General features: G+C 44.2%; 4 protein-coding genes across 8 annotated transcripts in view; 2 read left to right on the top strand and 2 right to left on the bottom strand.

The window, feature by feature from the left end:
• Positions 1 to 1,244, bottom strand: part of LOC311108322 (ribosome production factor 2 homolog) — a 13,361-nt gene extending 12,117 nt beyond the window's left edge. The window contains exons 1-3 of the mRNA XM_084150950.1: positions 1,145 to 1,244; positions 820 to 952; positions 680 to 717 (exon numbers count right to left, since the gene is read on the bottom strand). Coding sequence (XP_084007076.1) covers positions 680 to 717; positions 820 to 952; positions 1,145 to 1,167 — 194 coding nt within the window. The 5' untranslated portion in view covers positions 1,168 to 1,244. The remainder of the gene's footprint in view (positions 1 to 679; positions 718 to 819; positions 953 to 1,144) is intronic.
• Positions 1,245 to 12,162: 10,918 nt separating this feature from the next.
• Positions 12,163 to 28,038, bottom strand: LOC311108780 (S-adenosylmethionine decarboxylase proenzyme-like). The gene is made up of 9 exons (XM_084151524.1): positions 27,732 to 28,038; positions 22,150 to 22,236; positions 20,214 to 20,340; positions 15,679 to 15,781; positions 15,450 to 15,492; positions 15,139 to 15,283; positions 13,454 to 13,546; positions 13,077 to 13,232; positions 12,163 to 12,918 (listed from the first exon to the last, which is right to left on the bottom strand). The coding sequence occupies exons 1-9, from the start codon at positions 27,839 to 27,841 to the stop codon at positions 12,784 to 12,786; spliced, it is 999 nt and encodes a 332-aa protein (XP_084007650.1). The 5' UTR covers positions 27,842 to 28,038; the 3' UTR covers positions 12,163 to 12,783.
• A 1,321-nt stretch (positions 28,039 to 29,359) lies between these two features.
• LOC311108598 (cyclin-dependent kinase 19-like) lies at positions 29,360 to 118,007 on the top strand. The gene is made up of 13 exons (XM_084151256.1): positions 29,360 to 29,559; positions 35,127 to 35,202; positions 77,552 to 77,662; positions 77,894 to 78,034; positions 93,481 to 93,538; positions 100,077 to 100,208; positions 108,424 to 108,567; positions 108,816 to 108,885; positions 109,072 to 109,144; positions 109,368 to 109,465; positions 109,779 to 109,857; positions 112,661 to 112,888; positions 117,793 to 118,007. Exons 1-13 carry the CDS (start codon positions 29,432 to 29,434, stop codon positions 117,907 to 117,909), a joined length of 1,455 nt encoding a protein of 484 aa, XP_084007382.1. The 5' UTR covers positions 29,360 to 29,431; the 3' UTR covers positions 117,910 to 118,007.
• Positions 118,008 to 142,416: 24,409 nt separating this feature from the next.
• LOC311108687 (TGF-beta-activated kinase 1 and MAP3K7-binding protein 2-like) overlaps positions 142,417 to 144,179 on the top strand; it is a 70,635-nt gene continuing 68,872 nt past the window's right edge. For all 5 annotated transcript variants that reach the window (XM_084151401.1, XM_084151403.1, XM_084151402.1 and 2 more), the window contains exon 1: positions 142,417 to 142,698. The gene's annotated coding sequence lies outside the window, so the exon portion shown is untranslated. The remainder of the gene's footprint in view (positions 142,699 to 144,179) is intronic.

Below are 144,179 nucleotides of genomic sequence, written 5' to 3' on the forward strand. Positions count from 1 at the left end.
GTCCATATGTTCATGACCCGATTCATATAAATCATATCAAAAAATATTAACCCCTCCTACAGGATATGCTTTGGCAAGATTTTGAGTGATGAAATAAATGTCAAAATATTATATAAAAAACATATTTAAGTGGCAAAGACTCCAATGTTTTTTTTGTTGGTGAGATGAATCTGCCAAAACTCTGAAAGGTATTAATGTATGTCAGAATTGCAACAAGATTTGTTCAAGCCTATAATGTAATCGTAACATGGTGTTTGAATGTTCACAGATGAAATGTCACGTTTACGTTCATGTTTCACACATGGCTTTTCTTATGATCCTAACAATTGATGTATGAATTTTCTTACAATCCTAACCTTTTGGCAGGTATCTGGCTCCATTACATTTACGTCATTTAGCAGACGCTCTTATCCAGAGCGACTTACAAATTGGCTCCATTACATCACCAGGCTATAAATTAGTTAATAGACCAATAAGAGAGTTCCAAACCTCTCTCCCATTAACAGTTTTCCCACTCATAGATAGTAAATACCTTTTATGCTAGGACTAAGAAGCTATTTTTGTTTCTTTTTGACCATTTTAATTTTAACCAATCACAGTAAGGTAGTCATTTGTTACCTATAAATGATTTGATAGAGATAAAAACGGCTGCATTGGACCTTTAAAATCCGTCACTTACTTTTTGTACAGTACAGCACATGGTTTCTTCAGGGCATACTGGAGAGAAAAATAAATTAACAGTTATCTAGCCATCTGGCACTCAAAACTTGACAGTCTTCATGATTCTGGTAGGGGAGGGTCGACAGTCAGAAAACGTACAATGTCCTTCAGCGCTTGAGTGACAGTCATACTGGTGTTGCCTCCTTTCATGATCATGGCATTCTTTACGTTCTCTGTAAGCTTGGGAGCTCTGTTGTCAAGAAAGCGCTTAGCCCTCTTCGTCTTAGGTTTTCTAAGGAAACAGTCATTCAACAGGAAAACACTTCAGCTATGGACAACCGTGACACTTGAGTAAAACAACACAGATGCCATTACATAGTACATTTCGCTTGATGGAAGAGCTCAACTAACACGGTTTTGAATGCTACATGGCTAGCTAGTTTCCTAGCAAGTGACGTTAACTATACAAAAAAAAAAAACGTACATTACTCCTTCCTTTTGTTTCATTTTGGTGGGTTCACTCGTGTGCTTGATGGTGCTTGCTTTAAAATACTCCACGTGAATTCACAGCAGCGGAAAATGTCGCAGTTACAGTTACGTCACATCCGTCGTTCTGTACAGTAGATAAACACGTCATACTCTTAGATGGCCACATGATGGCGGTAGAGAGCTATAAACCCATCCATAACGCAAACCCCAGAACCAACACGGGCCGGCCAGTGTTGCCAACTTAGCGACTTTGTCGCTATATTTAGCGAGTATTCATACCCCTCTAGCGACACATTTTCAAAAAATCGACTAGCGACATATCTAGCGACTTTTTCTTTCTGAAAAAGTTGGTCGCAGATGTGGGTGACCAGCGTTTCAGCCTCCTCCTCGATGAGTCCACGGATGTAAGTGTTTCTAAGTACCTGGGGGTTGTGATAATGTACTTTAGTGACACCAAGCAGACAATTGTATCAACATTTCTGGGGCTTGTTGAGTTGGAGGGAGGAGATGCCAAATCTATAGCCCGTGCTGTTGTGGCTTTCCTCGAGAAGTGTTGTCTTAAAAAAGAGAAACTCCTGGGGATATGGACTGACAATGCCTCTGTTATGACGGGGATTAACAATGGGGTCCATAAAGTGCTGAAGGAGGAGGATGGCCTCAAAGATCTGGTTCTTATTCGCTGTGTGTGCCACTCTCTGCAGCTTGCTGTAAATCATGCTTCCAATGACACCATCCCCCGTAGTGTAGTATGAGAGACTTATAACTGGTTTTCAGTGTCACCAAAGCGCAGGGAGACCTACAAGGCCATATACGAGACCATCGACTGTGGGAAGAAACCTTTACAGACAACCAAGGCGTGTGCCACACGTTGGCTCTCCATTGAACCTGCGGTTTCACGCATTTTGGACCAGTGGGAGGAGCTTAGGCTACATTTCGCAGTCTACTTCTGGAGAAACCCTGACAAAGGAAGTCCTGCTCCTCCTCTCCATGACAGACGCAGGAGGGAGGCCGCTAACTTCTATCCACTCCCGTCTGACCAACGCTCTACAACTAGCGCCTCATCCGCTTCCAGTGCCAGTTTTTTATCCAACGAGAGACTGGGCAGACGGAAGCGCGGAGGTGGCCGCGGTCACGCGTACCGACGAGATGCGGTACACAACGGGGTAAAAAACGACTACCAGAGGCAGAGGGGACCGTTCCCAGAACCCACGGGACTGAGTGTCTTTAATTTATGAAGCAAGATATTGAGTCCTGCCCATGTCTCCTTGCTTAATAAAGGGTTATATTTTGTGCCTACAACTCAGTGCAACGATTTCGATGTTAAGGTAGACATGTTTATGTTTTTAGAAACATCCGTTTAAGGGAATACTTTAGCTCCCCTAATCATGATATTTCAACTGAACATGTAGGTGGCTCACCTGCACATACTCCGACTCCTTTCAGAGGAAGAGTTAGTTTGTACCTCCAGCCAATCTCAATCACTTTATTGAGACATATTGCAGACTCGTTGAAAAAAGATGTTGGTAATCTCCTTAAGAACAAACAGGAGTATATATCTTTCAAAATGTACCCAAGGATGAAAAACAAGCTTTGCTTGATTTACAATCCGATACGTCAGTTCTTACCCGCCCTGCTGATAAGGGTGGGTCGGTTGTACTCATGGATAGGACAGTTTATGTAAATAAGTGTCACAGACAACTGCTTGACAACACCTTTTACAAGAAACTCAGAAGTGACCCCACTTCCCAATTTCAGAACACTATCTTTACTGTCCTAGATGGGTATTTAAGTTCTGGTCAAATCACCAAAAAACAACACGATTTTTTGGCTATTCAACACCCTAAAATTGCCACTTTCTATACTTTGCCGAAATTACACAAGAATGATACAAAACCTCCAGGGCGCCCTATTGTAGCGGGTATTGATGCAGTAACAGCCCCTTTATCGACCTTTGTTGACTTTTTTATTAGACCTTTCGCAGAACAGCTCCCCTCCTTTGTAAAGGACACCAGCAGTATGAGCTCTATTATTGAATCTCTTGATCCTCTCCCTGATACTACCTTGTCAGTTACTTTTGATGTTGAGTCGTTATATACGAATATTCCACACGAGGACGGTATTGAAGCCATGGAACATTTTCTTCTGCAACGTGACCCAAATGAACTACCTTCCAGTGCATGCATTATAACACTGGCTGAAATAGTACTCACACACAACTACTTCATGTTTCTAAATGATTTCTTTATTCAGACAAAGGGTACTGCTATGGGATCCCCTATGGCTCCTAACTATGCTAATTTGTATGTGGGTTACATTGCGAAACAGTCCATTTTCAATCCTCTCAAACATGTTTTCTTGCCTAACATTATTATTTGGAAACGGTACATTGATGATATTTGTGTTCTATGGAGGGTGACTTAAAATAGCTCCAGGCATTCTATGCTTTTCTTAACTCTTGTTCTGAGCACCTGAGATTTACTATGCAATCTGACACACGTCAAATCAGTTTCCTTGATCTTCAGATTTTGTGTGAGGATAATGTTCTATACACTGATCTTTACAGGAAACCTACTGATCGTAACAGTTTGTTGAAGGCTGATAGTTGTCACCCGCTTCCCTTGAAAAATAGTTTGCCCTACAGCCAATTCTGTCGAGTCAAAATAATTAATAAAGAACAATCAGATTTCGAACGAAATATGTCTGAGACGCAAATAAAATTCAAGAAGATGGGGTACAAAAATGGTCAGATTAATACTGCCATTGACAAAATTCAAAACAAATCGAGACTTGACCTCTCAGGGACAGTCTCGCAAAAATAAGCATTCTTGCGTTCTAACTACAGGCTATTCAAAGTGCTCTGAACAAATTAAGGGAATCGTTCACGAACATTGGCACATTCTAAGATCCGATGACAGTATTGGTAATGTGTTTTCGGACCCTCCCTTGGTTGTATTCTCGCGGGGCAGAAACCTCAGAGATCAATTGGTAAACTCGGATTTACCACTCCTAAATATCCCTGCACAACGTCTATTTGCACCTCTACGGGATGGAAACTACAAGTGTAACGGCTGCGCTCAATGCAATGGTACTTACAAATGTAGATCATTTAAACACCCACAAACAAGGAAACAGATCCCAATCAAAGGTGTTATTACGTGCTCCACTAAGGCAGTTATTTATCTTATAACTTGTCCTTGTGGTAAACATTATGTGGGTAAAACAAAGCGCTGATTAAAAGTATGAATCTCGGAACATCGTAGCACCATTAGGTGCAAAAACTCTACATACCCAGTCGCTGCCCACTTTTTGGAAGCGAACCACTCGATTTCGTCCCTACGTTATATTGGCATCGAACATGACCTCGACAACTTATTGTTAAAACGAGAGGCTGCCTGAATCTTTAATTTAAAGACCCTTGCTCCCTTCGGTCTCAACTTAGACTTTGATTTGAAGCCATTATTGTGATTTTGCTATTCATTGTAAATGTTTGTGGGCCTCTATGGGGGTGCCACATGGTTCAATTCTTGGGCCGACACTTTTCTCCGTGTATATCAATGATGTCGCTCTTGCTGCTGGTGACTCTCAGATCCACCTCTACGCAGACGACACCATTTTGTATACATCTGGCCCTTCATTGGACACTGTGTTAACAAACCTCCAAACGAGCTTCAATGCCATACAACACTCCTTCAGTAGCCTCCAACTGCTCTTAAACACTAGTAAAACTAAATGCATGCTTTTCAATCGAACGCTGCTGGCACCCGCCCACCCGACTAGAATCACCACTCTCGACGGGTCTGACCTAGAGTATGTGGACAACTACAAATACCTAGGTGTCTGGTTAGACTGTAAACTCAACTTCCAGACTCACATAAAGAATCTCCAATCCAAAATTAAATCTAGAATCGGCTTCCTATTTCGCAACAAAGCCTCCTTCACTCATGCTGCCAAACATGCCCTCGTAAAACTGACTATCCTACCGATCCTTGACTTCGGCGATGTCATTTACAAAATAGCCTCCAACACTCTACTCAGCAAATTGGATGTAGTCTATCACAGTGCCATCCGTTTTGTCTCCAAAGCCCCATACACTACCCACCACTGTGACCTGTACGCTCTTGTTGGCTGGTCCTCACTACATGTTCGTCGTCAAACCCACTGGCTCCAGGCCATCTATAAATCACTGCTAGGCAAATCCCCGCCTTATCTTAGCTCATTGGTCACCATAGCAGCACCCACCCGTAGTCTGCGCTCCAGCAGGTATATCTCACTGGTCATTCCCAAAGCCAACACCTCCTTTGGCCGCCATTCCTTCCAGTTCTCTGCTGCCAATGACTGGAAGGAATTGCAAAAATCTCTGAAGCTGGAGACTCTTATCTCCCTCAATAACTTTAAGCATCAGTTGTCAGAGCACCTTACCGATCACTGCACCTGTACACAGCCCATCTGAAATTAGCCCACCCAACTACCTCATCCCTATATTGTTATTTATTTTGCTCTTTTGCACCCCAGTATCTCTATTTGCACATAATCTCTTGCACATCTAGCATTCCAGTGTTAATACTATTGTAATTATTTTGCACTATAGCCTATTTATTGCCTTACCTCCATAACTTGCTACATTTGCACACACTGTATATATATTTTCTGTTGTATTTTTGACTTTGTTTTTTACCCCATATGTAACTCTGTGTTGTTTTTATTGCACTGCTTTGCTTTATCTTGGCCAGGTCGCAGTTGTAAATGAGAACCTGTTCTCAACTGGCTTACCTGGTAAAAAAAATAAAATAAAATATGTAGCCAAGTTGTATCTATGATCGTATGCTATCCATGTTTTTTGTATGTTCTGTTTATCTGTGAATTAACCAATGCTATTAGGCCACACCCGGCCATGATTACAGACACCTGCGTGTGTCCTTTGACACTATATAAAATAGTGACCCGCAATGTTTGTCATTATACCCTGATGAAGACAGCTTGTCTGTCGAAACGTTGGTTATTAGGTTATTAAATTAGTGCATCTGAGCTCCTAGAGTGTGAGGCTTTCCTTTTCTTTTTCATGCATTTCTCAGTCACCAAGTCCAGTGAACACTGCTACATGGCTGAGGTTTTATACTCCATGTACAGTGATCCTCAAAACATATTGTATCTGACTTTTTTGAAGTCAGTGCTGGGTGAGGTACAGTTGGCCATCAAGGCTTTTGAGGGAGAGCAAGTAGATCCTCTTAAGCTACTTGACAGCTTGGTTAGCCTGATCAAGTCTGTGAGCAGCAGGGTGCTGAATCCACTGGCAAATGTTGATGTACTCAAAGGGCCAATAGATGGATACATCAGTCCCAAACCGTACCTTGGTTACCTTTTTGAGTCAAAGGCAGCTGAGCTCCACCTTGCACCTGAGGATGAAAACAATGTCAGAAAGTGGTGTGTAGCCTTCACCATCTCCCTCACTAATGAGTTGAGGGTGAGACTGCCGGACAACATCGAAGCATTGCAGTACATGTCAGTTTTCAATGTGGAGGAAACTCTAAAGCACAATAAGAGCCCTGGAGAAATAGAAAAAATAGCCAAGCTCCTTGGCTACTCCCCTGCAGAGATAGACAAGATTGTCCAGCAATGGCGTGCCATCCATCTTAATAAATGGAATGAGACAAAAAACACACTGGGCTTCTGGAGTGAGATTTGGAAGTTTAGGGATGCAGCTGATATCAACCCGTTTCAAGAACTTGCCATGGCTGCTGTGTCTGTGGTGTCCTTGCCACACTTGAATGCTGAAGTCGAGAGAGTATTTATGTGCTTTCTTGAGCAGGGGGTCCTTGCGGGCGCTGCAGGATTTCAGTCCTTCACGGCGTAGTGTGTTACCAATTGTTTTCTTGGTGACTATGGTCCCAGCTGCCTTGAGATCATTGACAAGATCCTCCCGTGTAGTTCTGGGCTGATTCCTCACCGTTCTCATGATCTCATGATCATTGCAACTCCAGCCTTGTGTAGGTCTACAATCTTGTCCCTGACATCCTTGGAGAGCTCTTTGGTCTTGGCCATGGTGGAGAGTTTGGAATCTGATTGATTGATTGCTTCTGTGGACAGGTGTCTTTTATACAGGTAACAAGCTGAGATTAGGAGCACTCCCTTTAAGAGTGTGCTCCTAATCTCAGCTCGTTACCTGTATAAAAGACACCTGGGAGCCAGAAATCTTTCTGATTGAGAGGGGGTCAAATACTTATTTCCCTCATTAAAATGCAAATGAATTTATAACATTTTTGACATGCGTTTTTCTGGATTTATTTGTTGTTATTCTGTCTCTCACTGTTCAAATAAACCTACCATTAAAATTATAGACTAATGATTTCTTTGTCAGTGGGCAAACGTACAAAATCAGCAGGGGATCAAATACTTTTTTCCCTCACTGTATTAAAGTGACTAAAAGAGAGGGGGGGGCACAATCCCCCGACCTCAACCCAATTGAGATGGTTTGGGATGAGTCAGACTGCAGAGTGAAGGAAAAGCAGCCAACAAGTGCTCAGCATATGTGGGAACTCCTGTTGGAAAAGCATTCCAGGTGAAGCTGGTTGAGAGAATGCCAAGAGTGTGCAAAGCTGTCATCAAGGCAAAGGGTGGCTATTTGAAGAATCTCAAATATAAAATATATTTTGATTTGTTTAACACTTTTTTGGTTATTTATTTCATAGTTTTTATGTCTTCACTATTATTCTACAATGTAGAAAATAGTAAAAATAAAGAAAAACCCTGGAATGAGTAGGTGTCCAAACTTTTGACCGGTAGTGTATATTACAAAATAATAATAATAATTGGACTAGAAAAGACTAAAAACACCCAGAAATCAGCGCTAAGTGATTTTAATTTTGAAATTCAGTTCCAAGGTATTTCCACGTAAACTCAGCAAAAAAAGAAACGTCCCTTTTTCAGGACCCTGTCTTTCAAAGATAATTCGTAAAAATCAAAATAGCTTCACAGATCTTCATTGTAAAGGGTTTAAACACCGTTTCCCATGCTTGTTCAATGAACCGTAAACAATTAATGAACATGCACCTGTGGAACGGTCATTAAGACACTAACAGCTTACAGACGGTAGGCAATTAAGGTCACAGTTATGAAAACCTAGGACACTAAAGAGGCCTTTCTACTGACTCTGAAAAACACCAAAAGAAAAATGCCCAGGGTCGCTGCTCATCTGTGTGAACGTGCCTTAGGCATGCTGCAAGGAGGCATGAGGACTGCAGATGTGGCCAGGGCAATAAATTGCAATGTCTGTACTGTGAGACGCCTAAGACAGCGCTACAGGGAGACAGGACGGACAGCTTATCGTCCTCGCAGCGGCAGACCACGTGTAACAACACCTGCACAGGATTGGTACATCCGAAAATCACACCTGCGGGACAGGTACAGGATGGCAACAACAACTAACCGAGTTACACCAGGAATGCACAATCCCTCCATCATTGCTCAGATTGTCCGCAATAGGCTGAGAGAGGCTGGACTGAGGGCTTGTAGGCCTATTGTAAGGCAGGTCCTCACCAGACATAACCGGCAACAACGTCACCTATGGGCACAAACCCACCGTTGCTGGACCAGACAGGACTGGCAAAAAGTGTTCTTCACTGATGAGTCGCGGTTTTGTCTCACCAGCGGTGATGGTCGGATTCGCGTTTATCGTCGAAGGAATGAGCGTTACACCGAGGCCTGTACTCTGGAGCGGGATCGATTTGGTGGTGGAGGGTCCGTCATGGTCTGGGGCGGTGTGTCACAACATCATTGGACTGAGCTTGTTGTCATTGCAGGCAATCTCAACGCTGTGCGTTACAGGGAGGACATCCTCCTCCCTCATGTGCTATCGTTCCTGCAGGCTCATCCTGACATGACCCTCCAGCATGACAATGCCACCAGCGATACTGCTCGTTCTGTGCGTGATTTCCTGCAAGACAGGAATGTCAGTGTTCTGCCATGGCCAGCAAAGAGCCCGGATCTCAATCCCATTGAGCACGTCTGGGACCTGTTGGATCGTAGGGTGAGGGCTAGGGCCATTCCCCCCAGAAATGTCCGTGAACTTGCAGGTGCCTTGGTGGAAAAGTGGGGTAACATCTCACAGCAAGAACTAGCAAATCTGGTGCAGTCCATGAGGAGATGCACTGCTGTACTTAATGCAGCTGGTGGCCACACCAGATACTGACTGTTACTTTTGATTTTGACCCCCCCTTTGTTCAGGGACACATTATTCCATTTCTGTCAGTCACGTCTGTGGAACTTGTTCAGTTTGTCTCAGTTGTTGAATCTTATGTTCATACAAATATTTAGACGTTAAGTTTGCTGAAAATAAACACAGTTGACAGTGAGAGGACGTTTCTTTTTTTGCTTAGTTTATAATAGAGATAAGTGAATTTATACAAACATAAGCAAGGTTTGAAATTATGTTTGAGTCAATTTGCAGTCTACAAATTACTTGGAATTATGTTCCGGCCCCCATAAACTCAAGAAAATAAAAATCGTCCCGTGGCCGAATCTGATCCAGCGGTCTGGACTATCAAAATTAAATAACAATTCTAAACTGAAGGGATTCTTCAAAAACGTGTAAATGCTCAGATTTGAAAGGTCCGGCTTCAGAGCACAGAACTGTTCCTAACCTTTATTATCAATGCCCTGTATGGTTTATTAGATACCTTTTCACCATTTAATGTAACAGTATTTACAGGGGGGGGGGGGGGGGGGGGGGACTGGACTTATTGCTTTACTTCACATCTAAACGCCCAATGCTCATCAACAAACTCACAGAAGAAGAGCAATATTTTTTTATTAAAAGCATCAAGCTCAGAGTAGATACATTTAGCACATCTTGACCCTCCAAAGAATTACAACAGCAAAGTTTCCTTCAGTACATCCTGCAATTGCACCCTCTCTCACATCAGGGGAGGAGTTCGCCTTTCCCCTGGTAAGGCAAACAAAATACATGATCTAATTAGTCAAAAGAAAAAAAAAAGTCACCCCTCAACTTCAGAAGAAATAAATTTTTAACACAAAAATATTTTAAAAAATTGTTGGTCTGTAAGCAAAAAATGCATTTCTTACAAAAACGTTTGTCAATATCGTATTAAAAGAAAAGAGAAAAGCAATTTAATATAAAAAAAAAAAAAAAAGTTACAAACCATCAGGACTACACAGATCAAGTCTAAATAGGACTTATCCAAAAACAAATGAAAAAGTGACCTTTATATTTGTGAACAGTGGTGGTGCCTTTTCCCTAAACCGGTCACTACAGCTCTTAGAACACAGTGGAGGCCGGTCATTAAACAGACATGAGTCATACCATTTCAGATAGTCTATTGGCAAAAGTTGGTCCTCAGGAAGAAAAAGCCGTTCCAATTATCAACTTTGCCCAGGTCCTTACATGAACTGAACTGAAGTACTCATTCTAGTGGTCCACTTGTTATGTCAGTCACATTCGGCTTTTAAAGTAGGCCCAGTTTTCTGTTAACTACAGTATACCATCATGTGATGGTCTCCACTGTTCTAAGAGCCTTCTAAACTAGCTGGGCAAAGCAGCACCAGTTACAACCCTCAGGAGTTCTGAAGGCAGGCCCAAAACCCTTTCCCATCCACCCCAGCTCTGTCTGCAAATTAAAATCAATCTGCATTCGCTGGCAGGGGAAGCATCATGAACATTACTGACCAGCCAATGGAAAACAATCCTCAACATCCTATCAAAACCCGCTCTCAAATTACAAACCTCTCAAGGTTTGTATGCTAACCAGATAGATAAGGGCATGCCTTCAGCACTGTAAGGTGGCTATGTATGTACAACATCAGAATGCCCCAGTCCCATCTACATTTGAGCTGATTAAAACAAGAGGAAGGTGAAGCACATTGATCTACTTACACAGGAGGAACAGACTGCAGCACACTACACTGTCAAGCAATACAGCACTAGTAGTCACCTGCGCCACAGTATCACAGGATTTCTCTCACTGAACAAAAGAGCATTGATGGTACACCAAAAAATGCAATGGAGTCACATTTTGGACCAATTCACTGCAAAATGTCTGCACACAATAAAATGTATAAAATGGCAGTTTATGAAACAGTTCTGTGGAATTATCTGGGATCACCCTGGCATGCTCAGATTGGTGGGCCTCTATTGTGTGCTTACCGACTCCTGTATGGGGGGGGGGGGGGGGGGGGGGGGTGTTACATTGTTTAGAAAAAAAAAAGTGAAATAAAGAAATGCTTTGCTGGGCAACCACTGCACTAAGATGCACAGGGGGGTGGCCCACACCACAGCTACAAAGGGTCTACTAGGTCTCCGTGCCACTTACATCCAGATATAAAACCCCTCAACGGGCTCCTCTAGTCTAAACAACGCCCTCTACAGTCACGGTTGGCACAGCCTTCGTTCTTACACGACTGATTCTTACATTCAAGTTTGAATCTTTTTTATTTTGTATCAAATTTTCATGAATGCATACATTGAGTATTTAAAACAACTGGGGATTATAACAATCAAAGCCATCCCGTTGGTACCATATACTGTAGAAGGAGCCTTGGTTTAAAAGGGCATATATATTACACATCCCATACCGTGAAGTACCCAACTGGACATCCTAAATTATTTACTCTAACGCATACTGTTGTCCGAGACAAGTTGAAAGCCTGTCCATTTGTGGACACATTCAACAGCTAAATGATTGTCGAGGCGGAAAGAAGCATGGCTGACTGAACGTGAGTGTTCTGACCCAATTCTAGCAGGAATTCCTTTGGCTCCAGTGCAGTTTACAGCCAAGAACAACTAGATCACATTGACCTAGCTGTCAGCCTCTAGCCAATCCTCCAGTACTGCAACACTAACATAAAGTATTGCATTTTGATTTGACAAGGAATTCATTAGATAGGCTCTGATGTTACATGAGAAAAAAATGTATATGGCCCAAAGCTCACATGCTTCTAATCACTCAAAATATCAAAAGTCATGAACATTCTAGAAGACAAAGTGTTGGCGTTTTCTGTTTTGGTATTGAGGAGTCCTGCTCCATTTGGCTGAAAACAATGTGTTCTTAAACTGCACTCAAAAGGTCAAAAACAAAAAGGATGCAAACTTGCAACAGATTAATGAAGCAGCAAATCAGTTTAGGGAGGAAGGAAGTGTGTGTGTGTGTGTGTGTGTGTGTGTGGGGGGGGGGGGGGTTGTGTTTCAACTGTCGGTAAGCACATAATACAGCAGGACCCGTCTGAGCAGGTCAGGGCCCTGGACTAGTGTGAGCGGAAGCCCTGTCTGTAGGGAATGAGGGGGGAGACCTGCAGGAAGGGTGCAAGGCTGGCCAGCCTCAAACAGAGAGTGTTTAAATCCTCTGCATGCACTTCAAGATCACAGCAAGAGTGAGCTAGAATATCTAAACAGAGAAAAGAGCTTTCATGCAAGAGATCTAAGTTATAGTTACAACAATGCATACAATTCAAACTGGAGGTTACACTAGTAGGGCCTGTGGCCTCGTCGGAACCAAGAAATCCTGAATAACAATGGCAGCAGAGGGGACTGTGCCTCTCTGCTAGGGCAGAGAGATGGCCGCCGCGGGGGCCTAGCCCCGCTACGCAGCCGCGTTTCTTTTTCCGCTTCTTTTTCATTCTTAATCCTCAACTCTGCTGGTGGCTCTTGGCGTAACTGGTAAAGACAAAATTGTAATCGTTGAATTGGGCCAACTGGCGGTCGAGGCGCTTGTACCCCTCAAGTTTCTGGGCGGAAGAAAAGACACTGCGACATTTGGAGCTCTGCGAGTGAAAACAAAAAGAAAGAAGTTGTTAACAGTGAAAATGCCAAGTACAGTGAAGACTTAAGATGCGATTGAGTCATTTATGAGTGCAATGTTCTGGAAAACAGAGTCAAACATCCACAAGCAACATCAGAACCATTTTGAACGAGGACATACCTGGTTAACAAACAGCGTAGTCACAAATTTTCCTGGCTTAAAGATGTCCACAACTTTCCTGACCAAATCATCGTAGGACGTCTGGGAGAGGTTGGTTTCGAAGCTGACATAGGAGAACTCTGGCTCTGGAGTGATGTGAATCGTCCAGTAAGTTCCCTGTAAGATAAAGACAGACATTTGTTTTAAATGACTTTCAAGGCGGATTTAATGAAGAGCCCTAAGACAAAAACAAAAAAAGCAGACTGACTTTGCTGATAAATACTTTAAGGGAAAATGTACTTGATACGATTGTGATGCGTTGTCTCACCTAGCCATTTTAAGATTAACGCATTAATTGTAAGTCGCTCTGGATAAGAGCGTCTGTAAGATCCACTTACGTCAGTCTTCATTCCATTCATTGAGTATCCACAAGGGTTGAACATTGTGGCGTCAATCACAGAACCTGGTATCAGGTCACGAATTCCACTCATCTGAAAAAAGACAATAAATAGAATGTGCAATGTGCGCTACAAAACAGCAACTACTAATTGACTGATGAACAGTCAGCTTTATGATTGTGTTCCTCTATACAATAAGGGGAATATTACTGGTGGGTACCAAAAGCTATAATTCAATATTATAGCGATATGGGCGGCGCACAATTGGCCCACCGTCGTCCAGGGTAGGGGAGGGAATGGCCGGCAGGGATGTAGCTCGGTTGGTAGAGCATGGCGTTTGCAACGCTAGGGTTGTGGGTTCAATTCCAACGGGGGCCCAGTATGAAAAATAAAAAAATATTGTATTCACTCACTAACTGTAAGTCGCTCTGGATAAGAGTGTCTGCTACATGACTAAAATGTAAATATAGTTTCATATATGGGCAAGGTATATTGTGATATTTGTGTATTCCTCCCGTTGACCTAAATTATTATGTAAAAAAGCATACACTGTTCCTGCATGCACAAAACCCCTTTCACAAATCTCACAGGCTGTCAACTAGGGCCCTAGAAAAACGATTATTTTTGCATGATTCCATTTTGTTTTTCCAGGTTTTAAAATGTCAATCAAAAAAAAAAAAAAGATTTATTAATAGAAAAACAATAGAATAGGATGTTCCAAGTCCACAACAATGCTTAAACTGCATCAGGAGACCACCCTTTTGAGCTCTGAAAAATTATAGAAATTTAGATTTTGGAGTAAAGTTACCCTTTAATGAAAGTGTGCGCCAGCAAGAGACTGTTGTTTGGTTAGGGATGTTTGTAGCGCTCATGTGATTGCAGAGTTTGCGAAAACAATGATAGGATATCATATCATTCTGCCAGGTAGGCATAGGCTACTTTGTAGTTTACATTTAATTGAGAAGGCTTTTGGGAAAGCCTTTCCATCTATACCAGAAGGTTATCATTAGCATCATCACTAACAGCTACAAAGTATAGACATACGCAAGAGCCGCACACACAGGCATTCTTGTGCCGTTTCAGAAAGTTGCAGGAAAATACAAAATCACTGATGCATTTTATTAATGTCTTATGATTAACCTGGGCAAACTAATGCATTTTCTAATAAGTTCAAAACATTGAGTTTATTTCCTACTAAGTGCAATACATGTTTTATATTGTCGAATTCCGTTTTAATGTCTGGATTCCATGATCCCATCCGCAATGCAGATTTTATAGGGCCCTAGTCAATTTATCATACTTAATTGCCTGCTGATGAGCCATCAATAGTTGATAAACTTCAGATTGTATACAAACTGGTTGGGTAGGTTTGCAGACAATTCAAGTCTGGCCCAATGGGCAATCAACAAGCAGTCGTCTCTACTTCAGAGGCGTGGACGTGAACATTTTACACAGTTGCAATGTTTTTATTTATTTATAAAACCAATATCAATATCGCGTTGAAAAATTCAACTGATACTTTCCATATCGGTGCCCTCATTAGGGAATATCATTACAGAATAAACACCAGAGTGGATCAATGTCATAAGGACAGGTCCCCCTGAACAGTTCCCTACTGAGTGAGCCCTCGTGAAGTCATCAAGAACAAATAACAATATCGAACGTTGCTAGTTTGTGGGCCTTACACGAGTGACATCATTTGCAGAAACACCGTCTTTCATGAAGAACTGATCCATAATTGCTGGATCAAGGTCACTCATCAGAACTTCCAGCGTCTGATCTGCGTGCTTGTTCTCCCAGAACTCTGGCAAATCCAGAGTAAACAGGTACCTGTAGGGAAACAAGTAAGGACATACAGGAAAACATGAACACATTCAGCAGCGCTGGACAGTGTAGTTAAAGTTTAATGGCATTGTCCACTGCATTATTAAGGTCTCATTAATGGAACAGTATCTTGAGTATATTCAGTGAGCATAAAGTGTTGATATGACCTTACCAGCAATCAGAGTTCAAACGTCCCATACAGTACGCTGCTCCATCTGGAGGAGGAAGAGAATGTCATGTGCCCGTGTCTCAAACCCCTCCTGATTAGAGAACAGCATACGAAGGCACAGCCTGTATAGCGTCGCTGACTCACCCCATCCATACATTAGCACACTCTTCCTGGACTCCAACCGTGATTAGAGTTGAGGAATTGAATTTGGAGTGTGGGCATTAGTACTTACTTGGGAAAATCTGGCTGAGAAATTCCACTTCCTCCTGGAAGTTCCGATGAGGGAACTCCTGATGGGTAGGCTTCATGAAGTTCTTGCGAGAATAGAAGAAATTCTGTAGATAGTGAGGAGATGAGGTTAGAACTTCTGAACCTTCCTATCCACGAGAACGTAGACGGTATAATGTACAAACATTACATATCAAAATGTTGACGGATAACATGGTTTATAAAACATTTACAAGAGTATACATTTTTGGGATTTATGAACATGTAAAATGGTATTCATTTGGTTTGTATGTATGCATGCATAGTGTTCCTTGGACTTCATGGTAGAGTTTATACTCTGACATGCACCGTCAACTGTGGGACCTTATATAGACAGGTGTTTGAACCAGAGCGTTATAGCAAAGGAGTGTGAATACTTATGTAAATGTGATTTCTGTATTTGATTAAATTTGCAAAAAATGTATGTGTACAGATGGGTGAGAGAAACCTATTTAGTCCATTTTGAAATCAGGCTGTAACAAAATGTGGAATAAGGCAAAGGGGTATGAATACTTTCTGAAGGCACTGAATAATACACACATACATGTGCATATCTTGATAAAAATAAAATCACTTTGGCTACACATGGCCTGTCTGCAAGTAACTTTAAACATTGTATCAACTTGGTGCAGCCCAAAGGTTGTGCTAACAAACTTGCAACATTGTATAAAATATTCTGGACCCTCAGTTTCCAGCGCCAGCGAGCTCTGGACAGACAAGTAATCAAGTTAGCCTATTTTATGATGTTTCCACCGGATCAGAGCAAGGCATTTTTCCCCCTCTTTCACTCAGTGGTTATCGAAAGGGAGAGAGCTGGAAATATTTTTCAGAATAGGCTACATTGAGGAACTATTGTCATTCTCAATGGATGTAAACAGAGACTTTGTTTACTTGCTGTTTGAAGTGAAGAAAAAAAGTACTTTGAGAAGCTCCACAGCGCATGGTGGTAGCGAGTTAAGACCATCAGATCCCCAAATGGGCACATTTATAAGCCTACATTTGCACACAGGCCAGGTAGCCTAGGCCTACTTCTATGCGGAAAATCAGGTGCGTGTCCTTACTCAACATTGACAACTCGTAAACGGAATGAAATAAACCAAAACTTGTTTCTCACAAGTGTATCCTAGGTTGTACGCTCTGCAAACGTGTCCACTGACAATAACTGTAAAAGTAATTTGAACGCATTAACATAATTTATGGTAACCAAACATTGTAGATAAGAAATTATGGGAATTAACGGTAAAATGTACTACTGGTGCGCAATCCCCGCGTCCTCCTCAATGGACTAGTCCACTGAGACGGGAGCCAATCATGATGTGCCATAAACTTTTCTTTTTTCGCAACTGCCCAACAATTATTTATTTTTTTACAAAAAAAAGAAAAAATGGGTAGACCAACAGCCTATCCACCAGTCGACTAAATGGGGGTCAACAGTATGTATGTCTGTAGTCAGGGTTGCCCAACCCTGTTCCTGTAGAGCTACCCTCCTGTAGGTTACTAACCTGATGCAGCTAATTATTAGAATGAGGTGTGCTAGATTAGGTTTGGAGCAAAAACCTACAGGAATGTAGCTCTCCAGGAACAGGGTTGGGCAGTCCTGTATTAGGTGGTATACCGTGTAATTTGGAAAAAGCCACGTTTTTTTTAATACCATCAACTATTTATTTGAAGTTTAATAAAAATGTGACTATTTGTAGCTATTTTAAGTTAATACCTGCAGTCAATTTGTGCAATACATTAGGAGAAAGCAGATTGTGTTCTTCAATTCACCGGTCACATTATGAAGCTTACCGTAGTTTGTTTTTAAATAGCACAGCGGGAGCCGGTGAGTCCATAGCGTTCTATATCTATCGGCGAGTCTCTGTTGTACGGTGCACATGAAGTTAGACTTGTATGCAATTCACTACTAAATGTTTGCCATCAGATATCTTATATAATGCTTTCTGCCAGAAGTCAAAGAACTCTGGATGAGTCATCTGTACAGTTGCCATTTCTTCCCCCCTCCTCCGTTCTTCTCCCCTCTGCTCCATGTACACATGCTGATCTTCCTTCAGAAAAGCATGCATCACAACTTTGTTCATTTGCACAATTTCTCTCGTTCATGTCCACACTCACAGAAAAATGCACATTTGGTAGCTACTAGCTATGCTTGTATAAATGTATGAGCTGGATTTGACCGTCTTTGCAATTACTGGAGAAAAAAAACAACATGCAACAAATTTAAGATTTTACTGAGTTAGTTCATAGGAAATCATTCAATTGAAATAAATAAATTAGGCCCTAATCTATGGCTTTCACATGACTGGGCAGGAGCGCAGCCATGGCCGGGCATAGGCCCACGTACTTGGTAGCCAGGTACACCCACTGGGGAGCCAGGTCCAGCCAATCAGAATGAGTTTAACCACAAAAGGGCTTTATTACAGACAGAAATACTCAAACGCCCCCCTCCCCCTCAGACGATCCCGCAGGTGAAGAAGCCGTATGTGGAGGTCCTGGGCTGGCATGGTTACACGTGGTCTGCGGTTGTGAGGCCGGTTGGACATACTGCCAAATTCTCTAAAACTATGTTGGAGGTGGCTTATGGTAGAGAAATGAACATTCAATTATCTGGCAACAGCTCTGTTGGATATTCCTGCAGTCAGCATGCATATTGCACCCTCCCTCAATTTGAGACATCTGTGGCATTGTGTTGTGACAACTGCACATTTTAGAGTGGCCTTTTGTTGTCCCCAGCACAAGGTGCATCTGTGTAATGATCATTCCGTTAAATCCGCTTCTTGATATGCCACACCTGTCAGGTGGATGGATCATCTTGGAGAAAGGCGAAAAGCTCACTAACAGGGATGTAAACAAATTTGTGCAAAAAAAATTGAGAGAAAGCTTTGTGCGTATAGAACATTTCTGGGACCAACACTTTACATGTTGCATTTATTTTTTTATTCAGTATAGTTCGTTCTAGCTCGTTAGCATTTAGCCAACAGTGTCTACGTGATTTCGCTATCAGTTTGTGCTAATGTTGTTAGCATTCTAGTAATAGAGGCCCAAAGGGCTTTTCTTGCGTTTTTAGTGCCCCTGTGTGTGCTATGCCGGTAATACCGTAACTCCCCGGATGAGATCAGGACGGTATGAAAATCTGGATACGTCCGAGCCTAGTATGTACATATGCACGCATACATAGGGTTTGGTAGGTTACTTTCTAAATGTAATCTGTTAGATACCTGTCCGAAATTGTAATCAGTAACGCAACTTTTGGATTACCCAAACTCTGTAAAGTAATCTGATTACTTTCCCCTAAGAGGCATTAGAAGACAAAAATGAATACCACTTGGACATCTACCGCAGGATAAATCAATATTGGAGTTTACATAGCTGGCCATAAATGGAGGTTGCATTTTTCTTTATGGGTTATGAAGGCTTCTTCTTACCCATTGCTTTCTACTGCAATACAGATAATACGATTAGGCTATATCTCTACATTAAAAACCAAAGTGGCAGATTTCCAGTCATTCCAATTAATTGATCTTCAAGAATAGGACTTGGAAATATAGATAGCCTAATAGTTTTACTTAAGCATAACCCAAAAACGAAGGACTTATTAGCGTACTCTGTTTATAATTTTGTTGTCATGGGAGGATTGATTGGGCTCATTGTGTCGAGTTGAAAAATAAAATGCTGCTCTCATGGAATGGCATGCTTTGCAGGACTCTAGAGTGACCATTTCACCCACATATATGCTGCTAAATATTTTGCTGTGCGACCTGGAATTTTAAATTTAGGAGCACCAGTGCGCCTAGAAAAATGAAGAATTCTAGCTTTATGTCCTAAAATATTTTTCATTGTGCTCCTAAATGTCTTAATATAACTTAGGCGCACACATGCTCCTTGTAAAGTGTCAGCATAGAGCCCTTTGAGCACGTTTTTGAATGTGAGAAATGTATGCCATATGCTGCATTGGCTATACCCATTGTTTACGTTTGTGTTGGCGACACTGATTTTGATCATTTGCAGCTGTTTAAACGGAAATCTCACAATTTTTCAACTTCATATTCATCTCCAGCACCACCTCAACATATGTGAAACTTGCACATTTGTGTTTTGTAGTAGAAAATACGGAGGAAGATCTGTGCATCATGTGATTTTAACCATTGGTTGATGTCATTGGAAACACTCATCTTCCTCCATTTTTGAAAATGTAGGCCTATGGACTTTTGTTGCACAAATTAGACTGAGCAATAAGCCTGAGCAATTTTTTTTTTTTAAGAAGCAGCAGTGTGATTCACATCATTGTACTATGTAGATATCAAGTGATATCTGGAATCACCCATAGGCTACACCACTGCTGTTGTCCTTACCCAACTTAAAAAAGTAAAATCAGATTTAGCAAAAGTACCTGTAATCGGATTACAATATTTTTGCTGGTAACGTAACAATACAGTGTTTTTTTTTTGGTAATCAGTTACTCCCCAACTCTGTGTGTGTGCGCGCACGCGTCACACTGACCTCGATAGCATCAAAGCCACAGTACTCCCTGGCCAGTTCCAGCAGAGGCATCAGTGCTTGCAGTAAGAGGGTGGTTCCACACGTCTTCAAAATGAAACGTCTCTTGGAGACAAACATGCTACTCTCACTGAATGGACAAAGGGACAGAAGGAGAATAGCAATATTAGGAGTTTTATACGCGTTACATACATATCACAAGTTACACACTGTTAAATAGCCTTAAGCCTAATTCGTTTTTTTGACATGAGCTCAATTTACATCCAACATGCATGTACAACTGCATAATTCCTCAGGTTCGACGCCTTCCAGCTAAGTAAAGTGTACTATTCAGACACCTGGAGAGTTTTAAAAAGACACCATGACGTGGCTGACTGACAGCCAGCCATGGCCCGGCATTACCCTGGTGACCGCTTGCCATTGATTCTATAGAGGGTACACCTAATCAGCAGATACTACAAAAAGCTTAAGTCTGCCTTGAGCCTGAATTCCAAACCAACCACAGGGCCTTAGTGCATTAATGTTATCATGGGCCTGAAATTGTTTACAGCAGTCTAGCATTCAGGCCCACATTAGACTCCTTGAGGAAACATAGCTGGGTTATCATTAGTCATCATATAGTTACAGACTAGTCCCTGGAGGAGCGCAGGGTGATGTTTTCTAAGGAACACAGTCGCTTGACTGCAGTATAGCTAGTGAGTAGTGATTGGGGGGGGGGGGAATATATATTTTTTACGATTAGCCTATCATTCCTTCAAAATATCACAATACTATTTTTGCACTAGTTTGCTGTACCTGCACCAAAACTCCAGTATTTTTCCTTCATATCTTGTTCGCCTTTAAAAAAATATATATCTTTATTAATAGGGAGCCAATTTGTTTACAGCACTATTTCATGGCTCCCTTGTCCCTCTGTAGTAGTCGTATACCATGATCATACAAAACATTAAACACCTGCGCTCCATGATAGACTGACCAGGTGAAAGCTACGATCCCTTATGGAGGTCAGCTCAATATTAGGAAGGTGTTCCTAATGTTTGGTATACTCCGTGTATAGTGAGCAATATGTTTGGAACATCGAATCTCAATAAAATTGCAGTATCGAATTGCAATACATATCGGCAACTAAGTATTGTGATAATATCGTATTGTGAGGTCCCTGGCAATTTCCAGCCCTACTAGTGAGAAGGAAGAAGTTTCAGTGAGGCATATATAGGTTTACAACGCCAATGTTGTCTACTTGCAGTCAAGCAGAGAGCAGTCACAAGTATTCCTCTCCTGAATCAGCACTGTCCCATTACCATAACAAACATCAGAGTGAAGGAGAACGCTACTCCGTTGTGCTAGCGCCGGCCCTGTCAAGGTCTGTGCAACAGCTAGACAGATCATCCCTACTCCACTTCTCTTCTAATCTGCACTCGTTCCCAGACGGTTGTAGGTGGGCCTTAACCGGCAGAGGGAGCTGAGAGTAGAGACCTCTCAAAACAGCCTCCGCAGCCAGACTAACACACCCAGGGTCAGGCGTGTCCTTTTCACTGGCAATGATTACGTGACCCAAAGGCCAGTCCGAGTACACTGGCGTCACACAAAAGGCAGATTTCACCATCAGAGATTGATTTCTAGGAACCTAAAATTGGCAACTTGTGCCTGATGTGCTTGTGTGGGCTGCCAGGGTGCTCATTTAGCTGCCTTTCACCCATCCATCTGGACTCAGATAAGGCAGGTCATTAGGCTCTTCAGAATAGAGCCAGAGAGATAAAAAAAAAAGAAAGGTCCCTGCTCAGTCAGTCAGTCCTTTCACCCCAGGGGAGAGAAGAGTTTCCATGCAGCCATTCACAATGAGACGATTACAGATGACCCAATCCCTGCTCTCTAATCTGGAAAAGGGACAAGCCAAGGTGACAGTGGTAAACAGAACAGGGATCCGGTCGCTACTCACCTGAGTATATAAGCTTCCTGCTTGTCAGTCTTTGTCACACTTATGATCAAACAGTGCACATTCTCCAGAAGTTTGTCCCACTCAAACCTGAAAAGACAAAAAGCTTTTTTTTTTTTCAAGGCGTTTTTTGTACACTGCAGCACAATTTAATAGTTCAAGATGTGCTTTTTCAAAATAGAAGCAACTGTCTGAGGCTTGACTGTAGTTCTACTGCTATCAGACAATTTGAATAAAGACTACATCTAGGCTAATCATTTCACAATTCTAGGCATGGCATTTTTGGGGTGTCTAACTGGTGTGACTGATGACTAAATGGACAGTGAAAGTAATCTACCAACTGAAACCATAAGGGCTGTCTAACAATGAATATCTCGCTTTAGATTTAAAAAGGCCTAACCAACTCACTATATTCACATAAACAAATAAATGTTTGAGGTTAGTAGCAGTGGGAAAAGAGTGGGCAGAAAGACCCCAGTACTATACACGTGGGTTGATTTTGAACAGGGTCTAGAGCCCTGGCACAGTGCAGACAGCAGGCAGGTGCAGAGTCTCTCTCTGGAAAACACTGGCTCCCTGCTCTACTATAGGCTACTATTAAGCAACAGCCTGCTCACAAGCCAGAGCAGGTAGAAGATAAAACCATTTTCAACCGCATCTGTTTTGAAAACATTTAATACCTGTTGGAATTAGGCCTACTGTTGACTGTGGAGGATCATCCAAAACAGTTATAATAGTTTAGCTCAGGGATGGGAAAGTGGCGGCCAGCGTGCGCCCCACCGTGTAGGCCCGCGGATCAATTACCAAAACTAAAATAATTACAAATATATTTGAGGAACTCAGTCGGGGTCTCAATTTACTGTTGGTAGTTAGAATACACGAGGCTAGGGCCGGCTCTGACCGCATGTGTGGGTATGGATGAGTCTACACAGACCCGCTGTCATTCATGCCATAGGCCACTCCTAATCCATGATGTTCTAACAACCACGAAAACCCTGGCTTTCCCTTGGATTGGCAAGAGTAGCCATGAACCTTGCCACAGAGAGGCAGGTGAAGAGAACCATGTCAGTCCTTCTCATTCATTGAAATTACATGTATATCAGAATGCACTTATATTTAGTACCAAGTCTCATCTATGGCAATTGCCATTCCAAAACTATACTGAACAAAAATATTTTAAAAAAAACGCAACGTGAAGCGTTCGTCCCATGTTTCTTGAGCTGAACTATAAGATCCCAGAAAATGTCCATATGCACAAAAAGCTTATTTCGCTCAAATTTGGTGCACACATTTGTTTACGTCCCTGTTAGTGAGCAGCTCTCCTTTGCCAAGATAATCCATCCACCTGACAGGTGTGTGATTCACCTCTTAAGGATCGGACCCTTTTTATTTTCCTTCTTCAATTTTTCGCCTAAAATGACATACCCAAATCTAACTGCCTGTAGCTCAGGACCTAAAGCAAGGATATGCATATTCTTGATACCATTTGAAAAGGAAACACTTTGAAGTTTGTGGAAATGTGAAATTAATGTAGGAGAATATAACATTAGATCTGGCAAACGATAATACAAAAATATATATACACGTTCTCTTTTTTTTGTTCCATCATCTTTGAAATGCAAGAGAAAGGCCACAATATAATACTGCAGTTTTGGCGCAATTTAGAATTTCGCCACTAGATGGCAGTAGTGTGCAAAGTGTCAGATTGATCTAGTGAAGCGTTGCAATACTGGACTATTTTGTATCAAGTCTGCCCAAATGTGCCGAATTGGTCAATTGATACATTTTCAACTACATAACTATAGAGAACAATACACAAATGATATGGTAATACAAAATGTAAGTTCACACTCCCAGGAATGTCATACATGATGGATCATTAGCTTATACACCAACTTGCACACATCTAGATGGCAGGGCAGGGTGGGTGTGGCGCCAGAGACAGCAGGGGTTCAAACTGTAGAACCAAACTATGCTACATTTTCTCTCGGACCCTTAGGATGACAAATCCGAGCAAGATTACGGAATGGGAGTACATTATTTACCTTCAGAGGTGAACGTATCAAACCAGTTGCCGTGATACGTTTGTTGTTGTGCACTCTCCACAAACAATAGCATGGTATTTTCTCACAGTAATAGTTACTGTAAATTGGACAGTGCAGTTAGATTAACAAGAATTTAAGCTTTCTGCCCATACAGTGAGGGAAAAAAGTATTTGATCCCCTGCTGATTTTGTACATTTGCCCACTGACAAAGAAATGATCAGTCTATAATTTACTGGTAGGTTTATTTGAACAGTGAACAACAACAAAAAAAACCAGAAAAACAAATGTCAAAAATGTTATAAATTGATTTGCATTTTAATGAGGGAAATAAGTTTCTGGCTCCCAGGTGTCTTTTATACAGGTAACGAGCTGAGATTAGGAGCACACTCTTAAAGGGAGTGCTCCTAATCTCAGCTTGTTACCTGTATAAAAAGGCACCTGTCCACAGAAGCAATCAGATTCCAAACTCCACCATGGCCAAGACCAAAGAGCTCTCCAAGGATGTCAGGGACAAGATTGTAGACCTACAAGACCATCGCCAAGCAGCTTGGTGAGAAGGTGACAACAGTTGGTGCGATTATTCGCAAATGGAAGAAACACAAAATAATTGTCAATCTCCCTCGGCCTGGGGCTCCATGCAAGATCTCACCTCGTGGAGTTGCAATGATCATGAGAACGGTGAGGAATCAGCCCAGAACTACACGGGAGGATCTTGTCAATGATCTCAAGGCAGCTGGGACCATAGTCACCAAGAAAACAATTGGTAACACAAACACATTAGCGCACGTTAGCTCAACCGTCCCGTATACGGGACACCGATCCCGTAGAGGTTAAACAGCATGATCATTACACAGGTGCACCTTCTGCTGGGGACAATAAAAGGCCACTAAAAATGTGCAGTTGTCACAACACCACAGATGTCTCAAGTTGAGGGAGTGTGCAATTGGCATGCTGACTGTAGGAATGTCCACCAGAGCTGTTTTAGAGAATTTGGTAGTACGTCCAACCGGCCTCACAACCACGCCAGCTCAGGACCTCCACATCTGGCTTCTTCACCTGCGGGATCATCCGAGACAAGCTACTAGGACAGCTGATGAAACGATGGGTTTGCACAACCGAAGACTTTCTGCACAAGCTGTCAGAAACAGTCTCAGGTAAGCTCATCTGCGTGCTCGGCGTCCTCACCAGGGTCTTGACCTGACTGCAGTTCGGCGTCGTAACAGATTTCCGTGGGCAAATGCTCTGACTGGTCGTGATTCATGCCCCTACTTTTTTTTTTTTTTTTTAAGGTATCTGGGACCAACAGATGCATATCTGTATTCCCAGTCATGTGAAATCCCTAGATTAGGGCCTAAATAATTTATTTAAATTGACCGATTTCCTTAGATGAACGCCAACTCAGTAAAATCATTGAAATTGTTGCGTGATGAGTTTATAGGGTGTTCAAAACTACCTTCTTTAAATAGAGGGAATGAGTAAGGTGGTCATTTCAGAAACTGATCACTAAAGGCGTCAGCATGCTTCAGTTTGGCTGGTGGCTAGCTGAAGTCAGCTAGGCGAACGAGTGTGCTCACACACTCCCTTAAAAAAAACAAGAAAAAAGCAGCAATAGTACAGTTTATTTTTGAGACGCCATAGCCAGTATAAACTTCCTTAAGCCAACTCAAGAAATGTCATTGAAGTTTTTGCTGAAGAGAGTTTAGTCGCGCAATTTTACATCTACCTAAGATGTTGGTGCAGTATTTTAACAAAAAAAAGTGCATTAAAACAAGTCATCTCTCGTTGAATGACAGACTATTGAAGAATCCCTACCATTGACCAATCACCGACGAAGGGGCGTAGACGTCGTCGCCGAACGTCGGCTTGCCTCCAGATTTGTATTTTGTGGCCCGAACAGCCGAAAAATCCTTCACGAAGGACTGGCAGCAAAGGTTCTCAGGCTCCAAGCATACCACTGCTGGCTTTCCTCTGAAGCTAAGCAGGGTTGGTGGGAGACCAGATGCTGCTGGAAGTGGTGTTGGAGGGTCAGTAGGAGGCACGCCCTCCAAAAAATAAAATTCCAATGCCCCAGGGCAGTGATTGGGGACATTGCCCTGTGTAGGGTGCAGTCTTTCCGATGGGACGTTAAACAGGTGTCCTGACTCAGGTCACTAAAGATCCCATGGCCCGTATCGTAAGAGTCTTAACCTAGTGTCCTGGCTAAATTCTCAATCTAGCCCTGATACCATCATGACCACCTAATCATCCCAAGCTTCCAATTGGCTATAACTAGTAAAGTAATGTACAGATACCCCAAAAAACTACATAAGTAGTACTTTGACATAGTTTTACAGCACTGATTAGGGCAATGCAAAAAATAGGCATAGTTTGAAGGGTTTTGTAGATGGGGCCATCTAAATTAGGTGTACAAGTAACAGTACCAAAATAAAGACACCAGGAGTTAGTTGAATTTACTGTTCATTCATGCATGGATCCCGATTGAAAAATTACACTTGTGTAGATTGGCTTCAGATAAGTGGTTGGCAATCAACGCAAACTGATCAGGTATGTTTGTTATCGCTTACCTATTGATTCTGTTAATGGCTTTCGAACATTGTGCATTGCAGATGTTGTAAATCTTGAGCGGCGAGAGACCATGATTGCCAATGCAGCATATCAGAAAAAAAAAAAAGACAGCCGTGGCCACAAGGCGCTACAGTCAGTACCACATCGTGACGCAGAGAACAAGTGAAATGGAAAATTACTACAGTTAACTAAAAGATACACAATGACACCAACAACTTCAGAAGTTGGGTTGTAGACATAACTAGCTACCTGGTTACATAAGACACAACATCGCATAAAGCTAATTAGCTATTTAGTGTCAAGTCAAATCCGTGGGCAACATGTTGAGATCACCCTAGCATGGATACGTCGAACACCAATGCATTCGCAGTATGCGAAAAACCAACGCTGGTCAAACTCACCCCAATCTGACCCCTTTTCTTGGCAAAACAATTTGCTAGATTGCAAATTGCGATACCTTACATTGCAATAACGGTACAAGCCATATTCAGATACATTTCTGAACATGTTTAATGAGTATTACTGGAGAGTTAATGAATGACAGTAGGGGACATTCGTTAGCAGCTTACTGAATGGAATGAATGAATGAATGACTCGGCTACGGCGTTACCCCTAAGCAAGTGCCAAGCTAGTGGTAGAATGTGGGGGGGGTGGTAATTCATTCTGAGTGACGACGTTATCTGAATTTAGCTAGCCAACTGGCTAACACTACGTGTTCACATTAGCCACCACATGACATGTCAGTGAAATATGTTGTGGTTTACGAGATAACTGAGTTCCATATCATTAAAACCGACTAACGTTAACAAGAGAAATAAAGCCTCGTTAATGTTTATTTCTAGCGCGTGTTGAGTGTTGAATCTCCATCCAGTCTTCTTCAGATGACGGATTGCTGGAGTACAGGGGCTAGTAGCTTAGCTAACGTTAGCTAGCTAAAAAGGCAGAATGTATTAATCACATCTTCACTTCACAAACCTTGGGATGGTACGGAGGTCCCCTGTTCCTTTGGTCTCATCTTGCCGGGAGAACCACACCTCCAACAGCTTCTCCGTTCCCTCGAAGAAGTGTGCACCGTTCTCTTCCATCGTGAGACAAGACACCAACAGAAATTAAACGTCGGTTACGTATTCAATTGAATTAGCCCTTGTTTGATAGTTATAATGTAATAAGTACAGTCCTTTAGCAATCCAGGTGTAATTTCTTGGTTTAACCGTCTTCCCTTTTACAGAGAATACTGTAAAGCAAATGCTAGCTAATATCGCCGGCCATACTGCGTAAAGCCCAGAATGAGGACTGCGTAGAGGTTTTATTCACCTAGCCTAATACGTCACCCCCAAGTTAATCGAATCACGTTGCTGGGTTCTTGTTGATGAAGTGGCGATTGGCAGTGGCAACTGTCAGCGTGACAAAGTTGTACATTGCCAATCTCAAATCTCAAATGATAAAACATTTAATTGGCAGATATAACATATTTCCCTGATAATGAACGCTACTCTGCGTTCAGGTAAGCTGTTCCCGTCTGCTCTGAAAACATGTAGCAGCTTCCAAGCCTTCTCGACAGAACATTAAAAACAAAAAATCAAGTCTAATCAGTCATGCACTCATTGATTTTAACTTAAAAGGCCATAGGTCCTACTGACTTTTAATGCAACAGAAGACACGTAAGTACATACACAGGTGTAATTGCAATACGTACGTTAACTGGGCTATGTAAAATATTTCGTTTTTTATTTTTATTTTTTTATAGGGATATTACGTGTTCTATCCAATAGCAATGTGTTTCTATGGGCAATGTTTTGACTTCTATGTTGAAACAAGTCTCTATGTCCTGATCTCTGTTTTTTTTAACTGTATGATGTATTTCTGTTTTTCTGTTTTGTATATAATGTTTCCATGTCTAGATGTTCACCGATGTCTAGACGTTTTAGGGACTACAGATGGAAATGAGCTATTAGCTAAATCTGGTGCGACACATGTTGTCTCAGTGCTATGGGACATGTTTTTGTTGTTCATTGTCCCTGCCAAATAAACGTAATAAATACAATTAATAAAGGTATCTAGGCCTACTTCTGTTCTTCATAAACGATTTTTGGTGATATGGATGTCATAATAGTGTAATATGATTGCATAACCATATTTTTAAAAGAGATTACAAATTGCATGCAGATTTGCTACATGCACCTCTCTCGTGTAAAAGCGCAAGGCTAAAACTAATAGATGCCACAGGTGGGATTATATAGTACAGCCTATTCCTCTGGTTGAAGCTACTTCAATATACCTCTTTCTATTCAAAAACATATTGGAGACCTGTTGGGTGAAACTTCAAAAGGATGACACATTTGTTGTATATGAAATGTTACAACTGATCCACACATTTTTTGAGCGCGTTCATGAGTACGCAAGTGCAGTTACTGCAGCGCGAAATGCGGAGTGTAGTTTTACAGACCTTTTACTTCTATGTTGATGAGTCAAGCTAATGCTTTTGTAAACTACCTTACCCAGAAAGCCTTGCGTGCCAATTAGAAACGTCAACGAGCCAGTGAACATTAAGCGGAGCAGACCAAAATCCCAAACAAGGAAATGGTGGGGGAATAAAACGACCATATTATTTAATTAATGCATGTTATAATTCATATTTTATTTTATTGTAAATTAAGAAATATTTATGGGTTAAAATGGATTACGACTTCAAAACAAAGCTCGCAGCCGAACGAGAGAAGGTAGAAGATCTGTTCGAATATGAAGGTTGCAAAGTGGGTCGAGGCACCTACGGGCACGTTTATAAAGCTAAGCGCAAAGACGGGTAAGATTCAGATAACCTTATTGTTTACTCAATAAACTGATTGCAGAATGCCTTATCAAGACTAGGCTAAATATATCCTTGCACGTTGGACAGAGCAGAGGATAGATTTTAACTACCCTGAGCGCTGCCCGTGTCTCTGTTTTTGTTTTCATGTACGCACTCCACACTCACTCAACGGTCCTCCCCCAAAACAACACAGTGATTATGTTTATTATTTGACACACTGTTCGTGGAAGCGCAGGCTACTTTCAACATGAGTTATTTGCCTAATATCACCAGTAGAAATGTGTAGGTGTAATGATATTCTCTGATCTTGTTCAACTTGGCTTAGTCTAAAATAATCATATATCCTATTATTGCCAAGTTCTCTCAAGAGCACTTACATAGTCGAACTCGATGCAATGCTAAACTCCTTTTGGTGCTTGAATGCAAAGAAAATAAGTGGATATATATAGAATATATTTATTTGGCTATTACTGTATTAATACGGTTTTCTAATAACCTATAGATAAAATACCCATATCACACTTCTTACACGTCTAATCGTTTTCTAATTTGTGCTGTTGTTGTTCCTAATTGACCACTTATGTTGCAATGTCACCAACATTTCTGTGGGATAATAGAAAATACCATTGATTTTTTTCTCTCTCCCTGCAGCAAGCAAGTGATTTTGCTGTGTTTGATTCTCATTTGTGCACCAATCTCATGATATGCCTGGAGCATCTGGTGTCTCCTCAAATTGGAGGGAAAGTGGAAATGTAAGCCTATATCGGTTTTAAGGAGGGTAGATCACTATCACCTCAGGATTGACTGATCAGTGCAGATGAGTTTATGTTGTTAATGTCTGATTGGGCTGAAACAATTCCTTGGTTAGGGAAGTCAGTGTGATATGGATATTTTGTCCAAAGTAGCAGAATATGTCCTATCTGTAATAAACAAGTTGCACAATTTGAATGGCAATCAAACAGTTGAAGGTCATTTTTCTCTATCAAGGCAACTGGTGATTTGGCATAGGGCCTTCTGGAGTGAAAGGGCCATCTGGTGTTCCGTTCCTTGCATTTCCTGCGCCTTCGTACAGGTAGCTTTACCTGTCGTTCGAGTAGTCTGACAAAACAGTAGATTTTTTTTCTTCACAGTTTGCGTATTCATTCATGTCATTTGTAGGCTTACACAATGGAGGCTACTAGGCTATTGATAGCATTGCCCACTATTTATTTAGTAGTAAGCATCCTGGATAGTGTCTCTCAGTGGTGGCGGTCCTCATGAGAGCAAGTTTCATCATAGCGCTTGATGGTTTTTGCGACTGCACTTGAAGAAACTTTCAAAGTTCTAGACATTTTCCAGATTGACTGACCTTCATGTCTTAAAGTAATGATGGCCTGTTGTTTCTCTTTGCTTATTTGAGCTGTTCTTGACATAATATAGGACTATCTTCTGTATACCACCCCTACCTTGTCAGAACACAACTGATTGTCTCAAACGCATTAAGAAGGAAAGAAATTCCACAAACTAACTTTTACCAAGGCACACCTGTTAATTGAAATGCATTCCAGGTGACTACCTCATGAAGCTGGTTGAGAGAATGCCAAGAGTGTGCAAAGCTCTTTTTTGGTTACTACATGATTCCATATGTGTTATTTCATAGTTTTGATGTCTTCACTATTATTCTACAATGTATACTAGGTGTGTCCAAACTTTTGACTGGTACTGTATGATGAAGTCTTTATAAAATAATTGCCTCTACGTTTCTATGGTGGGATTTTGGCTATAGGCTACTTTGAAGCAAGGTAAGACATGCCTCATCATTTGAAGTAAAATGTCCAGGTTTCAAACAATTAAGGAAGAGGAAAAATATAGCCATGCTAAAGATAGGCCTAACTGTCTTCTGGTAGTTGGAAAGGCTTCCCCAAAAACCTTCTCAATTAAATGTTTACTAGCTACAAAGTAGCCTATGCCTACCTGGCAGAATGATATCATGATTATTTGCATCAATCCAGTGGCCATTTGTTTTGCAAACTCCATCTCATGTGCTCTACATAAACAACAGTGCTAGGTGCCTGCACAGTTAAATTAAAGGGTAAATACACACACACACAAATAAAGTGGTCTCCTGATGTGGTTTAAGCATTGTTGTGGACTTATAACGTCCAATTTAGTTGTTTTTCTATTAAAAAAGTGTGACTTTGAGAGCGAAAACCTTTTTCTTTTGTCTGGAAAGATCAGAAAGCTATGAATTTCTGACTCAGTTGACAGGCTCATTTATCTATTTCAATAGTAGGCTTACTATTAGCCTACTTGCACAGTACAGCTTGGGTTGGCCTGACTGAAAGACCAATATGGGATTTATAATTTTAGATCATTCAGAGTGTATGTCACTGTTTGTCATAGAATGTTTCACACCGGGTGCCTTTCCTTCGCCGTTTGGGAAATCTTTGACAAAATTTGAGTATACCCACTTCTCCAGGCACAACTACACCACTGGTGTCTCTGTCAACATGCAGATAGCCGATATATATATAGTCATACTACTCAACTAGGCCCTACAATATTTATTGTTAACCTAGCCAATCTTTAGAAAAGGGCAATTCCACAGTAACAGAATGATTCTGAGACTCAGATTTTTTTGTAGACTTTAAAACGTATGCCAGGGGCCTCCCGAGTGGCACAGCGGTCTAAGGCACTGCATCGCAGTGCTAGAGGCGTTACTACAGACCAGGGTTCATTCCCGGGCTGTGCCACAATCGGTCGTGGCCGGGAGTACCATAGGACGGCGCACAATTGGCCCAGCGTCGTCCGGGTTAGGGGAGGGTTTGGCCAGTGGGGCTTTATTTGGCTCATCGCACTCCAGTGACTCCTTGTGGCGCGCCAGGTGCCTGCAGGCTGACCCCGGTCGCCAGTTGAATGTTGTTTCCTCTGACACATTGGTGCGGCTGGCTTCCGGGTTAAGCTGGCGGGTGTTAAGAAGCGTGATTATGCGGGTCATGTTTCGGAGGACGCATGACTCCACCTTCGCCTCCTCTCTCGAGCCCGTTGGGCTGTTGCAGCGATGAGACAAGATCGAAAAAATTTGGGAGAAAAAGGGGGTAAAAAAAATAATTACAGAAAATGTATAAATATGTATGCCAAACAAAAAACAATGATTGCAAAATTAAACAAACCATACAACGCTATACATAATGACTACTTTTAACAATTTCCACATTTTTATTTTACAAAAACACATTTACTTGAAGAACAGTGCAGATGCAAAGTTTGGAAACAGAATGACAGCAGTTACAGCACAAACCATCATTCTGTTACCAAACGTTGCATCTGCACTGTTCTTCAAGTAAATGTGTTTTTGTCAAATATTCAGTGGAAATTGTTAAAAGTAGTCATTGTGCATAGAATTGTATGGTTGTTAAACTTTGCATTTATTGGTTTTTGTTTGACATACATTATAAATGGAAAAATCTGAGTCTTAGCATCATTCCGTTACCATGGAATTGCCTAGTAACTGAGACATAGGCCAAGCGTCGTCGTCGTTATTGTTGTTGTTGTTGTTGTTGCTGATGATGATTTTTCAGTGATGCATGCTTTCAGGGGTGGTGCAGTAGGCCTAGCATTTTAGTTGCAAATGCTTGCTCTTCAATCCCTTATAGAGAGTCTAGTTGAACAGCATGTTGAAGAAAACTCTCATGCGCAGCAGCCAGTCAATGTATTTTATGATCGCACCTCATGTATTGTAATAAAGGCACTGCTAAGGTTTTAATATTAGTTTCACGTGCACCACATAAGACATGAAGAATGAACCATCCTTGCTGGTCAGGAATATAAAACACTCTTCGTGCAAAGTTTGCCAAGTAGATAAAAAAAATATAACGTCAGATAGAACTTAGTAATTGTCAGTGGAACATATTGAGACAATGTTTTGTTGGTTTTTCCACAAGGTTTTCCCACTGTAGGCAATAAATAGCAGAAGGAGCACTTTGATGAGGTGTGAGGACATGCTTTCTCTCTGTAAACAGAGAAGAGGGAGTGTCTCTATCCTCATATATGTGATTGGGAACATCAATCAGGCTTGTGGCCAGATGAGTGTAGGGGCCATGCAGGCTTGTTGAGAGGCACAATAGGCAACCTTTGGACTGTGTGCGACAGCCCTACCCACTCTGGACCCCTGCCAGCTCCTCCAGGAATCTCTGGACACTAATCGAATGTGAATTCCCAGAACAGCTGTAATTCACCATCCCTGTTATGTGGTGGAGCTTATTATGAAAAAGATGTTTAGTGTAAATGGTAATAAATAAAAAAAAGAAGACAAATAAATGCAATTTACCCATCTACCCCTCCAACTCACGTTGTGTTCTGGTTTTTGTTTGTGCATTAGCACTTTTTGGACTTGGCAGTCCTCTGTGTTATGTGTTGTTCGTGATAATAAAGTGCTATGTTTATAGGGCATAAGAAATTATGGTGGTTGTTTGTTTGTCTTTTGTGTCCATTGCTTAATTAATCCGAAGGCGGAGTTGGCAACAGTAAATTCATATTCATGACCAATCAGGGCTGTTTATCACAGACCAAAACATCCATTAAAACAGTGTTGAAGCTCAGTCAAAATCAGATGTGAGATAGTAGTGCCTGAAACCTCCAGCCTGAAACCACCACTATTGAATGCCCATTACCCATTCTTAAGTAGGCAAGTTGGTGATGTCATGTTTGATGTAGGTACCACACACACACAGATTCTCATTAAACAAATCAGCTTTTTTTGTACATATTTGGTCTTCATTATACATATATACATTTGTTACCTTTTCACAAATCTTCTGCAAGAAGTAAGCTATACAACAGGCCATGTTCGTAATCGGCTCAATAATATTTTCTGGAGAGTCAATGTTGGGGGTAAGTTCCCTTTCTAGGAGGATACTGCTTATCTCAGACAATCCATAGTCCCCTACATCGCAGTGTGCTGCTGTACGTGTGCACACCACAATACGTCTAACATTTCTTAATTGGCAGCTACATGCCTTCAATGCCTTTTTCCACCACCAGCAGGTTTTTACAAGGGCACAGAAATACCCTCAGAATGTCACTGCATTTATTTAATAAAATCAGATTTATCTTCGGTCATTCTGATTCTGCACTGTGTGTGTTATGAGAAGGAACAATGGCCAGCTCGGTGTGAAGGCTATGATGAAGCCAGAGCATATGTTTGCATTGAGGGGGGTGGTGAAATGCAGAGTGGATAGATAATTTTGCTTGCTCTGGGGAGAGGCTGCACTCAGCAACAACAGAGCATGTCTGTGGCGAGGGAATAGCTGTCTTCTTCAGCCAGAGGATATTAATGGCAGGGATCTACTGTTCCATAAGAACAAGTCAAGCAAGAGCAGTCCATCTCCATCATTTTCAAATCCCCTGTTCTATCTTACTGTCGCTCATAAACACACAACTTTCAATACCTGAAGCTCTATTTCACTAATATATGTTGCTCAAGAACATGTGAGTTTACAGTGTGTTGTTACATACTTGCCAAATAAATAAAGCTGGTTTGTGATGTGCTGATTTTTCCCCTTATGTCTGTTTCTCTGCAGGGAAGATGAGAAGGAGTATGCACTGAAACAAATTGAAGGCACTGGAATATCGATGTCTGCTTGCAGGGAAATCGCTGTAAGTTAAGATACTGCTTAATGATGCTGTTTTGTCCTTTATTTAGTCCTTTCTCCTATCAATGTTTTCCTTTCTACTGTGCTTTCTGTCTCCTACGATACATTCTTATGTGTAGTCGCTTATTGGCTCTAGCCTCAGTTGATGCTATGTAAACGAGTAGGAACCTAAGAAGTGTTTTCTTTGATTGTAGAGTGTAACCCTGCACCGATGTGCTTCCAGGATTGGAATCTGCATGGTGCAGTGTTCCTAATGGCTGAAGCATAAGCAATAGAGACATCACCATGGCCATGTAAACATGATATATACCAGTACTCAAGTGCTTGGCAAGATACACACTGTAGGAGAACAATAAAGGTCTGCACATTTTATGGCTCCCACATATCTGCTGTATGGAGTTCAGGCCTCCAATGTGTTAAACAATACTGCAAATAGACAAACACACACAAGCAAGTGCCCTTGTGAATAGGCCATCCACCCAGCTGCTCTTTGCTTACACTCAGCTGTCACTTTTCATTTTTCACATGATCTTTAGGTTATTCCTAACCCAGTGTTAACCCTTTACACTCGTGGGAATTGGCCAATATGGATAGTTTTAAATTGAAATGTTTCTTAAAGAAGAAATATGAAAAGCATATGCATAACCATGGTAGCAATTTAAAGGGAACAGTTTGGAGATAATGGGAAAATTATAAGACCAAAGTTGAGGACACAACAGTTCACCTGACACAAGACTGAATCCAAACATTATCCTTGATTTTATGTGCATTTCACATTTATTGTACTTTTCGCCGCATTTGTTGATAACGAAATCTGAAAATACTCTGGATATATTCAGTAACATGATTAGACTATTCCTGGAAAATGTGGGGTAGGTGCAACATAAGACTATGGATTCCAACTCCCACGGACAACTTTATAACGGGGGTCTTCAACCTTTTCTTACCCAGGGACCCCCTCCCAGGCAAACTGGTGAACCATCATACATTAGCAAAAAAATACATCACATGTCTTATCTTATCATCAGGTGAATGATAATGGCAAGGAGAAGTAATCATCAACATTTTAAAATTAATAGATTTGGTAGATAGTTGCTCATTTTTTGGACCTCCCCACATTATAATTGGAAGAGAAAGTATGAAGTCTAACATAACATAGCCTACTAGCTAGAAAGTTAACTCCAAACACATTTTCACTAAGAGCAGCTGTTTAGTTGGTTACAAAAAGGTTAGTCATGGGTTGGCAAAGATGTATGTCCAAGTCAAGACAGCTTATCAGCAGCCAGTGGCACTTGCCTCACTGGTAGCCTATTCGCCGGTGCTTTTTCAAAGCCTATGTCAGATATTCCAGTGAGTTAAATTGGCTTCAATGACTGTAATTTGCTCAAAATTAGGAGTTGAGAAATAAAGTTGACATCATTAGAAAGAAGATATTCTCCTTTCTTCTACTGTGGGTATATACAGTGGGGAGAACAAGTATTTGATACACTGCCGATTTTGCAGGTTTTCCTACTTACAAAGCATGTATAGGTCTGTAATTTTTATCATAGGTACACTTCAACTGTGAGAGACGGAATCTAAAACAAAAATCCAGAAAATCACATTGTATGATTTTTAAGTAATTGATTTGCATTTTATTGCATGACATAAGTATTTGATCACCTACCAACCAGTAAGAATTCCGGCTCTCACAGACCTGTTCGTTTTTCTTTAAGAAGCCCTCCTGTTCTCCACTCATTACCTGTATTAACTGCACCTGTTTGAACTCGTTACCTGTATAAAAGACACCTGTCCACACACTCAATCAAACAGACTCCAACCTCTCCACAATGGCCAAGACCAGAGAGCTGTGTAAGGACATCAGGGATACAATTGTAGACCTGCACAAGGCTGGGATGGGCTACAGGACAATAGGCAAGCAGCTTGGTGAGAAGGCAACAACTGTTGACGCAATTATTAGAAAATGGAAGAAGTTCAAGATGACGGTCAATCACCCTCGGTCTGGGGCTCCATGCAAGATCTCACCTCGTGGGGCATCAATGATCATGAGGAAGGTGAGGGATCAGCCCAGAACTACATGGCAGGACCTGGTCAATGACCTGAAGAGAGCTGGGACCACAGTCTCAAAGAAAACCATTAGTAACACACTACGCCGTCATGGATTAAAATCCTGCAGCGCACGCAAGGTCCCCCTGCTCAAGCCAGCGCATGTCCCGTCTGAAGTTTGCCAATGACCATCTGGATGATCCAGAGGAGGAATGGGAGAAGGTCATGTGGTCTGATGAGACAAACATATAGCTTTTTGGTCTAAACTCCACTCGCCGTGTTTGGAGGAAGAAGAAGGATGAGTACAACCCCAAGAACACCATCCCAACCGTGAAGCATGGAGGTGGAAACATCATTCTTTGGGGATGGTTTTCTGCAAAGGGAACAGGACGACTGCACCGTATTGAGGGGAGGATGGATGGGGCCATGTATCGCGAGATCTTGGCCAACAACCTCCTTCCCTCAGTAAGAGCATTGAAGATGGGTCGTGGCTGTGTCTTCCATTATGACAACGACCTGAAACACACAGCCAGGGCAACTAAGGAGTGGCTCCGTAAGAAGCATCTCAAGGTCCTGGAGTGGCCTAGCCAGTCTCCAGACCTGAACCCAATAGAACATCTTTGGAGGGAGCTGAAAGTCTGTATTGCCCAGCGACAGCCCCGAAACCTGAAGGATCTGGAGAAGGTCTGTATGGAGGAGTGGGCCAAAATCCCTGCTGCAGTGTGTGCAAACCTGGTCAAGACCTACAGGAAACGTATGATCTCTGTAATTGCAAACAAAGGTTTCTGTACCAAATATTAAGTTCTGCTTTTCTGATGTATCAAATACTTATGTCATGCAATAAAATGCAAATTAATTACTTAAAAATCATCCAATGTGATTTTCTGGATTTTTGTTTTAGATTCCGTCTCTCACAGTTGAAGTGTACCTATGATAAAAATTACAGACCTCTACATGCTTTGTAAGTAGGAAAACCTGCAAATTCGGCAGTGTATCAAATACTTGTTCTCCCCACTGTAGTTCAAAATGTGTTTATTCTATTGTTGATAGCGATATAAAAAAAACATTGCAATTTCCACATGGACAAAAGTAATATCTTTGTAAGAATGCTGTTCATTGACTACAGCTCAGCATTCAACACCATAGTCCCCTCCAAACTCATCATCAGGCTCGGGACCCTGGGACTGAACACCTCCCTCTGCAACTGGATCCTGGACTTCCTGACGGGCCGCCCCCAGGCGGTGAGGATAGGCAACAACACATCCGCCACGCTAACCATCAACACGAGGGCCCCTCAGGGGTGTGTGCTTAGTCCCCTCCTGTACTCCCTGTTCACCCACGACTGCGTGGCCGCACACGACACCAACACCATCATCAAGTTTGCTGACGATACGACACTGGTAGGCCTGATCACCATCAACGAAGAGACAGCCTATAGGGAGGAGGTCAGAGACCTGGCAGTGTGGTGCCAGGACAACAACTGCTCCCTCAACATCAGCAAGACAAAGGAGCTGATCGTGGACTACAGGAAACAGAGGGGTGAGCACACCCCCATCCACATCGATGGGGCTGTAGTGGAGCGGGTCAAGAGCTTCAAATTCCTTAGTGTCCACATCACTAAGGAATTAACATGGTCCACACACACCCACACAGTTGTGAAAAGGGCACAACAGCGCCTCTTCCCCCTTAGGAGGCTGAAAAGATTTGGCATGGGCCCTCAGATCATCAAAAGGTTCTACAGCTGCACCATTGAGAGCATCTTGACTAGCTGCATCACCGCTTGGTACGGCAACAGAGGGTGGTGAATACGGCCCAGTACATCATTGGGGCCGAGCTCCCTGCCATCCAGGACCTCTATATCAGGCGGTGTCAGAGAAAGCCCAAAAAAATTGTCAAAGACTCCCGCCACCCAAGCCATAGACTGTTCTCTCTGCTACCGCACGGGAAGCAGGAGCAGTGCACCAAGTCTGGAACCAACAGGACCTTGAATAGCTTCTACCCCCAAGCCATAAGACTGCTAGGCAAGACTGCTAAATATCAAATGGCAACCCATACTACCTGCATTGACTACCTACACACTGGACTGTACCCACACACTCACACATACTTACACTCACACCACAACACAAACTGTATATACACACACACACACACTACATATGACCACACACACATAACATTCGCACACATGTATACTGAGGACACACACACACTTTCACACTCACCACATACAGTGAGGGAAAAAAGTATTTGATCCCCTGCTGATTTTGTATGTTTTCCCACTGACAAAGACATGATCAGTCTATAATTTTAATGGTAGGTTTATTTGAACAGTGAGAGACAGAATAACAACAACAAAAATCCAGATAAACGCATGTCAAAAATGTTATAAATTGATTTCCATTTTAATGAGGGAAATAAGTATTTGACCCCTCTGCAAAACATGACTTAGTACTTGGTGGCAAAACCCTTGTTGGCAATCACAGAGGTCAGACGTTTCTTGTAGTTGGCCACCAGGTTTGCACACATCTCAGGAGGGATTTTGTTCCACTCCTCTTTGCAGATCTTCTCCAAGTCATTAAGGTTTTGAGGCTGACGTTTGGCAACTCGAACCTTCAGCTCCCTCCACAGATTTTCTATGGGATTAAGGTCTGGAGACTGGCTTGGCCACTCCAGGACCTTAATGTGCTTCTTCTTGAGCCACTCCTTTGTTGCCTTGGCCGTGTGTTTTGGGTCATTGTCATGCTGGAATACCCATCCACGACCTATTTTCAATGCCCTGGCTGAGGGAAGGAGGTTTTCACCCAAGATTTGACGGTACATGGCCCCTCCATCTTCCCTTTGATGCGGTGAAGTTGTCCTGTCCCCTTAGCAGAAAAACACCCCCAAAGCATAATGTTTCCACCTCCATGTTTGACGGTGGGGATGGTGTTCTTGGGGTCATAGGCAGCATTCCTCCTCCTCCAAACACGGCGAGTTGAGTTGATGCCAAAGAGCTCGATTTTGGTCTCATCTGACCACAACACTTTCACCCAGTTCTCCTCTGAATCATTCAGATGTTCATTGGCAAACTTCAGACGGCCCTGTATATGTACTTTCTTGAGCAGGGGGACCTTGCGGGCGCTGCAGGATTTCAGTCCTTCACGGCGTAGTGTGTTACCAATTGTTTTCTTGGTGACTATGGTCCCAGCTGCCTTGGGATCATTGACAAGATCCTCCCGTGTAGTTCTGGGCTGATTCCTCACCGTTCTCATGATCATTGCAACTCCACGAGGTGAGATCTTGCATGGAGCCCCAGGCCGAGGGAGATTGACAGGTATTTTGTGTTTCTTCCATTTGCGAATAATCGCACCAACTGTTGTCACCTTCTCACCAAGCTGCTTGGCGATGGTCTTGTAGCCCATTCCAGCCTTGTGTAGGTCTACAATCTTGTCCCTGACATCCTTGAAAAGCTCTTTGGTCTTGGCCATGGTGGACAGTTTGGAATCTGATTGATTGATTGCTTCTGTGGACAGGTGTCTTTTATACAGGTAACAAGCTGAGATTAGGAGCACTCCCTTTAAGAGTGTGCTCCTAATCTCAGCTCGTTTTTATTTTTATTTTATTTCACCTTTATTTAACCAGGTAAGCCAGTTGAGAACAGGTTCTCATTTACAACTGCGACCTGGCCAAGATAAAGCAAAGTAGTGCAATAAAAACAACACAGAGTTACATATGGGGTAAAAAAAACATAAAGTCAGAAATACAACAGAAAATATATATACAGTGTGTGCAAATGTAGCAAGTTATGGAGGTAAGGCAATAAATAGGCTATAGTGCAGAATAATTACAATAGTATTAACACTGGAATGCTAGATGTGCAAGAGATGATGTGCAAATAGAGATACTGGGGTGCAAAAGAGCAAAATAAATAACAATATAGGGATGAGGTAGTTGGGTGGGCTAATTTCAGATGGGCTGTGTACAGGTGCAGTGATCGGTAAGGTGCTCTGACAACTGATGCTTAAAGTTATTGAGGGAGATAAGAGTCTCCAGCTTCAGAGATTTTTGCAATTCGTTCCAGTCATTGGCAGCAGAGAACTGGAAGGAATGGCGGCCAAAGGAGGTGTTGGCTTTGGGAATGACCAGTGAGATATACCTGCTGGAGCGCAGACTACGGGTGGGTGCTGCTATGGTGACCAATGAGCTAAGATAAGGCGGGGATTTGCCTAGCAGTGATTTATAGATGGCCTGGAGCCAGTGGGTTTGACGACGAACATGTAGTGAGGACCAGCCAACAAGAGCGTACAGGTCACAGTGGTGGGTAGTGTATGGGGCTTTGGAGACAAAACGGATGGCACTGTGATAGACTACATCCAATTTGCTGAGTAGAGTGTTGGAGGCTATTTTGTAAATGACATCGCCGAAGTCAAGGATCGGTAGGATAGTCAGTTTTACGAGGGCATGTTTGGCAGCATGAGTGAAGGAGGCTTTGTTGCGAAATAGGAAGCCGATTCTAGATTTAACTTTGGATTGGAGATTCTTTATGTGAGTCTGGAAGTTGAGTTTACAGTCTAACCAGACACCTAGATATTTGTAGTTGTCCACATACTCTAGGTCAGACCCTTCGAGAGTGGTGATTCTAGTCGGGTGGGCGGGTGCTAGCAGCGTTCGATTGAAAAGCATGCATTTAGTTTTACTAGTGTTTAAGAGCAGTTGAAGGCTACTGAAGGATTGTTGTATGGCATTGAAGCTCGTTTGGAGGTTTGTTAACACAGTGTCCAATGAAGGGCCAGATGTATACAAAATGGTGTCGTCTGCGTAGAGGTGGATCTGAGAGTCACCAGCAGCAAGAGCGACATCATTGATATACACGGAGAAAAGTGTCGGCCCAAGAATTGAACCCTGTGGCACCCCCATAGAGACTGCCATAGGTCCAGACAACAGGCCCTCCGATTTGACACACTGAACTCTATCTGAGAAGTAGTTGGTGAACCAGGCGAGGCAGTCATTTGAGAAACCAAGGCTATTTAGTCTGCCAATAAGAATGCGGTGGTTGACAGAGTCGAAAGCCTTGGCCAGGTCGATGAAGACGGCTGCACAGTACTGTCTATTATCAATCGTGGTTATAATATCGTTTAGGACCTTGAGCGTGGCTGAAGTGCACCCGTGACCAGCTCGGAAACCGGATTGCATAGCGGAGAAGGTACGGTGGTATTCGAAATGGTCGGTGATCTGTTTGTTAACTTGGCTTTCGAATACTTTCGAAAGGCAGGGCAGGATGGATATAGGTCTGTAGCAGTTTGGATCTAGAGTGTCACCCCCTTTGAAGAGGGGGATGACCGCGGCAGCTTTCCAATCTCTGGGGATCTCAGACGTTATGAAAGAGAGGTTGAACAGACTAGTAATAGGGGTTGCGACAATTTCGGCGGCTAGTTTTAGAAAGAAAGGGTCCAGATTGTCTAGCCCAGCTGATTTGTAGGGGTCCAGATTTTGCAGCGCTTTCAAAACATCAGCTGTCTGAATTTGTGTGAAGGAGAAGCGGGGGGGGCATGGGCAAGTTGCAGCAGAGGGTGCAGAGTTGGTGGCCGGGTTAGTGGTAGCCAGATGGAAAGCATGGCCAGCTGTAGCAAAATGCTTGTTGAAATTCTCGATTATTGTAGATTTATCGGTGGTGATAGTGTTTCCTAGCCTCAGTGCAGTGGGCAGCTGGGAGGAAGTGCTCTTATTCTCCATGGACTTTACAGTGTCCCAAAACTTTTTGGAGTTAGTGCTACAGGATGCAAATTTCTGTTTGAAAAAGTTAGCCTTTGCTTTCCTGACTGCTTGTGTATATTGGTTCCTAACTTCCCTGAAAAGTTGCATATCGCGGGGGCTATTTGATGCTAATGCTGTACGCCACAGGATGTTTTTGTGCTGGTCAAGGGCAGTCAAGTCTGAGGAGAACCAGGGGCTATATCGGTTCTTAGTTCTGTATTTTTTGAATGGGGCATGTTTATTTAAGATTGAGAGGAAATTACTTTTAAGGAACAACCAGGCATCCTCTACTGACGGAATGAGATCTATATCCATCCAGGATACCTGGGCCAGGTCAATTAGGAAGGCCTCCTCGCTAAAGTGTTTTAGGGAGCGTTTGACAGTGATGAGGGGTGGTCGTTTGACCGCAGACCCGTTACGGACGCAGGCAATAAGGCAGTGATCGCTGAGATCCTGGTTGAAGACAGCTGAGGTGTATTTAGAGGGTATGTTAGTCAGGATGATATCTATGAGGGTACCCATGTTTAAGGATTTAGGGTTGTACCTGGTAGGTTCGTTGATAATTTGCGTGAGGTTGAGGGCATCTAGCTTGGATTGTAGGATGGCTGGGGTATTAAGCATATCCCAATTTAGGTCACCAAGCAGTACAAACTCAGAGGATAAATGGGGGGCAATCAATTCACATATGGTGTCCAGGGCACAGCTGGGGGCTGAGGGGGGTCTGTAGCAAGCGGCAACAGTGAGAGACTTATTTCTGGAAAGGTGGATTTTTAGAAGTAGAAGCTCAAACTGTTTGGGCACAGACCTGGATAGTATGATAGAGCTCTGCAGGCTATCTCTACAGTAGATTGCAACTCCACCCCCTTTGGCAGTTCTATCTAGACGGAAAATGTTATAGTTGGGGATGGAAATTTCAGAATTTTTGGTGGCCTTCCTGAGCCAGGATTCAGACACTGCTAGAACATCAGGGTTGGCAGAGTGTGCTAACGCAGTGAATAACTCAAACTTAGGAAGTAGACTTCTGATATTTATGTGCAAGAAACCAAGACTTTTGCGATTACAGAAGTCATCAAATGATAGCTCCTGGGGAGTAGGAGTGATACTGGGGGCTACAGGCCCTGGGTTAGCCTCTACATCACCAGAGGAACAGAGGAGGACTAGAATAAGGATACGGCTAAAGGCTTTAAGAACTGGTCTTCTAGTGCGTTGGGTACATAGAATAAAGGGGGCAGATTTCCGGGTGTTATAGAAAAGATTCAGGGCATTATGTACAGACAAGGATATGGAAGGATATGAGTAAAGTGGAGGTAAACCTAAGCGTTGGGTAACAATGAAAGAGATAGATACCTCTAGTGCCTCTAGAGATACTATCTCGTTACCTGTATAAAAGACACCTGGGAGCCAGAAATCTTTCTGATTGAGAGGGGGTCAAATACTTATTTCCCTCATTAAAATGCAAATGAATTTATAACATTTTTGACATGCGTTTTTCTGGATTATTTTGTTGTTATTCTGTCTCTCACTGTTCAAATAAACCTACCATTAAAATTATAGACTGATCATTTCTTTGTCAGTGGGCAAACGTACAAAATCAGCAGGGGATCAAATACTTTTTTCCCTCACTGTACATACACATACATACACACACATATATATATACAGTGGGGAGAACAAGTATTTGATACACTGCCGATTTTGCAGGTTTTCCTACTTACAAAGCATGTAGAGTTCTGTAATTTTTATCATAGGTACACTTCAACTGTGAGAGACGGAATCTAAAACAAAAATCCAGAATATCACATTGTATGATTTTTAAGTAATTAATTTGCATTTTATTGCATGACATAAGTATTTGATACATCAGAAAAGCAGAACTTAATATTTGGTACAGAAACCTTTGTTTGCAATTACAGAGATCATACGTTTCCTGTAGGTCTTGACAAGGTTTGCACACACTGCAGCAGGGATTTTGGCCCACACCTCCATACAGACCTTCTCCAGATCCTTCAGGTTTCGGGGCTGTCGCTGGTCAATACGGACTTTCAGCTCCCTCCAAAGATTTCCTATTGGGTTCAGGTCTGGAGACTGGCTAGGCCACTCCAGGACCTTGAGATGCTTCTTACGGAGCCACTCCTTAGTTGCCCTGGCTGTGTGTTTCGGGTCGTTGTCATGCTGGAAGACCCAGCAACGACCCATCTTCAATGCTCTTACTGAGGGAAGGCCAAGATCTCGCGATACATGGCCCCATCCATCCTCCCCTCAATACGGTGCAGTCGTCCTGTCCCCTTTGCAGAAAAGCATCCCCAAAGAATGATGTTTCCACCTCCATGCTTCACGGTTGGGATGGTGTTCTTGGGGTTGTACTCATCCTTCTTCTTTCTCCAAACACGGCGAGTGGAGTTTAGACCAAAAAGCTATATTTTTGTCTCATCAGACCACATGACCGTCTCCCATTCCTCCTCTGGATCATCCAGATGGTCATTGGCAAACTTCAGACAGCCTGGACATGCGCTGGCTTGAGCAGGGGGACCTTGCGTGCGCTGCAGGATTTTAATCCATGACGGCGTAGTATGTTACTAATGGTTTTCTTTGAGACTGTGGTCCCAGCTCTCTTCAGGTCATTGACCAGGTCCTGCCGTGTAGTTCTGGGCTGATCCCTCACCTTCCTCATGATCATTGATGCCCCACTAGGTGAGTTCTTGCATGGAGCCCCAGACCGAGGGTGATTGACCGTCATCTTGAACTTCTTCCATTTTCTAATAATTGCGCCAACAGTTGTTGCCTTCTCACCAAGCTGCTTGCCTATTGTCCTATAGCCCATCCCAGCCTTGTGCAGGTCTACAATTGTATCCCTGATGTCCTTACACAGCTCTCTGGTCTTGGCCATTGTGGAGAGGTTGGAGTCTGTTTAATTGAGTGTGTGGATAGGTGTTTTTTATACAGGTAACGAGTTCAAACAGGTGCAGTTAATACAGGTAATGAGTGGAGAACAGGAGGGCTTCTTAAAGAAAAACGAACAGGTCTGTGAGAGCCGGAATTCTTACTGGTTGGTAGGTGATCAAATACTTATGTCATGCAATAAAATGGAAATTAATTACTTAAAAATCATACAATGTGATATTCTGGATTTTTGTTTTAGATTCCGTCTCTCACAGTTGAAGTGTACCTATGATAAAAATTACAGACCTCTACATGCTTTGTAAGTAGAAAACCTGCAAAATTGGCAGTGTACCAAATACTTGTTCTCCCCACTGTATTTGTATTGATTGATTGATTGATTGATTGATCAATATGTGTTATCCTCTCCAGGGCCTGTCCATGAGACAGTCTATGATTTCTGGAGGATGGTCTGGCAAGAGCAGTCTGCCTGTATCGTCATGGTCACCAACCACTGTGTGTGTGTATATATATATATATATATATATATATATATATATATATATATATATATATATATATACATACATACATACATACATACATACATACATACATACATACATACATACATACATATCCTTTAAAAATATATATATTTCCCTTTTACTTTCCAACCCCACCATCCCCTCCCTAATTGGAGTAAACTAGTGAACAACAATATATTTAGTTTGTTTTTACTCCTGAACTTCCTCCGATCATTTTCATGATGTCCATCTGGTATGCTTCTATATGCCATATCTTTCTAACTGTGCTCTTTCACAAAAGCTCACAATATATAACATATATACTTATTATGGACACAGCATGTCTTACACTAGTTACAGTGGGGAAAAAATGTATTTAGTCAGCCACCAATTGTGCAAGTTCTCCCACTTAAAAAGATGAGAGAGGCCTGTAATTTTCATCATAGGTACACGTCAACTATGACAGACAAATTGAGAAAAGAAATTCAGAAAATCACATTGTAGGATTTTTAATGAATTTATTTGCAAATTATGGTGGAAAATAAGTATTTGGTCACCTACAAACATGCAAGATTTCTGGCTCTCACAGACCTGTAACTTCTTCTTTAAGAGGCTCCTCTGTCCTCCACTCGTTACCTGTATTAATGGCACCTGTTTGAACTTGTTATCAGTATAAAAGACACCTGTCCACAACCTCAAACAGTCACACTCCAAACTCCACTATGGCCAAGACCAAAGAGCTGTCAAAGGACACCAGAAACAAAATTGTAGACCTGCACCAGGCTGGGAAGACTGAATCTGCATTAGGTAAGCAGCTTGGTTTGAAGAATTCAACTGTGGGAGCAATTATTAGGAAATGGAAGACATACAAGACCACTGATAATCTCCCTCGATCTGGGGCTCCACGCAAGATCTCACCCTGTGGGGTCAAAATGATCACAAGAACGGGGAACAAAAATCCCAGAACCACACGGGGGGACCTAGTGAATGACCTGCAGAGAGCTGGGACCAAAGTAACAAAGCCTACCATCAGTAACACACTACACCGCCAGGGACTCAAATCCTGAAGTGCCAGACGTGTCCCCCTGCTTAAGCCTGAAGTTTGCTAGAGTACATTTGGATGATCCAGAAGAGGATTGGGAGAATGTCATATGGTCAGATGAAACCAAAATATAACTTTTTGGTAAAAACTCAACTCGTCGTGTTTGGAGGACAAAGAATGCTGAGTTGCATCCAAAGAACACCATACCTACTGTGAAGCATGGGGGTGGAAACATCATGCTTTGGGGCTGTTTTTCTGCAAAGGGACCAGGACGACTGATCCGTGTAAAGGAAAGAATGAATGGGGCCATGTATCGTGAGATTTTGAGTGAAAACCTCCTTCCATCAGCAAGTGCGGATGTGGCAGGGCTTGAAAACTATTACAGACTACAAAGGGAAGCACAGCCGCGAGCTGCCCAGTGACACAAGCCTACCAGACGAGCTAAACCACTTCTATGCTCGCTTCGAGGCAAGCAACACTGAAGCATGCATGAGAGCACCAGCTGTTCCGGATGACTATGTGATCACGCTCTCCGTAGCCGATGTGAGTAAGACTTTTAAGCAGGTCAACATTCACAAGGCCGCAGGGCCAGACGGATTACCAGGACGTGTACTCCGAGCATGTGCTGACCAACTGGCAAGTGTCTTCACTGACATTTTCAACATGTCCCTGACTGAGTCTGTAATACCAACATGTTTCAAGCAGACCACCATAGTCCCCGTGCCCAAGAACTCTAAGATAACCTGCCTAAATGACTACCGACCCGTAGCACTGACGTCTGTAGCCATGAAGTGCTTTGAAAGACTGGTCATGGCTCACATCAACAGCATAATCCCAGAAACCCTAGACCCACTCCAATTTGCATACCGCCCCAACAGATCCACAGATGATGCAATCTCTATCGCACTCCACACTGCCCTTTCCCACCTGGACAAGAGGAACACCTACGTGAGAATGCTATTCATTGACTACAGCTCAGCATTCAACACCATAGTGCCCTCTAAGCTCATCACTAAGCTAAGGATCCTGGGACTAAACACCTCCCTCTGCAACTGGATCCTGGACTTCCTGACGGGCCGCCCCCAGGTGGTAAGGGTAGGTAACAACACATCTGCCACACTGATCCTCAACACGGGGGCCCCTCAGGGGTGCGTGCTCAGTCCCCTCCTGTACTCTCTGTTCACCCATGACTGCATGGCCAGGCACGACTCCAACACCATCATTAAGTTTGCCGACGACACAACAGTGGTAGGCCTGATCACCGACAACGATGAGACAGCCTATAGGGAGGAGGTCAGAGATCTGGCCGTGTGGTGCCAGGACAACAACCTCTCCCTCAACGTGACCAAGACAAAGGAGATGATTGTGGACTACAGGAAAAAAAAGAGGACTGAGCACGCCCCCATTCTCAACGACGGGGCTGTAGTGGAACAGGTTGAGAGCTTCAAGTTCCTTGGTGTCCACATCACCAACGAACTATCATGGTCCAAACACACCAAGACAGTCGTGAAGAGGGCACGACAAAGCCTATTCCCCCTCAGGAGACTAAAAAGATTTGGCATGGGTCCTCAGATCCTCAAAAAATTCTACAGCTGCACCATCGAGAGCATCCTGACTGGTTGCATCACCGCCTGGTATGGCAACTGCTTGGCCTCTGACCGCAAGGCACTACAGAGGGTAGTGCGTACGGCCCAGTACATCACTGGGGCAAAGCTTCCTGCCATCCAGGACCTCTATACCAGGCGGTGTCAGAGGAAGGCCCTCAAAATTGTCAAAGACTCCAGCCACCCTAGTCATAGACTGTTCTCTCTGCTACCGCACGGCAAGCGGTACCGGAGTGCCAAGTCTAGGTCCAAAAGACTTCTCATCAGCTTCTACCCCCAAGCCATAAGACTCCTGAACAGCTAATCATGGCTACCCGGACTATTTGCACTGCCCCCCCACCCCATCCTTTTTACGCTGCTGCTACTCTGTTAAGTATTTATGCATAGTCACTTTAACTCTACCCACATGTACATATTACCTCAACTACCTCAACTAGCCGGTGCCCCCGCACATTGACTCTGCAACGGTACCCCCCTGTATATATAGCCTCCCTACTGTCACTTTATTTTACTTCTGCTCTTTTATTTTTTTTTCTCAACACTTTTTGTTGTTGTTGTTTTATTCTTACTTTTTTGTTTAAAATAAATGCACTGTTGGTTAAGGGCTGTAAGTAAGCATTTCACTGTAATGTCTGCACCTGTTGTATTCGGCGCATGTGACCAATAAAATTTGATTTGATTTGATTTGAAGTGCATTGAAGATGAAACGTGGCTGGGTCTTTCAGCATGACAATGATCCCAAACACACCGCCCGGGCAACGAAGGAGTGGCTTCGTAAGAAGCATTTCACGGTCCTGGAGTGGCCTAGCCAGTCTCCAGATCTCAACCCCATAGAAAATCTTTGGAGGGAGTTGAAAGTCCGTGTTGCCCAGCGACAGCCCCAAAACATCACTGCTCTAGAGGAGATCTGCATGGAGGAATGGGCCAAAATACCAGCAACAGTGTGTGAAAACCTTGTGAAGACTTACAGAAAACGTTTGACCTGTGTCATTGCCAACAAAGGGTATATAACAAAGTATTGAGGAACTTTTGTTATTGACCAAATACTTATTTTCCACCATAATTTGCAAATAAATTCATAAAAAATCCTACAATGTGATTTTCTGGATTTTTTTTCTCATTTTGTCTGTCATAGTTGACGTGTACCTATGATGAAAATTACAGGCCTCTCTCATCTTTTTAAGTGGGAGAACTTGCACAATTGGTGGCTGACTAAATACTTTTTTTCCCCACTGTATCTTGTTGTTATTAGTTGTTGTTATTAGTCCCATCCTTCAGCTCTATTCAACACCTCCCATCTATCTCTTAACACCATCCATATTGGATTTCTATTTGCCATATATTTTTCAATTGTACTGTGATGTTTTACAAATGTTCTGAACCTTTCTATTCTCATAGTTTCTACAGTTTGTGAATTGAAAATAAACATATTTGCTAAAAGTATTATTATATTATTGATCGATTGACTATGACTTTTCAGATCACCCAGTAGTGCTATCTGCAGGGTCAGCTCCATGCAAATATTGCAATCCTTCAGCCATTCCTGGACCTGTGTCCAGAAACAAGCTACAAATGGACAGTACCAAAACAAATTATCTAATGATTCTGTCTCTTCACAGCCAAATCTGCAGAGCTGGGAAGATTGTATCCCCCATACAAATAACATTATATTGGTAGTGAATTTTATATAATAATTTAAATTGAAAAATTCAAAGTTTTGAATCCGGCGTCGTTTTGCATATCAGTTCATAAACACTATGCCATGGAATCGGTACGTCAAAAATCTCTTCCCAACTATTTTGCAGTCTATATGGGACGGCTGTCAATCTTTTGGTCCTTAAATGAAACTGGTAAACTTTTTTATTTATCACAATTTTCTTTAACCAATTATGTTATTTAATGCAAGGCCGACAGACAAGTTCCTTACTTTTTCCTCCTTCCACTTTCCTCTTCCATTTTTGTGGTAATGCTGCAATTATTTGGTTGTAATTTTGGTTAGAGCAGACATTTTTTTGTTAGCTGCATGTCTGACATAACTCCACCATTCCTACCGATAATATCATTTACGAAGATTACACCTTTTTTAAACATTTTCTCAAAAAAGAACGGTTTTTTATCAATTAGTATATTTGAGTTTAACCACAATATTTGTTGCAATATTTGTTCTGTCATTTCTGGAGGATTAAATTGAAATTGCAACCAACTTTCTATGGCTTGTTTTAGAAATAGTGATATTTGGGAGATTATTTCCTTTTCAAATACTTGAAAGTGAGGGGTTGTAATCTGAATAAAGGGAAAAAGTCCCTTCTTGAACATTGGGTGAGACAATCTTACTAGTTTGCTAGAGAACCAGTTCGGATTTAAGTATAATTTTTGTATGACTGAAGCTTTTAGTGATAGGTCTAATGCTTTAATATTTAATAATTTCTGTCCTCCTAATTCATATTCATTATATAAATAGGCCTGTTTAATTTTGTCTGGCTTGCCGTTCCAAATAAAATGGAATATTTTTTTCTCATATAATTTAGAAAACTGTTCGCTAGGCATAGGCAAGACCATAAGCAAAAAGGTAAACTGGGATAATACTAAAGAGTTAATCAGGGTGATTTTTTTCCACAAATTGACAGGTATTTACCTTTCCATGGTAGCAAGATCTTATCTATTTTTGCTAACTCTGCTAACTATTTTTGCTAACGTCGTCCTCACCAGGGTCTTGACCTGACTGCATACTCCATTAGAAAACAGTGGATTACGAGGTGCAATTTGACAGGCATCACATAGAATGACGTTTTTTACAAAAAATATGGATTTCAGCACCCAAAGAAAAGAACGGAGTTACACAAGACAAACATATCTACAAGGTAAGCATTAAAGAAAGTACCGACTGATAGTGACTCGATGCGTTGGCGGTACTCTCAGCTCAACTCAACTCCGTAGACATGTATAGGTGGATGGAGTTGAGTTTACTCAGCTAGTTTCCTGATAAACCTGGCCATTATGTTATTCTACTATCTGATCTCACACTCCTACCCCTGGAAGCTGATGATAGCACATGATAACATTCATGTTCTCAAAGAACTAGATGGGTCTAGTCAGGTGAGGGAACCCCAGAAGGTGGACCATAGCCCCCAAGGGCCAGGTGAAGGGAACAGCCAGGGCAGGGGGGAAGGGTGAAGGGGGCCTACAGGTCAGGCTGTCAAGGCAAGGCGTCAGTCAGAGGGGCCAGAGCTCAGATGTGGAATACAGGTGAAGCCGGATGTGAGCAGTGCAACAGGAGGCTCCCATCATAAGACCAAAACCTATTGAGGGTCGAACAGCTGAAGTTAAGAGCCACAAGAAATTGATTTTGCTCAAAGTCTCTCAGACCAGCTTTGCTTAAACAGAACAATAGACTCTTTGTGTCACCAACAACCCCCCACCCCCCATAAACTCTAACTGTGCTAGAGTTTAACGTTTGGCATGCAACATTCATGACTGACTTGAGGGAGGTTTTGCTGCCATGTGTTATCGGTTTTGTGCATTCAAATGGCTTGAGGATCTTTTTTGCTTTTTCGTGTTTGCTTTTTCCCTTCAGAAGTTGTGCAAAAATCATTATGTGCAATTCAGTTTCAGAACTGAATGTACTGTACCTTTTGAAATTGATCAATCTTTGGAATTAATTTATTCAGGCTTTTGCATAATGTGTTGGGTAATGTTTCCTCACCTGTAGTCGTTTTGGGGTAATGTGTCTGACATGAAACCAGATTACATGCATGTTCATTGTATTGAATTAGGTAGGGTCCTGCAACTCATCTGGATCAAAGGATCCACATGTAACCACTGCACTGTGCACTGCCATTGAGCTGGTTGCTGAAAGAGAGCTTAAAGCAGCTGGTTGCCTAATGTATCCTAGACCAGTCAGGGAGGATTGAAGTTGAACCTTGCTCACCCCTTAAACCCCTGTGACACAGGAGACCATGTTTAGATAAAAGTCCTCAGAAAGTTAACTGACCTGTGGAGGCCTGTACTAAATGAAGGCCTCAGAGTGTTGTGAGCCTTCCTAAAGAAGGAATGCTCACTTTCACTCAGGGAGTTTATAATTTTTACATTTTAGTAATTTATCTTATCCAGAGCGACTGCATACATTTTCCGTACTGGTCCCCCAAGGGAATCAAACCCACAACCCTGGCGTTGCAAGCGCCGTGCTCTACCAACTAAGCCACATGTGACCTTTATCCATGTCTATGTGGTTGATGGGGTTTCTCAGTGAGTTCTCAGGCCTTTTTCACTCACAACTTTTACTAGATACAGTGGTAGCATTGTATTAAACATATCTTTAGATGTGTCATTCTCTGTTCTCTCTCAAACTCAGTCAGTGTTGGAAGATTCTCAGAATCAGGAGTGAATCCTCCAACCAGGCTTTCTTGAAAACCAGGGAATTTATTGAAAGTTCTCAGAATTTTGCAACCCTAAGGCAGAGTCAAATCAAATCAAATGTTATTAGTCAAATGCTTCGTAAACAACTGGTGTGGACAAACGGTGAAATGCTTACTTACGTGCCCTTACCAACAATGAAGAGAGAAAGAAAATAGAGAAATAATAGAAAAATAAAACACGTAATAATAGATAAACAATGAGTAATGATAACTTGGCTATATACCAGGGGTACCAGTACCAAGTCGATGTGCAGGGGGGGGGGGGGGGTACGAGGTAAAAATACAATATAAAATTATAAGAAATAAAAGTAACAAATAATGAAAGAGCAGCAGTAAAAAACAATAGCGAGGCTATAGAAGCTGTTTGGGGGTAGAAGCTGTTTAGAAGCTGTCCGGTACCGCTTGCCGTGCGGTAGCAGAGAGAACAGTCTATGACTAGGGTGGCTGGAGTCTTTGACAATTTTGAGGGCCTTCCTCTGACACCGCCTGGTATAGAGGTCCTGGATAGCAGGAAGCTTGGCCCCAGTGATGTACTGGGCCGTACGCACTACCCTCTGAAGTGCCTTGCGGTCGGAGGCCAAGCAGTTGCCATACCAGGCGTTGATGCAACCAGTCAGGATGCTCTCGACGGTGCAGCTGTATAATTTTTTGAGGATCTGAGGACCCATGCCGAATCTTTTCAGTCTCCTGAGGGGGAATAGGCTTTGTCGTGCCCTCTTCATGACTGTCTTGGTGTGTTTGGACCATGATAGTTCGTTGGTGATGTGGACACCAAGGAACTTGAAGCTCTCAACCTGTTCCACTACAGCCCCGTCGATGAGAATGGGGGCGTGCTCAGTCCTCTTTTTTTTCCTGTAGTCCACAATCATCTCCTTTGTCTTGGTCACGTTGAGGGAGAGGTTGTTATCCTGGCACCACCAGGTCTCTGACCTCCTCCCTATACGCTGTCTCATCGTTGTCGGTGATCAGGCCTACCACTGTTGTGTCGTCGGCAAACTTAATGATGGTGTTGGAGTCGTGCCTGGCCATGCAGTGATGGGTGAACAGGGAGTACAGGAGGGGACTGAGCACGCACCCCTGAGGGGCCCCCGTGTTGAGGATCAGTGTGGCAGATGTGTTGTTACCTACCCTTACCACCTGGGGGCGGCCCGTCAGGAAGTCCAGGATCCAGTTGCAGAGGGAGGTGTTTAGTCCCAGGATCCTTAGCTTAGTGATGAGCTTTGAGGGCACTATGGTGTTGAATGCTGAGCTGTAGTCAATGAATAGCATTCTCACGTAGGTGTTCCTCTTGTCCAGGTGGGAAAGTGCAGTGTGGATTGCAATAGAGATTGCATCATCTGTGGATCTGTTGGAGCGGTATGCAAATTGGAGTGGGTCTAGGGTTTCTGGGATAATGCTGTTGATGTGAGCCATGACCAGCCTTTCAAAGCACTTCATGGCTACAGACGTCAGTGCTACGGGTCGGTAGTCATTTAGGCAGGTTATCTTAGTGTCCTTGGGCACGGGGACTATGGTGGTCTGCTTGAAACATGTTGGTATTACAGACTCAGTCAGGGACATGTTGAAAATGTCAGTGAAGACACTTGCCAGTTGGTCAGCACATGCTCGGAGTACACGTCCTGGTAATCCGTCTGGCCCTGCGGCCTTGTGAATGTTGACCTGCTTAAAAGTCTTACTCACATCGGCTACGGAGAGCGTGATCACATAGTCATCCGGAACAGCTGGTGCTCTCAAGCATGCTTCAGTGTTGCTTGCCTCGAAGCGAGCATAGAAGTGGTTTAGCTCGTCTGGTAGGCTTGTGTCACTGGGAAGCTCGGAGCTGTGCTTCCCTTTGTAGTCTGTAATAGTTTTCAAGCCCTGCCACATCCGACGAGCATCAGAGCCGGTGTAGTACGATTCAATCTTAGTCCTGTATTGACTCTTTGCCTGTTTGATGGTTCGTCGGAGGGCATAGCGGGATTTCTTATAAGCGTCCGGGTTAGAGTCCCGCTCCTTGAAAGCGGCAGCTCTACCCTTTAGCTCAGTTCGGATGTTTCCTGTAATCCATGGCTTCTGGTTGGGGTATGTACGTACGGTCACTGTGGGGACGACATCATCGATGCACTTATTGATGAAGCCAGTGACTGATGTGGTGTACTCCTCAATGCTATCTGAAGAATCCCGGAACATGTTCCAATCTGTGCTAGCAAAACAGTCCTGTAGCTTAGCATCTGCGTCATCTGACCACTTTTTTATTAACCGAGTCACTGGTGCTTCCTGCTTTAGTTTTTGCTTATAAGCAGGAATCAGGAGGATAGAGTTATGGTCAGATTTGCCAAATGGAGGGAGAGCTTTGTATGCGTCTCTGTGTGTGGAGTAAAGGTGGTCTAGAGTTTTTTTTCCTCTGGTTGCACATTTAACATGCTGGTAGAAATGAGGTAGAACGGATGTAAGTTTCCCTGCATTAAAGTCCCCGGCCACTAGGAGCGCTGCCTCTGGATGAGCGTTTTCCAGCTCAGTGCGGATGTTGCCTGTAATCCATGGCTTCTGGTTGGGGTATGGACGTACAGTGACTGTGGGGACGACGTCATCGATGCACTTACTGATGAAGCAGTGACTGATGTGGTGTACTCCTCAATGCCATCGGAAGAATCCCAGAACATATTCCAGTCTGTGCTAGCGAACCGTCCTGTAGCTTAGCATCTGCTTCATCTGACCACTTTTTTATTGACCGAGTCACTGGTGCTTCCTGCTTTAGTTTTTGCTTGTAAGCAGGAATCTGGAGGATACAATTATGGTTTGATTTGCCAAATGGAGGGCGAGGGAGAGCTTTGTACACGTCTCTGTGTGTGGAGTAAAGGTGGTCTAGAGTTTTTTTTCCTCTGGCTGCACATTTAACATGCTGGTAGAAATGAGGTAAAACGGATATAAGTTTCCCTGCATTAAAGTCCCTGGCCACTAGGAGCGCTGCCTCTGGATTAGCGTTTTCCTGTTTGCTTATGGCCTTAAACAGTTCATTGAGTGCGGTCTTTGTGCCAGCATCGGTTTGTGGTGGTAAATAGACAGCTATGAAGAATAAAGATGAAAACTCTCTTGGTAGATAGTGTGGTCTACAGCTTATCATGAGATACTCTACCTCAGGCGAGCAAAACCTTGAGACTTCCTTAGATATCGTGCACCAGCTGTTGTTTACAAATATAAATAGACTGCCACCCCTTGTTTTACCAGAGGCTGCTGTTCTATCCTGCCGATAGAGTGTATAACCCGCCAGCTGTATGTTATTCATGTCTTCATTCAGCCACGACATGTCTTCATTCAGCCACGACTCAGTTTTGAATGTCCCGTTGGTAGGATCAACGTGCTTGTAGTTCATCCACTTTATTATCAAGCGATTGTAAATTGGGCAATAGTATCGATGGCAAAGACAGATTAGCCACTCGTTGCCGGCTCCTTACCAGGCACGCCGATCTCCTTCTGCGATATCTCCTTTTCTTTCTACTGCGATTGACGGGGATGAGAGCCCTGTCGGGTGTCTGGAGCAAATCCCTCTCTTCCGACTCATTAAAGAAAAATTATTCGTCCAGTTCAAGGTGAGTAATCTCTGTTCTGATGTCCTGTAGCAGCAATATTATGTACAAAATAAGTTATAAACAATGCGAAAAAACACACAAAATAGCACGGTTGGTTAAGAGTCCATAAAATGGCAGCCATCCCCTCCGGCGCCATTAGCCCAGTGTATGGTGGAAGCCGACTGAACCAGGTTTTCCTCTAGGATTTTGCCTGTGCTTAGCTCCATTCCGTTTCTTTTTATACTCAAAACTCCCCAGTCCTTAACAATTACAAGCATACCCATAAGATGATGCAACCACTGCTATGCTTGAAACTATGGAGAGTGGTACTCAGTAACACTTTGTTAGTGAGTCCGTGCTACTTATTATGTGACTTGTTAAGCAAATGTTTACTCCTGAACTTATTTAGGCCTGCCATAACAAAGGGGATGAATACTTATTGACTCAAGACCTTTCAATTTTGACATGGGGTATTGTGTGTAGGCCAATAACAAAAAATCTAAATTTAATCAATTTTAAATTCAGGCAGTAACACAACAAAATGTGGAAAAATTCAAGAGGTGCGAATACTTTCTGGATGCACTGTACATATAACTAGGAATAAAGTGACAGATAGTAAATTGTAGCAGCAGCATATGTGATGAGTCAAAAAGGTTAGTGCAAGAAGGGTCAATGCAGATAGTCCGGGTAAATATTTGGTTAACTATTTAACTAACTATTTAGCAGTCTTATGGCTTGGGGACAGAAGCTATTCAGGGTCCTGTTGGTTCCAGACTTTGTGCATCGGTACCGCTTGCCATGCAGTAGCAGAGAGAACAGTCTATGACTTGGGTGGCTGGAGTCTTTGACCATTTTTAGGGCCTTCCTCTGACACCGCCTGGTATAGAGGTCCTGGATGGCAGGGAGCTCGGCCCCAGTGATGTACTGGGCCGTGCCCACCACCGTCTGTAGCGCCTTGCGGTCAGATTCCAAGCAGTTGCCATACCAAGCGGTTATGCAGCCAGTCAAGATGCTCTCAATGGTATAACTTTTTGAAGATCTGAGGACCCATGCCAAATTTGTTCTGACTCCTGAGGGGCATTGTCGTGCCCGCTTCACAACTGTGTGGGTGTGTGTGGACCATGATACACTATACAGTGCATTCGGAAAGTATTCAGACCCCTTCCCTTTTCCACATTTTGTTACGTTACAGCCTTATTCTAAAATTGATATATATTTTTTTAATCGTCATCAATCTACACACAATACCCCATAATGACAAAGCAAAAACAGGTTTTTAGAAATATTAGCTAATTTATTACAAATTAAAAACGGAAATACCTTATTTACATACAGTGAGGGAAAAAAGTATTTGATCCCCTGCTGATTTTGTACGTTTGCCCACTGACAAAGCCATGATCAGTCTATAATTTTAATGGTAGGTTTATTTGAACAGTGAGAGACAGAATAACAACAACAAAATCCTGAAAAAACGCATGTCAAAAATGTTATGAATTGATTTGCATTTTAATGAGGGAAATAAGTATTTGACCCCTCTGCAAAACATGACTTAGTACTTGGTGGCAAAACCCTTGTTGGCAATCACAGAGGTCAGACGTTACTTGTAGTTGGCCACCAGGTTTGCACACATCTCAGGAGGGATTTTGTCCCACTCCTCTTTGCAGATCTTCTCCAAGTCATTAAGGTTTTGAGGCTGACGTTTGGCAACTCGAACGTTCAGCTCCCTCCACAGATTTTCTATGGGATTAAGGTCTGGAGACTGGCTAGGCCACTCCAGGACCTTAATGTGCTTCTTCTTGAGCCACTCCTTTGTTGCCTTGGCCGTGTGTTTTGGGTCATTGTCATGCTGGAATACCCATCCACGACCTATTTTCAATGTACTGGCTGAGGGAAGGAGGTTCTCACCCAAGATTTGACGGTACATGGCTCCGTCCATCGTCCCTTTGATGCGGTGAAGTTGTCCTGTCCCCTTAGCAGAAAAACACCCCCAAAGCATAATGTTTCCACCTCCATGTTTGACGGTGGGGATGGTGTTCTTGGGGTCATAGGCAGCATTCCTCCTCCTCCAAACACGGCGAGTTGAGTTGATGCCAAAGAGCTCGATTTTGGTCTCATCTGGTCGAAGGAATTGTCTGTAGAGCTCCGAGACAGGATTGTGTCGAGGCACAGTTCTGGGGAAGGGTACCAAAAAATGTCTGTATCATTGAAGGTCCCCAAGAACACAGTGGCCTCCATCATTCTTAAATGGAAGAAGTTTAGAAAAACCAAGACTCTTCCTAGACCTGGCCGCCCGGCCAAACTGAGCAATCAGAGGAGAAGGGCCTTGGTCAGGGAGGTGACCAAGAACCCGATGGTCACTCTGACAGAGCTCCAGAGTTCCTCTGTGGAGATGGGAGAACCTTCCAGAAGGACAACCATCTCTTCAGCACTCCACCAATCAGGCCTTTATGGTAGAGTGGCCAGACGGAAGTCATTCCTCAGTAAAAGGCACATGACAGCCCGCTTTGAGTTTGCCATGAGAAACAAGATTCTCTGACCTGATGAAACCAAGATTGAACTCTTGGCCTGAATGCCAAGCGTCACGCCTGGAGGAAACCTGGCACCATCCCTACGGTGAAGCATGGTGGTGGCAGCATCATACTGTGGGGATGTTTTTCAGCAGCAGGGACTGGGAGACTAGTCAGGATTGAGGGAAAGATAAACGGAGCAAAGTACAGAGAGATCCTTGATGAAAACCTGCTCCAGAGCGCTCAGGACCCCAGACTGGGGCGAAGGTTCACCTTCCAACAGGACAATGACCCTAAGCACACAGCCAAGACAACACAGAAGTGGCTTGGGACAAGTCTCTGAATGTCCTTGAGTGGCCCAGCCAGAGCCCGGACTTGAATCCAATCGAACATCTCTGGAGAGACCTGAAAATAGCTGTGCAGTGACGCTCCCCATCCAACCTGACAGAGCTTGAGAGGATCTACAGAGACGAATGGGAGAAACTTCCCAAATACAGGTGTGGCAAGCTTGTAGCGTCATACCCAAGAAGACTCAAGGCTGTAATCGCTGCCAAAGATGCTTCAACAAAGTACTAAAAGGGTCTGAATACTTATGTAAATTGATATTTCAGTGTTTTATTTTTAATATATTTGCAAACATTTAAAAAAAAAACTGTTTTTGCTTTGTATTGTGTGTAGATTGATGAGAGAAAAATACAATTGAATGCTTTTTAGAATAAGGCTGTAATGTAACAAAACGTTGAAAAAGTCAAGGGGTCTGAATACTTTCCGAATGCACTGTATATACAAAATTATGTGGACACCCCTTCAAATTAGTGGATTTGGCTATTTCAGCCACACCCGTTGCTGACAGGTGTATAAAATCGAGCACACAGCCATAGACAAATATTGGCAGTAGAATGGCCTTCCTGAAGATGTCAGTGACTTTCAACGTGGCTCCATCATAGGATGCCACCTTTCCAACAATTCAGTTCGTCAAATTTCTGCCCTGCTAGAGCTGCCCCGGTCAACTGTAAGTGCTGTTATTGTGAAGTGGAAACATCTAGGAGGAACAACGGCTCAGCTGCGAAGTGATAGGCCACATAAGCTATCAGAACGGGACTGCCAAGTGCTGAAGTGCGTTGCCTGTAAAAATCGTCTGTCCTCTGTTGCAACTCTCACTACCGAGTTCCAAACTGCCTCTGGAAGCAACGCAAGCACAATAACTGTTCGTCGGGAGCTTCATTAAATGGGTTGTTATGGCCGAAGAGCCGCACACAAGCCTAAGACCACCATGCACAATGCCAAGCATCGGCTGGAGTGGTGTAAAGCCGCCATTGGACTCCAGAGCAGTGGAAACGCGTTCTCTTGAGTGATGAATCACGCTTCACCATCTGGCAGTCCGACGGACAAATCTGGGTTTGGCGGATGCCAGAAGAACGCTACCTGCCCCAATGTATAGTGCCAACTGCAACGTTTGGTGGAGGAGGAATAGGCCCCTTAGTTCCAGTGAAGGGAAATCTTAACGCTACAGCATACAATTACATTCTAGACGATTTTGTGCTTCCAACTTTGTGGCAACAGTTTGGGGAAGGCTCTTTCCCGTGCACAAAGTGAGGTCTGTACAGAAATGGTTTTCGTGATCGGTGTGGAAGAACTTGACTGGCTTGCATAGACCCCTGACCTCAACCCCATTGAACACCTTTGGGATGAATTGGAACGCCGACTGCGAGCCGGGCCTAATCGCCCAACATCAGTGCCCGACCTCACTAATGCTCTTGTGGCTGCATAGAAGCAAGTCCCCGCAATAATGTTCCAACATCTAGTGGAAAGCCTTCCCAGAAGAGTGTAGGCTGTTATAGCAGCAAAGGGGGGATCAACTCCATATTAATGCCCATGATTTTGGAATGAGATGTTCGACGAGCATGTAGTGTAGATCCTTATTGATGTGGACACCGAGGAACTTGAAGCTCTCGACCCGCTCCATTACAGCGCCCTCGATGTGAATGCGGGCGTGCTCGGCCCTCCGTTTCCACGATCAGCTCCTTTGTCTTGCTGATGTTGAGGGAGAGGTTGTTGTCCTGGTACCACACTGCCAGGTCTCTGACCTCCTCCCTATAGGCTTTCTCATCGTCATTGGTGATCAGGCCTACCACTGTCGTGTCGTTGGCAAACTTAATGATGGTGTTGGAGTTGTGCACGGCCATGCATTCGTGGGTGAACAGGGAGTACAGGAGGGGACTAAGCACACACCCTGAGAGGCCCCTGTGTTGAGGGTCAACGTGGCGGATGTGTTGTTGCCTACCCTCACCACCTGGGAGCCACAGGAGGTTGTTGGCACCTTAATTGAGGAGGATGCGCTCGTGGTAATGGCTGGAGTGGAATAAGTGGAATGGTATCAAATACATCAACCACATGGTTTCCATGTTTTTGATGCCCTTCCATTTTCTCCCTTCCTGCCATTATTTTGAGCTGTTCTCTCCTCAGCAGCCTCCACTGCTGGGGGCGTCCCGTCAGGAAGTCCAGGATCCAGTTGCAGAGGGAGGTGTTCACTCCCAAGGTCCTTAGCTTAGTGATGAGCCTGGAGGGAAATATGGTGAGCTATAGTCAATAAATACCATTCTCATGTATGTGTTCCTTTTGTCCAAGTGGGAAAGGGCAGTGTGGAATGCAATAGAGATTGCGTCATCTGTGGATCTGTTGGGGTGGTATGCAAATTAGAGTGGGTCCAGGGTGTCTGGGATGATGGTGCTGATTGAAGCCATGACCAGCTACAAATGTTGAGTGCTACGGTGCGATAGTCATTCAGACAGGTTACCTTGGCATTCTTGGGCACAGAGACTATGGTGGTCTGCTTGAAACATGTAGGTATTACAGACTGGGTCAGGGAGAGGTTGAAAATGTCAGTGAAGACACTTGCCAGTTGGTCAGTGCATGCTCTGAGTATGCGTCCTGGTAATCCGTATGGCCCTGCGGCCTTGTGAAGCCTTGTGAATGTTAACCTCTTTAAAGGTCTTACTCACATCGGCTGGTGATCTCATGCATGGTCCAGTGTTGCTTGCCTCGAAGCAAGCATAGAAGGCATTTAGCTCGTCTGGTAGGCTCGCGTCACTAGGCAGCTCGCGGCTGGGTTTCCCTTTGTAATCCGTGATAGTTTGCAAGCTCTACCACATCCGACGAGGATTCGATCTTAGGCCTGTATTGATGCATTGCCTGTTTGATGGTCCATCGGAGGACATAGTGGAATTTCTGATAAGCGTCCGGGTTAGTGTCCCAGTCCTTGAAAGCTGCAGCTCTAGCCTTTTTAGCTCAGTGTGGATGTTGCCTGTAATCCATGGCTTCTTGTTGGGATATGTACATAGGTCACTGTTGGGATGACGTCGTCGATGCACTTATTAATGAAGCCGGTGACTGATGTGGTAAACTCCTCAATGCCATCAGATGAGTCCCGGAACATATTCCAGTCTGTGTTAGCGAAACAGTCTTGTAGCTTAGCATCCGCTTCAATCGACCACTTCTGTATTGAGCGGGTCACTGGTACTTCCTGAATTTTTGCTTGTAAGCAGGAATCAGGAGGATAGAGTTATGGTTAGATTAGCCAAATGGAGGGCGAGGGAGCACTTTGTATGCATCTCTGTGTGTGGAGTGACGGTGATCTAGAGTTTTTTCGCCTTTAGTTCACAGGTGTCACGCCCTGATCTAGAGAACTCTTGTTGGTTGGGTCAGGGTGTGAGTTTCTGTTGAGATCTATGTTATTGTATTTCTATGTTGTAGATTCTAGTTTTGTATTTCTATGTTTGGCCTGGTGTGATTCCCAATCAGAGGCAGCTGTCGCTCGTTGTCTCTGATTGGGGATCATACTTAGGTAGCCTGGTTGCCTACCTTAGTTGTGGGATCTTGTTTGTGTTCCTGTTAGGCTTGTTGTGTGTATAGCCCATAGGAATTCACGTTTTCGTTGTTTTGTTATTTTGTCAAGTGTTTATTCGTCTTAATAAACATGTACGCATATCACGCTGCACCTTGGTCTGACCCGTCTCTCAACGATCGTGACAGAAGATCCCACCAAAGAAGGACCAAGCAGCGTGCCCAGGAGGAGCAAACACCCTGGACACAGGTGGGGAAGATGTGGTCGTGGGAGGAGATTTTCGCTGGAAAAGGACCCTGGGCAGGTAAAAGCCCAGGTAGGAGAGGATCAACGGCGACATCAACGGTGCCGGCCGAAGAGGAAGCCCGAGAGGCAGCCCCAATAACTTTTTTTTGGGGGGGCTAAAGGGGTGGTCGGGGATCGAGAGAGAAGAGCCCCAAACATTGCACCCGTGGGGGTTTCAGGTGGATTCCCTACAACCATGGGAGCAGGACTGGGAGCAGTTTTACACAGAGGAGTCGGAGGAAGAAGACGATGATGAGTTTATGTTCCCTCACTCGTGGGGGCTCCCGGAGGAATCCTCACTGGAGGGGGATTGGCGGTGGAGAGAGAAGGACTGGAACAGTCGTACATCTCCAACGTCAGTTCCCAGCCCGGTAAGCCCCGTGCCTGCCTCTCGCACCAAGCCAGTGGTGCGTGTTCCCAGTTCGGCACGGCCCGTGCCTGCTCCTCGCACAAAACCAGTGGTGCGTGTTCCCAGTCCGGCACGGCTCGTGCCTGCTCCTCGCACCAAGCCAGTGGTGCGTGTTCCCAGTCCGGCACGGCCCGTGCCTGCTCCTCGCACCAAACCAGTGGTGCCTGTCGCCAGCCCGGTACGCCCCGTACCTGCTCCCCGCACCAAACCAGTGTTGCGTGTCGCCAGCCCGGTACGCCCCGTGCCTACTCCCCGCACCAAGCCAGTGGTGCGTGTCGCCAGCCCGGTACGCCCCGTACCTGCCCCCCGCACCAAACCAGTGGTGCGCGTATCCAGTCCAGTACGCCCCGTACCTGCTCTCCGCACCAAACCAGTGGTGCGTGTATCCAGTCTGGCTCCGGTCAGCGGCTCCACTCCAGAGCCAGGCCAGTCCGCTCCACCGGGGTCTAGTCCAGCTCCGGTCAGCAGCTCCACTCCGGAGTGGCTCCACTCAGTTCCCAGCCCGTTAAGCCCCGTGCCTGCCTCTCGCACCAAGCCAGTGGTGCGTGTTCCCAGTCCGGCATGGCCCGTGCCTGCTCCTCGCACCAAATCAGTGGTGCCTGTCGCCAGCCCGGTACGCCCCGCACCTGCTCCCCGCACCAAACCAGTGGTGCGTGTCGCCAGCCCAGTACGCCCCGTCCCTGCTCCCCGCACCAAACCAGTGGTGCGTGTCGCCAGCCCGGTATGCCCCATACCTACTCCCCGCACCAAACCAGTGGTGCGTGTATCCAGTCCAGTACGGCCCGTACCTGTTCCCCGCACCAAACCAGTGGTGCGTGTATCCAGTCCAGTACTGCCCGTACCTGCTCCCCGCACCAAACCAGTGGTGCGTGTCGCCAGCCCGGTACGCCCCGTACCTGCTCCCCGCACCAAACCAGTGGTGCACATATCCAGTCCAGTACGCCCCGTACCTGCTCTCCGCACCAAACCAGTGGTGCGTGTATCCAGTCCGGCTCCGGTCAGCGGCTCCACTCCGGAGCCAGGGCAGTCCGCTCCACCGGGGTCCAGTCCAGCTCCGGTCAGCGGCTCCACTCCGGAGTGGCTCCACTCAGTTCCCAGCCCGTTAAGCCCCGTGCCTGCCTCTCGCACCAAACCAGTGGTGTGTGTTCCCAGTCCGGCACGGCTCGTGCCTGCACCTTGCACCAAGCCAGTGGTGCGTGTTCCCAGTCCGGCACGGCCCGTGCCTGCTCCTCGCACCAAACCAGTGGTGCCTGTCGCCAGCCCGGTACACCCCGTACCTGCTCCCCGCACCAAACCAGTGGTGCGTGTCGCCAGCCCGGTATGCCCCGTACCTGCTCCCCGCACCAAACCAGTGGTGCGTGTATCCAGTCCAGTACGGCCCGTACCTGTTCCCCGCACCAAACTAGTGGTGCGCGTATCCACTCCAGTACGCCCCGTACCTGCTCCCCGCACCAAACCAGTGGTGCGTGTATCCAGTCCAGCTCCGGTCAGCGGCTCCACTCCGGAGCCAGAGCAGGCCGCTCCACCGGTGCCCAGTCCAGCTCTGGTCAGCGGCTCCACTCCGGAGCCAGAGCAGTCCGCTCCACCGGTGCCAAGTCCAGCTCCGGTCAGCGGCTCCACTCCGGAGCCAGAGCAGTACGTTCCACCGGTGCCCAGTCCAGCTCCGGTCAGCGGTTCCACTCCGGAGCCAGAGCAGTCCGCTCCACCGGTGCCCAGTACAGCTCCGGTCAGCGGATCCACTCCGGAGCCAGAGCAGTCCGCTCCACCGGTGCCTAGTCCAGCTCCGGTCAGCGGTTCCACTCCGGAGCCAGAGCAGTCCGCTCCACCGGGGTTCAGCTCCGGTCAGCGGCTCCACTCCAGACCCAGAAGTCAGCCCCTCTCCAGGGTTGGGGCTTCCCACACCAGGTTCCAGACAGGGCTTGGTGCATCGCAGGAGGATTGCCGATCCAGGCCCAGACGTCAGCCCCTCTCCAGGTTCGGGGTCTCCCACACCAGGGTCCAGACAGGGCTTGGTGCATCGTGGGAGGAAGGAGAGGGGAAGCATCGCGCCGAGGTCCAGACCAGACCAGGGGTGCAACGGGGAGGCAGAGAGGGAGAGGTCGTCACGCCCGGAGCCGGAGTCGCCTCCGAGGCTGAATGCCCACCCGGACCCTCCCCTAATGAGTCAGGTTGGTGTGGCCGGAGTACGCACCTTTGGGGGGGGGGGGGTACTGTCACGCCCTGATCTAGAGAACTCTTGTTGGTTGGGTCAGGGTGTGAGTTTCTGTTGAGATCTATGTTATTGTATTTCTATGTTGTAGATTCTAGTTTTGTATTTCTATGTTTGGCCGGGTGTGATTCCCAATCAGAGGCAGCTGTCGCTCGTTGTCTCTGATTGGGGATCATACTTAGGTAGCCTGGTTGCCTACCTTAGTTGTGGGATCTTGTTTGTGTTCCTGTTAGGCTTGTTGTGTGTATAGCCCATAGGAATTCATTTTTTCGTTGTTTTGTTATTTTGTCAAGTGTTTATTCGTCTTAATAAACATGTACGCATATCATGCTGCACCTTGGTCTGACCCGTCTCTCAACGATCGTGACAACAGGTGACATGCTGGTAGAAATTAGGTAAAACGGATTTCAGTTTTCCTGCATTGAAATTACCGGCCACTAGGAGCGCCGCCTCTGGATGAGCATTTTGATGTTTGCATTTGGCCCTATACAGCTCATTGAGTGCGGTCTTAGTGCCAGCATCGGTTTGTGGTGATAAATAGATGGCTACGAATAATATAGATGAAAACTCTTATCATGATCTATTCTAACTCAGGTGAGCAGAACCTTTGAGACTTCCTTAATATTAGAGATTGCGCACCAGCTGTTGTTGACAAAGAGACACACTCCACCCCCCTTGAGCTTACCCGACGCTGCCTTTCTGTCCTGCCGGTGCATAGAAAAACCAGCTAGATGTATATTATCCATGTCCATGTTCAGCCAAGTTTCAGAGAAACATAGGATATTACAGTTCTTCAGGTCCCGTTGATAGGATAGTTTCGAACGGAGCTCGTCCAGTTTGTACATTTGTCAATAGAACAGAGGGTAGAGGCAGATGATTTACTCTCCGCTGTAGTTTCATCAGGGTAACCGCACGTCAGCCTCTATATCGCAGTCTTTTTATCTTCCGAGTGTCGGGGATTAGGGCCTGGTCCGGGTTGAGCAGTATGTCCTGCACCACTGACTCATTGAAGTAGAAATCTTCATCCAAATCAAGGTTAGTGATCACTGTTCTGATGTCCAGAAGCTCTTTTCGGTCATAGGAACCGATGTCGGAAGCATTATGTACAAAAAAGTTCAGGTCAGCAGTAATAAACACACAAAATAGCAGAATTGGTCAGGAGCCCACAAAATCATTTTTATTTTTTGTTTGGTGATAGGCCTACTTCTCCTAAGTGGGCTATTACCGCTGTGGTGTGGCCTGAGGTTTGTCAGTGCTTATTTTTTTGTCTGTGACTTATGGAGTAAATCTGAGCAGCGTGTTGGCAATGCAACACCAAACAAGACTGTTATTGTGCAATTCTGGCATCCATTTCACCCAATCTATTTTTAGGATCTAAACTAACAGGTGTGGGCCTGTTGTTGGTCTTGTTTAGATTGACCCTCCTCAGGTGTTGAAACTATGTTTGAAAATGCAGTTTCCCCTGAAGCAAGTCCTGTTTTTAGTTTATTATCACCAAATGGCTTTTGTTTAAATACAATCAAGGGGACAAGGGTAAATGTCCTTCAGACAAAAACAATGACAACAGTGATCTGGTCGTACAAAGAATTAAGTCTGGGACCTGCCTCTGCTCGATCTACGAGTAGTTCTGCTATTCACTCTGTCAGCCAGCCGATGTCAGCTATTCTTTCCCACCATTCTGATCACTGTGTAAATATGACTATATTTTAGTTGTGTTTGCAGAGGGAGTGGGTTGGCAGGCACTCTCACTCGGTTGCCATGGATGAAATGACAGTCAGAAGCTAGGTTTCCATCCAATTGGCGCCACATTTTCATGTGAATATTCTAAAATCTGCATAAAAACAATATGCACATTTTCCCACCAGAGATTTGCTTCCATCAAATTGACTTATTGCAGATAAAAGACTGTGCGTGATGACGTAGTGAACATAAAATGCCTTTTGCGTTTAAATTCCCATGTACTGAATTGTCACACCCTGGCTCTGGGACTCATTATCTTGAGCCAGGGTGTGTTCATTCTATGTGTGTATTTCTATGTTGGTAATTCTAGTTTGTTGATTTCTATGTTTGCCTGAGTGACTCCCAATCAGAGGCAACGAGTGTCAGCTGTTGGCTGGTTGTCTCTGATTGGGAGCCATATTTAAACTGTCTGTTTTCCCTTTGTGTTTGTGGGTTTTTGTTCCGTGTTCGGTCATTGTCACCGTGGACGTCACGAGTCGTTTCTTGTTTTGTATTGTGTTTAAACTTTAACTAATTAAAGTATGTTTGTTCATCACGCTGCGCCTTGGTCTGTTCCATATGACGATCGTGACAGAAAAACCCACCATGCAACGACCAAGCAGCGTGTCCAGGGGCAGCTCTTGGGCTGGACATGGGAGGAGGCGCCGGGAGAAGAGACGGTGGAGGCGCGCCGTAGAGAGGAGCAACGGCGTGATCAGGGTCGTCGTCGGGCGGTCGAGAGGCAACCCCAGAAATTTTTTAGGGGGGGGGCACACGGCATGGACGACGGGGCTGACGGAGGCAAAAGAGGGGCGGATTCTGGAGGCCACCAGGTTACGGATACACCACCCTGTACGTCCTGTGCGGATGCCTCACACAGAGTGTGTGAGGGTAGGCATTCAGCCAGGACGGGTTGTGGCCGCTCTTCACTCCAGGGCTCCTATCCGTCTCCACAGCCCGGTTCGGCCTGTCCCTGCTCCACGCACCAAGCCTACGGTGTGCGTCGCCAGCCCAGTCCGGCCAGTCCCTGCTCCACGCACCATGCCTACGGTGTGCGTCGCCAGCCCAGTACGGCCAGTCCCTGCTCCACGCACCAAGTCTACGGTGCGCGTCGCCAGCCCGGCCCGGCCCGGCCTGTTCCTGCCACTCGCACCAAGTCTACGGTGCGCGTCGCCAGCCCGGCCCGGCCTGTTCCTGCCACTCGCACCAAGTATACGGTGCGCGTCGCCAGCCCGGCCCGGCCTGTTCCTGCCACTCGCACCAAGTATACGGTGCGCGTCGCCAGCCCGGCCCGGCCTGTTCCTGCCACTCGCACCAAGTCTACGGTGCGCGTCGCCAGCCCGGCCCGGCCTGTTCCTGCCACTCGCACCAAGTCTACGGTGCGCGTCGCCAGCCCGGCCCGGCCTGTTCCTGCCACTCGCACCAAGTCTACGGTGCGCGTCGCCAGCCCGGCCCGGCCTGTTCCTGCCACTCGCACCAAGCCAGGGGTGCGAGTCGTCAGCCTGGTAAGGCCCGTCCCTCCTCCACGCACCAAGCCAGGGGTGCGAGTCGTCAGCCTGGTAAGGCCCGTCCCTCCTCAACGCACCAAGCCAGGGGTGCGCGTCGTCAGCCTGGTAAGGCCCGTTCCTCCTCCATGCACCAAGCCATGGGTGCGCGTCGTCAGTCCAGCACAACCCGTGCCTGGGTCACCGGTGCCTGGTAAGGTACCGGTCAACTGCTCCACTATGGAGCTGAAGCTAACCGCTCCTGCTAAGTCCAGTTCGGCTCCAGCCGGCGGGGCCAGACTGGACCAGGGGCGCTATGGGGGGTGTATTGGAGGGTGGTGGTCGAGGCCTGAGCCAGAACCGCCGCCGAGGAGGTATGCCCACCCAGCCCTCCCCTGTTTTGTTTAGTTGAGGCGCGGTCGCAGTCCGCGCCTTTAGGGGGGGGTACTGTCACACCCTGGCTCTGGGACTCATTATGTTGAGCCAGGGTGTGTTCATTCTATGTGTGTATTTCTATGTTGGTAATTCTAGTTTGTTGATTTCTATGTTTGCCTGAGTGACTCCCAATCAGAGGCAATGAATGTCAGCTGTTGGCTGGTTGTCTCTGATTGGGAGCCATATTTAAACTGTCTGTTTTCCCTTTGTGTTTGTGGGTTTTTGTTCCGTGTTCGGTCATTGTCACCGTGGACGTCACGAGTCGTTTCTTGTTTTTGTATTGTGTTTAAACTTTAACTAATTAAAGTATGTTTGTTCATCACGCTGCGCCTTGGTCTGTTCCATATGACGATCGTGACATGAATAAAACATTAAAAAAGTTTAATGAGTTTCCATCGTATTTTCAACTCTGCTGATGTTTATTTATTAATTACATTTTTTACCCCAATTGGTAGTTACAGTCTTGTCCCATCGCTGCAACTACCGCACGGACTCGGGAGAGGCGAAGGTCAAGAGCCATGCGTCCTCCGAAACACAACCCTGCCAAGCCGCACTGCTTCTTGACACACTGCTCGCTTAACCCGGAAGCCAGCCACACCAATGTGTTGGAGGAAACACTGTACAACTGGCGACCGTGTCAGTGTGCATGCGCCGGGCCCGCCACAGGAGTCGCTAGAGCGCGATGGGACAAGGACATCCCGTCCGGCCAAACCCTCCCCTAATCCGGACGACGCTGGGCCAATTCTGCGTCGCCTCATGGGTCTCCCGGTCGCGGCCAGCTGCGACACAGCCCGGGATCGAACCCGGATCTGTAGTGACACCTCAAGCACTGCAGTGCCTTAGACCGCTGCGCCACTCGGGAGGCTGCTGATGGTTTTCTCACAAAAATAAATAAATTGTGTTACAGTGAGGTAGAAAAGTATTTGATCCCCTGCTGATTTTGTACGTTCGCCCACTGACAAATAAATGATCAGTCTATAATTTTAATGGTAGGTTTATTTGAACAGTGAGAGACAGAATAACAACAAATAAATCCAGAAAAACGCATGTCAAAAATGTTATAAATTGATTTGCATTTTAATGAGGGAAATAAGTATTTGACCCCCTTTCATTCAGAAAGATTTCTGGCTCCCAGGTGTCTTTTATACAGGTAACGAGCTGAGATTAGGAGCACACTCTTAAAGGGAGTGCTCCTAATCTCAGCTTGTTACCTGTATAAAAGACACCTGTCCACAGAAGCAATCAATCAATCAGATTCCAAACTCTCCACCATGGCCAAGACCAAAGAGCTCTCCAAGGATGTCAGGGACAAGATTGTAGACCTACACAAGGCTGGAATGGGCTACAAGACCATCGCCAAGCAGCTTGGTGAGAAGGTGACAACAGTTGGTGCGATTATTCGCAAATGGAAGAAACACAAAAGAACTGTCAATCTCCCTCGGCTTGGGGCTCCATGCAAGATCTCACCTCGTGGAGTTGCAATGATCATGAGAACGGTGAGGAATCAGCCCAGAACTACACGGGAGGATCTTGTCAATGATCTCAAGGCAGCTGGGACCATAGTCACCAAGAAAACAATTGGTAACACACTATGCCGTGAAGGACTGAAATCCTGCAGCGCCCGCAAGGTTCCCCTGCTCAAGAAAGCAGGGGAACCTTGTGGGCCGTCTGAAGTTTGCCAATGAACATCTGAATGATTCAGAGGAGAACTGGGTGAAAGTGTTGTGGTCAGATGAGACCAAAATCGAGCTCTTTGGCATCAACTCAACTCGCTGTGTTTGGAGGAGGAGGAATGCTGCCTAGACCCCAAGAACACCATCCCCACCGTCAAACATGGAGGTGGAAACATTATGCTTTGGGGGTGTTTTTCTGCTAAGGGGACAGGACAACTTCACCGCATCAAAGGGACGATGGACAGGGCCTTGTACCGTCAAATCTTGGGTGAGAACCTCCTTCCCTCAGCCAGGGCATTGGAAATGGGTTGTGGATGGGTATTCCAGCATGACAATGACCCAAAACGTACGGCCAAGGCAACAAAGGAGTGGCTCAAGAAGAAGCACATTAAGGTCCTGGAGTGGCCTAGTCAGTCTGCAGACCTTAATCCCATAGAAAATCTGTGGAGGGAACTGAAGGTTCGAGTTGCCAAACGTCAGCCTCAAAATCTTAATGACTTGGAGAAGATCTGCAAAGAGGAGTGAGACAAAATCCCTCCTGAGATGTGTGCAAACCTGGTGGCCAACTACAAGAAACATACAGTGGGGAAACGTACAAAATCAGCAGGGGATCAAATACTTTTTTCCCTCACTGTATATAGCGAGTGTGCACACTCTGGGATTGGCATGTGCGCTCTAGCAAACAGCGCTATCAACTGAGGCAGGTCCAATACTTAATTCATTTGTTATTTGTCAAACAGCAGCCAAGCATCGATTATAATGTCACCAGAATAAGACCCTCAATATTTATTGGAAAGGAGCATCAAGCTCATCACCTTGCACTTTCACCACCCTTTGAAGTTCATTATAATTGATTTAATCTGTAACCTAATAAACTGTATGCTTTCCCGATGAGTCATAGTGGGAGGACCACACAACATGTCATCGCGTGACTCCAAGTTTACTTCGATATGATGGTTATTATATAAATATTTATGCATAAAAGCGTTTAAACCTACATTTTTCGCATAATTCATTTTACTGTCACAAAAAGATCCCATCTTGCCTAGCGTATTTAATTTTGTCGACATTTGTAAAGTTTCCATCAGGCCTGTCATGACATATACTTTACTTGCATAACAAGGTTGGATGGAAACCTGGTTAGTGACATGTCCATGCAGGGGAAGATCCTTAGTACTGTAAATAGATAAGGGAGACAGTTGTATAATTGGAATTCTGTTGCATAAGATGTTAATAAAGGAAAAAAAGAGGCAGAAGCTATCTTAAGGATGATATAAAAAGCAAAGGAGATTCAAATGGAATTTCGCTCTGCTTCAGTTTATGGCACACATAAACCATAACATGCGTTCTTCAGGGGAATTCTATTATGTGCCTAAGAAGACCTGCATGTGGGTATCCATTCTGTTGGAGAATATGCTGCTAGTAGTTAGACTAATCTTCCACGAGCCACAGACCATGGTTACTCAACTACACCGCTTCTAACAGAGTCAGCATGTTCTGGGCAACACGGAATAACAAGAGTAAATGTCTGGCGGCTGCTGAGCAGAGAGAGAAGAATGCTTGTCTTGCCTTTGTTCTGTCTCAGGGAAAAGCTTGGCATGCACATCTCCACACACAGAGCCGTAGTGTTTCACTTGGACCTGTAGTGGTTCTCGGTCCAAAACACACAGCAGCAGCCTGCCTGCTCTGGATTTATCGACCCAGTGCGCTGTAGCCGCATGAAGGAAGCCAGCTCATTAGTCAGTTCTTAGCTGCATCCCAAATGGCACCCATAGGGCTCTGGTCATTTTTCTTTCACTATATAGGGAATAGGGCTCCCATTTTGCAGACACAGCTCTCTCCAGGCCCAACTCAGGGAGACGCTGTTTTCTTGTGGTTCCTCTCACTCTCTTATCCCCAGACTTTTTGCCAAGCCACGGTTGTGACTTGTTTTGACTTGTGCTCGTTGAGTGTAATACAAAACCCACATTGATCTAAAACCCTAAATGTGACAATGTATAATGTGGTAATGACAGCCAAGGCTTAAATGCCCATAGAAGACTGAATTGCAAGCTATTTAAGTTTACAAATGTTATGTGGGGTGATAAATATGAGCCAGTGGTGGTTAATGAACTGAAAGCCGAGACCTCATGAATCCAGGTACTGTGTGGCCTCTTTAAAGGTGGATTGGCTGTCCTGGCAACAGAAGCTGTGCCAACATTTGGCCCACATCCAGCCAGAGCTTTTCCTGTGAAGCTGTTGAAAAACATGACCCATTTTTCCCAGAACAGGCCATGGACAACTGAACTGTTCTTATATTCTTGCCACACATTCACAATGAGGGTTCTTTGCTTTTTAAATGTATTTCTTTATCATACCTGGCTGTTTCTGATTTTGATAGACAAACATGTTTGATAGGTAGGTTTGAAACAGGAAATGTATACATGTATAGCACTTTCACAAAATATTGATTACACAATACTTTTATGTTTTATGGATCTAGCAGATTGATAGTCCATAAATCGTGACCTTTTGACGGTAATTGTTGCAGTCGTTAATTGACACTGTGTATTATGTGTAGCAGAAAACAAGAATCGATATAGATATGACCTCATCTTGACCCCATAAAGAGGCTGAGTCAGAGTTTTTCTTTACTCAGTCCAGTAAATATGTCCCCTGGGACGGCTGCCATCTTGCTTCCTGTGGACCAGAGAGGGAGTGTGGATTAAGGGCATCTGATTACGGCAGTGAGGTTTGACTGAGGTGATGCCCGCTGTAAAGGAACATTGGCACTGACAGACAGAGGCTGTCCTGACGACACGCTGTCTGTTGCACTACACTGGCTTTGCTCCTGTTCTCTGCTCTCAAATTCACTTGAGAGTGGAGTGATTCTACAAAGGTCCAATCCCCTGTGATGGATTTACTGCAATAAGCTTTTTGATCATGGGTCAATGTGGAAAGAGTATTATACTGAAATGCTAAGCTGAAAAAACAGCACTGTTATTTTCAGTACTGTACTGTACAGTATAATATAATAATAATAATAATAATGATAATAATAATATATGCAATTTAGCGGACGCTTTTATCCAAAGCGACTTAGTCATTGATAGATTAATTAATGACTAATTATTACACCCTGAAACTGTGTATAATGTGTTAGAAATGTGTGAGTGTAGGACCAGTAAAGGCTATGGCATTGAGCCACTATTTAGCAATGTGAGTAAGAGTTAGGCCAGACAACAAAGACAACTGAGAAACTAAGATAAAGAGGCTTCCCAATTTAGGGAGGGGAGAAACTGTTATGAAAACATGGTGCAGAATATTGTGAGAACGGCAATAACTGAGTAAAGCAGGGAGTAGGATATGTGAGTGTGTGTGTGTATGTATGTGTGTATGCATGTGTGTATATGTGTGTGTGTGTGTGAACTGAAGGTCAGTAGAGCAGTTTTAGAGTGGAAAACTACAGCCCGCCTACAGAGGGAAGGGATTTATTTTTGTATGACGTATGAGTATAAAAGATGGACTCTGAAATTGTGATGGCAGAATTCTCAATGAATAAATATCTCTGACTATGCAGACCGGGACTCTGGCCGTTACTTAAATCCCAAAAGACTTACAACCTTTTGGGAGACGCACAGAGACACTAAAATAGTTTGTTAAATAATTCACATAACAGTCATGCATGCATACATTTTACGTATGGGTGGTCACAGGAATCAAACCCACTATCCTGGTGTTGCAAGCACAATGCTCTACCAACTGAGCTACATAGTCTGCCTTTCCCCCTGGATAAATACAATGTGCATCTTTGCATTCACCATAACGAAATTACCTCTAGACCTTTTGTAGAAGTCATGTGACTGCACGGGATCCCTGTTTGTTAGTTTAGCTGATTATAAAGAGTGCATACTGTTGAACGCCGACCGTTGCGGAGTACTACGAGAAAGCAGTTATACCAGAATTGGTCTGGTGCGGGTGGCTAGTTCTTGTGGCTCTGTGAGTCCAGTCAGTGTGGCCAGCGTCACAGAGCCGTGGGTCTGCCTGTAGTATGCCTGTAAGCCCAGGGCTCATTAGCACAATGCCGTGTCATAGCCTAGGGATTAGCTTGTGATTAAACACTAACCTCAATAACTCCCTCCTCATTTCCCCCATCCAAAGCCCAAATCAAACTTGTGGCATATACAATCACAGCATTATTCCCCCTGCTCTGTCTCTGCCCCTCCACCTCACTTTTCAAGCTTACTACTACAGTACTAGCCCGCCTTGCGGGTAGAGCCGAGGGGGGAGACAGGCTGTGTGTGTGCATGTGATATAGTACACTGTCAATGCAGAGAGCCACTCCCCCCTGGCTGTAACGTGTCGGCGGACACTCTGAAATTCCAGCCAACCGTGCCCTAGCTCGAGCCAACGCCCTGGCTACATGTTTAGTGGAAGGTGTCGTCAGGATTGCAGGGAGGGACACTCACAGAGAGGTTTTGTTCCATGGGATTTCAGGTCAGGTGACACTATGGGTGAATAATTCATTACGGCTCGTTTCAGCTCTTTCCCTACAAAGCCACACACACACACACACACAACCCCCCTATTGAGATCGTAGTCTATCTAAAGGCCTCGATTGATTATGGATTCAGTTGTGCCTCCGCTGACAAAACAATCTGGGAGAGGATAACGGGAAGATAAACGGCTGATTGTGTAGCAGTATGATGTCTATCCTAGTGTGCAGGAATAGAATGTCTTGATGTTAATACAGTAGAGTGAAGGCAGACTGAAGTGGCGTGTCTCTCAGCCTCGGTTGTGCAGGGGCTGTGTGTTGCCTGCCACAGGGGTGCTGGAACATCTGCTTTGGGCCCATTAGTAAGACACACAATGTTTCAGTGGCAAGCTAAAGCATTCAGCGCACGTGGGACCATCCCTCTTATGTAATAAATCCATGGACACACAGCTGGGCTGGGCTGGCTGCACAGCCTGATAGTCCATCTGTCTACTGGTGCAGAGGGTTGGAGTGTTCATAACAACAACAACAACATGAGTTCCCACTTCATCTGATTAGAGTAGTGTGGAAATCCCTCATGAGTTGTGAGGAAACTAAGGATGGGCATGGTTAATCAAATATCTAGAGATCCGAATGGAGGTTAATATTCGATTACTTGAGTGAGTGTTTATTTTTGGAGGCCTATTGTAACAATGAAAAAGCTTTGTCTAAATTAAATTATCCTTGTGACATTTTTACCTACAAGGATATATCATGACATTTGAAATTCTTAATTTAATAAAACAACTCATTTTTTAATGTACCTGCAGTTCTTATAACGGTGCGTTGAGCTACTGCTGCACATTTAGCCATCAAAGGCTGCCCTGACATCAGTATATTATTTCCCCCACTTGAAATAACAATTACTGGTGCTCACCTAACGGAGTTTCCACAATACCTGACATAGATCAATGCAAAACTCTCACCAGAAAATGTTTTTGTAACAGAATCAGTTATATCATGGTGAAAAACAGACTTCTCTTTAGCTGTTGTTGCTGTTAGCCAAACTACCGGAGAAAAGCAACATGTTGGCTGTTTACCTCCGGCATGGACATTTGCGTCGTTCTGATTGGTCAAATTAATAGTGGTATTTTAAAACAAAAACAAAACATAGAATTTAGACTATCCTGATGCCTCATGATATTATTCAAATAGTCAAATTATTTCAAATGCCCATCCCTAGAGGAAACAATTCCACTCTTCCTTTTTGTTTCATTTCCCATGTGCTGCCTGTCTTTATCTGATATGTTAATGTGAGGATAAGACATGAGAGATGTTCGGCATATAGCCTCCAGTACAGCATGTACAAAACCTGTTATACTTAATGGAGTGTCATTTTTTCCAAGTTCGTGTCTGAATTCAGGAAATAAACTGAATGACTCTTGTCCCAGTGCAATAATTCAGAAGGTGTTAATAATGTGCATTGAAAGAGGTGTTTTTGCTATTGGAGATTCATGGAAGCTCTTGCTGTGTGTTGCAGCTGTTACGAGAACTGAAACACCCCAACGTGATCGCCCTGCAGAAAGTGTTCCTGTCTCACAGTGACAGAAAGGTGTGGCTCCTCTTTGACTATGCTGAGCATGACCTCTGGGTAAGTGTTTCATCACAACTGCCAGTCAGAAGACCAGTCTTTGGTTTTTGTTTGGATGTTTCATCAACCTGCTCTTTTAGTTGTTTCATCTTTGTTCTTGACGTTTTCCTGTCTGTAAAGAACCGAGTATGTTACATGATGTACTGGTATGTATGTATGTTGTGGAAACTAGCTGTTTGAGTCCCTTGCTTGATCAGTTTCTCAATGCCACTCCCTCTGGTCTCCTTTAAGCACATCATCAAGTTCCACCGTGCCTCCAAGGCCAATAAGAAGCCTATGCAGCTGCCGAGAGGCATGGTCAAGTCTCTCCTGTATCAGATTCTGGACGGGATCCATTACCTTCATGCCAACTGGGTGCTTCACAGGGATCTGGTGAGTCGATTGTAGTTTCAGTGTCCCTTTACAATGTTGCTACACATGCTCACTGACACCTCATCCACTGATCTGTCCTTTTCCTATTGGTCACTGATCTGAACTGCTTTTAACCAACAGGGTGCATGCAAATAAGTCACTTGTTTGCATATCTAGAAGCAGCAACGAGTGGTGTTCACTGCAAAAAGGATCATTAAAGCAACCCTCTTGCCAGCTAACTGAATCCTGTGTTGTCTGGCACAGGTGCTGTTATATCCTTGTACAGTTTATTATTATGATTCTAAGGCCCTTGGCTGTGGAGCAAAGTGTCTTGGCTTGGTGAATGTTGTCAATTCTGCCCCCCTACCCTCACCACCGCCACCACCCAGCCTGTACTCTAGTACCCCTGTGAGACTTTCTCCCCCACACTTTTCCCACAGTGTTTTCCTGGAAAGCCGGACTGTTCACCTGACTCTGCTGGGCTCATTGTAGCGGAAGGTCAGCCCTGGGCCCAGTTGGAACGAGGTCACAGGGTTGTTCTCTCTCTTTCTCGCACATTCTCTTATCTGGCTGTGGAAACCTCCTCTCCTCACGGCCCCTCTCAACACCGGACCTCTCTCTCTCATCTCTTTCTGCAGTTTCTTTGAGAAAGAAGCTTTTATTTTGCTTGAGAAGCTTTTTTTTTGTCTTCTGATTGTCCGAAACTCAACTGATTATGGTGCAACTTGGTCTTTCCATGATATGGGCTATATTACAGTGGCACAACACATTGGGCTGGGAATTTCCAGGGACCTCACGATACAATATTATCACGATACTTAGGTGCCAATACGATATTTATTGTGATTCTCACGATTCTCACAATTTTATATGTATTTGTATTTGTATTTTTGTATTTATTATGGATCCCCAAGGCAGCAGCTACTCTTCCTTGGGTCTAGCAAAATTAAGGCGGTTCATACAATTTTAAAAACATTACAATACATTCACAGATTTCACAACACACTGTGTGCCCTCATGCCCCTACTCCACCACTACCACATATCTACAGTACAAAAATCCATGTGTACGTGTGTGTATAGTGCGTATGTTATTGTGTGTGTGTGTATGCATGTGTCTGCGCCTATGTTTGTATTGCTTCACAGTCTCCGCTGTTCCATAAGGTGTTTTTTTAAATCTTTTTTTGTTTAGTTTTTTTTAAATCTAATTTTGTGCGCCAATAGCTCAAACAGACAGCTCGGTGCACCCAACATGTCAACACAAGTAGTGATGAAGTCAATCTCTCCTCCACTTTGAGCCAGGAGAGATCGACATGCATATTAGTAATATTAGCTCTCTGTGTACATCCAAGGGCCAGCCGTGCTGCCCTGTTCTGAGCCAATTGCAATTTTCCTAAGTTTTTTGTGGCACCTGGCCACATGACTGAACAGTAGTCCAGGTGTGACAAAACTAGGGCCTGTAGGACCTGCCTTGTTGATAGTGCTGTTAAGAAGGTAGAGCAGCGCTTTATTATGGACATACTTCTCCCCATCTTAGCTACAGTTGTATCAATATGTTTTGACCATGACAGTTTACAATCCAGGGTTACTCCAAGCAGTTTAGTCACCTCAACTTGCTCAATTTCCACATTATTTATTACAAGATTTAGTTGAGGTTTAGGTTTTAGTGAATGATTGGTACCAAATAAAATGCTTTTAGTTTTTGAAATATTTAGGACTAACTTATTCCTTGCCACCCACTCTGAAACTAACTGCAACTCTTTGTTAAGTGTTGCAGTCATTTCAGTCGCTGTAGTAGCTGACATGTATAGTGTTGAGTCATCCGCATACATAGACACTCTGGCTTTACACAAAGCCAGTGGCATGTCGTTAGTAAAGATATACTTTTTTTTGGAGAGGCTTCCATTAAAAGAACACCCTCTGTGTTCTATTAGACAGGTAACTCTGTATCCACAATATAGCAGGTGGAGTAAAGCCATAACACATACGTTTATTCCAGCAGCAGACTGTGATCGATAATGTCAAAAGCTGCACTGAAGTCTAACAAAACAGCCCCCACAATCTTTTTTATCATCAATTTCTCTTAGCCAATCATCAGTCATTTGTGTAAGTGCTGTGCTTGTTGAATGTCCTTCTCTATAAGCATGCTGTGATGGGTGATTTGAAGGAGTAATGCGCAGGAGGGTAAATCACAGAATAACAGGATTTATTCCGGAATACAGAGTTACGCAGTAAAGCGTCAAAACAGTCCAGTGCGCCTGAACCAAGAAGGCACACAGGGAAATAACCCGGCGATACAAAATACAAGGAGCTCAACCGAGCTTCACTATCCTCACAATAAACAATCACACACAAAGACAAGGGGGCAGAGGGAACACTTATACAGGTACTGATGAGGGGATATGAACCAGGTGTGTGTAATAAACAAGACAAAACAAATGGAATGATGAGATGAGGAGCGGCAGTGGCTAGAAGGCCGGTGACGACAAACGCCGAAGCCTGCCCGAACCAGGAGAGGAGGCAGCATCGGAGGAAGTCATACAGTGCCCCCCCCCCCCCCACTTTGAACGGCCCTTTCAAACTCAGCTTCCGGCAGGACAGGCGAAGGGGCAGATTCCGGGTCGAGAGCCAGACCCGATCACCCGGTACAAAAACCGGGACATCACTGCAGTGGCGGTCAGCGTTGGCCTTCTGACGACGCACAGCGTCGTGGTTTCCATCGTGGTTGCACCAACGGAAACACCTAGACACCTACCCTGACACTCTCGCGACCACTCCGTGAAAACCCTCTGTGGCCATGAAAAGGTGGGGTTGTGGAGTGCTAACCAGGGAAGACCTAACACAACAGGGAAATCAGGAGACTCAATAATAAAAAAAAGTGACTTGCACTCGATGAGTCTCGTGCGTAACCATAGTGACTGGTGCTGTAACCTCCCTAACGAACCCGGACCTTAATGGTCGACTGTCAAGTGCTCTGATGGGGAGTGGAATGGATAGGGGAACCAATATAATGCCTAGACTATGTGAAAATGACCTCTCCATAAAGTTCCCAGCTTCTCCTGAATCGACCAGCGCCTTACACTGGGGAGCTACAATGTAATCAGGAAAGTGGATGGGTAGGGTACTGTGCGCAGCAGAGGGCTCTGAACGAGTGTGGGTGTTCGATACCTGGGGTGACGTGAGAGTGCCCTGCCTGCCGCCTCCAGACCCAAAAGAATGCTGACGACAGCGTGCAGTGAAATGTCCTCTCATCCCACCAGAGTGACACTGGTGCTGTCGTCCTCCGCTCTCCCGGATCGCCGCTCCATCAGCTCGTGATCCGGGTTGGGGGGGTGGAACGGGCAGGCCCCCTCCAGGACGTCCTCTGGCCGCCAGCAGGTTGTCCAACCGGATGGCCATGTCCACCAGTTGAGTGAAGGACAACATGGTGTCCCGGCAGGCTAGCTCCCTTCGGACGTCCTCCCGTAGATGGCACCGGAAGTGGTCGATGAGGACCCGCTCGTTCCACCCGGACCCAGCTGCTAGAGTCCGGAACTCCAGGGCGAAGTCCTGCGCGGTCCTCGTCCCCTGCCTTAGGTGGACCAGCCGCTCGCCCGCCTCTCTACCCTCGGGCGGGTGATCGAAGACAGCCCGAAAGAGGCGAGCGAACTCCCCGTAGTTGTCCAACGCTGCTCCTCCTTAATTCCAGACCTCGTTGGACCACTCCAGGGCTTCCCCGAGAGGCAGGAGACGAGGTCTTCTCCCGCTCCGATGGGGCCGGACTGATGTTGGAATAATATACCTCCAGTTGGAGGAGGAATCCCTGGCAGAGAGCAGCTGTCCCGTTGAAATCCCGTGGTCGGGATATATCCTTCTGGGTGCTGGGGTATGGGTGGCTGGATCCGGTCTTCCAGCTGGTTCCGACAGATCGGGTCCTCTCCTTTCCAGGTGTTGGACGACCTGGATAACACGATCCATCGCTTCTCCCAAGCTGGCTAGCATCGTCGAATGCTCCCGGACCCGTGCCACGACTCCAGGCATGTGCTCCTCTCCTGCTGACTCCATGGCGGGTGTGTGATTATGTGATGGGTGATTTGAAGGAGTCAGGCGCAGGAGGGTAAATCACAGAATAACAGGATTTATTCCGGAATACATACAGTGGGGAAAAAAAGTATTTAGTCAGCCACCAATTGTGCATGTTCTCCCACTTAAAAAGATGAGAGAGGCCTGTAATTTTCATCATAGGTACACGTCAACTATGACAGACAAATTGAGGATTTTTTTTCCAGAAAATCACATTGTAGGAATTTTTATGAATTTATTTGCAAATTATGGTGGAAAATAAGTATTTGGTCACCTACAAACAAGCAAGATTTCTGGCTCTCACAGACCTGTAACTTCTTCTTTAAGAGGCTCCTCTGTCCTCCACTCGTTACCTGTATTAATGGCACCTGTTTGAACTTGTTATCAGTATAAAAGACACCTGTCCACAACCTCAAACAGTCACACTCCAAACTCCACTATGGCCAAGACCAAAGAGCTGTCAAAGGACACCAGAAACAAAATTGTAGACCTGCACCAGGCTGGGAAGACTGAATCTGCAATAGGTAAGCAGCTTGGTTTGAAGAAATCAACTGTGGGAGCAATTATTAGGAAATGGAAGACATACAAGACCACTGATAATCTCCCTCGATCTGGGGCTCCACGCAAGATCTCACCCCGTGGGGTCAAAATGATCACAAGAACGGTGAGCAAAAATCCCAGAACCACACGGGGGGACCTAGTGAATGACCTGCATAGAGCTGGGACCAAAGTAACAAAGCCTACCATCAGTAACACACTACGCCGCTAGGGACTCAAATCCTGCAGTGCCAGACGTGTCCCCCTGCTTAAGCCAGTACATGTCCAGGCCCGTCTGAAGTTTGCTAGAGTGCATTTGGATGATCCAGAAGAGGATTGGGAGAATGTCATATGATCAGATGAAACCAAAATAGAACTTTTTGGTAAAAACTCAACTCGTCGTGTTTGGAGGACAAAGAATGCTGAGTTGCATCCAAAGAACACCATACCTACTGCGAAGCATGGGGGTGGAAACATCATGCTTTGGGACTGTTTTTCTGCAAAGGGACCAGGACGACTGATCCGTGTAAAGGAAAGAATGAATGGGGCCATGTATCGTGAGATTTTGAGTGAAAACCTCCTTCCATCAGCAAGGGCATTGAAGATGAAACGTGGCTGGGTCTTTCAGCATGACAATGATCCCAAACACACCGCCCGGGCAACGAAGGAGTGGCTTCGTAAGAAGCATTTCAAGGTCCTGGAGTGGCCTAGCCAGTCTCTAGATCTCAACCCCATAGAAAATCTTTGGAGGGAGTTGAAAGTCTGTGTTGCCCAGCGACAGCCCCAAAACATCACTGCTCTAGAGGAGATCTGCATGGAGGAATGGGCCAAAATAACAGCAACAGTGTGTGAAAACCTTGTGAAGACTTACAGAAAATGTTTGACCTGTGTCATTGCCAACAAAGGGTATATAACAAAGTATTGAGAAACTTTTGTTATTGACCAAATACTTATTTTCCACCATAATTTGCAAATAAATTCATAAAAAATCCTACAATGTGATTTTCTGGAATTTATTTTCTCATTTTGTCTGTCATAGTTGACGTGTACCTATGATGAAAATTACAGGCCTCTCTCATCTTTTTAAGGTGGAGAACTTGCACAATTGGTGGCTAACTAAACGGATGGAGCATTCATCAACCCGTACGGCATCACCAGGTATTCGTAATGCCCCGTGGTTGTGCTGAATGCTGTCTTCCATTCGTCCCCCTCTCAGACACGCACTCCAGAGAATAACTATAACGTATTGTCCCCTTGTTCAATGCTCGGTAATCAGTGGTATTCGGGGGGGATGCGCACGGTGGTGGAAGTGTCTGAACTTTCCACCGTGATTGCACCAACGGAAACACCTAGACACATACCCTGAGGTGGGGTTGTGTAGTGCAAACCAGGGAAGACCCAACACAACAGGGAAATCGGGGGACAAAATAATACAAAATGTGACGTGCTCTCTATGGGTCCTTTGGGTAACCATCGTGACTGGTGCTGTAACATCCCTACAATTTTTCAATTCCACATCAATCCACAGGGATTTAACAGTTTTTACAGTCATTTTCTTAATGGGTGCATACTTATTAGTAACTGGAATAAGCAATTTCATAAATGTGTCAAGTGCAGTGTGTGTTTGCTCCTCATTACACACCACGGACCAACATATATTCTTTACATCAACAACATAGGAATCACTGCAAAACTTATTGTATGATCTCTTATACACAATATTAGGCTCAGCCTTTGGAACTTTGGTTTTCCTAGATATGGCTACTATATTGTGATCACTACATCCAATGGATTTGGATACTGCTTTCAAACAAATCTCTGCAGCATTAGTAAAGATATGATCAATACATGTATTGCAATTCGATACTCTGATTTTATTGCCATTCGATGTTCCAGACATATTGTTCACCAAATATCTGCTACAGAAGGACAACAGAGAGCCATGAGAATGAGTTTTGATCAGTCATGGAAATAAAAGTGCTGAAAACAAATTGGCTCCCTATTTACAAAGAAGATGGAGAACAAGCAATACCTTTACCAAAATACTGGAGTTTTGGTGCAGATACAGCCAACTAGCGCAAAAAATATATTGCGGGCATCCCGAGTGGCGCAGCGGTCACTACAGACCCGGGTTTGATCCCAGGCTGTTTCACAGCTGGCCGTGATCGGGGGACCCATGAGGCGGCGCACAATTGGCCCAGCATCGTCTGGGTTAGGGGAGGGTTTGGTCGGCCGGGATTTCCTTGTCCCATCGCGCTCTAGCGACTCCTTGTGGCGGGCCGGGCGCCTGCAAACTGACTTCGGTCGCCAGCTGGACAGTGTTTCCTCCTACACATTGGTGCGGCTGGCTTCCGGTTTAAGCGAGCAGTGTGTCAAGAAGCAGTGCGGCTTGGCAGGGTCGTGTTTCGGAGGACGCATGGCTCTCGACCTTTGCCTCTCCCGAGTCCGTAGGGGAGTTGCAGCGATGGGACAAGACTGTAACTACCAATTGGATATCATGAAATTGGGGAGAAAAAGGGGTAAAAGTACAAAAATTAAAAAGAGAAATATTGCGATATTGTCAAAACGATACATTACATTTACATTTTAGTCATTTAGCAGACGCTCTTATCCAGAGCGACTTACAGGAGCAATTAGGGTTAAGTGCCTTGCTTAAGGGCACGTCGACAGATTTTTCACCTAGTCGGCTCGGGGATTAGAACCAGCGACCTTTCGGTTACTGGCACAACGCTCTTACCCACTAAGCTACCTGCCGCCCATACGATATATCGTAAAAAATAATATCCCGATATGTAACTGTATTGATTTTTACCCCATCACTAATAATACTATATAACAGAGGCATAACACTTACCAACTAGCTTATGGATAGACAATAGTTTGTGTCATGCCAGCCAGTGTGAAGTCAGTTGCTATTAGCAGACACCAGCTGTGTCATTATATTGACATTCTTCAAGCAGTAAACACAGGGGATGATTGCAATGAGTAGAAGACTTGCAAAGATATGTTCCTGATAACACACTCGTCAAAGAGGGACAGGTTTTTTAAAACATGTAAAAATACACCTTATGGAACAGCGAGGACTGTGAAGAGTCAAACAGAAACACACACATACAAACATACATAACATACACTCTACACACACACGTACACCTGGATTGTGTGTGGTAGTAGAGTAGTGGCCTGAGGGCACACACTTAATGTGTTGTGAAATCTGTTGTAAAATGTATTTTAATGTTTAAAAATGTTATTATAATGTATATTACTGCCTTAATTTTTGCTGGACCACAGGAAGAGTAGCTGCTGCCATAACAAATACAAATAATAAATACAAATGTCCATGGGTGGATGAATGGGTAGTAGAGAATCTAATCTATTCTAACTCATTGGTGCCCAGATGTTTGGTGTTTACTCCCAGCACACTAATTGAGTCAGCACACTCCAGAGCATAAGTCAGTCAGTTGATGTGACTTCCGTTCCGTCACTGGAGACTAAGGCAGAGTAGAATGAATCTGCAAGTCCCACAGCTCCAGGGTTGTTATCAGGCCTTCATCAGGCCATCCCCTATCGTGTAATCTCTCTCAGCTCTCCCAGATGGCAGCATGGTGCGATGAGGACCAACGCTAACTCCCATTATATAAATACACTGAGATCTATCAGTCAGGTCCTCATTCTTACTAACTGGGCCTATACCACAACAGCCTGGGTGGAGTAATACAGAGATGAAGACATACTACTGCACTGCCATGCCATTGATGGTCCCTTGTTCAATATGTGTCCCTTGTAGGGGTTATTTTGGAGGTGAAATCCGAGTTGATTGATAACTTTGTGAGGATAGTGGATCACGTTGTCGTTGATGTTGGTGATTGCTGAGCAGTTTATGACATGGTATTAATTGTTGAGAGTGTGTCATCAATTACGGATTTCTATAATTCTGCTTAGAGAGTCTATAGGATTAAGCAGGTCTTTAATGCCTGGTCAATAGATGTGGTTAATGAATCACCCAGGATACAACAGAAGGCGCAATGGTCTTGTGTTTTTGATTGAATGTGTCTGACCTCAACACTAATAGCGGCATAAGGTATGTCCTGCCGTAGCTGCCTTCCTGTTGCACAAGCAAGCCTTTATCTAAGCAGAGGCCAGGGCCTCTGTCAGTACCACTGTACATGGTCAGCACATAGCTAGCTACTGCTGGAATTAAAACACACTCCCACAGTAGCTAGCGTTGTTTTTCATGTTGGAGGTCAGACTCTCCCTTATCTGAACACCAATTCTTCCGGCTCTTAATAACTATTTTCTTTGCCGCATGGTGAATTTCTCTGTTGTCGCTTTCTCTGTGTCTGATTCCAGATAAAGGTTGATGTTTTGCAGTTTAGTGTGTTTTCTCAAAGCAAGCACTTCCTGCTATTGTGGAAATTCCACTCTCAAGCTGGTGGTGTTCGGAATTGGGATACGTGGGTATGTGTAGTCTGTTTTGCACAGGGAGTTTGTTGGCCATTCCATTGTGAAATTGTCCTGAATATGAAAGAGTCAACTCCCTTTCTCTACCACTTTATAGCCGTGTACCTCAGATTTTGCTACTCATTGGAAAATGCCACATTCCACCCCATCTGGACATGGGACAGTTTTTTATACATTTGTACTCCCCAGTCATGTTGGGGGAGGTGTGTTAGAGTTAGGCTAAAGGGTGTGTAATGCAAACAGCATTCCTAATCTCCTGGGGGGCTATTTACTCCAGCGACTCAGTGCTTTATAAACAACCACAGTGGTAGAGTAACTGCATGTCTTTCATGGCTCCCTCCACCACTCTGTCTATTATGCAACACTCAACCTTGTGCTGCGGCTGTGCACTGCACCGCTGCAGAGAAACCAGCCTCCCCTCCCTACTGTATCCCTCCTTAGTCTCCAGCAAGCCAGGCAGCCCCGCCCCATCCTCAGTCTCCAGCGAGCCAGGCAGCCCCTCCTCCTGCCATGTTATGTAACCCACACCAGCCACCAACCAGCAGCCAGCACAGTTAGATCCCAGATCGCAGGTCCCACTCCCCCCCCTGGGTGACTGTTTGGCTTCCTCCCCCACCACGCTGACTGCAGATGTACTCCAAGCCTAGGTTGTTCACTTGAATACTGCAATAATTCCAATCTTTGCCAGGAACAAATGTCTGAGGTCGGAAATTCCTTAAAGAAAGTAAATATGTCCAGTCTGTTAGATTTCAGCTGCAGCATATAGATAGGTTGCTCTCTCTCACCTGCCTGCCTATGGTGGGTCGTTGTCATGATGGATTACTAAGGACATGCCCTTATCTCTGACGTAATGGAATATTGTTCACAGCTGGAGTAATCCCTGGCTACCCGCAGTCACATGCCACGTGCGCCACTAGGAAATGTCTATGAAAATAGCATCCTCACCAACTGTTCTTTATCTGAGTATGTATGTGCCCTCCCTAGGTCTATATCCAGTGTGCAGTGGGCTGTGGCAGGCCTGCACTGCTATAGCATGGTTCTGACAGTAGAGTGGTTAATGCCTGTGCGCCGACAAAAAACGCGTCATTACTTAATCTGAAAAAAGAGAGAAAAGCAAGGACAAAGCCGCTGAATTAATAATGGCACTGTTGTATGGTTCCCAGTACATGTAAAGATAGTGTTAGCCTCTGGCCCTTCCTGGCCTGAAAACACGGCTATTTTTGACTCGACGGGGGTATGTTTTTATGTCCATGGAGGGCTTAGGGCAGTGTTTCCCAAACACGGTCCTCGGGACATACTTTTTTTCCCCTAGCACTACACAGCTGATTCAAATAATCAATTAATCATCAAGCTTTGAATCAGCTGTGTAGTGTTAGGGCAAAAACCAAAACCTGCACCCCTGGCTTAGGGATATCTGTTTACCACTCCTGACCCACTGCACAAAGCCTCCTAACTTTCCTGGGAAGCTAAGCACATGTTAGAGTCCATAAAATGCTAACTTTTGTAGAAAAACTATATCAGACAGCAACATTACAACCTAATTTACATGCTCATTTTACTTTTTCATTGCCCATTCATCCAGTTTCTGTTTTATGTGAGTGTTTTCACAGTTATTGTTTACCTGTATGGAAATATGATCTCTTTGAACATTGGGCCAATGAAAATGAATGTCTTGAATCCATTAGCCCAGTTTAGAATTTCAAGAGGAGCCAGTGCCAGTCATTGGGCTTGAAAAGAGACCCTCCTCATGTGAGTCATCATAGTGTTTGCCGATAGCAGTGTTTTGTTGTGTGTTTGAATAGTAGAGCTCATTATAAGTGGCATCCCTATAGCAAACCCTGTTTGAACCTGTTTGTTGAGTAGATTGAATCCTATGAGATTTAAGATTCACACAGATTCAGTGGACTAACAGACAATGGAAGGATTTGGAGTGGAGATCAAGTTTATAAATTGCGTGGCAGGGCTGATGAGACAGTGGATTGCGCAGTCCGATGGAACAGAGTAAATAGGCATTTTAACGTCATAGATTTAGCTGGTGGTAACTTGTGGAATAGACACCTGTCTATGGCTTTAATGTGCAGTATGGATAATAGATGAAGCAGAGCTATTACATTCCATGTCTAAGCTGCACTTTCACTGATTCCCAACATGGAGACCCTTTTTCTTTGGGCATAAATCTTTGGATAAAGTGAAAGTGAAAACAGTGGTGGTTATGTGCTGGACACACCATGGCAAACTGTGTTCTTTGATTGAAATATAATGCAAATTTGTTCTCTGCAAGATTAGTTATTGGACTGTCTGGCTTAGATTAATATTTGTTCTGTTTCTCCATGTGTCCGGGTTTAATTGGCTAGGTGGTTCTGGTGTCATGCAGTAAACCACAGAGAGCTATACCGGGCATCATAATATCATGCCTAACCAAAGCCCTAAAACACAGACTCCGTATGAGAACATTATTGTGTGGTTGGAAGCAATGTCCCAAAGGCACAGGCATGATTCACCACCATGGTAGACCTTGATATCAACGATCAGTACAATCATTGACGGAGCAATCATTCACAGTAGAAGTTTTATAATAGTTTGACCTCTTTTTTGTCTTTGGCAGTATGGAGGTTAATAGCGTGACTCATTTTCCATTTGGCATGCTCTGCCTCTGTTATTTGTATGTTACACTGATATTGCCAAAACCTCCCCCTAAAAGACATTGGACATGCATGGCATTTTTGTCTATTTAAGCAATAAGGCCCAAGGAGGTGTGGTATATGGCCAATATACCATGACTAAGAGCTGTTCTTATGCACGACGCAACACTAAGTGCCTGGATACAGCCCTTAGCCATGGTATATTGGCCATATACCACAAACCCCTGAGGTGCCTTATTGCTATTATAAACTGGTTACCAACGCAATTAGAGTAGTAAAAATACATGTTTTGTCATACCCGTGGTATTGGCTTTCAGCCAATCAGCATTCAGGGCTTGAACCACCCAGTTTATAATGTCGGATATACCACAGCTTTCAGCCAATCAGCATCCAGGAGCCAAACTACCCAGTTTATAATACAGTGCCTTGCAAAAGTATTCATCCCCCTTGGCGCTTTTCCTATTTTGTTGCTTTACAACCTGTAATTTAAATGGATTTTTATTTGGATTTCATGTAATGGACATACACAAAATAGTCAAAATTGGTGAAGTGAAATGAAAAAAATTACTTGTTTGAAAAAACTATACAAAATAAATAACGGAAAGGTGATGCGTGCATATGTATTCACCCCCTTTGCTATGAATCCCCTAAATAAGATCTGGTGCAACCAATTACCTTCAGAAGTCACATAATTAGAAGTCACATAATTAGTCCAGCTGTGTGCAATCTAAGTGTCACATGATCTCAATATATATACACCTGTTCTGAAAGGCCCCAGAGTCTGCAACACCACTAAGCAAGGGGCACCACCAAGCAAGCGGCACCATGAAGACCAAGGAGCTCTCCAAACAGGTCAGGGACAAAGTTGTGGAGAAGTACAGATCAGGGTTGGGTTATAAAAAAATATCAGAAACTTTGAACATCCCACGGAGCACCATTAAATCCATAATTAAAAAATGGAAAGAATATGGCACCACAACAAACCTGCCAAGAGAGGGCCACCCACCAAAACTCACGGACCAGGCAAGGAGGGCATTAAACAGAGAGGCAACAAAGAGACCAAAGATAACCCTGAAGGAGCTGCAAAGCTCCACAGTGGAGATTTGAGTATCTGTCCATAGGACCACTTTAAGCCGTACACTCCACAGAGCTGGGCTTTACGGAAGAGTGGCCAGAAAAAAAGCCATTGCTTAAAGAAAAAAATAAGCTAACACGTTTGGTGTTCGCCAAAAGATAAGTGGGAGACTCCCCAAACATATGGAAGAAGGTACTCTGGTCAGATGAGACTAAAATTTTGCTTTTTGGCTATCAAGGAAAACGCTATGTCTGCCGCAAACCCAACACCTCTTATCCCCCCGAGAACACCATCCCCACAGTGAAGCATGGTGGTGGCAGCATCATGCTGTGGTGGTGTTTTTCATCGGCAGGGACTGGGAAACTGGTCAGAATTGAAGGAATGATGGATGGCGCTAAATACAGGGAAAGTCTTGAGGGAAACCTGTTTCAGTCTTCCAGAGATTTGAGACTGGGACGGAGGTTCACCTTACAGCAGGACAATGACCCTAAGCATACTGCTAAAGCAACACTTGAGTGGTTTAAGGGGAAACATTTAAATGTCTTGGAATGGCCTAGTCAAAGCCCAGACCTCAATCCAATTGAGAATCTGTGGTATGACTTAAAGATTGCTGTACACCAGCGGAACCCATCCAACTTGAAGGAGCTGGAGCAGTTTTGCCTTGAAGAATGGGCAACAATCCCAGTGGCTAGATGTGCCAAGCTTATAGAGACATACCCCAAGAGACTTGCAGCTGTAATTGCTGCAAAAGGTGGCTCTACAAAGTATTGACTTTGGGGGGCCGAATAGTTATGCACGTTCTAGTTTTCTGTTTTTTTGTCTTATTTTTTGTTTCACAATAAAAAATATTTTGCACCTTCAAAGTGGTAGGCATGTTGTGTAAATCAAATGATACAAACCTCCAAAAAATATATTTTAATTCCAGGTTGTAAGGCAACAAAATAGGAAAAATGGCAAGGGGGTGAAGTGAGTGTAACCTCATTTACAGTGGAGAAAAAAAGTATTTAGTCAGCCACCAATTGTGCAAGTTCTCCCACTTAAAAAGATGAGAGAGGCCTGTAATTTTCATCATAGGTACACGTCAACTATGACAGACAAAATGAGAAAAAAAAATCCAGAAAATCACATTGTAGGATTTGTAATGAATTTATTTGCAAATTATGGTGGAAAATAAGTATTTGGTCAATAACAAGTTTCTCAATAGTTTGTTATATACCCTTTGTTGGCAATGACACAGGTCAAACGTTTTCTGTAAGTCTTCACAAGGTTTTCACACACTGTTGCTGGTATTTTGGCCCATTCCTCCATGCAGATCTCCTCTAGAGCAGTGATGTTTTGGGGCTGTCGCTGGGCAACACAGACTTTCAACTCCCTCCAAAGATTTTCTATGGGGTTGAGATTTGGAGACTGGCTAGGCCACTCCAGGACCTTGAAATGCTTTTTACGAAGCCACTCCTTCGTTGCCCGGGCGGTGTGTTTGGGATCATTGTCATGCTGAAAGACCCAGCCACGTTTAATCTTCAATGCCCTTGCTGATGGAAGGAGGTTTTCACTCAAAATCTCACGATATATGGCCCCATTCATTCTTTCCTTTACACAGATTAGTCGTCCTGGTCCCTTTGCAGAAAAACAGCCCCAAAGCATGATGTTTCCATCCCCATGCTTCACAGTAGGTATGGTGTTCTTTGGATGCAACTCAGCATTCTTTGTCCTCCAAACACGACGAGTTGAGTTTTTACCAAAAAGTTATATTTAGGTTTCATCTGACATTCTCCCAATCCTCTTCTGGATCATCCAAATGCACTCTAGCAAACTTCAGACGGGCCTGGACATGTACTGGCTTAAGCAGGGGGACACGTCTGGCACTGCAGGATTTGTGTCCTTGGCGGCGTAGTGTGTTACTGATGGTAGGCTTTGTCACTTTGGTCCCAGCTCTCTGCAGGTCATTCACTAGGTCCCCCCGTGTGGTTCTGGGATTTTTGCTCACCATTCTTGTGATCATTTTGACCCCACGGGGTGAGATCTTGCGTGGAGCCCCAGATCGAGGGAGATTATCAGTGGTCTTGTATGTCTTCCATTTCCTAATAATTGCTCCCACAGTTGATTTCTTCAAACCAAGCTGCTTACCTATTGCAGATTCAGTCTTCCCAGCCTGGTGCAGGTCTACAATTTTGTTTCTGGTGTCCTTTGACAGCTCTTTGGTCTTGGCCATAGTGGAGTTTGAAGAGTGACTGTTTGAGGTTGTGGACAGGTGTCTTTTATACTGATAACAAGTTCAAACAGGTGCCATTAATACAGGTAACGAGTGGAGGACAGAGGAGCCTCTTAAAGAAGAAGTTACAGGTCTGTGAGAGCCCGAAATCTTGCTTGTTTGTAGGTGACCAAATACTTATTTTCCACCATAATTTGCAAATAAATTAATTAAAAATCCTATAATGTGATTTTCTGGATTTTTTTTTCTCAATTTGTCTGTCATAGTTGACGTGTACCTATGATGAAAATTACAGGCCTCTCTCATCTTTTTAAGTGGGAGAACTTGCACAATTGGTGGCTGACTAAATACTTTTTTTCCCCACTGTATGTGTTGTGTTGTCTTAGTTGGTCTTGGAGCCTCTGAGGCTTCCCTGAAGGCTGAAACGCACACAAAACAAGATGATTAACTGTTTGTCTGTTTGTCTCTCTCTCCTCTAGAAACCAGCCAACATTTTGGTTATGGGGGAGGGCCCAGAACGAGGACGAGTGAAAATCGGTAAGATGGGCTAAATGTAGATGATTGATGGAGCGGGCTGCTGATTCAGTTATTTAAAGCTTAAAACTCTGTCAGTAAGTAGGTTGTCTGTCAGTAGGTTGATTATACATCATATTATTTGTATTCACATTTTAAACTTGAATGTGAGCAAAACAGCTTAATAATATTTCTACAGCAGATAGATCAATGAGCTTGTTTACTTCACAATGGCTGCAGCTTTAACCTTCAACCAGCCTCTGAGAGGGACTCTGAACACACACTCTAAAAAGAAAAGGTTCCTGGAGTATTCTTTAGGGGTTCTTCAAATTGAAACTGTGGGGGAACCCCAATAAGTTATTCAAAGAAGCCTTTACAAGGGTTCTTCATAGAACCCCTTTTAATGGATCCCCGAAAAACCTTTTGAAGAACCTTTTGGGGTTAATTTTTGAACTACCCCCCTTCCTATTATTATTATTATTATTATTATTATTATTATTAATAATAATAATACGCATAACAATAACAATAGTAACACAGTATTTTAGTTCTCAGTGTTTATTATGATTTTAGTGGCAAAGCAGAATAAAAAAATCAAAATATGAGGTTAACTCCCAGCAGAGCCGCAAGTCCAACGGGTATATCCTCTGGCGTGTTGATGTTCTCCTTATCCATAGCCAGAATGATTTTGCAGTGCATGGTGATTGAACAGGTTTCCTGTTATATTCATCAGAGGTGTAGGGAGGGTGAAGTCTGTGAATCCCAAAAATAGTAATTATACAGATAATTAACAAAACATGCACACGACAGTATTCAAACCTTGGTTTTTGTGGTGAATGTGAATGGAAAAAAACAGTTTTGATAATGGTTTTCATACACATACCTTGTCCATAATGTAAGGCCTATGGGCTATTCATTGAAGAGGTAAGGGAGGAGGATGGTAAATGTGATCTGCATAACATACCAATAAGAATTGCTTTGTATGCCTCCTCGTCTGTATACCTGCAGACACAGACACAAAAGTGAGCAGTTCAGTCATCTGCACCCAATACAGCTAGCCTTCAACATATTCTTATAGCATACATATTCTTACCGCTTTGTTGATTGATATCCATTGAATTGTATCCATTTTATGTTTTGCACAAATATGAAATTATAGATGGTACCATCATAAAACAATATCAATTTAGATCATACAAGGGACAAACCTTACCTTAAATTGAAGAGATCTTTACATTTTTCAGTTAAGTGCCTGCACCTGCTGTCCTTTCAAATCAAAATGTTTCAGTTGGGTTCCTGCAAGAACCCCCACCAACTAAGGAGGTTCCTCGATGAACCCCACCTCCTATGGGGTTCTTGGAAGAACATTTTGGGGGCCATTTTCAGTGCCAAGAACCCTAAGGTTCTTCGAAGAACTTTGAGGTTCTTAGAAGCACCCTTGTTGAACCCCTACTTTTTAGAGTGCAGGGACACAGGACCAGGCAGAGGGGCTCAAAATGGCCACATCACACAGATCACCCTATTGCATAACCCGCTCCCCAGCATGGCACTGTTCTGGGATGATGTCACAGGTCTGCAGTGCCGGCCGGACTCTATTTATAGCCTAACCCTGAGAGTCTAGCATTTGTGCTAAATTATTGTTTTAGAGTCACTGAACCCCCCTGATGACTGCTGCTCAGGGATGTCTGGGTGTCAATGACAGTGTGACACCCACCATACCAGACCAGACCACCAAACTTCACTTCGGGTCCTGCACAGACACAGAAGACCTTCCCATAAGACTACAAACAGAAGACCTTCCCATAAGATTACAAACAGAAGACCTCCCCATAAGACTACAAACAGAAGACCTTCTCATAAGATTACAAACAGAAGACCTTCTCATAAGACTACAAACAGTAGACCTTCCAATAAGACTACAGACAGAAGACCTTTCCATAAGACTACTGTGAAGGAACATTTTATGTTTGTGCTTTTCTAATAACCAATTTGACTGGGTTCATGCAAGTGACTAATTGATTGATGATCGTGGACTACAGGAAATGGAGGGCCGAACACGCCCCCATTCACATCGACGGGGCTGTAGTGGAGCAGGTTGAGAGCTTCAAGTTCCTTGGTGTCCACATCACTAACAAACTTCCATGGTCCAAACACACCAAGAAAGTCGTGAAGAGGGCACGACAACGCCTTTTCCCCCTCAGAAAACTGAAAAGATTTGGCATGGGTACCCAGATCCTCAAAAAATTATACAGCTGCACCATCGAGAGCATCCTGACCGGTTGCATCACCGCCTGGTATGGCAAGTGCTCGGCATCCGACCGTAAGGCGCTACAGAGGGTAGTGCGTACGGCCCAGTACATCACTGAGGCCAAGCTTCCTGCCATCCAGGACCTACAGTTGAAATCGGAAGTTTACATACACTTAGGTTGGAGTCATTAAAACTTGTTTTTCAACCACTCCACAAATGTCTTGTTAACAAACGATAGTTTTTGCAAGTCGGATAGGACATCTACTTTGTGCATGACACAAGTAATTTTTCCAACAATTGTTTACAGGCAGATTATTTCACTTATAATTAACTGTATCACAATTCCAGTGGGTCAGAAGTTTAAATACACTAAGTTGACTGTGCCTTTAAACAGCTTGGACAATTCCAGAAAATGATGTCATGGCTTTAGAAACTTCTGATAGGCTAATTGACATAATTTGAGTCAATTGGAGGTGTACCTGTGGATGTATTGCAAGGCCTACCTTCAAACTCAGTGCCTCTTTGCTTGACATCATGGGAAAATCAAAATAAATCAGCCAAGACCTCAGAAAAAAAATTGTAGACCTCCACAAGTCTGGTTCATCCTTGGGAGCAATTTCCAAACGCCTGAAAGTACCACATTCATCTGTACAAACAATAGTACGCAAGTATAAACACCAGGGGACCACGCAGCCGTCATACCGCTCAGGAAGGAGACGCGTTCTGTCTCCTAGAGATGAAAATACTTTGGTGCGAAAAGTTCAAATCAATCCCAGAACAACAGCAAAGGACCTTGTGAAGATGCTGGAGGAAACGGGTACAAAAGTATCTATATCCACAGTAAAACGAGTCCTATATCGACATAACCTGAAAGGCAGCTCAGCAAGGAAGAAGCCACTGCTCCAAAACCGCCATAAAAAAGTCAGACTACGGTTTGCAACTGCACATAGGGACAAAGATCGTAGTTTTTGGAGAAATGTCCTCTGGTCTGATGAAACAAAAATAGAACTGTTTGGCCATAATGACCATCGTTATGTTTGGAGGAAAAAGGGGGAGCTTGCAAGTCGAAGAACACCATCCCAACCGTGAAGCACGGGGGTGGCAGCATCATGCTGTGGGGGTGCTTTGCTGCAGGAGGGACTGGTGTACTTCACAAAATAGATGGCATCATGAGGAAGGAAAATGATGTGGATATATTGAAGCAACATCTCAAGACATCAGTCAGGAAGTTAAAGCTTGGTCGCAAATGAGTCTTCCAAATGGACAATGACCCCAAGCATACTTCCAAAGTTGTGGCAAAATGGCTTAAGGACAACAAAGTCAAGGTATGTGGCCATCACAAAGCCCTGACCTCAAACCTATAGAAAATGTGTGGGCAGAACTGAAAAAGCGTGTGCGAGCAAGGAGGCCTACAAACCTGACTCAGTTACACCAGCTCTGTCAGGAGGAATGGGCCAAAATTCACCCAACTTATTGTGGGAAGCTTGTGGAAGGCTACCCGAAACGTTTGACCCAAGTTAAACAATTTAAAGGCAATGCTACCAAATACTAATTGAGTTTATGTAAACTTCTGACCCACTGGGAATGTGATGAAAGAAATAAAAGCTGAAATAAATAATTCTCTCTACTATTATTCTGACATTTCACATTCTTAAAATAAAGTGGTGATCCTAACTGACCTAAAACAGAATTTTTACTAGAATTAAATGTCAGGAATTGTGAAAAACTGAGTTTAAATGTATTTGGCTAAGGTGTATATAAACATCTGACTTCAACTGTATATACTAGGCGGTGTCAGAGGAAGGCCCAAAAAATTGTCAAAGACTCCAGTCACCCAAGTCATAAACTGTTCTTTCTGCTACCGCACGGCAAGCGGTACCGGAGCGCCATGTCTAGGACCAAAAGGCTCCTTACCAGCTTCTACCCCCAAGCCATAAGACTGCTGAACAATTAATCAAATTTTTACACTGCTGCTACTCCCTGTTTATTATCTATGCATAGTCACTTTTCCCCTACCTACATGTACAAATTACCTCGACTGACCTGTACCCCTGCACATTGACTCGGTACCGGTACCCCGTGTATATAGCCTCATTATTGTTATTTTATTGTGTTACTTTTTTTAGTTTGTTTATTTTCTACTTTAGTTTATTTAGTAAATATTTTCTTAACTCTATTTTCTTAAAACTGCATTGTTGGTTAATGGCTTGTAAGTAAGCATTTCACGGTAAGGTCTACACCTGTTGTATTCGTTGCATGTGACAAATACAATTTGATTTGATTGTGCCTGGGAGGAATTTTCACTATCAGTATCTGCAATTTGGCAGTACGCCCAGAACATTGTTTTGAGAATGGAAAGGGATATCTCAGTTTTAAGGTCTCAACTTGGAGAGAAGAAGCCTCCTGAGGTATTGGTCGGTCACATGCATGAACCAAACGTTAATTATGAATTAATGATGAATAATGAATAAGCTAAATCATGCAAATATAACTAACGGGACTGCCCCAGCGGTGCTCACTTCAGACCGGTACTTTATGCATCTAGGTGTGACCTCTCCAGCTTGCAGTTAATAAAGAATGATTAATTTAAGATTGACTTCAGGTGTCCCTGGTGGTAATTGTCACGACACTACAAACATAAGACCTACAGACAGAAGACCTTCCCATAAGACTACAATCAGAAGACCTTCCCACAAGACTACAAAACATGATATAGACTCCAGGTGCTATGCAGATCTGGCCCATAAGATGACTTACTGACAGCATTGACATAAACACCAGCCATGCAGCATTGTATATGTTGATTTCCCCGCTCTTGTGAGAGAGGAAAGGCAGTGGAATTCAAGCAGGGTGGCTTTGACAAGCTATACATTAATCATGGTACAGATGTAGGATCTTAATTTGATCAACCTGTTGCAGGAGAACCTTCATGCAATGCAGAAAATGTAAAACTTGTAGTGTATTTGAGGTTTAAAAATGCTTCTGATGTTTGTAATTTCCACTTAGAAATGTCAGACTTGACTTCGTTTCAACCTCTACAAAAGCTTATTCGCGTTCCATTTGCTGTAGCCTGGAATAAAGTGGGCAGCCAGCGTCTTCTCCAGCCAGGGGATACCCATGGTGATGGGTTCTTGCCGTCCCCTCCACTCTGGTAAAGGGAAAATACGATTTTGCCGGTTCCCTTGCCATTAGTGGTTCGTCCCAGGAGCCTCCTGCATAATTATCCAGCAAGGGCATGGCGGGAGTTATAGGTTCCGCCACTTTGCGTCGCTGAGCCCAAGGCCCGCCCACCATCATGTCAGTATCTCTGGCTGGAGGGCAGGGGGATCCCGAGGCGTCTGGCAGCCCCCTAGATAAGCCCCGGGAAGTCGGAGCGTAGGGAAGTTGACAGAGCGGACGATTGTTCCGAGGAGAGGTCGGAGAACTCTTCCCTCTCGTCGATGTCACTGCCACACTCACCCTCCCCAGGGGGGAGTGGAGGCCGTGAGCTTGGGTCAGTGGAGTCGGCTCTTTGAAAATAGCGTCCTCCATATCCCCAATGTTGTCAGCTTCATCATCTCCGGAAGAGCCCTCAGAACCTGAGAATGCGGAGATAATGCTTTCGAGGTGGACCTCCACACCGAAAAACAGCAATCGTTCCCGCCGCATCTTGGAGGATAGCAGGACGCAGCTGACGCATTCTGGGGGTCCTGGATGCAGTCCCTGGCGTGCTGTGGGCCTAAGCAAACGTAACACAAGTCGTGTGAGTCCACAGCCGCCGAGAGAGAGGAACAGCAGCATTGAGCTCTTAAAAGATTTTGGTGGTGGCAGGATCGTCTTAAGGCTTATCTTGTCATCCAATTAATGCAAATGTAATACACATAATAATTCACATTTCCTGTTGCTGCAGGATTATTTTCCTGCTGTGGCAAACTGGCTCAAATTAAGATCCTACATCTGTATGGCTTGCTCAACAGAGCCAGGGATCCTTCCTGAAACCAAACACTACCTCCTTCACTGAAATCAAATCAAAGTTTATTCATCACGTGCACAGTTTACAGCAGGTATAAACGTTGCAGCGAAACGCTTACATGCCAGCTCCCTCAACAGTGCAGTACAAATATCAATATCAATAATAATCAGTCTAATAGCAGGTCAAACGCTGCTTGGAATGCTTGTGCTGCCAGTCACTATCAGGTCTCTCCTGATAAGGCTATCCTGGCTTAAGACAGGGAGGGTAGAGTAGCCTTGGGTTCAGGCCGCCCTGTGTTTCACTGTCATTCATTCACATTGATACTATGTTGTGTTTCCACCACTATCTTATTCACGTTTTAGCTGACATGGGCTTCGCCAGACTCTTCAACTCTCCTCTCAAACCGCTGGCGGACCTTGACCCCGTCGTGGTGACATTCTGGTACAGGGCCCCTGAGCTTCTGCTAGGGGCCAGACATTACACCAAAGCAATCGGTGAGTCGTTAGCCTTAAGGCAAGAGGTACATGCATCAAAATACGTTTCAGATAAATTATTATGTAACCTGATTTATTTTCATACAGAAGGTACAGACGTTGAAAGAAGTTTCAGATAAGTTATTGTGTAACCTGAATTATATTCATACCTAACACATGCTTCCTATTTTGTAACCAAAGCGCAGAGATTAGATGGAAATGAATTGAAAACCAACCAGCACAGGCAGGCCAGTAGAACTTTGCTCTTTGATTGTTTACTTAGACAGTATTTGCATTTACTCTCATTACTGTATGCCAGCCTCAGAGCCATATATGGTCCTGTGTGGCTCAGTTGGTACAGCATGGCGCTTGCAACGCCAGAGTTGTGGTTTCGATTCCCACGGGGGACCAGTAAGAAAAAGGACGAAAAATGAATGCACTCACTATTGTAAGTCACTCTGGATAAGAGTGTCTGCTAAATGACTAAAATTTTAAATATACAGCTCTGGTCAGACTCAGCCTCAGTATACGTGGACATTCACAGATACCATGTGGGTGTCGTTGACAGCTAGGGCCTGACAAGCAGTGTGATACATGGTCTTTATCTGTATGAGGGGTATGTCTTGTTGTGTATAATTAGCTAGACGACATCCCTAGCAACACGCAGGCTCAAACACTCTTACATTCCTATTTATAAGGCCATTTTAGGAATACTGCCATTTTATCTATCCTCTCTTCTAGCTTGAAATGAAAATGCATACATGCTCGGATCTCAGTCTTGTTTTATGCTAAGAGTCCCGAAAATTAGAACCGAGCATAGAAAAAGGTCATTTTATTACTCAGCCCCCTGGTCTTGGAATTCCCTCCAAGCCAACCTAAAACTAAAGGACCTGTGTCCATGGAGGAGTTCATAGTCCAAATAGATGAACAGGTTGTTGAGACAGTCACAACTTTGCTTTGCCCTATGGAAGGAAGCATGTTGTTTTACAGATTCATTGTATTATTTCACACACACCACACACATGCCTGCATGCACACACACACATCCACTGTTTCTTTGCTGTTGTATTTGTACTGTTGCTGTGACGAGTACTGAGTATACGAAGAGGCAGGATGCAGACGCAGGAATTAACAAGGTCAAGGTTTACTTAACAAAGAGAAATAACAAAGATAGCGTAAACAACACAAAGCTAAACAATCACTCACAACATCATCCAGAACAGTCCAGGGCTAAATAGGTGTGGTGATGAGATGATGAGGTGCAGGTGCGCTGGAGGTGATTAGGGTGCGTTGGGTTTCCATTCAGGTGTTGCGCTCAGACCGGTGGCTGAGTAGACCAGAATGCCGGAGGGGAGTAACGGGAGGAGACGTGACAGTCCCCCCCCCCCCTGGACGTGCAGCTCCAGCCGCTGGATGTCGCTGGCCAGGAGGACGACCCCGAGGACGAGGAGCGGGCTGGTCAGGGCAGCGACGGTGGAAGTCCCGAATTAGGTTGGGGTCCAGATCGTCCCCAGCTAGAACCCAGCTCCTCTCCTCAGGACCATACCCCTCCCAGTCCACCAGGTAATGGAGCCGTCCCCCACGGGACCTGGAGTACAGCAGGTCGCTCACCGCATATGCCGGACTCCCGTCAATGTCCAGGTGCGGAGGAGGCGTACCCCGGGGGACGGCATCCGCCAGAGGACCAGGAACCACCGGCCTGAGGAGAGACACATGAAAAGTGGGTTAGACACGGTAGTGAGGAGGAAGGAGCAGCCGGTATGATACCTTATTTATCCGCCGGAGGACCTTAAACGGCCCCACAAGCCGGGGGCTCAGTTTCTTCCAGGGCAGGCTGAGAGGGAGGTTTTTTGTGGACAGCCAGACACGATCCCCAGGCTGGAATACAGGGGCCTCAATGCGGTGGTGGTCGGCTTGGTCCTTCTGCCGACGAATGGCCCTCTGGAGATGGACATGGGCGGCGTCCCACACCTGTACGGCCCTATGGAACCACTCATCGACAGCGGGAGCATCGGTCTGGCTGGGTGTCCAAGGGGCCAGGGCCGGCTGGTACCCCAGGACGCACTGGAAGGGAGTGAGCCCCGTGGAGGAGTGAACGAGGGAGTTCTGGGCATATTCTGCCCAGGGAAGAAACCTCGCCCACTCACCCTGCCGGTCCTGACAGTGGCAACGAAGAAACCTCCCCAGCTCCTGGTTCATGCGCTCCACCTGCCCATTCGACTGAGGCCTATACCCAGAAGTGAGGCTGGCCGTGGCCCAGATCTTCTCCAGGAAAGCCTTCCACACTCAGGAGGTGAATTGGGGTCCACGGTCCGAGACGATGTCCTCCGGAAGTCTATAATGCCGGAAGACCTGTTGGAACAGGACCTCAAAGACCTGGAGAGCAGAAGGAAGACCAGTTAGTGGCAAAAAACGGCATGATTTGGAGAACCAATCTACGACCACCATGACTGTGGTGAAGCCGTCAGAATGTGGAAGGTTGGTGACAAAGTCTATGGATAGGTGTGACCAAGGTCGCTGAGGCACTGGGAGAGGAACTAGTTTGCCTGCCGGGGCGTTCCGAGGTGTCTTCGTTTGGGCACATACGGAACAGGAGTTGACATAGTGGGAGACATCAGAAGCCAAGGTGGGCCACCCGTATTTTTGGGCCAGAGAATGCAGGGTGCGCGTAATACCAGAGTGTCCTGCCGTAAGGGTAGTGTGCGCCCAAATCAGCAGGCAGTCACGGACACTGGTGGGTACATACACGCGCCCCGGAGGGGCGTTGGCAGGTGCTGGGTCCTCCTGAGCCGCCAGGCGAATGTCTTCGTCCACATCCCAAACGACAGGTGCAATGATGAGAGACGAGGGCAGGATAGGACCCCCCAGATCCTTCCTTTCTCCGGTATGGTGGATCCTGGAGAGTGCGTCGGCCTTCACATGCTGGGATCCTGGGCGGTAGGACAGAATGAATTGGAAGCGAGTGAGAAATTGGGCCCACCTAGCTTGACGAGAGTTCATCCGTTTCGCTGCCCGTTTGTGCTCCAAATTCCGGTGGTCAGTAAGAATCCGGAATGGATGTACTGCGCCCTCCAGCCGGTGTCTCCATTCCTCCAGAGCGAGGACCACCGCCAACAGCTCCCTGTCTCCAACTCCATAGTTCCTCTCTGCGGGGGTAAGCTTTTTAGAGAAAAAGGCACAGGGATACATTTGCTCTGGCTTACCGTGCCACTGAGAGAGGACCGCACCCACGCCCTTCTCCGATGCGTCCACCTCCAGGATGAAAGGACGAGATGGATCTGGGTGTTTTAGGATGGGCGCGGTGGTGAACCTCTCCTTCAGCCTCTTGAAGGCAGCGTCAGCCTCAGGGTCCCAGGCCAGCTTCTGAGACCCACCCTTAAGGAGAGAGGTGAGCGGGTCGGCTATGGAGCTGAAGGACCTGATGAAACACCGGTAGAAATTGGCAAAGCCCAGGAAGCTATGTAGGCCCTTGATGATGGTGGGAACTGGCCATGACCTGACGGCGTCCGTCTTCACTCCTTCCATGAACACCCCGTGAGGACTGATCCTGTATCCCAGGAAGGAGATGGCCTGTTGGTGGAATTCACATTTCTCCCCCTTCACCAACAGGCTGCTCGAACGTAGCCGAGTAGATCACGATATCGTCGATGTACACCACCACCTGTCTAATAAACACGTCATTGACGAAGGACTGGAACACAGAAGGTGCGTTGGCGAGGCCGTAGGGCATGACGCAGTATTCATAGTGGCCTGAGGTAGTGCTGAATGCCGTCTTCCACTCGTCTCCTTCCCGGATTCGGATCAGGTTGTAGGCACTCCTCAGGTCCAACTTGGCAAAGTACCGGGCCCCTCGTAGCTGCTCGATGGCCGACGGAACCAGAGGGAGGGGGTACTGGTACTTGGTGGTGACTGTGTTCAGCACCCCTGTAGTCAATGCATGGTCTCAGTCCGCCGTCTTTTTTGGCCACGAAGAAGAAGCTGGCAGAGGCAGGAGAGGTAGAGATTCTGATGAACCCCTTTTTCAAAGGTCTCCGCCACATACTTCTCCATGGCCTCAGTCTCCGCCATGGAAAGGGGGTAAATGCGACTCTTCGGGGGGTGTTGTCCCTCCAGCAGGTCAATGGCGCAGTCCCAGGGCCTGTGAGGAGGGAGACACATAGCATTTAATGAAGAGAAGACATCGGAGAGATCTGCATACTCACGTGGAATGTTGGGCTGGAGGGCGGACTCCGGACTCTCCGCTGACGTGGAACAACAAACCACCAGCAGGAAGGTCTTCTGGCATGAGGTAGACCAGGCTGTGATCCTCTTGGTGCTCCAATTGATGGTGGGGTTGTGTAGTCTGAGCCAGGGCAATCCCAAGACGATCCGGTGAAGGGGTGACGTGACGATGTGGAATGACAGCTCCTCGTGGTGCTCCAGTAGTGTGGGAATGGAGATGGGGAGAGTGACGTGCGTAATGATGCCTGATCCAAGGGGTTTATTGTCCAGTGAGGTGACGTGTAGTGGAGAGGGCAGTGGCACGCTGGACAACCCCCATTCAGAGACCAGCTCCCTATCTATAAGGTTCCCTGCTGATCCGGAATCTATCATAGCAGTAGAAATGGAAGAGAAGGAATAACTAGACACCGTTATGGGAACTAAAAACAATGGTTTTGTGATAGGAGCTGACGTAACACTCACGGAGCGGCGTCGGGAGTCATAACGCCTAGATAGGGAGCCACCAGGAGATCTGTGGTCCGTGGTGGTGTAGGGGGTGCTGCCCACCTCCATGGGTGATGACTCGGAAGCAGGGCGCCTTCCATAGCTCAGATGGGGTGAGCGTCAAGGCTCCGGGAGGTGTTGGGAACGCGGTCTCTCTCTCAACATGTCGTCAAGACGGATGGACGTGGTGATAAGGGTATCAAGGTCCATCTCGTCTTCCCGACATGTGAGTTCCGTCTTGATGTCCTCCCGTAAGCCTCTCCTGAAGGCCGTGCGCAGAGCACGCTCATTCCAGCCGGAAGACACCGCCACCGTGTGAAAGCTCAGAGCGTACTCAGACGCGGGCCCCTCTCTCTGTTGTAGATGGAGGAGACACTCACCCCCATCCTTTCCCTCCGTGAGATGATCAAACACTGCCCTGAACCGAGCGAGGAAGGTGGGGTAGGGTAGTGCCACTGCCTCCTCTCCTTCCCAGACTACCGTGGCCCAATCCAGCGCCTTTCTTTTAAGTAGTGAAATCACCAGCGCTATCCTGGCTTGGTCAGATGGATATGCCCCAGGCTGACAAGCCAGATAAAGTGAAACCTGTAGCAGGAAGCCGCTACATTTAGTAGTTTTACCGTCATAGCGCTCCGGTAGGGCGAGGGTTCCCGCAAAAGTGGGTGATAGCACGGGAAGAGGTGGATTGGGGGCACTCGCCGCTCCCTGAGGTGGAACCGGAGCACTGGGCAGATTATGCAGAGTTTGGAGCACTTCCTTCATGGCGGCGTTCAACTGGGCAAGCCGCTGCTGGTATAGGTCGAGGCACTGGGAAACTCCTGCTGCATCCATTTTCGTGAGGTGTGTGATTCTGTGACGAGTACTGATATACGAAGAGGCAGGACGCAGACGCAGGAATTAACAAGGTCAAGGTTTACTTAACAAAGACAAAGAGAAATAACAAAGATAGCGTAAACGACACGAAGCTAAACAATCACAAAGAACAGTCCAGGGCTAAATAGGGGTGGTGATGAGATGATGAGGTGCAGGTGCGCTGGAGGTGATTAGGGTGCGATTAGGGTGAGTTGGGTTTCCATTCCGGTGTAGCCGAGGTGGTGCGCTCAGACCGGTGGCTCAGTAGACCGGCGAATCAGAGCGCCGGAGGGGCGCAACGGGAGGAAACGTTACAGTTGCCAGTCTTCTGTCTGTGTTTTTGTCTTTTTTTTCTTAAATGGAATTTGTTCTTAATTGACTTGCCTGGTTAAATAAAGGTTAAATAAAAAAATCCCTGGAATACTTGCCTGGGAATGTCAAGTATAACTGACATACAGTGGGGAGAACAAGTATTTGATACACTGCCGATTTTGCAGGTTTTCCTACTTACAAAGCATGTAGAGGTCTGTAATTTTTATCATAGGTACACTTCAACTGTGAGCGACGGAATCTAAAACAAAAATCCATAAAATCACATTGTATGATTTTTAAGTAATTAATTTGCATTTTATTGCATGACATAAGTATTTGATACATCAGAAAAGCAGAACTTAATATTTGGTACAGAAACCTTTGTTTGCAATTACAGAGATCATACATTTCCTGTAGGTCTTGACCAGGTTTGCACACACTGCAGCAGGGATTTTGGCCCACTCCTCCATACAGACCTTCTCCAGATCCTTCAGGTTTCGGGGCTGTCGCTGGGCAATACGGACTTTCAGCTCCCTCCAAAGATTTTCTATTGGGTTCAGGTCTGGAGACTGGCTAGGCCACTCCAGGACCTTGAGATGCTTCTTACGGAGCCACTCCTTAGTTGCCCTGGCTGTGTGTTTTGGGTCGTTGTCATGCTGGAAGACCCAGCCACGACCCATCTTCGATAATCTTACTGAGGGAAGGAGGTTGTTGGCCAAGATCTCGCGATAGATGGCCCCATCCATCCTCCCCTCAATACGGTGCAGTCGTCCTGTCCCCTTTGCAGAAAACCATCCCCAAAGAATGATGTTTCCACCTCCATGCTTCACGGTTGGGATGGTGTTCTTGGGGTTGTACTCATCCTTCTTCTTCCTCCAAACACGGCGAGTGGAGTTTTGACCAAAAAGCTATATTTTTGTCTCATCAGACCACATGACCTTCTCCCATTCCTCCTCTGGATCATCCAGATGGTCATTGGAAAACTTCAGACGGGCCTGGACATGCGCTGGCTTGAGCAGGGGGACATTGCATGCGCTGCAGGATTTTAATCCATGATGGTGTAGTGTGTTACTAATGGTTTTCTTTGAGACTGTGGTCCCAGCTCTCTTCAGGTCATTGACCAGGTCCTGCCGTGTAGTTCTGGGCTGATCCCTCACCTTCCTCATGATCATTGATGCCCCACGAGGTGAGATCTTGCATGGAGCCCCAGACCGAGGGTGATTGACCGTCATCTTGAACTTCTTCCATTATCTAATAATTGCGCCAACAGTTGTTGCCTTCTCACCAAACTGCTTGCCTATTGTCCTGTAGCCCATCCCAGCCTTTTGCAGGTCTACAATTTTATCCCTGATGTCCTTACACAGCTCTCTGGTCTTGGCCATTGTGGAGAGGTTGGAGTCTGTTTGATTGAGTGTGTGGACAGGTGTCTTTTATACAGGTAACGAGTTCAAACAGGTGCAGTTAATACAGGTAATGAGTGGAGAACAGGAGGGCTTCTTAAAGAAAAACGAACAGGTCTGTGAGAGCCGGAATTCTTACTGGTTGGTAGGGGATCAATTACTTATGTCATGCAATAAAATGCAAATTAATTACTTAAAAATCATACAATGTGATTTTATGGATTTTTGTTTTAGATTCCGTCGCTCACAGTTGAAGTGTACCTATGATAAAAATTACAGACCTCTACATGCTTTGTAAGTAGGAAAACCTGCAAAATCGGCAGTGTATCAAATACTTGTTCTCCCCACTGTATATTACTCAATAGAGCCCTCCAGGCCAAACCGAACAGGGCCTTCGGGATGTCTGTCATCACAGATACATACAGCGTAGGGGGTCTACACATTACAGCCTGTGACTGTTCAGTCTCTTTAGTGTGAGAGATATTTGGATACATCTTCAAGTTTAGAGGAGTTTAGTTTTTCTATCTTTTTGTCTCATAATACACAGTGTACCTATTGTTTTCTGTGTCCTGTAGTGGAGAAATAAAAACATTCTCACGGCCAGATAGACCTTAATAATGCCTCTTTGTCTCCGACAATGTTTTAATCCTTCACTCTGTTTCAGATAGACCTTAATAATGCCTCTGTGTCTCCGACAATGTTTTAATCCTTCACTCTGTTTCAGATAGACCTTAATAATGCCTCTGTGTCTCCGACAATGTTTTAATCCTTCACTCTGTTTCTCCACAATGGGACATATAATACAATGGTTACAAAATGCAAGTTTCCAAACAGAGTGAAAGATAAAGACATTGTCACAGACAGATAGCCCTTGATTGCTGATGCCTATGTGTCCGTCCCTGCTAAGGTCAAAGGTATAGGCCCAGACCACTCAGTCTAATTGCTAACTGCTTGTCTGTCCGATGCAGACATTTGGGCAATTGGCTGCATCTTTGCGGAGCTGCTGACATCGGAGCCCATCTTCCACTGTCGCCAGGAGGACATTAAGACCAGTAACCCTTTCCACCACGACCAGCTGGACAGGATATTCAGTGTCATGGGCTTCCCAGCAGGTCTGACCAGCACGCACACACACACACACACATTAATGATAAGACCATGTGAAACGCGCAGTAAAAGCCCAGTTACATTCTCACGGTCATGAAAGTCATGACGTATACTATGTCATCATCAACCTTGTCCTCCTTGTCATGTGCTTGTTGTCATAGCTACAATATGTACATTAGATTACATTATCCTCTGAAAGCAGTATAGTGGGGTTAAAGTGACTGATTTTTTTCTGTCTGTTTGAATTGGTCAGATAAAGATTGGGAAGACATCAGGAAGATGCCAGAGTACCCCACCCTTCAGAAAGACTTCAGGAGAACGACGTGAGTGGATAAAGCTTGACATTCTGACCATACCTGGGCTTTCTTGGCTGTCAAAAGATACCTGAACCTTTTACACACATCTAACATCACATTTCAACCTTCTCTCTCAGGCTGACAGCATTTTGAGACTATTCACTTGCTTTAAGATGTCAGTTTTTTCCTTTGCTGTGCTTCACCCATTCACAGGTATGCAAATAGCAGCCTAATCAAATACATGGAGAAACATAAAGTCAAACCTGACAGCAAGGTTTTCCTGTTGGTAAGCACACCTTCTAGTAACCATTAGATGCTTGAACTTAAGTGCCAGTTTATGAAGGGCATGCTACAGTATCTACTCAACCACACCATAGGGTGATTTATACTGGAGAATATAAGATAACAAGGCCCAATCTAGATATTAGTGCTGTAAAACCAATAAGCCTGGGTTGGCTGATTGGGTTTGCTTGGCACCACTAACCCAGTGTTCATTAACCACCTTTCAGCTCCAGAAACTCCTCACAATGGACCCCACCAAAAGGATTACGTCTGAACAGGCACTGCAGGACCCATATTTCCTGGAGGACCCCTTACCAACCTCAGAGTGAGAGCTACTGAACTTCATTTTCCAAACACAGTCATGATCATAGCCATCCTCTCCACACATTCACCATGATAAATCTGTCTGATAAACTAACAGTGGAGATTGTTGATTCAGTTAACTAAAAACAGCCCACTTCCAATTTAATTTTATAGTCATAGTCTGGTATTTGAATTTCTAGTTTACTGTTATTATCTTGAGTGTCCTGGTTGCGTTTTGGTTTCTTGACATAGATAGATCAAGAATAATTGGTCTTTGTATGCACCACACTTTTTTTTCTGATTGTGTGTATCCCTCGTCTCATTCTCTCCTGTAGTGTATTTGCCGGATGTCAGATACCTTACCCAAAACGAGAGTTTCTAAATGAAGACGAGCCAGATGAGAAAACAGAGAAGGTAAATAGAGGTGAAATGCTTTGGGCTATAGACTAAGAGTGTAATACGGAGATATGCATCGAGAACCCCCCACAATTCTGAGCCTTCTTTCTCCATATGCTTTTATTAACAACTGTCATCGTGCTGTCTGAATTGACCCAAAACACCTTAATAAATAGACCCAAAACACCTTAATAAATAGACCCAAAACAACTTAATAAATAGACCCAAAACACCTTAATAAATAGACCTAAAACACCTTAAGAAATAGACCTAAAACACCTTAAGAAATAGACCTAAAACACCTTAAGAAATAGACCCAAAACACCTTAAGAAATAAACCCTAAACCTTAATAGAAACAGTATCACATGGCTCAGTAATGGAATGTCAGCCCAGCAGAAGGGGTTTCATAAGGTTATTGAAAGGGTAAGGGTCCATTGAAAATGAGCAGTCTGGCCTAGGGTGGTCTGAGCCGCTACCTCCGGATCACATATACCGCTGCAGCATGGATTCGAATCCGGCCCCATCTTTACTGTATACCTCTGTCCTATCCAATAAACAGAAAATATGTGAGGAGTGGGACTGCCCCAATCCTTTAAAATAAGGGAGAAAGAAACAATCTGTCAGAAGAGAGAAATACATACCAGGGGATAATAAGGATTAAGGACAAGCTGCACAACAGCAGCAGCTGCAGCCAGCCCCACAGGTCCAATCACCTCTGGAGGTGAACGTCACTCAAGTTAGCCCGTCCCCTGATAGCACATAGGCTAAACAAAGAATATAAAGTTTGTCAGGTGGTGGCCTTTAGTTCATGGGACACCATGGATGAGTGAGATATGAATTTAGAGGGAACCCCAGGCCTTCTCTGTCATACACTTTCTCTATGCATATCTCACTAAGCTCTCAACGCGTATCTCACTAAGCTCTCAACGCGTATCTCACTAAGCTCTCAACGCGTATCTCACTAAGCTCTCGACGCGTATCTCACTAAGCTCTCGATGCATATCTCACTAAGCTCTCGATGCATATCTCACTAAGCTCTCAACGCGTATCTCACTAAGCTCTCAACGCGTATCTCACTAAGCTCTCGATGCGTATCTCACTAAGCTCTCGATGCGTATCTCACTAAGCTCTCGATGCGTATCTCACTAAGCTCTCGATGCGTATCTCACTAAGCTCTCGATGCGTATCTCACTAAGCTCTCGATGCGTATCTCACTAAGCTCTCGATGCATATCTCACTAAGCTCTCGATGCATATCTCACTAAGCTCTCGATGCGTATCTCACTAAGCTCTCGATGCGTATCTCACTAAGCTCTCGATGCATATCTCACTTGAGGTAAAGATCACTAACGTGGAGCCTTTCCCCTGATAGCAGATAGGCTACAGGAGGCTTTATTTGGACCATAGTGTTACTGATCATGTAGGCTGGCTGGTATCAAACACCATGTTGTGAATAGGGGTGTAACGATCCATCTACTACATCGATGTATCGATTTATATTCCTATGATCCAACTACATCGATCTGTGCTCGGCGAGTTGGCCTTTTGGACAACATATATCAATCTAACATCGTTTTAAAATGTAATAAATCGATTGTATCGATACTAGGAAATATCCCATTGGATTTAAGCACGTCAGACTTTATATGGATGTTTTTTCTTAGCACTTTTAATGATAAAGGCTTTAAACATTACTCGATTCAGTCTGCCTATCCGTGACGTCATCGCCCCGCGCCAGCAGCAGCGCAAAGGCGCAAAGACAACAAAACATAGCATGGCGGACGACAGAGGAGAAGCCGACGAGCGAGAAATTATCAAGCCACCATTGCGGTCCTTACAAGAAACAGGAATCTAGGAAACTTCACCTGCACTGTCCAGTATCCAGGTATTTATTTCAGTCACACTGGTTGAATTTTTGGCTAAAAGGTTACTGAATCGATTTCAAGTCACTGAATCGTTTCGGATCGTATCGTTCTAAATGAACCAATATCGTCCTTGAATCGTATCGACAACCACGAATCGTGATACAAATCGAATCGTTGTTAAAACTAATCGTTACACCCCTAGTTGTGAATATACCAGACCCTATTGAAAGCAGGTGCTTGTATGATACCGAGCCAAATCAGTGTGTATTGTGGGTAAAGGGGAGTGTATGCATGTGCTACAGCCAGAGAAATACCAGTCCTCTTCTTTCTGCGAATCCCCGGCCCTGCATCAGACTGGCAGCTGTTGTCAAGTAGGCAACACCTGATACAAGTGTTGCCTCAGAGCAGCCGTCAGGAAGGCTGCAGGGCCTCTGTGCCAACCAGGGCCCATAGGGTATGAGAGGGACTCATTGTTTTAGCTGACCCTAATGTTCACGTGTCTCAGCCTCGTGGTTTTGGAGATGTTGAGAAGTGGTAAGCTGGGCTGAAGGCTCGGAGCGTAATTCTTGTAAATCATTTCAGCCCACTGTTTATCAGGCCCAAACAAACACCACAATACTGGGAACATACTTCCCAGTTCCCAAATACTGGAAACAGTGACCATGATTGATCAGTGAGCGATTGTTCATTTGGCTGTTGTTGAACAGTGATGTTGTCTTGATACCATTTATTGAGTGAGCAGTTTCCATAGTGACCTTATTTACAATGTGTATGTATGGAATATGTTTTGTATGGATAGGAAACTGTGAGTATGTTGGTGCAAAATGGGAGATTACAACAGAGTTGTACTCCAAGGAAACTGTTAGTATGTTGGTGCGCATTGGAATATTATTACAGTCTCCATCTGTTACTCTGTATCTGTCCAACTGAACATGAATGTGTTTGTCCTCCATCAGAACCAGGCCCAACAGCACCAGCAGACGACAGCCCAGGCCCAGCAGCAGAGTGGCACCCAGCAGGCTTCTAACCAGCAGAGTTCTACCCAGACCAACGGCAACGCAGGGGCCACTGGAGCCAATGCCGGGGGAGGCCTCCAGCACGGCCAGGACCAGGGGCCCCCGAACAAGAAATCTCGCATCGGGCCCTCGGGAGCCTCCTCAGGCACTGGGGTCCACCAGGTTCAGGTTTTTACGGCCTTACACACATCCATAGTATTACTGTCCGTTTTTAATTAAAAGGAGATGGAAGGCGATGACCGCTTCAGTCACCAACGGTTTATCACTTGTGGTTGTTGTCTTTTGAGGAGCATGCCTACAGCATATTCGTTATCTAGGGTTGACTTATTCAAATTTGCTTAATCCAAATACGCCCTTGGAGGACCCAGAACTAGTGCCATCAACAATGTTCCTTTATTAATGAATAATTTGACTATGGAGTAAAAATGAATGGCGGTGAACTTTGCCCGAAAGAGCCCTCAAGGTTTAAAACACGTACAGATGTGTACAGCAGAGTATGTCAGGAACGTGCAACACATGTTGTGTACGGTCAGTGAACAGACACAACCCCCTCAACTCAGACAAGAGCGGAGCATTGTGCTAGCTAGTAGGATTGCAGGTCATGTTATATCAGGATGATAATGTCATTCCTCCAGTTCACACTAGCCTGCTGATAAAGGTGACAGCAAAACAAGCTGCCCTTACTGTTGTTCCCCCTCTTGGCGCCTGCTCTATCTTTGGCTGTGCCCCTATCATAGAGAGAGAGAGAGAGAGAGAGAGAGAGAGAGAGAGAGAGAGAGAGAGAGAGAGAGAGAGAGAGAGAGAGAGAGAGAGAGAGAGAGAGAGAGAGAGAGAGAGAGAGAGAGAGAGAGAGAGAGAGAGAGAGAGAGAGAGAGAGAGAGAGAGAGAGAGAGAGAGAGAGAGAGAGAGAGAGAGAGAGAGAGAGAGAGAGAGAGAGAGAGAGAGAGAGAGAGAGAGAGAGAGAGAGAGAGAGAGTAGTTAGAGCAGGGGTGTCAAACTCATTTTAGCTCAGGGGCCACATGGAGGAAAATCTATTCCCAAGTGGGCCGGACCGGAAAAATCATGGTATATATAACTTAAAAACAACAACTTCAGATTGTTTTCTTTGTTTTAATACGATCAACATACAACATAAAGCTGGAGCCTGAGGACAGTGTGTCCAAAATAGTACAAGCACAACATCACTATTAATCATAAAACACGTCAAGTTTATTTGAAAATTCTAAAGAAAAAGAACACACAAACACACAATGCCTCAGTGATTAACATAACTGTTTCACAGATCACAGAACTACATCAGGGTGTCATTTCTCAGGCAGAAATGTAGATAAAAATAATGAAATCCTGTTCCCCAAACAAGTGCAAGAACCACAGAGTCAAGAATAGGTTAAATATACAAATAAAATAAAATCAATTAAAAACAATAGCACATCAACATAAAAACATATAAACATAAAGCTGGAGCCTGAGGACAGTGTCCAAAAGCACAACATCACTATTAATCATTAAACACCTCAAGTTATTTGAAAGTTCTGAGGACAAAGAACACACAAACACACAATGCCTCAGTGATTCACAGAAGTATATCACAGATCACAGAACTATATCAGGGTGTCATTTCTCAGGCAGAAATGTAGATAAAAATAATGAAATCCTGTTCCCCAAACAAGTGCAAGAACCACAGAGTCAAGAATAGGTTAAATATACAAATAAAATAAAATCAATTAAAAACAATAGCACATCAACATAAAAACATTTAAACATAAAGCTGGAGCCTGAGGACAGTGTCCAAAAGCACAACATCACTATTAATCATTAAACACCTCAAGTTATTTGAAAGTTCTGAGGACAAAGAACACACAAACACACAATGCCTCAGTGATTCACAGAAGTATATCACAGATCACAGAACTATATCAGGGTGTCATTTCTCAGGCAGAAATGTAGATAAAAATAATGAAATCCTGTTCCCCAAACAAGTGCAAGAACCACAGAGTCAAGAATAGGTTAAATATACAAATAAAATAAAATCAATTAAAAACAATAGCACATCAACATAAAAACATATAAACATAAATCTGAAAGCGTTGCTCAAACTCCCGTAACAGTCCAGTTATTTTATCTTTGAACCGCTTCATGTCTGCCACATGTTGGGTCGCGCACACATTTTTCAGACAGGGGAAGTGAGCTGCATCACCACCGGCAAGTTGCGTCTCCCACAATGACAGCTTCAACTTGAAAGAACGTATGCTGTCATAATACTGCGTGACAACTTTGTTGCGCCCTTGCAGCTGTTTGTTCAAGTTGTTCAGGTGCTCTGTAACATCCACCATAAATGCAAGGTCCGGCATCCATTCTGCGGAATGAAATTCTAACACTGGTTTGCCCTTTTCTTCCATGAACTGTTCAATTTCTTCTCGTAAATCAAAGAAACGCCTCAGCACAGCACCTCGGCTTAACCATCTTACCTCAGTGTGGTATGGCAGGCCATAGATGTGGTCTTTCTCTCTGAGAAGGCTGTCAAACTGACGGTGATTCAGGCTTCTGGATCGGATGAAATTAATAGTTTGGATGACCACCTTCATGACGTTATCCATCTTTAATGACTTGCAACACAAAGCCTCCTGGTGCAAAATACAGTGAAAAGTCAAAAAATCACGTCCTCCATTTGCAGATTGCACTTTCTCTCTGAACTTTGTCACAACGCCTGCTTTTTTCCGCGGATGAAAAAATGGCCAGTTGTGCAACATCTGTAATGTCCGTGCTTTCATCAATTGCAACCGAAAACGCAATAAATGACTTTACTTTTTGCTTCAACTGGCTGTCCAAATCCACTGAAAGATCGGAAATCCTGTCTGCAACTGTGTTTATTGTCAGGCTGATATTTGCAAAAGCCTGCCGCTTTTCAGGGCACACAATCTCCGCTGCCTTCATCATGCATGTTTTTACAAATTCACCCTCACTAAATGGTTTTGAAGCCACTGCGATTTCATTAGCAATGAGGTAGCTAGCTTTCACTGCAGCGTCACTGATGTCTCGGCTGTGAGTAAACACAGACTGCTGTTTCTTCAGACCCGCCAACAGTTCATTCACCTTCTCTCATCTCCACTGTCCTTGAAAGTTGTCATATTTGTCGGCATGAAGACTCACATAGTGGCGACGAAGGTTATATTCTTTCAGCACTGCAACATGCTCTGAACACACCAAACATACAGCTTTTCCATTCAATTCCGTGATTAAATAGGATGACCATTTTTCTTGGAACACTCTGCACTCTGCGTCCACTTTTCTCTTTTTTGACAGAGACATATTGGGGCAATGAGGGTGCCAAAGCACATAATGTTAAAAGTAGAAGCCGTAATAAATATCGCGGGCAAAACAAAGTAGCTCATTGGCTGCACGTGCTTGACCTACTTGCTCTACCCCGGTATAAACAGTTTGCTTGCTTAACACAATTGCTATTGCGCCATCCAGTGGACGCAATTGGAACAGCAGTTTATTTTATTGAAAAATTGCAGCGCATTTTTATACTTAAAAAACAAACAAAATCATCTCGCGGGCCGGATTAAACCCGTTTGCGGGCCTGATCCGGCCCGCGGGCCGTACGTTTGATACCCCTGAGTTAGAGTGAGAGAGAGAGTAGTTTGAGCGAGAGACTGTAGTTAGAGGGAGTTAGTAAGTGAGAAGAGAGGGACTATGAGCATGAGTGACAGAGTGGAGATCATGGTACCGAGGAAGGGAGAGTGTATCACATATGAGAAAGGTGAGATAAAGGTGATCTCCCTGTTGTCTGGATCTCAATGGTGTTCTGTGCAGAGGTGTCTCCTCCTGGCTAGGCCCGGGTCGTGTGAGGTGCTGGACTGACTGACTGACTGACGAGGTGCTAGGCTATATTTAGCAGGGAGCTGAGGCTGCATGTGGACAGCTGCTGGACTCTTCAAAGTCAAGCCTTAGCAGAATGGATGTATAAATATCCCCTTGCTTTCTGGATGGGCAGACAGAGTGGACAGAGAGTTAGCTTGCTGTGGCGTCACATTCAGCGCCCTACTTTCCCCCTCATTGATCACTCTCCCCGAGGCTATAGTATCCTAATGTGCACAACTCGCTCACCCTCTCTGCCTGTGAGTGTAGATAGATAGACTGCTAGACAGGCAGCGACTTGTAGGTTGTGGTTGGAGATGTATGGAAATAGTTTGGCCGATGTCTCCGTACCTCAGAGGTTTCAGCCATGTTCTGCTCATATCCCCTCAACCTTCCATCCAAGCCCCCTGGGTCCCAGTCCAGCTGTAGGTCCTCAGGGCCTCTCTGATGGCTCAGAAGAAATGTTTCTCATCTAAAGACCAGTGACTTCTGCCTTTTCTTGCCTTTTTAAGAGGACATTTAGCATTGGGCCCAGTCTGAGTTGGTTAGAGTGAGTCACGGCCAGGCAAAACTCAGTCAGTAATCAGTCATTGATTCCGAGCCTGCTTTCTTCATAGCAGTAGTGTAAGGTGTTTAGTTAGCCCTTCTGTTGACGTCTATTAATAATATAATAATATGCCATTTGATGTGTGGCTCAGTCCCCCTTTGACCCAGATCAGTAATTCATTCAGACCCCAAACACAGGTCTTCGCCATCAGCCACTTTTGATTTTATTTGACTCAGTCGTTTGATAGACAGTATACTGTTTAGGATATAGAATTGTAGGTCATGGTACTGTAAATAACTCGGAATTGGGTCTGTAGTCTGGTTAAATCTGTTAGAAATCCATGGCGGTATGTTGGTAAGCACTACAGATCTGTGGCTATGTACGTCATGCTTTTCTATTTGACTCGTTCTTGACCTATAACTTATTCAGACAGCTTTACAATTGCAAACATTGCCAACAAAAGTAATGTCCCTCCCACAAGGTCTCCTAAGGTAAAGTTATGGAGTAATTTATGTTGTATAAGTTTTATTTTCAAACCACATGCAAGGTCGAAATAAACAATGCCATTTTTCCAGTGGTGTTGACTGAGAAATAATTCATGACAAATGTGGTCTCTAGCCGTCAACGGTTTACTATTTCCTCTTCATTCTTCTCTCCACTTCAGCACTCCAGCTCCCGCCTTGGTTACCAAAGCAACGTCCAAGGTTCCACTCAGTCCCAGGGATACTCGTCGTCCTCCCAGCAAAGCTCACAGTACTCCCACCAGCCACACCGCTACTGAGGCTCTTAGAACAGGCCAGGGGCCTCTCCCAAACCAACCTTAGCATAACCTCTCACCTCCCACTGGCCAAGGTATTGCTGACTCCTCGTCCTGATCACACCTCATTATGTGTCAGATCATTCCAACAACACAACAGTCACTCCTTCTCCTCCTTCATGTCAGCCCAACTACACTGAGTGATCCTGGCCTCACTTCCACCCAATGCCCTCACACTTACCCACCCGAGGACACAATATGAAGGCCAACTCAACATAGGAACCAAAAACAAACCCTGCCTCCTTGAGGGGTAGGACAAGATTTTTGGATTATCATCAAGTGACAAAATCGGTTGATACTAGATTATAAGAAGGAAACACGTCAGGTGTAACTGACTACACATGCCTGACTACAACACAAAGACTATGAACCATGACACTTACAAAAAACATGTTCTTCAAGAGGAAGAATTGCAGCTCTGTTCATATATAAATATATATAAATACTGTATAGCACCTTTTTTTATTTGTTTAACAAGAGACTTGTTTTTGCTCGTTTGCTCTGTAGAGTTTAAATTGACTTCGATCGTGGATGTTTTTGTAAATATTGTTTGATATAGAAAAAGATGGAATGAAATGGGAAAATAGCCCTTTACTGTTATCGCTTTCCTGTACAGTTATTTACCCTGGATATCTGTTGTATTCAGATAACAATCAAAGCAAAAGGAAGAAAATTAGCCTTTCCTGATGACAAAACAAGACAGAAGTCTTCTGAGAACTTCTATTCTCCCCTTGGCTTGGAATTACATTTGTACAGAAGAAAGTTAGCTCTTTAGCTGATGTGATTGCAGGGAACTACGAAATACACTATTATATCTTAATCTTGTTATAAAAAGGTTTATGTTTTCTACTTTTAAGCCTTTTGTTTTTCTAGATTTGTAGTCTGAAATTCTGCATTGGAAGGAACCGTTTCTCAACCTTTCTTCAGTCTGCAGCAAGTTATGTAAGCTCTAATTGTCTCCAGCATCTCTAGGTACCCCATGTCACCTGACCGATAACAACTACCAAGCTACTGTTTTACTATGGGTCGTGTCCATCAAAGGAACATTTGTTGGTGAATCTGAATGTTCTCCTTTCTGGGCAGAGGTGTTTGAGTGTGTGTGAGGTGCTCGTTGTGGACACCTTGGCTTGACAGGTCTTACCATGGACACAGACGTCACTGAAGGTTTTTTATTTTTCTAGCTTTTAATGTCTCATTATTGCCCTTTACATGTTCCGTTTGTAATTCCTCTTATTCAGTCAAAGGACTGCACTGCTGAACGGATCTGCAAAGAGCTGGAACAAATATGGGAAGTATTACGCCCCAGCCTCTTCAACTCCACACCCCTGGTTGCACACTGAGTATTAACCCAGGTAGAGAAATGGTTTCTTATAGTATTTATCCTGTGAAAACTAGTTGACTGGATCTGCACTGTGTGTGCGCGCCCAAACACACAGATACTGTAGATGGACACGGGATAAGGCAGCCACTTCAGCTTCTTCTGTGACTAGGGAAGGGATGTGGAAACATTGACATCTAGTGGCCATAGACAGAACCGGACCTCTTGTGCAGGGATGGTGAAAATGTATTGTGTTCAGAATATGTCACAAGGATCAAGGTAATCTTTATCAAGACCTTGCATTAAGATTCTTTACACTGCCTTTTGTGATGTTCAAAAACAGTGGCCGTGTTCAACTGGCATATATTGATGATGATGATGATGATCATCATCATCATCATCAACACTGTCCTTTTGTAGCCAAAGGAGAGAGACTCTTATTTTGTTTTCTATAGTAAGAAAATATTCACAGCAACAATACAAGGTACTAACATGTATTTCACAACTGATAGGCTGCTCTCTGTGAAGCTGTTTGCTAATGACAGTGATACTGCACAGTTCTTCAGTGATTGATTGGTCTGTCATCTCTGGCCCCGTCAAACAGGTGGATTTAGAGAGCCCCTCGTATTGAGAAAGCTGCTGTTGATCACCGTCTGTCTGTCTCCTTCTCTCTTCTCACACACCAGATGTCTTTCACAGCACTCCCAGGTTACTTACTGTACTACAGTATGTCTTATGTGTGTTAAGGTGAAGGCCAAAACACTAGATGAACAAAAGGGACTGCTCACTCCTTGTTCAAGATGAGTTCCCAACAGTCGCCCAGAATATTTTGTATGTCGGACTGGCTCTCTATTTGATGCTGATACAATGTAACTGTATTGGTTTGGGTTTGAATTTCTCTTTTTCTATTTCTGTATGATCTGGCAGGCACACAGGCCCAGTGGATTAACAACAGCCTTCCCAGAACAGTGGTGTTTACTCGGGAACAAAACCAGCAGCTATTCAAAGGTTTTTTCTCTATTTTTTTCTATTGGCGCGTATTTGAAGTATAGTTGAAGAGAATTGAGGATACATTAGATACTGTTTCTCAATTTATCTCTACAAAAGCGAGGTATCAAAAGTATTATTAATTGTGCGGCTCCAACAAGTGATAGTGGGGCAAATAACTGTCAAACAGTTCCTATGCAAAATCAAAGAGAGAGGTTTTCACTTGTGCAATGCTTCAGTTTTACTATGAGAGCATGCCGTTCAAAGTTTTCTTATTGTTTTAAAAATGATTGGGATATCCATTCCGCAATGTAATTCTAATATTGAATATCGTAATTGAAGAAGGCATTCACTTGTTTCTTACAGCACTGTTAATTGTACTCTAAATGAAATATTGTAAAGAAAATAATGCATATATATGGATAGTATATGGGTTGTTCCACGAAAAGAGTGCCTTTTGTGTCCCTTTGATATTTTAAGTAGAAATTGTGCACCAATATTTGATTTTAAAAGCCTGCTATATTAAATGAAGTGCCCTTTAATATAGACCACATGTAGAATTCAATCAATCTGATTTTTTATATGAATAAAGGCTTGCTAAAGTGCCAAAATTCTGCATTTTGACATGTCCCTCCGTCAACCTTGTGTCACTTATAGGAAGATTTCAACCCACTTAATCAAAAAATGTCTCCAAGTTTCACCATGATTGTAACGCCCTAGTTATTTTGTTGCTTTGACAAAGTAATTTCAGAATATTATTATTTATTTCATGTGATTAGTCCCTCATTTTAAGGTCAACCCTGTTATGTGAACTGAACTCTCTTTTTAATATGGTGAAACTATTCCTTTTCAAAACAAACATTGAACATCTAATAGTCAAATCATAGTGTAAAATCAGGTGATCTGGTTCTACTCTTTTTGGCCATTTTCTGTTGTTTTGTGGTGGAAAACTGAGCGGGTCGAGCATAACACGTCAACCCTGTTACCCATAGATAGACAGGCTAGAAATGTTTTAGCAATTTCTTATTTTTTTTGTGAAGATTGCATTTAATTGCCACTCCACATGCAAACAACATGATTCCATTCCCCCTGTCACGATAGGATTTATGGCTGATTTAAGATGAAATTGTCAACCCTGTTACGGTCAACCATGTTACGGTCAACCGTGTTACTTTATTTGGCACTTAATATGCACTTGTTATAGCTATTATTTTTTTATTTAACCTCTTGAGATGGAAAAACAAATTGTTCATGAAGTTGAACATGTGCTCTCTAAGACAGAATGTTACAATTAGGTGAAATCCAACCAAAATTTGACCAAGTTACACTTCTCAAATGGCACCGAATTGGTGGAACGACCCATACATTATACAATCATATATATATATATATATATATATATATATATATATATATATATATATATATATACACTGCTCAAAGAAATAAAGGGAACACTAAAATAACACATCCTAGATCTGAATGAATTAAATAATCTTATTAAATACTTTTTTCTTTACATAGTTGAATGTGCTGACAACAAAATCACACTAAAATGATCAATGGAAATCAAATGTATCAACCCATGGAGGTCTGGATTTGGAGTCACCCTCACAATTAAAGTGGAAAACCACACTACAGGCTGATCCAACTTTGATGTAATGTCCTTAAAACAAGTCAAAATGAGGCTCAGTAGTGTGTGTGGCCTCCACGTGCCTGTATGACCTCCCTACAACGCCTGGGCATTCTCCTGATGAGGTGGCGGATGGTCTCCTGAGGGATCTCCTCCCAGACCTGGACTAAAGCATCCACCAACTCCTGGACAGTCTGTGGTGCAACGTGGCGTTGGTGGATGGAGCGAGACATGATGTCCCAGATGTGCTCAATTGGATTCAGGTCTGGGGAACGGGCGGGCCAGTCCATAGCATCAATGCCTTCCTCTTGCAGGAACTGCTGACACACTCCAGCCACATGAGGTCTAGCATTGTCTTGCATTAGGAGGAACCCAGGTCCAACCGCACCAGCATATGGTCTCACAAGGGGTCTGAGGTTCTCATCTCGGTACCTAATGGCAGTCAGGCTACCTCTGGCGAGCACATGGAGGGCTGTGCGGCCCCCCAAAGAAATGCCACCCCACACCATGACTGACCCACCGCCAAACCGGTCATGCTGGAGGATGTTGCAGGCTGCAGAACGTTCTCCACGGCGTCTCCAGACTCTGTCACGTCTGTCACATGTGCTCAGTGTGAACCTGCTTTCATCTGTGAAGAGCACAGGGCGCCAGTGGCGAATTTGCCAATCTTGGTGTTCTCTGGCAAATGCCAAACGCTGTAAGCACAACCCCCACCTGTGGACGTCGGGCCCTCATACCACCCTCATGGAGTCTGTTTCTGACCGTTTGAGCAGACACATGCACATTTGTGGCCTGCTGGAGGTCATTTTGCAGGGCTCTGGCAGTGCTCCTCCTGCTCCTCCTTGCACAAAGGCGGAGGTAGCAGTCCTGCTGCTGGGTTGTTGCCCTCCTACGGCCTCCTCCACGTCTCCTGATGTACTGGCCTGTCTCCTGGTAGCGCCTCCATGCTCTGGACACTACGCTGACAGACACAGCAAACCTTCTTGCCACAGCTCGCATTGATGTGCCATCCGGGATGAGCTGCACTACCTGAGCCACTTGTGTGGGTTGTAGACTCCGTCTCATGCTACCACTAGAGTGAAAGCACCGCCAGCATTCAAAAGTGACCAAAACATCAGCCAGGAATCATAGGAACTGAGAAGTGGACTGTGGTCACCACCTGTAAAAACAGTCCTTTATTGGGGGTGTCTTGCTAATTGCCTATAATTTCCACCTGTTGTCTATTCCATTTGCACAACAGCATGTGAAATTTATTGTAAGTCAGTGTTGCTTCCTAAGTGGACAGTTTGATTTCACAGAAGTGTGATTGACTTGGAGTTGCATTGTGTTGTTTAAGTGTTCCCTTTATTTTTTTTTAGCAGTGTATATATATATACAGTACCAGTCAAACGTTTGGACACACCTACTCATTCAAGGGTTTTTCGTTATTTTTACTATTTTCTACATTGTAGAATAATAGTGAAGACATCAAAAGTAAGAAATAACACATATGGTGGCTTGTGAAAGCATTCACCCCACTTGGCATTTTTCCTATTTTGTTGCCTTACAACCTGGAATTAAAATGAGGGGTTTGTATCATTTGAGTTACACAACATGCTTTACACAACACTTTGAAGATGCAAAATATTTTTTTGTGTGAAACAAACAAGAAATAAGACAAGAAAAAACAGAAAACTTGAGCGTGCATAACTATTCACCCCCCCCCCCCAAAGTCAATACTTTATAGAGCCACCTTTTGCAGCAATTACAGCAAGTCTCTTGGGGTATGTCTCTATAAGCTTGGCACATCTAGCCACTGAGATTTATTCCCATTCTTCAATGCAAAACTGCTCCAGCTTCTTCAAGTTGGATGGGTTCAGCTGGTGTACAGCAATCTTTAAGTCATACCACAGATTCTCAATTGGATTGAGGTCTGGGCTTTGACTAGGCCATTCCAAGACATTTAGATGTTTCCCCTTAAACCACTTGAGTGTTGCTTTAGCAGTATGCTTAGGGTCATTGTCCTGCTGGAAGGTGAACATCCGTCCCAGTCTCAAATCTCTGGAAGACTGAAACAGGTTTCCCTCAAGAATTTCCCTGTATTTAGCGCCATCCATCATTCCTTCAATTCTGACCAGTTTCCCAGTCCCTGCCGATGAAAAACATCCCCACAGCATGATGCTGCCACCACCATGCTTCACTGTGGGGATGGTGTTCTCGGGGTGATGAGATGTGTTGTGTTTGTGCCAGGCAAAGCGTCTTCCTTGATGGCCAAAAAGCTCAATTTTAGTCTCATCTGACCAGAGTACCTTCTTCCATATGTTTGGGGAGTCTCCCACATGCCTTTTGGCGAACGCCAAACGTGTTTGCTTATTTTTTTCTTTAAGCAATGGCTTTTTTCTGGCCACTGTTCCATAAAGCCCAGCTCTGTGGAGTGTACGGCTTAAAGTGGTCCTATGGACAGATACTCCAATCTCCGCTGTGGAGCATTGCAGCTCCTTCAGGGTAGTCTTTGGTCTCTTTGTTGCCTCTCTGATTAATGCCCTCCTTGCCTGGTCTGTGAGTTTTGGTAGGCGGCCCTCTCTTGGCTAGTTTGTTGTGGTGCCATATTCTTTCAATTTTTTAATAATGGATTTAATGGTGCTCCATGGGATGTTCAAAGTTTCAGATATTTTTTTATAACCCAACCCTGATCTGTACTTCTCCACAACTTTGTCCCTGACCTGTTTGGAGAGCTCCTTGGTCTTCATGGTGCCGCTTGCTTGGTGGTGCCCCTTGCTTAGTGGTGTTGCAGACTCTGGGGCCTTTCAGAACAGGTGTACAGTGGGGAAAAAAGTATTTAGTCAGCCACCAATTGTGCAAGTTCTCCCACTTAAAAAGAAGAGAGAGGCCTGTAATTTTCATCATAGGTACACGTCAACTATGACAGACAAAATGAGAAAAAGAAATTCCAGAAAATCACATTGTAGGATTTTTTATGAATTTATTTGCAAATTCCAAATCAAATCAAATCAAATTTTATTGGTCACATGCGCCGAATACAACAGGTGCAGACATTACAGTGAAATGCTTACTTACAGCCCTTAACCAACAGTGCATTTATTTTAAACAAAAAAAGTAAGAATAAAACAACAACAAAAAAAAGTGTTGAGAAAAAAAAGAGCAGAAGTAAAATAAAGTGACAGTAGGGATGCTATATATACAGGGGGGTACCGTTGCAGAGTCAATGTGCGGGGGCACCGGCTAGTTGAGGTAGTTGAGGTAATATGTACATGTGGGTAGAGTTAAAGTGACTATGCATAAATACTTAACAGAGTAGCAGCAGCGTAAAAAGGATGGGGTGGGGGGGCAGTGCAAATAGTCCGGGTAGCCATGATTAGCTGTTCAGGAGTCTTATGGCTTGGGGGTAGAAGCTGTTGAGAAGTCTTTTGGACCTAGACTTGGCACTCCGGTACCGCTTGCCGTGCGGTAGCAGAGAGAACAGTCTATGACTAGGGTGGCTGGAGTCTTTGACAATTTTGAGGGCCTTCCTCAAAATTATGGTGGAAAATATGTATTTGGTCAATAACAAAAGTTTCTCAATACTTTGTTATATACCCTTTGTTGGCAATGACACAGGTCAAACGTTTTCTGTAAGTCTTCACAAGGTTTTCACACACTGTTGCTGGTATTTTGGCCCATTCCTCCATGCAGATCTCCTCTAGAGCAGTGATGTTTTGGGGCTGTCGCTGGGCAACACGGACTTTCAACTCCCTCCAAAGATTTTCTATGGGGTTGAGATCTGGAGACTGGCTAGGCCGCTCCAGGACCTTGAAATGCTTCTTACGAAGCCACTCCTTCGTTGCCCGGGCGGTGTGTTTGGGATCATTGTCATGCTGAAAGACCCAGCCACGTTTCATCTTCAATGCCCTTGCTGATGGAAGGAGGTTTTCACTCAAAATCTCACGATACATGGCCCCATTCATTCTTTCCTTTACACGGATCAGTCGTCCTGGTCCCTTTGCAGAAAAACAGCCCCAAAGCATGATGTTTCCACCCCCATGCTTCACAGTAGGTATGGTGTTCTTTGGATGCAACACAGCATTCTTTGTCCTCCAAACACGACGAGTTGAGTTTTTACCAAAAAGTTCTATTTTGGTTTCATCTGACCATATGACATTCTCCCAATCCTCTTCTGGATCATCCAAATGCACTCTAGCAAACTTCGGACAGGCCTGGACATGTACTGGCTTAAGCAGGGGGACACGTCTTGCACTGCAGGATTTGAGTCCCTGGCGGCGTAGTGTGTTACTGATGGTAGGCTTTGTTACTTTGGTCCCAGCTCTCTGCAGGTCATTCACTAGGTCCCCCCGTGTGGTTCTGGGATTTTTGCTCACCGTTCTTGTGATCATTTTGACCCCACGGGGTGAGATCTTGCGTGGAGCCCCAGATCGAGGGAGATTATCAGTGGTCTTGTATGTCTTCCATTTCCTAATAATTGCTCCCACAGTTGATTTCTTCAAACCAAGCTGCTTACCTATTGCAGATTCAGTCTTCCCAGCCTGGTGCAGGTCTACAATTTTGTTTCTGGTGTCCTTTGACAGCTCTTTGGTCTTGGCCATAGTGGAGTTTGGAGTGTGACTGTTTGAGGTTGTGGACAGGTGTCTTTTATACTGATAACAAGTTCAAACAGGTGCCATTAATACAGGTAACGAGTGGAGGACAGAGGAGCCTCTTAAAGAAGAAGTTACAGGTCTGTGAGAGCCAGAAATCTTGCATGTTTGTAGGTGACCAAATACTTATTTTCCACCATAATTTGCAAATAAATTCATAAAAAATCCTACAATGTGATTTTCTGGAGAAAAAAAATCTCAATTTGTCTGTCATAGTTGACGTGTACCTATGATGAAAATTACAGGCCTCTCTCATCTTTTTAAGTGGGAGAACTTGCACAATTGGTGGCTGACTAAATACTTTTTTTCCCCACTGTAGCACTGTTTTTGCCATCCAGCTGGTCCTATTGCAAGAGGATAGTGATGACCACAGCAGTGGTTTTTATACTTTTCCTCGTTAAATAAGATTTGGTTCATGTGATCACCTAATCAGTACCTAATTCAGTAGAATGAGGTGTGCCTGTGATGGAATTCAACAGACACTGGAATGGAATGGCTGTCATACATGTAGAGATGCTGATTTAAGAAAAATGTGCAGTGGTCTCTTAATTTTTTCCACAGCTGTATATATAGATATATATACACACACACACTGAATGTACAAAACATTAAGAACACCTTCCTAATATTGAGTTGCACCCCTGCCCCCCGTTTATTTGCCGTCAGAACAGCCTCAATTCGTCAGGGCATGGACTCTACAAGGTGTCGAAAGCGTTCCACAGGGATGCTGGCCCATGATGACTCTAATGCTTCCTACAGTTGTGTCAAGTTGGCTGGATGTCCTTTGGGTGGTGGACCATTCTTGATACAAATGGGTGTTCGATGAGGTTGAGGTCAGGGCTCTGTGCAGGCCAGTCAAGTTCTTCCACACCGATCTCGACAAACCATTTCTGTGTGGACATGGCTTTGTGCACGGGGGCATTGTCATGCTGAAACAGGAAAGGGCCTTCCCCAAACTGTTGCCACAAAGTTGTAAGCACAGAATCATCTAGAATGTCATTGTTTACTGTAGCGTTAAGATTTCCCTTCGCTGGAACTAAGGGGCCTAGCCCGAACCATGAAAAACAGCCCCAGACCATTATTCCTCCTGCACCAAACTTTACAGTTGGCACTATACATTGGGGCAGGTAGCGTTCTCTTGGCATCCACCAAAACCAGATTTGTCCGTCTGACTGCCAGATGGTGAAGCGTGATTCATCACTCAAGAGAACGCGTTTCCACTGCTCCAAAGTCCAATGGCAGCGAGCTTTACACCACTCCAGCTGATGCTTGGCATTGCGCATGGTGATCTTAGGCTTGTGTGCAGTTGCTCGGCCATGGAAACCCATTTCAGGAAGCTCCCAACGAACAGTTATTGTGCTAACGTTGCTTCCAGAGGCAGTTTGGAACACGGTAGTGAGTGTTGCAACCGAGGACAGGCGATTTCTACATGCTATGCGCTTCAGCACTCGACTGTCCGGTTCTGTGAGCTTGTGTGGCCTACCACTTCACGGCTGAGCCGTTGTTGCTCCTAGACGTTTCCACTTTCCACTTCACAATAACAGCACTTACAGTTGAAACCGGGCAGCTCTAGCAGGGCAGAAATTTGACGAACTGACTTGTTGGAAAGGTGGCATCCTATGACAGTGCCACTTTGAAAGTCACTGAGCTCTTCAGTGAGGCCATTCTACTGCCAATGTTTGTCTATGGAGATTGCATGGCTGTGTGCTCGATTTTATACACCTGTCTGCAACGGGTGTTGCTGAAATAGCCGAATCCACTAATTTGAAGGGGTGTCCACATACTTTTGTTTGTATATATGTATATATATATATATATATATATATATATATATGTATACAGTGCATTCAGAATGTATTCAGACCTCTTGACTTTTTCCACATTTTTTAAACGTTACAGCCTTATTCTAAAATTGATTAAATTGTTTCCCCCGCATCAATCTACACAATACCCCATAATGACAAAGCAAAAACAGGTTTTTAGAAATGTTTGCAAATTTATTTAAAATAAAAAACGGAAATATGACATTTACATAAGTATTCAGACCCTTTACTCAGTACTTTGTTGAAGCACCTTTGGCAGCGATTACAGCCTCGAGTCTATGTATGACACTACAAGCTTGGCACACCTGTATTTGGGGAGTTTCTCCCATTCTTCTCTGCATATCCTTTCAAGCTCTGTCAGATTGGATGGGGAGCGTCGCTGCACAGCTATTTTCAGGTCTCTCCAGAGATGTTCGATCGGGTTCAAGTCCGGGCTCGGGCTGGACCACTCAAGGACATTCAGAGACTTGTCCCGATGCCACTCTGCATTGTCTTGGCTGTGTGCTTAGGGTCGTTGTCCTGTTGGAAGGTGAACCTTCACCCCAGTCTGAGGTCCTGAGTGCTCTGGAGCAGGTTTTCATCAAGGATCTCTCTGTACTTTGCTCCGTTCATCTTTCCCTCGATCCTGACTAGTCTCCCAGTCCCTGCCGCTGAAAAACATCCCGACAGCATGATGCGGCCACAACCATGCTTCACCGTAGGGATGGTGCCAGGTTTCCTCCAGACGTGACGCTTGGCTTGCAATATGATTCTCATGGTCTGAAAGTCTAGGTGCCTTTTGGCAAACTCCAAGCGGGCTGTCATGTGCCTTTTACTGAAGAGTGGCTACCGTCTGTCTGGCCATTCTAGCATAAAGGCCTGATTAGTGGAGTGCTGAAGAGATGGTTGTCCTTCTGGAAGGTTCTCCCATCTCCACAGAGGAACTCTGGAGCTCTGTCAGAGTGACCATTGGGTTCTTGGTCACCTCCCTGACCAAGGCCATTCTCCCCTGATTGCTGAGTTTGGCCGGGCGGCCAGCTCTAGGTAGAGTCTTGGTGGTTCCAAACTTCTTCCAATTAAGAATGATGGAGGCCACTGTGTTCTTGGGGACCTTCAATGCTGCAGACATTTTTTGGGACCCTTCCCCAGATCTGTGCCTCGACACAATCCTGTCTCGGAGCTCTACGGACAATTTCTTCGACCTCATGGCTTGGTTTTTGCTCTGACATGCACTATCAACTGTGGGACTTTATATAGACAGGTGTGTGCCTTTCCAAATCATGTCCAATCAATTGAATTTACCACAGGTGGACTCTAATCAAGTTGTAGAAACATCTCAAGTATGATCAATGGAAACAGGATGCACCTGAGCTACATTTCGAGTATCATAGCAAAGGGTCTGAATACTTATGTAAATAAGGTATTTCTGTTTTTATTTTTAATACATTTGCAGAAATTTCTAAAAACCAGTTTTTGCTTTAATATTATGCGGTATTGTGTGTAGATTGATGATTATTATTATGTTTTTAAATCAATTTTAGAATAAGGCTGTAACGTAACAAAATGTGGAAAAAGTGAAGGGGTCTTAATACTTTCCGAATACACTACCAGTCAAAAGTTTGGACACACCTACTCATTCAATTATTTTTACTCTTTTTTACATTGTAGAATATTAGTGAAGACATCAAAACTATGAAATAACACCTATGGAATCATGTAGTAGCCAAAAAAGTGTTAAACAAATCAAAATATATTTTATATTTGAGATTCTTCAAATAGCCACCCTTTGCCTTGATGACAGCATAGGTATATACAGTGAGGGAAAAAGTATTTGATCCCCTGCTGATTTTGTACGTTTGCCCACTGACAAAGAAATGATCAGTCTATAATTTTAATGGTAGGTTTATTTGAACAGTGAGAGACAGAATAACAATAAACAAATCTAGAAAAACGCATGTCAAAAATGTTATGAATTGATTTGCATTTTACTGAGGGAAATAAGTATTTGACCCCCTCTCAATCAGAAAGATTTCTGGCTCCCAGGTGTCTTTTATACAGGTAACGAGCTGAGATCAGGAGCACACTCTTAAAGGGAGTGCTCCTAATCTCAGTTTGTTACCTGTATAAAAGACACCTGTCTACAGAAGCAATCAATCAATCAGATTCCAAACTCTCCACCATGGCCAAGACCAAAGAGCTCTCCAAGGATGTCAGGGACAAGATTGTAGACCTACACAAGGCTGGAATGGGCTACAAGACCATCGCCAAGCAGCTTGGTGAGAAGGTGACAACAGTTGGTGCGATTATTCGCAAATGGAAGAAACACAAAATAACTGTAAATCTCCCTCGGCCTGGGGCTCCATGCAAGTTCTCACCTCGTGGAGTTGCAATGATCATGAGAACGGTGTGGAATCAGCCCAGAACTACACAGGAGGATCTTGTCAATGACCTCAAGGCAGCTGGGACCATAGTCACCAAGAAAACAATTGGTAACACACTACGCCGTGAAGGACTGAAATCCTGCAGCGCCCACAAGGTCCCCCTGCTCAAGAAAGCACATTTACAGGGCCATCTGAAGTTTGCCAATGAACATCTGAATGATTCAAAGGAGAACTGGGTGAAAGTGTTGTGGTCAGATGAGACCAAAATGGAGCTCTTTGGCATCAACTCAACTCGCCGTGTTTGGAGGAGGAGGAATGTTGCCTATGACCTCAAGAACACCATCCCCACCGTCAAACATGGAGGTGGAAACATTATGCTTTGGGAGTGTTTTTCTGCTATGGGGAGAGGACAACTTCACCGCATCAAAGGGATGATGGACGGGGCCATGTACCGTCAAATCTTGGGTGAGAACCTCCTTCCCTCAGCCAGGGCATTGAAAATGGGCCGTGGATGGGTATTCCAGCATGACAATGACCCAAAACACACGGCCAAGGCAACAAAGGAGTGGCTCAAGAAGAAGCACATTAAGGTCCTGGAGTGGCCTAGCCAGTCTCCAGACCTTAATCCCATAGAAAATCTGTGGAGGGAGCTGAAGGTTCGAGTTGCCAAACGTCAGCCTCGAAACCTTAATGTCTTGGAGAAGATCTGCAAAGAGGAGTGGAACAAAATCCCTCCTGAGATGTGTGCAAACCTGGTGGCCAACTACAAGAAACGTCTGACCTCTGTGATTGCCAACAAGGGTTTTGCCACCAAGTACTAAGTCATGTTATGCAGAGGGGTCAAATACTTATTTCCCTCATTAAAATGCAAATCAATTTATACAATTTTTGACATGCGTTTTTCTGGATTTTTTTTGTTGTTATTCTGTCTCTCATGGTTCAAATAAACCTACCATAAAAATCATAGACTGATCATGTCTTTGTCAGTGGGCAAACGTACAAAATCAGCAGGGGATCAAATACTTTTTTCCCTCACTGTATATATATATATATATATATATATATATATATATATATATATATATATATATATATATATATATATATATATATATATATATATATATATATATATATACCCATGTCTAGATATAGATGGGCACCGCTGTCCAACAGAGCCTGAATCACTAAGATGATCATTCTACAACAAACTTGCTTGTCAACTCGATAGCGCCTAGTTTTTTAAAAGTGAATTATTCTCTATAAATATATGAAATAATAATATCTAGTTAGGTACTGACTGTGTGATACAAAGTAATGCATTGTCATGGTATCTTGTTACTGACGTACTATTGCAGTGACACATTTGGAGGAATTTGCGCTACTAGTGTCCCTTTTGCTTGTTTCCCTTTGCTGTCTTTGCTCAGTATGATCTGATCTGCCTCCACTGCTGCTTGGCTTGTTTGTGTTTTTTACATTCAGTCGATAAAGTCCAGTGGACTTTCTCTCACATCTGCACCACCTAATACGTTTTACAGGACTGAAACAATGCATTTTTTATGTGTGGACAGTGCCTTTTTTAGTCTGAGTGTTTATGTTTAAAGTTGCCATCACATGATGGGATTTTCAGGACTATGTTTATTTCTCCTTGTCCTATGCCTTCTGTTATAGTACATTTGAGTTTGTTTCTGTATTTTTGTTTTGTTTTCATATTCATCTAGTGTCTGTTATTTACAAAATGTGGCCGCAAGCAGTTACATATCAGCTTTGAGTTCAATGTGTCCAATCTCTAATTGAATGACTGCAAAAAGTACAACGTAGAATGATTTAGCATTTTCTCTTCTAATCAATATTGTCCTAACACGTTGTTGAAACTAAAACGCTGTACATAAGAACACATTAATAATTTGTCATTGATTCATATTGATAAGATAATTGTCTTTTAATGCACTGTTATTGCTGAAGTATTTAGTGGTAAATGAAAAGTTTTGTTTTTATGTCTTGTTTAGACACTAAAGATATGGCAGGTAATGAAAGTTATAAACCAGATAAAGCTATTTTTAGGAGTTCTTACACACAGTAGTAACTAATACACATTGTTGCATGTCTTTCTGTCTTTTCCAATACAGAATTTAAGCACTTATCTTCACCTTCTCAACAGTATGTACAGAAAGACAGACACTCCATTTGCAAAGTGGCCCTGTGATGCATCAAAATGCCTTCCGAGATGTTTGTTTAGGACTTGCGCATGTAGAGAGGTGCTCTCTTAGCCTGGTACCAGATCTGTTTGTGCTCTTGCCAACTCCATTGCTCATTGTTTAGCATGACAATTAGTGACAAGGAGTTGGAAAGATAGAACAAACAGACTGGCTAGTACTCTCTGTCCTCCAAGATGAAGCCAATTTACCCATTTAACCAGAGCATTTATGGTATTTGTTCCCCTTTTTTGAATGATAATCTTTGTTTGGCTATACTCGCACCATGCCATTTAAGTCTCACAGAAAGACAAAAAGTAACACAATTGTTTGTGCATATTTATGTCAAGGAGCACACCTCATCTCTCAGTTGTAGTAAGACATGAAGTGTTGTTGTGGTCTCTACACTCTACATCCCCCAGGCTCCACAACAGTGCTTTGCAGGTGTGGGTGTCTGTCAACTCTAAAGCATTTTCTGTGTATTTTGTGTTTGTATAAATGTGTGTGTGCACACAGAAGATGTTCAAAATAGACACATGGCCTAAATGTATTGTGGTTCCATAGCTTTCATAAGTTAGGCAATGGCACAGTGCAGGAAATAAAAAGAACACATCTATTAAGCGGCTTTTAGCTACGTTGTCCTAATTTCACTGTACAAATGACTGTTAAATGAGGTAAAAGTCATGTATATTTATTTTATATCCTCTATTGTAATAAAATCTATTTTGCTTCAGATAGCAAGTCTCTGGTTCATTCCAATGTCTTGAGTGTGAATGCCTACAACTAGAGTATAAGAGATGTGTCAGTGTCACACTGTCTGATATCTTTGTGTCATTGGATCCTATCCACAGGGCCTGTGGCATAGCAATTTAAATCTACCGTAGTCTATTGTTTTGAGCCAAATAATGTTGATTTGGATGCTTGTGTCAATTGGAATGCATGGCTCAAATGTGAAGACCCAAGGTTTAGATTTCACTGGATTTTTAGTATCTTGATTTCTGGATATTGAAATACTCAACTATGGTCACGCTCACACACAGATACAGTATACCTCGGATGAAGAGAATAAAAATGGAAGTTGTGTTCTCTTGTTTGCCCACATGGTGTCATCAGTGCGTAAATTTGTACGCAGTGATTTTCCAGCTGCAATCCAGTCAGGTGATATGGAAAACTCATTATGGAGTAGTTTTTAATAGCCTGACTGGACGGTGTTTCAAGACACCTTATCTTAAGCTGTGCATAAACAAACTATGATCAAAGCAAATGCAAATGAAATAATATGTTTTTCTCTCAATTTCACCAGCTTTAATTCCACTATCTGTACCTTTTCAAGCACCTGGAAAGATAAAGGGTAAGATATGGTAAGCGTGAATGGTTTCAAATACATTTTGTTCATAAATATTCCTGATACTTTTTTTTTTCTTCTGAGACTTTATATAGTTCTATGTTTAAAAATCAAGCCCTGTCACATTCACTAGCAACACTGTGTTATTTATCTGCACGGGATTCCATGAGATGTGTCAAATGGGTGCCACATTTAAGAACATTTTATAGGCTGGAGGGCGCTGGAGACTCAACAGTGGGACCAGTGCAGGCAGGGCAAGCTGAGAACTGACATCAATCATGCAGCGATGGTGAACAGACAGAGACTGTGTCCCAAATAGCACCCTATTGCCTTTATAGTACCATTTGGGACAACCCCCGAGTGAACTCCCAGTCCCCTGACTTATTACTCATCCTACCACTTAGAGAAATGTAAGAGCTGGAGGGGTCTCCGCAGAATGTATTAACACAGATGTGATCCCATTTCCACTCTGTCTCAAGGTGCCCCTCCCACACAAGTGGGTTCTTTGGCTGTCCCCATACGAGAACCCTTTTTGGTTCTGGGTAGAACCAGTGGTGTAAAGTACTTAAGTAAAAATACTTTAAAGTACTACTTAAGTAATCTTTTCGGGGTATCTGTACTTTACTATTTATATTTTTGATAACTTTTACTTCACTACATTCCTAAAGAAAATAATGTACTTTTTACTCCATACATTTTCCCTGACACCCAAAAGTATTTGCTACATTTTGAATGCTTAGCAGGACTGATTTTTTTTCAAATTCACGCACTTACCAAGAGAACATCCCTGGTCATCCCTACTACCTCTGATCTGGCGGACTCACTAAACAAATACACATGCTTAGTTTGTAAATGATGTCTGAGTGTTGGAGTGTGCCCCTGGCTATGCGTAAATTAAATAAATAAGAAAATGGTGCCTTCTGGTTTGCTTAATATAAGGAATTTGAAATGATTTATACTTTTACTTATATCTTAGCAATTACATTTACTTTTGATACTAAAGTATATTTAAAACCAAATACTTTTAGACTTTTACTCATGTAGTATTTTACTGGGTGAATTTCACTTTTACTTGAGTCATTTTTGATTAAGGTATCTTTACTTTTACTCAAGTATGACAATTGGGTACTTTTTCCACCACTGGGTAGAACCCTTTTTGTTTTCAGTTAGAACGCTTTTGGGTTCCATGTACAGTGGGGGGAAAAAGTATTTAGTCAGCCACCAATTGTGCAAGTTCTCCCACTTAAAAAGATGAGAGAGGCCTGCAATTTCAATCATAGGTACACGTCAACTATGACAGACAAATTGAGAATTTTTTTCTCCAGAAAATCACATTGTAGGATTTTTAATGAATTTATTTGCAAATTATGGTGGAAAATAAGTATTTGGTCACCTACAAACAAGCAAGATTTCTGGCTCTCACAGACCTGTAACTTCTTCTTTAAGAGGCTCCTCTTACACAAAAAAAAAAAATGTATGCACGCATGACTGTAAGTCGCTTTGGATAAAAGCGTCTGCTAAATGGCATATTATATCCTCTGTCCTCCACTCGTTACCTGTATTAATGGCACCTGTTTGAACTTGTTATCAGTATAAAAGACACCTGTCCACAACCTCAAACAGTCACACTCCAAACTCCACTATGGCCAAGACCAAAGAGCTGTCAAAGGACACCAGAAACAAAATTGTAGACCTGCACCAGGCTGGGAAGACTGAATCTGCAATAGGTAAGCAGCTTGGTTTGAAGAAATCAACTGTGGGAGCAATTATTAGGAAATGGAAGACATACAAGACCACTGATAATCTCCCTCGATCTGGGGCTCCACGCAAGATCTCACCCCGTGGGGTCAAAATGATCACAAGAACGGTGAGCAAAAATCCCAGAACCACACGGGGGGACCTAGTGAATGACCTGCAGAGAGCTGGGACCAAAGTAACAAAGCCTACCATCAGTAACACACTACGCCGCCAGGGACTCAAATCCTGCAGTGCCAGACGTGTCCCCCTGCTTAAGCCAGTACATGTCCAGGCCCGTCTGAAGTTTGCTAGAGTGCATTTGGATGATCCAGAAGAGGATTGGGAGAATGTCATATGGTCAGATGAAACCAAAATAGAACTTTTTGGTAAAAACTCAACTCATCGTGTTTGGAGGACAAAGAATGCTGAGTTGCATCCAAAGAACACCATACCTACTGTGAAGCATGGGGGTGGAAACATCATGCTTTGGGGCTGTTCTTCTGCAAAGGGACCAGGACGACTGATCCGTGTAAAGGAAAGAATGAATGGGGCCATGTATCGTGAGATTTTGAGTGAAAACCTCCTTCCATCAGCAAGGGCATTGAAGATGAAACGTGGCTGGGTCTTTCAGCATGACAATGATCCCAAACACACCGCCCGGGCAACGAAGGAGTGGCTTCGTAAGAAGCATTTCAAGGTCCTGGAGTGGCCTAGCCAGTCTCCAGATCTCAACCCCATAGAAAATCTTTGGAGGGAGTTGAAAGTCCGTGTTGCCCAGCGACAGCCCCAAAACATCACTGCTCTAGAGGAGATCTGCATGGAGGAATGGGCCAAAATACCAGCAACAGTGTGTGAAAACCTTGTGAAGACTTACAGAAAACGTTTGACCTGTGTCATTGCCAACAAAGGGTATATAACAAAGTATTGAGAAACTTTTGTTATTGACCAAATACTTATTTTCCACCATAATTTGCAAATAAAATCATAAAAAATCCTACAATGTGATTTTCTGGAAAAAAAAATCTCATTTTGTCTGTCATAGTTGTCGTGTACCTATGATGAACATTACAGGCCTCTCTCATCTTTTTAAGTGGGAGAACTTGCACAATTGGTTGCTGACTAAATACTTTTTTTTCCCACTGTAGAACCCTCTGTGGAAAGGGTTCTACATGGAACCCAAAAGGGTTTTACCTGGAACCAAAAAGGGTTCTACCTGGAACCAAAAAGGGACAGCCAAAGAACCCTTATGGGGACAGCCCCGCTTGCCGAGCGTCTTTCCCCCAGATTCTCAGTCCAGTGAGACTGAAAATGTCTGAGTAGCACAGCGGTGGTCAACTTGCCATACAGCAGCCAAACACTGATTCCCTGGACACATGGGTCACATTCCTCCCATCCACTGTCTGATGACACTGTTATAGAGGCCCAGTGGCCCATATGAGGCAGACAGACCAACAGACAGACAGACAGACAGTAAAACACCTGTGGTATCAGCACCAGTGGAAAGGTTACTGTATTGGTGAAGGCTACATTCTTAGAAAAAACCTTTCCAAAAGGGTTTTTCAGCTGTATCCATAAGAGAAACCTTTTTGGTACCAGGTAGAACCCATTTTGGTTTCAGGTAGAACCTTTTTGGGTTCCATGTAGAACCCTCTGTGATAGCACCTTTTTTTCTAAGAGTGTATGATAAGGGAGCCACATGGGCATCAGTTGTGGATGTGGAGTCCACTGCTTGAAGTGCCACTGAGGAATCATCTGAAGGGTAAGTTCACCTAGAGAGAATACGTTTCCATCCTCCTTGTTTGTGGAAAGAGCATGCTAGCCCAATGGGGCTCAGCTAGCCGCCTCGGGGAACATCCCAGGGGAGAGATGATGGTTCCTGGTTGTGTGCCCTCTCCAGAAACAGTCAGTGGTAGTTGTGAGTGTGTTCCCTCAGCCCCCTCAGGTTGGGAGGGAGGAATGCTGGGCTGATATACAGAGGGTTAGGCTGACTGTGTTGGGGGGCGCAGCAGATCTATGTCTGGATCTCAGCCCTTAAGCCACTCCACTCCACTGTTTGCAGAGGCACTGCACTGCTTGGTGGGTATGTTTGACAACAGAAATGTTCTCACACCCATTTAAACTCATGCAAAGTCTTACAATGTATTGTTTTTATTGGTTAAAGCTGGCATATGAACGTTGATTTTAGAAACCAGTTCAAAACTGTTGAATTAAAACCCAAATTCAACAATTAATAAACTCTAATAGATATTTGGTAATATCTTATTACATTGTTATAACAACATCAGGCACTTACTAAGCATACTGTATTATTGCTTGGTTAGATACTGAAAACTGATATGGAATGCAAATTCTCCCCGTACCTATAAGTACTGTTAGTGCTCTGTAAAACTCTTAAGGGAGAATTCGGAGCAAGCTACAAGGGTGTCAGTTTCTCTGTGCTTAGAATGTTCCGTCCTACATCCCATCGTGTTGATGATCACTGAAGAGGACCGGGTAACATTCCTGTCCCCACCTCCCCCTTTGCCTCCCCTTAAGACACACACACACACACACACAACCCACAAGCCCTCCTCCTCAAGCCTTGTTTCACACTTGTTAGTAGGAGAGCAACTATACCTGCTGCAAGGTCAGTGGACATTGGATAGGCACATTGGATGCCTAAAGTTTGCTTGGAGCGGAACAATGAGTGGAGACCCACAGCCGCTGCAAGCTAAATCCCCACCGTTGACCCGTGACAGGCTGTCCTCAGACCGTGAGAAAAGGACCTCTTTCCATGCCAGGAATGTGGGTGGCCAGCTTTGTTTCCCAAGAAGCGCGCTGCAGCACATAGCGCCACCACATGTAGTGGTGTGGCTTTTTTGGGGGACAGAAAACAGTCTTTTTTGCATGAGCTGCACTTTTCCCCTCCCGTCCCCCTATCAAGTTGTCACTGTGATAATCTATGTGCTCCAGACCAGTACAGCATGTGAATGAAAAGGGAAGGATTTGGTAACAGTGTAAAGCTCCTTATAACATTCTGTGACACATTCTTCACTGTGACGCGAGGCAGGGCGACAGCCAGGGAGGACGGCCAGGGCCACTCCCTTCCCTCTTGATCTTTGACTGGGAGGTGCCAATGCACAGTGTACAGTGTCCACTGCTTAAACTGGTAAATACATTTTAAAACATTCCCACATTTTTGGAAGGTTTTTTAAATAATAGTTTGCTGACTCACTGACTGCTCCTCCCCTTTGACATACACATGGGGGGTGAGGACTCAGAGATGTGTGTATCAGCCATTGTTAACAGAAATTAATACTCTGTGAAAAGGCTGAATAGGGAGGATTTTGTCTGTGCTTCGGGGCTTTCAGCTCAGTTGGCTCCACTCGCTCAGACCCCAGAGTCAGGAGGTCACGGTCTGTGCAGATAGCAGGGGCCACAGTGTATGTGTGTGTGTGTGTCTGTGTGTGTCTGTGCTGTGCTGTGTAAGACTGAGTGAGTGTGTGTGAGTCACTGCAATACGCAGACACACGAGACGCCATATGTTTCCACCCAGTCCACTGAAGAACAAATGCGCCGTCCTTTTTCACGAGAGGATTCAGCAAGCGTCTGTTTTCCCACTTACCCCATGTGTGGGTTAATGCAACAGAGCAATAGACTCGGTCCACTTCAATTAAGTTGTAAAAAACTTAAATGGGACACCTGTTTATGATGTCCTCACAGACACATTCAACCATCCAATTTACACTGAGGGCAGACTAAATGACACAGAACAGCACATAGAGCACCCAGAAAGTGGAAACAGTAGTTTCACCCAGGAGGACCTGTCCTGTATAGATGTGTTTACAATCTCCTGGGAGGAGAGGAGGGTGACACAGTCTAGTGACACAGTCTATGATGATGTATAGACGTGACCCCCAGTCCTGTCATACAGATGTAGGATCTTAATTTGAGCCAGTTTGTTACAGCAGGAAAATAATCCTGCAGCAACAGGAAATGTTAATTATTATGTGGATTATAATTAATGGAAATTTTTTGTAGGGGTTGATACATTTTTCATTAGGGCAAATCAAGTCGGACATTTTAAAGTGGAAATTACAAACTTTAGAAGCCTTTTTAAACCTTGAGTACACTACATATTTGAATGTCCTGCTGTGCAGAAAATGATCAGGAACAAAAGAATGATCAAATGAAGATCCTATATATGTAGCTGCCCGTCCATGTTCTTCTCTAAAGGAGTGAGTGGCCGTGTTTGAGAGCATGAAATCGGTGATGAATCGTGAGTAAATTGTGACTGACTGACTGATCTACAAATAATAATGAGTAGTTATTTATAATGCAAGGTGATTTGTAGATAAGTCAGTTGGCAGTCGCTGATTGCAATGTAGTCAAAATCGAACTAGCCCAATGTGTGAATGATGCCCCCTAAACACTCCCCTACAAAGACAGGTTGTTTGTTGATTGCCAAAAGTGAACCCTAATGAGCCACAAAACCCTGTTGACCTCCTCCTCACTCCCATATGTCCTCATTAACCATGACAGGTACCAGGAATGTTAAATCCTCACTTCCATTTCCCACTTCAATTAGGGGAGAGTTTGGCATGTCATTAAAGTTGTTGTTAACACTGAATAGTTTTGTTCCATCCCTGAAGTGTGAATGCGCTCATGTCATGAGGGTAAGCCTGATGAGGAATGGCGGCAGGTAGCTTAGTGGTTACGAGTGTTGGGCCAGTAACCGAAAGGTCGCTGGTTTGAATCCCTGAGCATCTGTCGATGTGCACTTGAGCAAGGCACTTAACCCTAATTGCCCCTGTAATAATTGGGGTGGGGATCAATAAGTATAGAAATACCTACAGACTTACAGTAAAGCAAGATGTTTCTGCCCATAAGAGTTATTTAGTACTAGATCAATAACCACTGAAGTGAACCATACACAGAACACAGTGCTACAGTAGTTTTTTTCTTGCTCTACTGTAGGTCTCGCTTCCCCCGGAACTCCTTTCTTCGGGGGTAAAAACACACAGTGACCACCCACATGACCATTATAACCTCCCACTGGCTCCCAGCTTTAGTATACAGTGCCTTGCAAAAGTATTCATCCCCTTAGCATTTTTCCTATTTTGTTGCATTACAACCTGTAATTTAAATGGATTTTTATTTGGATTTCATGTAATGGACATACACAAAATAGTCCAAATCGGTGAAGTGAAATGAAAAAAATAACTTGTTTCAAAGAATTCAAAAAAATAAATAACGGAAAAGTGGTGCGTGCATATGTATTCACCCCCTTTGCTATGAAGCCCCTAAATAAGATCTGGTGCAAACAATTACCTTCAGAAGTCATATAATTAGTCCACCTGTTTACAATCTAAGTGTCACATGATCTCAGTATATATATACCTCTTCTGAAGGCCCCAGAGTCTGCAACATCACTAAGCAAGGGGCAACACCAAGCAAGCGGCACCATGAAGACCAAGGAGCTCTCCAAACAGGTCAGGGACAAAGTTGTGGAGAAGTACAGATCAGGGTTGGGTTATAAAAAAATATCAGAAACTTTGAACATCCCAAGGAGCATCATTAAATCCATTATTAAACAATTTAGAAAATATGGCGCCACAACAAACCTGCCAAGAGAGGGCTGCCCACCAAAACTCACAGACTAGGCAAGGAGGGCATTAATCAGAGAGGCAACAAAGAGACCAACGATAACCCTGAAAGAGCTGCAAAGCTCCACAGTGGAGATTGGAGTATCTGTCCATAGGACCACTTTAAGCCGGGGGGGGGTTGGGGGTAGTTATGCACGCTCAAATTCCGTTTTTTGTCTTATTTCTTGTTTGTTTCACAATAAAACATATTTTGCATCTTCAAAGTGGTAGGCATGTTGTGTAAATCAAATGATACAAACCACCCAAAAATCAATTTTAATTCCAGGTTGTAAGGCAAGAAAATAGGAAAAATGCCAAGGGGGTGAATACTTTCGCAAGCCACTGTAGTCATCCTCAGAGGGCGTGTTATTCTGGACATCATTTTTTGTTTACAAAATCACTTCCAATCTGTTTTGTCTGTTGGAGACCTTTTTGAGATATTATGGGTGTGTATTATTATTATTAATATTATTATTTTGGGTGAGATATAATTGTGGGTGTGTACTTACCAATTGACAGTATTTTTACTATAGCAGCACATAACTATTGTAACCTAATTTTCTCTGTTGTTCCATGAGACTCAGGGTGACACAGACCTAACAAGCACCCTCTACACCCCCACCTTTATTCCTCCCACACGTCTGTTGATAGTTTCCATTCCAATAATATTACCACAAACTTTTCATTCTCTGTCTCTGCTTCTACAGAGAATTTAGCAATCATACTTCCTCTCCCCCAATATAACTTTCCCTTGGAGGAAAAATGTAAGTCTCGCGATAGGCGCTCGCTTGTGCAGCCGCCATATTCTGTGACAAGTATTTTGATTCGTATCTGTTGGAAGTAAGAAAAGAAAAAAGAAATTAAGGGGGGAGTAGAGGGGGTAAAGAAGAAGAGCTGTCAAAAGAAGTCCCGTGTCTCTGAAACAGCGGGGGGCTGTAGGAACCCCCCACTCGAGTCAAAACAGAGAAGGCCTGGGTACCGTAGAAACTCCGTCTACGAAGTCCACCTCGCCGCTTTTCTTTCAGCACCACGGCCCTGTGGGAGATTCGGTGGCTGAGTTTCGGGTGTTGAAGGTGGCCCGGGGAGCGGCGGCGGAGACGGTAAGCGAATGCCTCAGAATAGGCCCAGAACCAGAAGTGGTTGAAGCTGTAGTTGAGTAACTGTAAATGAAAATTCGGTCTAACAACTTTCCCTACTAACATGTTCGAAATATGTGTGCGAGTCCACATCCCTCTGGTAAAAAGTAAACGATGAACAAACTTTCTGTTTTTGACTGCAAGTGGTGAGCTATTTCGTTTAGCTATGTGCGATTTGTTGTGTCCAGCATGGATATGTTATTACACATTTGTAATAGCATTTAGCTGTATAGGTTGCATTTATAGTCCGCTCATTTTAAAGCTGACGTGCTTGTTTTGTAGCTTAAACAGGCTACACTAGCTACAATTTTCCATTGAGAGTTCTTGCAAAACTTCTTCGTCAGCCATGGTGTTCCGAGTGCACAACTAAATTGTAGCACGGCTTTTATAATACCCATATGATTACATCAAGTGTTGTGACTTCAAAGAAGTTAGATTTATGGGAAATCGTTTAAAAAAAGTTAGTTAGCTCGGTAACGTTAGCCAACATAGTAGCTCGCAAGTAGCGATAGTTCGCCTGGTCATTTACCTGGACGTTAGATGCTTCCGAAAAGTAACAAGTTAGCTACAGTTGTTGCCAGCATCTAAACGTGTAAAACATAGCTTTACAATTATATGATGGCCTGTCTATCCTATCCGCTGCATTGATGGGCCTCCCCAAATATTGCCTAGAGACATATTAGGAGTTCCGAATGGCATTGCACATGCCCAACTTAATAAGTAGGCTCATCGAAAGTCTCCTTTAGACTACATTGTATGAATTGTATTGCTGCACGAATCGAATTTCCTTGATATGTCAAATGCAATAAAAGTAGCCTGCCCTGTACTCTCTCCTTCCCTTCTATATAACTTATATGAAATATGTTTACACATTGTCTCAATTAGGCTATATGTTAATGTGTATGTTATTCTATATAATTTTATAATTGTTTGTTTGCTCACTTATGTGATACAGATATATTTCTTAGTTAAAGTGAATGTAATCACTCAGTTTGATCATCTGAGCAGACTTGACCCATATATTGAAATGTCCCTTCAGGAGTATTTCAGATGAGAGGTTTGACAGCTTTCATATGGATAGGTGAAGGAGAGCATGTGTGGGGGGTGGGTTTGACACATTACAATAGTAGTATATTTACAATATCATACCTTAATTATAGTTCGTTATCTAGAAATACAAAAATGGTTCAGGCCTTGTTTGCAATGGTTTAATGTAGCCTATTTGTGCACATTTTGCTCATCCGCTCTTTCAAAATAATGAATACTTTATCATGTGCCCTGGCCTTTATAGGCTACATGTCAGCCAGTAACTGTTTTAAGCACGGATTGTTGTTGCTCACTTGGAATTAAACAATATTCCCCTTGTAAGGCTCTTGTTTTTGAATATTTAGGGCAAATCAATTATTTGGAATATGAAGCTCAGGCTTCCACCACGCTAACTTTAT

The sequence above is a fragment of the Coregonus lavaretus genome, assembly GCF_964263955.1.
Source record: "Coregonus lavaretus genome assembly, chromosome: 33".
NCBI classification, from domain to species: domain Eukaryota; kingdom Metazoa; phylum Chordata; class Actinopteri; order Salmoniformes; family Salmonidae; genus Coregonus; species Coregonus lavaretus.

Bases quoted from the DNA above. Each gene is read 5' to 3' on its own strand.
- LOC311108780 (XM_084151524.1), bottom strand. From the start codon at position 27,841: ATGGAAGAGAACGGTGCACACTTCTTCGAGGGAACGGAGAAGCTGTTG. The intron at 20,341-22,149 runs GTGAGTAGCGAC...TTGTCCATTCAG, and splicing joins CAGGAAGCTTATATACTCAG to TGAGAGTAGCATGTTTGTCT. The intron at 12,919-13,076 runs GTATGTCCTCGT...TTTCACTCGCAG, and splicing joins CTACGCTGTTTGTTAACCAG to AGCTCCAAATGTCGCAGTGT.
- LOC311108598 (XM_084151256.1), top strand. From the start codon at position 29,432: ATGGATTACGACTTCAAAACAAAGCTCGCAGCCGAACGAGAGAAGGTA. The intron at 77,663-77,893 runs GTAAGTGTTTCA...GTCTCCTTTAAG, and splicing joins ATGCTGAGCATGACCTCTGG to CACATCATCAAGTTCCACCG. The intron at 109,145-109,367 runs GTAAGCACACCT...ACCACCTTTCAG, and splicing joins ACAGCAAGGTTTTCCTGTTG to CTCCAGAAACTCCTCACAAT.